The 142,654-nt window shown below is 45.8% G+C and overlaps 1 protein-coding gene and 5 long non-coding RNA genes across 16 annotated transcripts in view; 5 read left to right on the forward strand and 1 right to left on the reverse strand.

Annotated features, from left to right (window-relative positions):
* Positions 1–7,204: 7,204 nt before the first annotated feature.
* On the reverse strand, positions 7,205–15,867 carry LOC138924709 (uncharacterized). 4 transcript variants are annotated; one of them, XR_011439812.1, is made up of 4 exons: positions 15,816–15,852; positions 15,125–15,204; positions 10,381–11,293; positions 7,205–9,028 (listed from the first exon to the last, which is right to left on the reverse strand). It is a non-coding gene; the product is annotated as an uncharacterized lncRNA (long non-coding RNA). The 4 variants fall into 4 exon arrangements; XR_011439814.1 differs by having other exon boundaries at positions 15,716–15,831; XR_011439816.1 differs by lacking the exon at positions 15,125–15,204 and having other exon boundaries at positions 7,206–9,028; positions 15,816–15,867.
* A 3,315-nt stretch (positions 15,868–19,182) lies between these two features.
* On the forward strand, positions 19,183–35,396 carry DYRK2 (dual specificity tyrosine phosphorylation regulated kinase 2). 3 transcript variants are annotated; one of them, XM_023643962.2, is made up of 3 exons: positions 19,211–19,439; positions 19,992–20,140; positions 27,424–35,396. In XM_023643962.2, exons 1-3 carry the CDS (start codon positions 19,391–19,393, stop codon positions 29,029–29,031), a joined length of 1,806 nt encoding a protein of 601 aa, XP_023499730.1. In that variant the 5' UTR covers positions 19,211–19,390; the 3' UTR covers positions 29,032–35,396. The 3 variants fall into 3 exon arrangements, with proteins under 3 accessions (XP_023499731.1, XP_023499730.1, XP_070127991.1); XM_023643963.2 differs by lacking the exon at positions 19,992–20,140 and having other exon boundaries at positions 19,183–19,439; XM_070271890.1 differs by lacking the exon at positions 19,211–19,439 and having other exon boundaries at positions 19,992–20,736.
* Positions 35,397–36,997: 1,601 nt separating this feature from the next.
* Positions 36,998–77,850, forward strand: LOC102149776 (uncharacterized). 6 transcript variants are annotated; one of them, XR_011440176.1, is made up of 6 exons: positions 37,002–37,567; positions 72,338–72,459; positions 74,263–74,444; positions 75,904–76,656; positions 77,382–77,496; positions 77,700–77,850. It is a non-coding gene; the product is annotated as an uncharacterized lncRNA (long non-coding RNA). The 6 variants fall into 6 exon arrangements; XR_011440178.1 differs by lacking the exons at positions 77,382–77,496; positions 77,700–77,850 and having other exon boundaries at positions 36,998–37,980; positions 74,263–74,818; positions 75,904–76,748; XR_011440175.1 differs by lacking the exons at positions 77,382–77,496; positions 77,700–77,850 and having other exon boundaries at positions 37,002–37,980; positions 75,904–76,748.
* On the forward strand, positions 56,681–65,416 carry LOC138924854 (uncharacterized). Its single transcript, XR_011440179.1, has 4 exons — positions 56,681–59,353; positions 59,981–60,201; positions 61,200–62,077; positions 63,598–65,416. It is a non-coding gene; the product is annotated as an uncharacterized lncRNA (long non-coding RNA).
* Positions 77,851–109,532: 31,682 nt separating the features above from the next.
* On the forward strand, positions 109,533–115,587 carry LOC138924855 (uncharacterized). Its single transcript, XR_011440180.1, has 3 exons — positions 109,533–110,065; positions 112,178–112,303; positions 114,077–115,587. It is a non-coding gene; the product is annotated as an uncharacterized lncRNA (long non-coding RNA).
* A 10,562-nt stretch (positions 115,588–126,149) lies between these two features.
* The window catches only part of LOC138924856 (uncharacterized), an 18,646-nt gene continuing 2,141 nt past the window's right edge, over positions 126,150–142,654 (forward strand). The window contains exons 1-2 of the long non-coding RNA XR_011440181.1: positions 126,150–126,451; positions 142,617–142,654. The exon at positions 142,617–142,654 is cut by the window's right edge and continues 2,141 nt beyond it. This is a non-coding gene — a long non-coding RNA (uncharacterized lncRNA). The remainder of the gene's footprint in view (positions 126,452–142,616) is intronic.

Genomic DNA, 142,654 nt, shown 5'->3' on the forward strand with positions numbered 1-142,654 from the left:
CTATACATGGTTATCTATTATAAATGATGTGCGGAAAAATAAACCCTCCTATGACATCACCATTCAAAGATAACCACTGTTAACAATTTAGTATCTCCACCCAGTTTTTATTTCTATCACATATTTGTGTATGCTGAGGCCATGGGTCTGAATCTGGTTTCATTCTGCATCAAACGTATCATTATAAGTATTTTCCCATATCATTAATTTTTAATTATAAAATATAAAATATTTTCTCTAGTTTACTTTGGAAATAGCCTTATGTGGCTTTGCTTTTTGGCTGATGTCAAAACATTTCTAGGACCCATTCCAATAAATGTATACATCTTGCTCTGCTCTGGTAAGAGCTGACAAGGATTGGAAGTGACGGCTTCTCTGATGCTGGTGTTGTTCCAAAGGTCCACAGGGAGCACGGATCCAACAATGCTGTAACATTTTGCAGGACAATTATGTAGCTATAATTATAAATTCTTGTATTGTGTCATGAATCCTGTGTCCTTTATTTTAAGAACTCATACCACTACTTATTTTGAAATCATATTTTAAAATCAGAACTAAAATTACATTTCTTTTCTATGTTCCACCTTAAGACAGTGTCCAAAAAATCGACTTGGCTGTGAATTTTGGGAAAATCCTGGCCACAGGTCATAACATTCCCATGTGCCAGAACACTTGGCTGAGAAATACTGGATAAAGAGTGAGACATACAGGATAACACTCATCCTTTGGCCCAGAATTGGCTGCACAAGAAAATGTTCAAGAGACGTGAAAGCGGAAACTATCAATTAAGAAAGACCATTCTCTTGTTTACTGAAAAAGAGCTTATTCCCCAAATAGTGCTTATATATTTAAAATGTAAGCCAAATCGTGTCAGTCCTCTGCCTGGGATCCGGCGTGGCTCTCCACTTCACTCGAGGGGAACTACGGCCCCTCGCCTGCCCTGGGCATCCTACCTGCCTTCTGCTCTCTGCCCACAGCACCCCCTCCACCCCGACTCGCTCTGCTCCAACCACTCTGGCCTCTAGGCTGTTCCTGGAGTGGGCTGAGGAAATTCTCCCCAGGGATCCGGCGCCTGCGTTACCGTTCTCTGCCTGGGTCCTTCCCCTCGGTGTCCACGGGGCGAACACTTGCTTACTCTTTCTGATATGTGCTCAGTGTCACCGTCTCAGAGAGGTCTACCCAACGCCCTCATTAAAACTGCAGCCTGCACCCTGCCCTCCCGCATGCTGCTCCTCCTCACCCTGCTCCATTGTTCCTCCATAGCAACTATCACCTAAGGTCGTATATCATCACTTACTGATTATGTTTATTGTCTGTCCTCTTGTGAGAATATAAGACCCAGCAGGACAGGGACCTTAGTTTTGTTCAACAATGTGTATCCCAAGCACCTAGGACAGTACCTGGCAGGTAGTAGACATTCAAATATTACTTGCGGGAAGAATTAAAAACGTTTTCAAAGGATAATGCAGATGGAGCGTGTGCCACGGATGGCATTTGACTGGGTATCTAGAAGCATGTGACCTAATTTGGTCTTGCATCACTGTTTTGATAATGTTGCTTGTTGGTTGATTGAACAGACATTTATCTGCCACAGACTGTGTGTCAGCACTGTGCTGGACGCCGTGGATGTGAGGGAGAAAACGTCGTCTCTCTCTTCACTGAAGGTGTACACTAGAGACACGCGGAAGTCTTGCTGGGGGGCGGGGTTTGGGAGAGACCAGGAGCGTCCCACTGAGACCTGAGGCAGCAAGAGCAGCAGAGGGGTGAGGGGCGAGGGGAGAGGGCCAGGAAGGCGGTCCAGACACAGGAGGGAGGGAAGGGGGAGGGAGCGGTTCAAAGGTCTGGCAGCATGTGGCTCCTGCTCACCCTAGACTCTAGGCTGAGGAATGTGGACTTATTCCTGGAGCAGTAAGGAGCCGTGGAAACATGAAATAGAGAATAACTCAGCCAGATTCACATCTTCGAAGGATCGCTATGGCCTCTGATACCCAAGGTGTATTGAACCAGCATTTCGTGAGTCCTTACTGTCATCACAATGCTCTTCCTTTGTGCTTTGGAGAAAATTGAAATGGTGTATCTAGGAAAAAAGTTTTTACATTATATTGGTAAACTATGTTTTAAGCATAACAATAAGAGGTATTGAAAGTTTTGTTTTTCCAAAGTTAATTACGATATGTTTCTATTGAAAAGATAGCTTCATAAAAACCTTTTGAAACTTGATGAATTATCTATTTTTCTTTTTAAATTATTTTCTCTAAATTACTAAATTAAATAATTTAAAGAAATTCAGTTTTATTTCGTTCTTAGCATTAAAAACTAAAAAACTGTTCCGAAAGCCGACTGAAAAGAAAAGGAATACGTTCACAAGTTACAACGTCGGGAGACTCGTTGCTTCAGAAGTGTGCGGTGGGAACAAGCTGGCATGCATTCCGAAAGCGTGCCTGGTACACGTGGCCAGCGTTTACAAGAGGCGAAGCTGTCTTCTTTACAGGTTCCTGGCCTTTTCTACCTGGGAAGGGTAACCAGCCTGTCCCTGGCGTCATATACATATTGCCCTGCGGGTGGCCGAGATTGAAGAACCACCCCATGCTCCACTCTCTGATGTCTGGTGGTGTCATGGGTCCTGAACTGGCCTCAGTAAAAATCTCTGAGCAGAATATCCTGCCATGCCCTTATACCATCCTTCTGATGTAGAACGATATCTAGTCGCTTCTGGGATTTCCCATCAGAGAGGTGAAGATTGTGGGGAGATGAAAGAGTTTCCACAAGAGTTTTGGTGCTTGATGTTGGATTTCTACATTCTTGATTGGATTTATCTGTTCAAAGGTTGTCAAAATCAAAACAGTGCTATCGATTCTGCAAGAGAGTTTATCTTGGACCTCCCGCAGAACTTTCTTACTACCTTTGAATGAGACTTCATAAATATCTTCTTATTTGAGTTCTGTTTTTTTGCATTTCTGGAGTGTTTTCTGACATGGCCAAGTAACTCTTCAATTCTCAGAAGACATTTACCGGGTGTCCTACACTTTCCCTCCATCCTGACGCTGTCTGCCTGGAGACAGCGTCAGACCCCACAGGTTCAAGCTTCATCCTCAACTTCAGCAGGGCTCAGTGTTCCAGCCCTCCAATCCTTGCTCTTTCCAGTGACCAGCCCCTTTCTGAGGCCAAGCTAAAGCCGCTTCATTAGCATAGACTCAGGGGAGCGCCAAAGAGGCTCCTGGGAGAACAAAAGTCACTCCTGTTTCTCAGGAAACTCCAGGACTTTAGGAGCTCTGTGCCAGAAAGTGGGGACAAAGACCAAGCATATTTCTTATTATATCACAATATTATTCTCTTTTTTTAAAGCAATGTTTAAGAGCTTGGAGTCTGGAGCCAGACCTTCACCCAGGGAAGTCGCTAAAAACGTTTTCCGCGTCTAATGTTTTGTCTTTAAGTTATGCTCACTTCCAGAAACCAAGGCAGAACAACGCCAGATGGCTAAGCAGCGGAACCCACCCAACCCAGAAAGGTCCAAGATGGCAACGGGGTGCCGTGTGCAAAAGGTGCCGTGTGCAAAAGGTGCCGTGTGCAAGAAGGGAAGATCTGCACATGCCCGCAAATGCCCCCACCCCTCCCCCTTCACATCTCTAAGAGCCCTGCTCACCTTCCTCTCGGGGAGAAGGTGTTTGAGAGCAGGAGCTCTGCCTCCTCCGTTCTTGGATCCATGAATGACGCTTCTGCTCTGCTGTTCCAAACCCCATCTCCTTCGATTGGTGTGGGTGTCTCCAGGCAGAAGGACCCACGTAAGGGTCACTGGTCCCTTAGGGCTCGGTGACAAGACTACCTGGGCCCAAACCAGGCCCTGCAAAGAACTAGGTTTGTGACCTTAGGCCAGTTATTGAAGCTCTTTCTGCCTTAGTTTCCTTGTCTGTAAAGTGGAGATAATAACAGTGATGGGGTTCAGAACACACCACCCCAAAATATGGCACCGTGGTATACTGAATAGCTTAAGCTGAAAGATTTAAGAAGAACGGCGGAAGCAGGACGGTCACTCTGACCACCCCCACCCCTCTTCTTCCCTGAAACAGGTCACAAAACACAACTAGCAGAGGGGCTTCCCTAAACCAGGAGGAGGGAAGACAGTCTCAGCCCAGGGATGGGGAATTTGGGGCCAAGAAACCCATACAAACAAACCTTGTGAAACTAGCCCTTATCTTCCTTGTCACTTATTCACCATTTATTATCTCTAGCCCAAACCCCTTTGTCGTGTCAATTCTTCACCAATTTATTGTTTCTTTGTCTGAAAGGTATAGAAGCTTCCTGCTCTGGTCACTTCTTTGGGTCTTGATTCTCTTGTGAAGGCTCCCGTGTACATGTAAAAATTTAATAAAACATGTGCTTTTCTCCTGTGAATCAGTCTTTGTCAGTTGAAGCTTCTGATCCAACCAGGGACCCTAGGCGGGAGGAGGAAAGCTTTTCCTCATGCACAGCCGTCTCCACCTCACACCCCTGTGGTTAGTAAACACACATAAGGCCCTCAGAACAGCACCTGTCAGGGAGAGGGCTGTGTAAATATTAGCTGTTATCACCTACCCAGTTTTACATTGTCTCCCAGGGCTTTGAAGAAAAGTCAGGGTTTAGAAATCCCCTGAAATAGGTGAACATCCACTCCAGAACTAATCATCTCATTGGACAATTGATCACATCCCATTTTAACTTATTTGATGGCATGTACAACGAGCAAGGATGACCCCCATGTCAAAATCGACCGGAACAGATCCACAGCTAACAGAAACTTTATGACGATCAATACAAAGTCCATTTTGTTTGTTTTGTAATAGTTTCTACTGAGGCAGGAAGCATTTCTGTTGAGTTTTGTTTTTGTCTTTTTTTCCTGGAGTTAGGTTTTTTCAAGTTCAGGAGAAGCACCATGCGTTTAAATAATATAGGTCTAAGAGTTGTAACATCTTAACCCACATTGAGGTGTCAGAACTGTTAAAAGATAAACTGAGGCATATTAAAAATTTTAAGAGTGGACGTGAGCAGAAATCGACTTGGATCAGGCCATGCCGAGCGGGCGATGGCTAGGAGCGCTCCACCGCCCGGAGCGGAGGAGAGACTTTCATAGCGAAGATGCAGAAGCAAAGTAACGGAACTATTCCATTGGCTGCAGGTTAGTGTTGACCTTGTTTGGGAAAGCCTAGTTGGCTGTTTGTGATTAGCTGTCCTCAGGTTTCAATTTCTTAACCTTGAGGGACTTACAGGCTTAGGTTTGGGTTTGCTTACATATGTAGACTGTTAGGGCGTTTCAGCCTCCTTGTTTAATTAATTTAACCAAACAAATGCAGTGGTCAGTTATGCCACTGAACTAACAGAGTGGAACTCAAACCAGAAACGTGCCCTATAGCCCCACGGCCTAAACACGCCTCCCAAGGGCCTTTTAAAGATGCACAGGAAACCTCCGTGCAGTTGACAAGAGCAAGCAGAGTCATCATAATGTCAACACCATATCCTTTACCCCTTAGTATGACTTAACTTGAGACAGTGAATTTTCCTTTATTCAGATATTAAAGTTGCATGTGGGGGATCAGAATTGGTCACCTTCAAATGTGTCTCTCTGCTTTGATTACTTTTAAGAACAAAAGACTCTAAAAGAAACTTTGACCTTCCCCCTAACTGCCTAAAAGAATTTAAGAGAGAAGGCCTATTCCAGGAAGGAGCTAGTACCATAGGATAACACTGTCTACAGCTGGCCCAGCAATCACTTGTTTAACACATATCTGCATTTTCATCTCCATGTAAACTGCCTCCCTCCCCTTTGAAGCCCAAACCACTACCCCCAACATCTTCCTTTGTCTTGAGTTGAAAATTGCTTTTATGTTGGCAGCTTTGGCCATTCTGGTGAGTTCCTCAGTTTTCCTGGGTTTCTCCCTTGTATGCATGTTATTAAACTTTGCTTGATTTTCTCCTGTTATTCTGTCTCACGTCAATTTAATTCTTAGACCAGCCAGAAGGACCTAGAGGGTGGAGGAGCTGTCTTTCTCCCCCACAGCACATGTTTGGAATTCAGCAGTGGGGATCAGCTCTGATAAACCAGGAATCGCTGGTCATGTTCAGCAAACGTAAGAAACAAGTCTTTTTATTTTGGCTTCTATCCTTTCAAAGATCAGCCAAATATGCTTATAATTGGAAGTATGCATTCTTCTTTGCAGACTTGAATGCTGACAAAAGAGAAGTTTAAATTGATGGCATTTCTACCTAATTCGTTCATCAAATATTTATTGAGGAACTATGCCTCAGGCACTGTTCTAGGTACTGAAAAACAGTCATGGAAAAAAGAAAAAGTCCCTGCCCTCATAAAGCATACATTGTGGGTTGTATCCATTGTGGTTGTACCCATTGTGCGTGTATCACTAAGCGTGTATCCATTGTGGGTGTATCCATTGTAGGTGTATCCATTGTGGTTGTACCCATTGTGAGTGTATCATTGTGGGTATATCCATTGTGGGAGTATACACTGTGGGGTATATCCATTGTGGATGTATCCATTGTGGGTGTATCCATTGTGGGTGTATCATTGTGGGTGTATCCATTGTGGGTGCACCCATTGTGGGTGTATCATTGTGGGTGTATCCATTGTGGGTGTATCATTGTGGGTGTATCCATTGTGGGTGCACCCATTGTGGATGTATCCATTGTGGGTGTATCCATTGTGGGTGTATCATTGTGGGTGTATCCATTGTGGGTGCACCCATTGTGGGTGTATCATTGTGGGTGTATCCATTGTGGGTGTATCATTGTGGGTGTATCCATTGTGGGGTTTATCCATTATGGAGTGTATCCATTGTGGGTGTATCCATTGTGGGTGTATCCATTGTGGGTGTGTCCATTGTTTGGGGAGAGGAAGAGAAAACAAGTGAATAAAATACATGTGGCAAAGAGAAAACCCTTGAAACAGGGTCAGGGAAGGCCTCAGCAAGAGGCTACATTGAGCCAAGATCTCAAGGAGATGAAGGCCTCCTAAGGGGAGCATTCGGGGCAAAGGACCCAGGAGACGCAGAAGCTGGGGCAGGACACGCACGGTGCACTGGAGGAACAGCAATGGACTGTGGGGCTGCAGCAAGGCGAGCGAGGCAGGGTGGACAGCACCGAAGTTCAGAGAGCTCGGGACACGAGGGGACCCAGAGCACGCCCATCTTCCAGGAGCTCTGGCCCTCTCGGGACTTGGACTCTTCCTCGGCTCATGGGAAACTTGGAGAGTTTTGAAAAGAGGAGAGACACAATCCATCTCACTTGCCTTTTCAAGAGCTCAGCATGGCCAGCGTGTGGAGAACCAGCAAAACGGGGCAAGGGAGACAGGTGAGAGGTATTTCTGTAACTCAGGTGAGACCGCGGCGCCTCTGATCGTGCTGATATTAGTGGCAGTAGTGAGAACTGGATGGCTTTTGGACATTTTGGGATGTATAACCAACAGCATTGGCAGATGGAGGGGCTGTGAGGGGGAAGAGCCAGAGAGAAATCAAGAATAGTCCAAGGCTTTAGCCGAGCATCTGAAGGCTGGAGTTGCAATTTGCTCAGATAGGGAATGCACCGGGATAAACAGGTTTGGAGAGGTGGAACCAGACATGCAACATGAGACAGGTGAAGTTCGAGATCCCTGTTTATTAGACATCTAAGCAGCGATGCTGAATACAGTTTGCTTTAGGACTCTTCTCTGTCCTGAACACACTCCTTCAGCTCCGTGCTTCGGTGGTGCTAAGATGATTTGAATTGCCTCTTGATATAAACATGTATATGAACTTTCATAAGAAGTTGAGAACCTCAACACTGCTTTCAGAGAAAGCAAACTACTGACAGTAAGAATAGAACTTGTTTCCTTCTAGCAAGTAGAAAGACTCCCCCAGTGCAGCTACTCTGACCACAGCAGGTCGCCAACGGGCCAAGGGTGCAGCCTGCCCCACTGTTAGGTCTCACAGCAGTGTTTTAGGGTCTCCACGCTCTTTGGTACTAAGTCTAAATTGGTTTGATTTTCAAGCACAAGGGAAAACAATGTTTCTTGTGCTGGCTATGTATTTCTGCACAAAACTAGTCTGAAGGGCCCAGCATGAAGACTCGAATTGCAATTGACCTCTGTCAGGCAAGGCAGTTGCACCAAGAAGGGAGCCTAAGAAATGAAAAGGAGGAAGTGTGGGGATAAATCTGGAGCCACAGGGAAAGGCAGTGAGGAAATGTCAGGAAATGCGAACTCAAAGCGGAGGTTAAAAACCCAAATGCCTGCTGGAGAGAGGCAGTTAATGTCACTGGGTAAAGGCAGGCTGGCGCACGCACGCACATGTGCACACACACACATGCACACATGCACAATAACAGGAAGTGGTCGGGACTGTGGGATCAGCAGGGCTCAGGTTTCCTCCGAAAGGGAGTGGGGGCCTTCAGTGCTGCGCAGGAGAGCAGCGCAGCCAGTTCTTGCCTTATTTCCAGAAAAGCCACCTATCTAGACACGTATGTGAAATCTCCTGGTTTTTAAATGTTAGCAGTTAGTTCACATGCTCAGCTAGCACTGCCAAACAACGTATCTGTAAGCTACTTTTGGTCTTTAGGCCCCCACTTCACAACTTCTGACATTGCCATGTACACACAAATAGTGTTAGTTATTGACTCAACTGAGCTGTTAAATTCCAACCTAGTTAGGACAATTATTTCTCCTACACAGGAGAAACTATTCGTTTTTGTACATGATCTGAAACTTCTGTTTCAATATGAAGTCCTAACATTCAAATACAAAAGGCTAAAAGCAAAGTAGTAATACAATAAAAATAACCCCTAACCTTTCGGGAGTTTCAAAAATGAAATTGTTGACTTTTGTTACGACTTTGGCATAAATCTTCTCCAATTCAGGTTAAGCCTACCTTACACTAAGCATGATGTCGAACAGGTCAGAGTCAGCCCTGCTGTTTCCCAAACGTTTTGCAGGATTCTCCTGGAGTATTTTTTTAAGGATGTTCAGCTTCAGCAATTATATCGGCTGATGGGAAAGGACTGGTTCTGACTGGAACGAACAAGCGGAAGGAGAGATTTTCATTATGATTAAGGCTAGTCTTCATAGTCATTTCTAGTAACTCATTTTCCCCATCATTCTATATAGAAATCTTCATTGAAAAGCAAGAATACTGGAAGATTGAATAGATTTGGGGGAATTCTTAAACAAATTCGTTTGGATCCTGTGATAACCTCCAAGGCAGGACAGCCTAAGCAGGCCGCTGGACCCTTGCCCAGGTGCGGCGATGTGAGGGGGATCTGAGAAGAGTTCTGTCTTCCAGGGAACTTTCCAAAGAGACTCTCGCCCCATGGATGCTTCATTTCTGCTCATACAGATAGACTGAGGTTGGGGGGGAGGGCTTCATTTTTTTTCTAAAATAATTGAGAGAGCAAATATCCCCAGAGTTGGGAAATATCTTAAAACTCTTATCAGCTAACACCTTAGGTGGGAGAGGGACTTCTTTTTCCCCAACAGGAGCAGGGAGCTAAGAAAGCAAGACCAGGAAGTAATGGCAGAGCTCCAGAAGTCTGGAAAGGGGGTGGCCTGGAGGTGCGAGGGTATCAGTGAGCTCTGCCTGGTGCTGGCTCCGGTTCCCAGGACAGCACGGGTGTGGCTAGTCTTCAAGTCACTATTCACATGATCTCACCAGTGGCAAATAAAAATGTCCTCAGGTTTTTTTAGGGGATTAAAATCAGATCATCTATTGCTTGAGATGAAACTACAAAGTGACTTAGAATTCAGAGAGAGGAATGACCGTTTTAGTTAACTTCACCCACACCCCTATTTTACAGATAATCTCCAGTCTTCTCAGGAAAACTTTTAATGATGAGGGAAAGAATGCATGGAGAGCTACGGAGGAAAGAGTGAGGTGGGAAGAGTTTTGCTCAAGGGGAAGCTGACGGATGTGTTGTGGTCATTTACCCGTAAATTCAGCAGATCTTTCTGTGCCAACTTTGGGGAGATTTGCTGACATGGGATCAGAGGGGGTAAGCCTGAGGTTGGAAGCTGCTGTGAAAGCTTGGCCCTTCTCACAAATAAGGAAGTTCTCAGTCCGCTGTGGGCTCCAGGGCAAGAGCCAGCTAGCCTGTGTCTACTCAGTGTCTTCTCTGACACTTTGTAAGACCTTGTGGGACTTCAGGATGTTAGCATCTCCCCTGGACGTACTCTTCCTACACTGTCCCTTTCGACACCGTTTGCTACCACTTAGCTCCGTGTGGAACACCTTTTACTACAAAAAGGAGGGGCGAGGCATCTTGCTCTATCCCAGCGCCTTATCAGCCCAGAAAATATGATTTCTTTCTAAAGAGCCATCACGTTATTTCATTCTTGTTAATACCTGTGGGTTGTGGATACTTACTCACCTCATGGGGTCTAACAGTCATCAACTCGCAACAGCTGTAGATAAAGGGGTGCTCTCATCAAAAGATTGTGTTGACTTTTCATTTCTCAAAGAGGGAAAACTCACTAAGTACCATGTTGTAGACATGTTTTTGTTTGTTCCAAAGGTCTGAAACCGACAGTAATTTCTTGGCGTTAGATAATCTTTCTCTATCGAGTGAGACCCTTAGTTGATGTTCCCATTGACAAATATGATGGCACTTGACTGGATCACATCAGAAAGGAGTGATTCTGCGCCAGTTCACATACTTGATAGAGCATTTCTTTGCATAAATTCCCTGGGTCTTTCTTCATTTTTCCCCAGAGGCTGTCTTAATAGCTCAGTAGCCAGAGGAAGCAATTCTGTTCAACAGAGATGGGTCCATAAGGGAAGGTGAAATGAAGGCCGAGCTGGGAAACAGCACCATGGAAACAGACAGGATAGCAATGAGCAAACCCTGGATGCCGCTTGGGCGGAGTGTGCTGATGGTAGGAGAAGATTCCTCTTCCTTTCCACTCCCCAGCCACGAAGGGGCGTGCAGAAGTATCACCATAGAAGATGCAGGTGCCGCTGCCAGGTCAGGTGGAACTGTGTGGCATCCTCCAGGCCCCACGGCAACATGCAGTCCATCTGGGTGGGTAAGAGTGAGCTTCCGCATCAGATTTCCCTGAATCCAAATCCATTCATTGCCCATTACTAACAAGTCATTAGCCATCCGCAGCCTCCTTGTCTCTCAAATCAGGATGATGACACACCTGCCACAGAGGGTTGTGTGAGATTCGAGGAGATGCCTCAGGCACAACACAGCACGGAGCTTGATGCATAGCTCAAGGAGTCGAGGAACTCTTCCCTCAGAGGTCCGTGTTATACAAAACGTTTGGGGGGTTCCTCACTCGCTGTGGATGAGGCAAGAGGAGAGGACATCAGAACACAGTGTGAGAGCAGAGAAAAGGGAAAACAGGTGACGGGAATGGAACAAGCCCAGCGAGAGAGTGAACACAAAGAGCTCTGAATGGATGGGGGTGGACAGAGAAGCAGGAAGAACTCTTAGATCAGGCGAGCCCCAGGTGAGCCCCAGCTGATCTACAGGGGAGCTACAGGTGAGCTACAGGTGAGCCCCAGGTGTAACCATGTGTGTTAGAAGAGAGGCATTTCCTTCTAGCGCCCCAGTCCCACTGCCGCGTTCCATTCCTCACCTTCATCTCATGCCTAGCCTCACCTCACACGTTTCATGATAGCCCTCTCCTTCCTTATAGAAATTTTTATGCGCTTTCTCCCACTTCTCCTCTCTGACTCTTGCTCTCTCTCCACACCCATTTCTTCCTCTTCTTTCCTACCAGTACCTCCACTACGATTTATTTCTCTTGTGCCGTTCTTTTAAAGCATTGCTTTCTCTAGCCTGACAGCTAATATTTTTTGTTCCTTCCTGGTCATGAGAAAACTGTTTTTTTCTTTCTCCAAACTTAAAAAACTCCCTCTTAATCTCTTCTTTATATCGGCTACTATCTGCCCACCAGTAGTTCATCATGTCCTGGCTAGTTTTTATTATTTGTGCCGGATGGAGACGCTGGTCAAGGGCCATTCGCCTGCACACGTGCTCAATGCAAGTGTTCGCTTACAGGCCTTTAGGTTTTCCGTATTTCAAAACCTTCATGAGAGAACGCTGCGCTGTGAACAGTGGGCCTGTCCAAAATCATCTCTGACGAACAAGCACAATGTGTTGTCTATAATGATGAAGCAGCTTCTCTTCAATCAAAGACATTCTGGAAAATGAAAGTGTTAAAAATTGTCTAGGACTACTTAACAATAATTTCCCAAATTATTCAAGCACCAGAAATAATTTCTCTTGCTCTTGCCAAGCTAACTGAAGACAAAATTACTGAGACCCTAGTGGATAGGGTACTGGGAATAACCAGAGAGCTGAATGACCTCATAAACATGAGCAGCTTCTCTGAAGAGCTCATTTTGTGACCTGAAATGTTATTTGGAGTACTAATGAGATTGAGGTGATAATTGTGGTGATCTGGTCAAATGTCTACCCAGAGCTGGAAGCAGCAGCTACATAGACTCTACAGCCCGGGTACTTGCCTTGTCACTTAGCTGTGTGATTTTGGGCAAACTACTTGACCTCTCCATGCTTCAGTTTCCTCACTCTAAAATGGAAGCAGTAATAGGACCTTCCTCACAGATGGTCGTGAGAAGTATGTTAGTTTACATGGCTAAAATTCTTAGATTACTACCTGGACATGTAAGTGCCTTATATAATTATTAGCTATATTTTGAGGGTACTCAGGCAGCTAAGATGTCACCAATGCACTATTACTCTTTTGTGGGGGGGTCCCCTCAGACTTAGACAGCTTGCTGCGTTCTTTCCATCTAGTTCAGGTCTCGGAAGCCCTCAGAACCAGAGTCAGTTTAGCATCTTTGGCTTTTTCTGAGAGTAGGGCCATTCTGACCCAGACTCTTCTGAATTCTCCCTATATCAGACCTATATCCGAGGATACCAAAAGCTGCATCCCCAGGCTTGGTTTATGGAGGCCTGGAGCAAGAGGGCCCAAAGATGCAGGGACGGCTCCTACCTCCAAAGTATATGGGACCTGAATGCCCAGGGCTACCTAGTGAACTGGGGCACAGATCATTCCAGAGCCTGCGGTGTTCATGAATGTCCCTCTCCTTCGTCTCCTTATAATACCTCTTTAAAAGCAATATCTTCAGATTTTTGCATTTTCTTTTAAAGACGTAAACCCCTTAGTTTGAATTTGAACATTCTGTACCCAACATCAGTTAGAAGCCATGGTATGGATCCTCATCGTAGAGGAGACATCAGTTAATAAAACTGGGTTCCAAGACACAGCATTTCTTCCTCATTTTTAATACCTCATGCTGTCCCTGAGTGATTGATAAATTTTGTCTACAGACCACAGGGAAAGGACATAACGGAGGAATCTTTCTGGATTCCAAGTTTTCCTGAACTTTTATCCCTTAATTATGTCTCACTTTACTGATCTTTTTTTAATGAGCTTTATTGCAAAATGCCTAGATAGGCAGCTTTAAGAATTGCGTATGCTTCCAAAACCCAAAGGTAGCAAGCAAAACATCTGGCCCTTCCATTACTTCTGGCCTCTCCTTACTTCAAAGGCCCCTCTCTAGAGAGAGCATCAAAATGAACAGCACCTGCCCTGCCTCCCTGTGGCACCACCCGCAGCTGCTTCTGGAAACCACCTCCAAACTGGACTTTCCTCTCTCCCCGCCCTCCCCACTCCGGTCTCTCTAATGTGCTACAGCCAAATTGATCTGCCTTCCTTGCTTAGCACTTTCCTCAGGTCAGCTTGCTGCTCAGAAGTCTTCAGCGGTTTCTCATTTCCACCCACGCAAAGTGGAAACCCCTCTCTTGGGCTTCCCCTGCAGTCCCTGACCCCATGCGCCCCACTCCACTCCTGCCATCTTGTTCCCTGGTCCTCCTCAGGCCTCAGCTTTGCTCTGGGGGCCACAGCTGCTTCTGCACTGTATCCCGCTTCTCTGCCTTCACTCACACCCTCCAAGGGCCTGGGTGATTCCTCCTCTGCTTCAGAGAACTCTGCCCATTTTCAGAGGCCCAGACCAAATGCTGTCTCCTCCAGGAATCCCACTGTGACTCCTCCAACAAACACAGATGCTCCTAGCTCTCCAGAGTTATATGGCAGTGAGATTCCACAACCTACACTATCTAGGGCTTGCATAGAAGTTGCCTCTGAGTCATTCAGGATCTGGCAGAAAAACATGGCACAATCAGGGCTTAATTGAAGGACCATGTACAAGAGTGTGGGGAGGCTGATGGGGGTGAGCAAGGGAGAAGGAAGTGGCATAGAGCTAGCAACAGCAAGAAGCCCTCTGGCCTGCAGGCTTAGAGGGCAGGCGACTGGACCATGTCCAGACTCCAAGGGAGCAGCTATGACTGTAGGAAAGGGCTGCCTGACAGAGCTGAGGTCTTCAGTCAAAGGACGGTGGCAAGCTGGCATGAGGGAAGCCAGGGAGATAAACAGGCTGACCTCATTGTCCTTGAGTTCTTGGCTGTCTTGCCAGAACTTTCCATTGGCAAAATCCAATTGGAGGCTAGCGGGCAAGGGAGCCCACTAATGGTGTCTGTTAAGCCTACTGGGGTGGGAAAGAGTGGATCTGCAGGGCAACAGGAGAAGAGGCAACACATGCTCTTTCTGTGAGGTGGAAGTGTTTCCCAGAGCATGAGTTTTCTCCAAACCAGATGGAAGGCCCCTTGAGGATAGAGACCTTGTCTGGTGTTTGAGCCTTACCTTCCACAGTGCTTAGTTCAGTGGGAATTAGAAAGGGTGTAAAAGTCCCTATACATTGAGACTGTACAAAAGAGTCAGCTGGTACCTCCCACTCTTGGTTTGGCATCTTTTCAAGCACTTAACCCAACCCTTGGTTTCCCATCTCACTCAAGGCAAAATCCAAATTCCTTCATGTGGCCCAGATCCCAGCAGCCCCTCCAACCTCATCTCCGTGACTTTCCCTCTTGCCTGCTTCACTGCTCCAGCCACCCTCCCTTTTGCTGTGCCCCAAAGACGTTTCCACTTCAGGGCCTTCTCCTCCCCTGGGCCGTCTGTCTGGAGACCTCCACAGGCTTTTCACTTCTTTCAAGTCTTCTAAAACGTCACCTCCTTAGGGAGGCCTTCACCAATGACCCTAAGTAAAATAGTGCCACTGCCCATCTCTCCATGCCGTCTTACCTCACTTCACTTCCATGTGGTCCTCGTCACCCCCTGGCATGCGATATAGGTATCGTTCGCTACTTGTCACTCTCCCTGCACTAGAATACAAGATCCGTGGAGTAAGGACTTTATCTGCCTTGTTCCAGATGCCTAGATCAGTGCCTGACACATAGTGGGAGATTATCAATTGATTATATATATAAAATGGGTCCATCAATTAGTGGACTTGGGTCCCTTTTCATAGGTTATCGGAGGTCTTGACAATTTGAATGTGGATGTTTGTCCTTACCCCATCCTTGCCTAAAATAAACTCAGTTCCGCTCAGTAAGTTTTATGGGGTTTGCGCATAGGCAAACCAGCAGCAGTGCCCAGCGCAGCCCTCACAAAGCTCATGGAACTGGCTCCTCCTCCCACTTGTCCCTTCCTAGCTACCAGACAGCATTATTTTGGTTAGAGTGGTTCTGGACCTTAGCGATGGACACAAGGCAGGTGCCACCAGGTAATGGTGTTGTCCTGAAGGGAGCCACATCTACATTACCCACAGGTCTATGTTACCCAAAATGAGTCAGCTCCTTAGTAATTTACCAAGTTGCTGTGAAAGACCCGTACCTTGTTTCACATTTGCACAGCTGGTAGAGTTTTGGATAATTCTTTGTCTATCATCCGTCATCCTAACTTTATGAAGATAACAAACAATACCACCACTCACCCTGCCGCTTCAAGCTTCCTCTGTTCTGAAGTGCTCACACTTCCCCCAGAAGGCACTGTGCTTTCTTATTTCTCGGTGCCTCTGCACATCCTGTTCTCCTGCCTGGAACGGACTCGCCTGGCTTGTCTGCCTGGCGAACTTCCAAGCATCTTTAAAACCACAGCCCCGTTGACGCCAGTCATCGTGTAAATGGAACTTAGCGCTCCTTCCTAGGGGCCATCATGCCTCCTAGATGCCTCTGTTTCCACCCCATCACATCATCCAATGTCTCGTCTCCCCTACCAGACCCTGGAGTTCTTAACAGCAAGGGCCAGACCCAGGGATTATTCACTAAACTGTGTAGCTTCAGTACTAATAATGTCACAAATATGTTAGGTGCTCACTTTATTGCTTAAGCGAATAAAAGAATGAGGTCCTAATAGATTGACAGACTGAAGCCTAGCCTACCTCACCTGATGAGTCATCATATCCCCCAGGCCTTACACACACTGGGATAAAAGGTTTAAATAAATGAACGTGTTTTGAAACCAGATATTTTCTCATTCATTTCCAATTTTCTCTGTTATCAGGACTTCTCCAGTGAAAAATCACCTTCCTTCCACTCCCAGTACCCCAAAGTTTCTTTCTCCGTAACCCTGTTACGTCCTGCCTCCCTGCTTGTTATTTGAATTTGGATTTATAAACACACAGAACAGGTGGAGTGTACACAATGGGCAAGGCCAGGAGCAGGGTCTTCCTAATTGACTGGAGCCCCCAAGGAGACTCCTATTTAACATCGATACAAATCCAGCCCAGAGAGGAGTTGTGAAGATTAACCATGACAATATTTGTGAAAGGGTTTTATAAAGAGGTACATGCACAGTACAATTAATAATGACGCATGAAAGCAATAAAGTTTGAGGGTAATAACTCCTAGAATTTATCCACTGCCTTCTCCTCAAAGCTCAGGGAGTGTGTTTGTGCTTCTCTCTCCCCGACACTAACTCAGGTTGAGGTCATCACTATTGAACAGAAGGAGAGAAACCCAAGCCATGGTAAATAGTAATTTAGAGGTCAGTAAGAATAGAATTTTGAAAGGTGTACCGTTTATAACTAAAATAGCTAAAGAGTAGGCTGATTGCATTCCTTAAGGTAAGAAACAAAAAAATATAAAATTGAAATCATACTTGTCATGGCTTAGAACAATATAGGAAAAGTTCTCTAAACATATATTTTTCTTTCTTTGATTAAAGTTAATGATTCTTTGTGTCCCCTTGTAAAAAAAGATGTTAGTGCTTCTTTTCCTCAGGTTTAACGTGGAAACTAATATGACTAATTTGGATTTCACAAACTATGACTGCCAGTAGTCAGCATTTTTCCTACGCAGGAAAAAGCAGTAGCATATTTAGCTTCTGTTGAAGTATTGTAAGAATAATTTGAGTGAAAAGGGGTGACCGGTTACATTAAAATTGAATTTTTTGCTTCACATTTTTCATTTGAACATCAATTGCATGGAAGACTCAAAAAAAGGAAAAACAGTATGAAAATAATTGTTTTGAAAGGCAACGAAGCAAAAGCGGGATAGATGAGTTTTCTTAAAAAGCCGAGGTGGCGTAATAGCGTAATGAAGTCAGACCGGGAGTCAGAGAATGAGTCTAGCTTCATCTCTGCTACTAAGTGGTCCCCTTTCTTATGGTTAATTCTGAACACGAAATATGTTTCCCCAAGTGAATCTGAGTGCGCTGGTCTCTGACAAGCAAAGGGAATCTCTCTTGCTGGGACCAGATTAGGGCATCTTTCCCTCCAAGGCATGTTATTGGGTTATTTCACTCTGGTTCTACTTTATGAGGAGAAGGCATCAAGAGGATTTGACAGAGGAACACATTACTAGGCAACATTCTACCATTCGCTACCTGTTGCCTCTGCCAACGCTCCCTACCCTTAATGCTCCTGTGGGAGCCGAGAGGGTCACGCTGTAACTTTGAAACACTTGCTTTTGGCATTTGTGCAAAGCTGAGGGGAACTCTCCGGGAGGTTGCCATGACAATTTGCAAACAGTAGGGGCGATGGGACTCCGCAGGAGGTGGCCTCCTTCTGATCTGAGTCTGCAGGAGTTCAGGCCTGCAGGCTTAGTGCAGCCAGGGCTCCGCGCATAGAGGAGGCAGACAGAACGAACCCAGGTCCCCAGGAGAGCTTCACAAACCAGGCACTCGGCGGGACAGAAGCGCAGGGCGTAGCTTTCGGCCCCGTCATCTGGGATTGCCAGGCTTTCTCCACTCCTAACTGTTGAAGTGACAAAACCTGTGACCTTTGGACAAAGGCATGTGCTACACGCGATGGGGCGCAGGTGTGAGATGCGCGAGCAGTTTTCCAGCCTGCAAGGGAAAGAGAGTCTGTAGCTGGCGAATTCAAAGGGCAGGGAAGTTCTCCAGGAGCCTTGGAAGGGAAAGGGAGAGAGACGTGGCTGGGAATGAGAGGAATTAAAGGTGCCGCTCCCTTTCGGCCGGCCGAGAGCTGAGAGGAAGGTGTGTCTCTCCCGGCGGCCGCGCGGAGGAAATCGCCGAGTTGTAGGAAATGGGAGGTGTCTCCGATGTTTATTTTTGCCTAGCAACCCGCAGCCAACTGCTTCCCCAGCAGCCGCCCGCACGCGCCTCTCTGCCTCCCCTTGTCCTAGCGACTGGAGAGCGGTCACTCGGTGTCAGTAAATCGGGGCGGGTGTGCGCGGTGGCGGTGGCAGTGGGAGGGCAGCCCCTCCTTCACCCACGTTCGGGGTCACCAGCTAAGCTGCCTGACTTAACGAGGTGACCCTCGCACAACTAAGTTATTTACATGAGAAATTGGGGAGAAGGCGCGGTGAAGCCACTGGGGCCGGGAAAGGGGGCAGGATTGTGTGTGAGCAGCCATTAGGTTGGAAAAGCGGAACATGCGTTTGTGTTTGGGGGCGCGCACGGAGGGGAGGGGTCTCTGCAGCGATTTCAGGGGGAGGGGAGCAGGGCCAGGCCGCGCCGCAGGGAGCAGGAAGGGGCCGCGGGGGCCGCAGGGGCGGAGGGCGCGGGACAGGAGCCGAGGGCCGGCGGTGGCGCGCCCGGGGGGCGGGGAGGGCCTCGGGGGCCGGGGGCGGGGTGTCCGCGAGCGCGTGCGCCGGGGCGGGGGGCCGGGGGCGGGGCGCGGGCGCAGGCCGGGGGCGGGGCCGCCCTGCGGGGACGCGCGGCGGGCGCGCGGGCTCCGGGCGAGAGTGCGCGAGGTGCGCGCGCGGGAGGAGGGCCCGGAGCGCGTAGGTGCCGGCGGCGCAGCCCGCTCCCCGCGCCCGGAGTGAGGGACCGGGGCGGCCAGCGGCGCGGGGGAGGGCGAGGCATGTGCACGGGCCGGGGGGCGCTGCAGCCGCCCGGGGACGAGGAGGACGGCGGCGGCGGCGGCGAGGAGGAGAGCGGGGGGCTCGCGGCGGCGGGCCCGGGCCGGGGGGATGCAGCGGGCCGTGTGTGTCTGGCCGTAGCTGACGCGGGCCGGCGACCAGGCGACCAGGCGGCGGCGAGAAGTAGCGGCAGGACGGGCGGCGGCGACGGCAGCCCTGAGATGCAGCCTCCTCTCCAGCGGCCATGTTAACCAGGAAACCCTCGGCCGCCGCTCCTGCCGCCTACCCGACCGGTAAGGAGGGCCGCTCGCCCGGCCCCGGCCGCGGCCCCCGCCCTGGCCCCCGCCCGGGCGACCCTGGGGGCGCGGCGCCCGCTCCCAGGACCTCGGCCGAAGTCTGCGCCGCGGCGGGCGCCCGGGGTCGGCGCGCCCTCGCCCGCTCCGCTCATTGTTGCGCGCGGGCCCCGAGGTCCTCTGAGGGGAGCCCCTGAGCCGCCGGGCGGGGCCAGCCAGGCCTCCCCCCGGGGCTGGCGCGGCGGGGGCGCCCGGTCGGCAGGCCAGCCCCCTCCGGACCTGCGGCCGCCGGCGACATGGACCGCCCCCGCCCGGCCCCTCCGCGGGCCGCGAGCTCGCGCCGGCCCCGACTGAACTTTGCAGCTGCCCGGGCCCGGCCCGCGGGGCACGTTGGGGACCCGCGCCCCCCACACCCCGGAGGCCCGCTCTCGGGATCCCCGTCTCCCCGGGGAGAGCGGGGTTCGCTGCCCGCAGGGGTGGGGCGCGGCGGCGCGGTCTGGGTGCCTTTCTCCCCCCTGACCCTCTTTTGTCTCCTCCCCGCGTGGCTCCCAGGCCGAGGAGGGGACAGCGCCGTGCGTCAGCTCCAGGCTTCCCCGGGGCTCGGCGCGGGGGCCCCCCGCAGCGGAGTGGGGACCGGCCCGCCCTCCCCCATCGCCCTGCCGCCTCTCCGGGCCAGCAACGCTGCCGCCGCAGCGCACACGGTGAGAGCCAGCCCGAGGGCGGGCGGGGGGCCTCGGGCGCGGGGCAGAAGGTCGAAGTGCGAGCGTCTCCACGCCCTCGGCCAGGGGCCTCTCCGGGACGCCGCCCTCGAACTTGGGCGAGCCCCAAGCTGCAGCCACAAAAGAGGACTCGTGGCGTGGGCCCCTCACTTCCCCTTCGGAGCCCGCCCACCCCTGCGCTCCTGTTCCCGGGGACTTCCTCCTGCTGCTCTCCTTCGCTCTTCCCTCTTTCTTCGTCCTTGCTTCCCAGAGCTGCTTTCCCGGCCGGGTAAACATCCCTCCCCGCCCCCCACCACGACGGGCGGTGGGTATTTATAGAAACAGATGTGTGTTAGGGGACAGCCAGGCCGGCCTGCCTGGAAAATCGATGCCCCAAAGAGCCTCCCAGGCCTGGCTCCAGCCAGCAGGGAGCCCCGCCAATTGTCCCCCGCGTGTGGAAGCATGTTTTATGAGTGCTACAGGTTTGAGCACAGCAGAAATTGTAATTAACATTAACAAAAATAAGAGCCACAGCAGCAGTCAAAACAACAAGCCACCCCTGTAGGATTCAGCAGCTGGATATTATTCAGAAGGAAAAGGTCAGCTTTGCTTTGGAAGTGGGAAGGGAAGGGCACCTGACAGGTGCTGTGGTCCCTCTGTGGGCCAGGAGGGAGGGGAGAGCCCGGCGTCGGACTGGAGGCTGCAGAGATTGGCAGGCTGGATTTGACTTCAGCGTGTCCCTTTTCTCAGCTCCCAGAGATGGGCCTTGGATGGTGGCCGCCAGCCTAGCGGAGGTGTGCACTTGGAGGAGGTGACGGTCCCGAGGTCTTAGTTCCACCTGGATCTCCCAGGGGAACGGCCTAGTGTGGTTCTGTGTGAGGGCTGCTGGCTAGGGTCATGGCCTTGTTTGCCAAGTGAAAGTTGAATGTTTGTAGAAAAGGCCATTTCTAGCCTACAGAGGAGCCACTCCGGGGGCACGTGCTTGGGGCGACTTGTTTATTGGAGGAGAATTTGGGAGAGGGTGACAGAGTGGAGTGGAGCATCTCCTCTTGGATGTGTAGGAGTTTCACAGGAAAACGTTTTGTTGTTATTCTCTTCTCCCTCTCTGTCTCTCCCTCCCTCTCTCTCTTTTTTCTGAGATCTAGACCCAGGGGCTAAGAATTCACTACACAGAAGTTAGCCAGTCTGTGTTGGACTGTTGATGGCGGAAGAGAACCTGTCGGTAGGCTGGTTGACTCCGTATGTTATGAGTGAACGTTCTTGTCACAGTGACGTTTTAGTTCAGGGACTCTCATTGGTTCTAGGGGTTTGGCTTTATTTGTTTGGTTTGGGCTCATCTGACAATTTGGAAAATATAACATCTATTTTTTCCTCCCCGTGTGGATATAATCACATGACTCGATGTGACCTGGGAAAGAAATGCTTGGTTTGCGTCCAGATTCCAGTTTTCTGGGAGTGGGCTTTGCTTGATCCGAGCCTCTTTGCAGTTGAAGCATGCAGTGAGATTAGAGAAGACGAAAGATGTCTACTGGAGGAATAGCCCGCAGTGGACCGGAGAGGAGAAGATGCGAGGCTGCTTCTCAGGACCCCTCAGGACGGAGGCTTGTGTTTGGCTGTGGTATCTGCCTGACTTACCTGTTTTATCTTACCTGTAGACTTCAGTATGCTGTTAATCATGAAAGGCTTGGTTTTCAAAGTGTGAGTTTGGGTTTTAGTTGTTTAGTTTTGATTTTATTGGTACAACATTGCATATTTCATGCAACAGGAATGTTTAAAAGGACCACAGCTTTCTCTGGTTCTCCTTCCTTTTACAGATGAGGACACAGTCAGGCAAGTTTACTAGTTTGGTCAGGATTCCCTGGCCAGTTCATACCCAGGCTGGAGCTGCTGCCCGGGCCCTCCTCAGACTAGCTTTCACATACGGCTCCGAGCTGCTAATTTTAGGAAATTGTTTTAGTTTCATTATAAATGCAAAAACCTTTACAGTTCCCTATTCCCAATTGTCTTTGAGGTTTTTATGAGTTTTTAGTTTTTAATTCCACAGCAGTTAACACCTGGGAAGAGCTATTTTGGGATGAGTTGGGGAAAGGAACATTAAGGAGAGGAAGAGGATCTTGTCATAGGAGTTTGCCCATGTTCCCTTGTGAATGATGCAGCAGGTGGACAGGTATATGGTCATAAGGACTATGAACCTTGTGAATGATGCAGCAGGTGGACAGGTGTATGGTCATAAGGACTATGAACCTTGGGATCTGTCTACTCCGTTGCCTTTAGTCCTCTGGCTCCATGGAGGTACTTTGTACACTTAGTCATTTTGTTTATCTCTGTTTGTCCTAAAAGTGTACCCAACAACTATCTTGATTCCTGTTAGTTTCTTTCTTTTAGTGTTGTACAGAGATATTAATATACTTATTTTTAATAAAATTCCCAAATATTAGTATTGTATCACTTTCATAACTGTTTTAATGTTTAAAGCACTCTCCAGTTTACCAGTTTTACCTTTATAAAATAATTGGAATTAAAGAAGATGGAATATTCCCATTTAAAAACTAGTAATATTTTGAAGAAGAAAGTAGACATTTGACACAGGGCCACACAGACTGTCAGTGCATTGGAGGAGGAGCTAAAATTCCAATCTTTCTGGACTCAATTCTATTCCCATAACACTCTACAGCATTTCTAAGATGACTTCAGAGAAGTTTTAAAATGCCCAGAAATGTTAGCACAGTGAAATATCTGCTATTTTCCCCTTTATTATTGGAAGAGATTAAAATTACCCAGCTGGTTAGACTGTTGCTCTTACATGATTTTTCACACCAAAATGTTTCATGGTCAGAGAAGGCTTTTTTAGGTCTCCGTTTTAATGCACGCACCATGGGTGTCTAGGGACGGCATTCATTCAGTGTGTATTTTTTTTTTTTTTTTAAAGATTTTATTTTTTCCTTTTTCTCCCCAAAGCCCCCTGGTGCATAGTTGTGTATTCTTCGTTGTGGGTTCTTCTAGTTGTGGCATGTGGGACGCTGCCTCAGCGTGGTCTGACGAGCAGTGCCATGTCCGCGCCCAGGATTCGAACCAACGAAACACTGGGCCGCCTGCAGCGGAGCGCGCGAACTTAACCACTCAGCCACGGGGCCAGCCCCCAGTGTGTATTTTTAACCGTGACAGCCCGTGTGCTAGGTGGACAGTGGCAAAGGGCAAGAAGCAGCCGTCACAGACTTCGAGAGGCTGAGTGAGAGTGAGAGTTTCATATCCTCCAGTTGATGATGTGGTCCTGGCATGTGTATCCTGGAAATGTTCTGGGTTTTCTGGGGGTTCCCCCCGTCTTATAGATCAGGTAATTGGACTTGGTTCTGAGTTTGGTGGTGATTTTAGAGTGTCCTACAGTGTTTGAGACGAAGTCCTCCTTTCCGAGAGCCTCTCGAATGAATCTTCCTCACATCTGGGAAGTTTTTAAGACGCATTGCTTTTTGCTGTTGAGTTGATGTATCTGCTTCAGGTACTTTTTAACTGGCTGTCATTTACCTCCAGGTCTCTGCTGGTGGCAACATCTTGTGACTTGCGTCACCAGGGACAATTCCCGATTCCCTGGGCATTAACTTCGTGTTTTCTTATGAAGGTAGAAAGGTAGTTCTCAAGAATAACTCAGAGAGGTGAGAGTTAACAAGCACTTATTGACGTGTTCTTCCATCCAACAGATAGTTGTTGAGTGCTTACTGTATATTTGGGTTTGTTAATAGGGACTTACAAAGATAAGAGGTGACCCCGCCCTGGAATTGCTCACGGCCAGGTGGGTGCATCAGGTGTTCAAACAAGTACAGTAAAATGAAGTAAGTGTTACAATGTATCAGTGCTCTATAAGCCAGTGGAAGGGAAAGGAAGAGTTTCACAGAGGAGGTGAGAGTTCAGCTGGACGTTGATGGATGAGTAGGCGTTTACCACAGAGACATGGTTAGGAGGGAGATTCTAAGCAGCCTTTGGAAAGGACAATTATGATAGCTCTCCTTTCCTCGGTGCTATACTAAGCACTTTACACATTTTACCTTATTTAATCCTCCTAATAGCCCCAACGAGGTAGCTTTGTTATCTTCTTTTTACAGGTAAGGACACAGCTTCAGAGAGATTACTTAAATTGCCCAAGCTCACACAGTTAGTAAGTGGTGGAGCTGGGACCCGGTTCCCAGGTGTCTGATTGAAAATCCCTGGACTCCTAACCACTGTGGAACGTGACCTCACCAAAAGCAGAGGAGCGTGAAAGAGCCCGGGGTTTCCACGGGTCTTGGGGAGTCCCGCGTTCTCAGTCTGGGAGAGAACACTCAGAGTGGTGGATGACATTGGAAGGAATGGGGTCCTTCAGCCTCTGCATTTAGAACCTCCTGTTCTCGTCTGTAAGTTCTTGGATTATCTGTGGAAATGGGTGCAGCTGTGGACCTTGAGCAAAAGCAAAGGCCGTGTCGGATTGACACTTTTCACTGGTAATTCTGGAGGTACTGTGGGGAAGGGAGTGGAGGAATTCTAGACTCAGAAGCATGTTGGGGGGCTGCCTCAGTTGTCCAGTGAAGGACTGCAGGAGCGTGGGTGAGGCAGTGTTGGCGGAGTGGGAGGGCCATCGAGAGAAGCCATGAGGCTCAGTGATGACTCAGGAAGGTGAGGAGGGGGCTGTGGAGAAGGCTTTCCGGGTGACAGCTTGAGCATGTCTGTGGAGGTGGAGCCTTTTGTTTATCCGGAATTAAGGGTCATGGGAGGAGGAAACGGTTTGGTAAGAAAAATCCTGAGTTGAGTTGCGTAGCGTTGCCTGTGGGAAAGGCAGCTGAACAGTGGTTGGACATGAGGGTCTCAAGTTCAAGAGCGGACATTAGGCAAGGCTGGCTAGAGGTGCAGATGGGGCAGACCTCAGCCCGTGGTGGTTGCCACTGGAAGCCCTGGCAGTGGTCAGGATCAAACAGGGAGAGTTACGGAGTGGGGAGCCATGGGAGGTGAGGCTCGAACCCAGGGGACCCTTGAACCCACCCATGGGTAGATGAACTCAGTTGATGTGGTGGAGGAGAGAGGGGGAAGACAGTTGGAGAGACAGGAGGTGATCCAGTAAATTGGCAAGCTTTCTTTAGTTCCAGTCACTAAACTTTTGTGATTGTATTTTAAATTATGCAAAACATTAAAATTACAATTGCAGAAATTGAAGTCAGTTTCTGATGCTCAAGAAGTTTTACTTTGCTATCTTTTTAGGCCTTCCTGGAGCCCCAGGGTTAACTTTGTCCCTAAGGAAGCCTCATGCTTTTTGTAGCATGAATACTGGTCATGTCGGCATTTGTTCTGGAACCTTGCCATCCTGCCCTGAAGAGAATGGTGCTCTAGAAGAGAGAGATTTTGAATTTCAGCTCCTTTTATTCCCTGGTGCTTGAAAGGCCACAGTGGGAAGGAGGGGTGCAGAGAGTGAGGCTTGGGAACAAAAGTGGTGACCAGCCTGTACCGCTTTTATATATACCCACAACTTTCCTAATTCGTTTTTATGGGCTGCTCTGCTTTGGGCATAGAATGGGGATAAAGTAACCTGTCCAGCTGCTCTGACACAAGCTAAGCTCACTTAGCATGGAATATCATCTGTGAGTTTAATAAAAGGGTTCGACCAAAAGTCTTCCAAAAATCTGTCTGAGACATCAGCTCCCTGGGTCTATGAAATCGCACTTCAGAGAAGCCCAAGTACTGTACTCTGTTCTGCTTTTAGATGCGAGCAGAGTGAAAGCTCGCCCCCCAGGTGGTCGCTGTGCACGCTGCGTGTGATGGAAACTTGAGGGTCTTTGTCTGCTCGTAGAAAGACTTGGAATTTTGTTTTATAATCCATGTGGTCCTAAACCATTTCCTGAGTTTCTGTGTTACATACACAGAGCACTTCTACTCTTTTGCTAGTGTATAAAGCCCAAGAGGTAGGATTTACAAAAACATAACGGGAAAAATACTGGTGGCAAAGGACTTCAGCTAAGTTGACTGTCAGCTGCTAGAGGGCAGGGACTCTGCCACTTATGTGGTTAGACCTCGCCTATTGTGGTTGAGTGAACGAGATGGATTGTGAATGGCAAATTGATCTTTAAGATTTCATATGAAAATCACCTAGCAGGATGCTTTAAGACGTGTGGGCGGTTGTGAGGCTGGCAAGAATTCCTAACAGGAGGGGATCCTGGCTGCCAGCCCTCTTTCACCCTCACCTCTGCAAGGATGATGCCTGAAAGAAACCCCAAGCAGATGCTCAGTGGAAGGCTGGGGGCCCCTTGGCTTGCACTGTCAGTTCTGTTTAGACAGGAATGTTCAGGGGTGGCATGTGTGCCTGAAATAGAAATCGCTACTTTGTATTCCTCGTTGGAAAGCTGTGTATCCCAGCAGCCCAGGGAAATACATGTCTTTGGAGAGCTGAGCCACTGACCAAAGGAAGGCCCAGAACAGTGCGGAGTTGGTTTGTTGGGCTGAATAGCCTTAAATGGTCATCACAGTCAGTGAAGCCCAGAAACTTTTAAAAATAGGTTAGGGGTTTACGAGATGCTGCAGTGCATATCTACATGGGAATCTTTCAGGCCTAAAAGTGCAATTTTCTTTGCCACTGGATCATGCATTTTTCTAGGTGCAATCAGTTAGCTTTCCAAGTAATGGAGAAGACTGAGCATGAAGATCCTAGTGTTTTCAGAATAGAATAGCTAGACCTCAGAGAAGGAGTAGTGAATAAGACAGACGAGGTCCCTGCCCTCATGGTAAAAATAAGCTTCTAAATGAAGTGAAAGGTGTTCTGATCTGGGGCAGGTGGAGCCCGTGCAGGGTCGGCATGTTCATGCTTATTCTGTCTCCTGTTTCATTTTTGTTTCAAGTATGGTTTGAGTGTACACCTGTGAAATGCCAGGCCCTGTGCTAAATGTCAGATATAGAGTGATGAACAAGAGAGAGGTTCCTGCCTCCCCGGGAACTTACTCTGAGGACCTGAGGATGTACAGCAGAGTGCTTGTCTGTTAGGTGTAGCGTTGATGGATCTTTTTCTCAGGATCCCAGGTTTCATAGCCTTACCAAGCCCACTCATCTTTTCCCGGCATTTGTCAGGCTGTCAGCATCATGTCCACTGTTCTTGAGTGTTCATGAGGTCCCTCCCAGGTGCACAGCTCTTTCCATTTAGTAAACCTGATTATGACTGTGAATTCAAACCAAAGTGGATGTCATGCAGGTGGGGGCGTGGGGGAGCTGACTTAGGACCTGCCCTGTCAGGCAGACAGACCTCTTCCGTCCTTTCATGTTTCCTTTCTGAATTCTAGATTGGCGGCAGCAAGCACACAATGAACGATCACCTGCATGTCGGCAGCCACGGCCACGGGCAGGTCCAGGTTCAGCAGCTGTTCGAGGATAACAGTAACAAGCGGACAGTGCTCACGACACAACCAAATGGGCTTACGACAGTGGGCAAAACGGGATTGCCGGGCGTGCCGGAGCGGCAGCTGGAGAGCATCCACCGAAGGCAGGGGAGCTCCACCTCCCTGAAGTCTATGGAGGGTGTGGGGAAGGCAAAAGCCACCCCCATGACTCCCGAGCAAGCAATGAAGCAATACATGCAAAAACTAACCGCCTTTGAACACCACGAGATTTTCAGCTACCCCGAAATATACTTCTTGGGTCCAAACGCAAAGAAGCGCCAGGGCATGACAGGTGGGCCCAACAACGGTGGCTATGACGATGACCAGGGGTCGTACGTGCAGGTGCCCCACGACCATGTGGCTTACAGGTACGAGGTCCTCAAGGTCATTGGAAAGGGCAGCTTTGGGCAGGTGGTCAAGGCCTACGACCACAAGGTCCACCAGCACGTGGCCCTGAAGATGGTGCGAAACGAGAAGCGCTTCCACCGGCAGGCGGCGGAGGAGATCCGGATTCTGGAGCACCTGCGCAAGCAGGACAAGGACAACACCATGAACGTCATCCACATGCTGGAGAATTTCACCTTCCGCAACCACATCTGCATGACGTTTGAGCTGCTGAGCATGAACCTCTACGAGCTCATCAAGAAGAATAAATTCCAGGGCTTCAGCCTGCCTTTGGTCCGCAAGTTTGCCCACTCGATTCTGCAGTGCTTGGATGCTTTGCACAAAAACAGGATAATCCACTGTGACCTTAAGCCCGAGAACATTCTGTTAAAGCAGCAGGGGAGAAGCGGCATTAAAGTGATCGATTTTGGCTCCAGTTGTTACGAGCATCAGCGTGTCTACACGTACATTCAGTCCCGTTTTTACCGGGCCCCGGAAGTGATCCTTGGCGCCAGGTACGGCATGCCCATCGACATGTGGAGCCTGGGCTGCATCTTGGCAGAGCTCCTGACCGGTTACCCCCTCTTGCCTGGGGAAGATGAAGGGGACCAGCTGGCCTGCATGATTGAACTCTTGGGCATGCCGTCCCAGAAACTGCTGGATACATCCAAACGAGCCAAAAATTTTGTGAGCTCCAAGGGTTACCCCCGCTACTGCACTGTCACCACTCTCTCTGACGGCTCTGTGGTCCTCAACGGGGGCCGTTCCCGGAGGGGGAAGCTGAGGGGCCCGCCCGAGAGCAGAGAGTGGGGGAATGCACTGAAGGGCTGCGATGACCCCCTTTTCCTCGACTTCTTAAAACAGTGTTTAGAGTGGGATCCTGGGGTTCGCCTGACCCCCGGCCAGGCTTTACGGCACCCCTGGCTGAGGAGGCGGCTGCCAAAGCCGCCGACGGGGGAGAAGACGTCAGTGAAAAGGGTGACCGAGGCCACTGGTGCTATCACCTCCATTTCCAAGTTACCTCCACCTTCCAGCTCAGCCTCCAAACTGAGGACGAATTTGGCACAGATGACGGATGCCAATGGGAATATTCAGCAGAGGACAGTGTTGCCAAAACTTGTTAGCTGAGTTGAGCCCCCGATGCTGGTAATCTGAAAGATACGACGTTGCTGAGCCTTACTGGGTTGAAAAGGAGTAGCTCAGACCTGTTTTTATTTGCTCAATAACTCGACTCATTTGTATCTTTTCAGCACTTATTTTAATGTAAGAAGGTTGTTCATTTTGTTTTTATAAAATACATGGGGACAATGCTTTAAGTTTTTATACTTTCTGAAACTGTTTCTGTGTTCTCAAAGTACGATCCGCCTCAACCGTGTTTAGTGCGGCAGAGTAATAAACATCAGTGGCAGGCCATTGATCACTTCATGACTGCTGCGCGCTTACAATTGGCGTCAGAGACATTCACTATGTGTTTCTGGTTCAGATATATTCTCCCCAAGGTGATTGCCCCCGAAGGCCCCCTTCTCTCTGTGCTCCAGGTTCATGCACAGGGGTAGCGTGTCCTGTTCCATTTTCCATCCTTATCTGAGTGGTAGTGATGGTGGGAGAATGGTCAGGACAAAAATGATACTCTAAGAAAAAATGGACCTTGGAGATTTTTTTCCTAAACTAATGCTCAAACAAAATAAAATGCCCAGGTTTAAGTGCCCGGCTAGCACTCTGACATCCTCAAAGCCGGCCAAGCAGACCTGGCAGATAATTGGAAACATGTGTGCTCCTCCAAATTTTCTAACATGATCAGCGAGCTGTCTTGTAAAGAAGCCTCATATTACAGAATTGCTTTTGCACCTGACTTTAGAAGTGTGTTCCATGAACTGTTCGCCCTTCTCTCTGCTTTTCTCTTCTCTGTTCTCTTTTACCACCCATCTGTTGCTTGCATTTCATTTTTTTTTTTCTTCCTTCAAATATATATCCCGGACTGTTAATAAGGAAGAGAGACATTTCAGCTGTGATTATGACCATTGTATCATATTCCAGTTAAAAAAAGAACAACAGCCTAGCTACTTAAGGTGGGCGTTCCAGAGGAGGTTCGGCAGAGGTCTGTGAGTGCACACGTTTCAGGTCCCCTTGTAAGGTTCCCTAGCCTGGGAGAGCATCAGCTCCTCTAAAGAGGAAGAGGGTTGGAAATCCTCTTGATGAACAGAAGTCATTGTGGCTGTTCGGTAAGGCCGATTTTAACAACACACTTAAAGGAGGAAAAGTTCAACCTCGAGTTAAATGGTTTGACTTATTCTTTGCATCATTAGCAGAACCACAGAAATTTGCATTCCTCGATTTTATTTTACTTTCTTTTGGATTGCACTGATTGTTTTTGTGGGAATGACACTTTACCTGAAGAAGTAACTGAGAGTTAGTAAAAGAATATTTTCTTCTCTGAATAATAATTATTTTCACGGTGAAAATTTCAGTATTTTATCGCTAAGGTATGAGCAGTGATATATATCAATTTCAAGGCACGTGGAAAAAATTTTTTAGTATGTGCAATTTAATAGAGAAGGATTTCTGCCTGTTTGGACAATAGGTTTGGGTAGTATAAATTAGGATAAATACTCTTTTATATGCACAGATATTATTGTATTGCCTGTAAATTGATTTACAAGTACTTAAAGCATGGTCCCCCGTGAGGCCAAGAAAGTTTCCGGTTAAGTTCTTTTAATATTAATCCTACAGTTTCTCTTACTTAAAAGAATAAAAAATTTTGACTAAAACACTTTACTTATCTTGAGGCTTTGTCAGTTGGTGGTGGAGAAAAATGCTCAGGAAATACTACAGATATTTGCCAAAAAAAAAAAAACCAGTAATAAGATTAGCTTATTAATAAGATAGTGATGTTGATATTTGCTTTACTATTTAAGGGTGTCACAGATAAATTAATTTGTACTTCTGTATTTAGAAATTATAGCTTCTTTCCCCTAGTAAAATTCTTTACATATTGTACACATTTCTGTGTAATCTGTGGAAGTGCAATAATATGTTAGTAAGTTGCATTTTACATGATGCTCATGTGATGATACCCCCCAATCAGTGGCTTATAGAACTTAAAGATTGCATATTTATTATTAAAACTTTGGCTTAAAGGCATAAGAACTGTAAGACTTGGTGTGGTGGCTTTGTAAAACAAGGCTCTCGATGGTTAGCTTCTTTGGGTCATTGAAATAAACAAACATACAGGCTGCATTCCCTGTGCAGTGCTCCTTCCGTGCCCACTCTCATTTCCACATTTAGGTTTAAATATATGAACCTGAGCCCGCCCTTAATAGGAATTTCCCCATAAATTTGTTATACATGTGAAAATTTATAAATGGACTAATACTCCCTGTCTTTCCCTCACCACACTGGTTCTTGAGATGCCAACAGTGCATTTGTGACCATCTTTATTCACAAATGTAACCGGAAACTTTTAAGCCAAACTATAATGGGCAGCGCTGTGGGGTACCCCCCCCCAGTACAGTTCAATTTCCTTTATTCACAAGAGCCACCACATTCAGTGTTTAGTGATAGAGCTGCTTTATAAAAATTCTAGCTTAATTATAATGTCAAAAAGAGAAAAATGTTCAATCTTTGTTGATTTCAAAACATCAATAAATGAAGGGCTCTGATAGGCTACCCGGAGTTGGCTTGGAAACAGTCCTTGGTCTCACAGGTTACCGCTGTCTAGGGATGTCTGAGCTGTTTTCAGATTTAGGAATAGCACAGTGTTGTGTTGTCTTTGGTTGCAGTCTCAGCTGGCTCCGTTCTTGCACCACCAGAGTGCGTGTCCCCACCTGGGTGTATTGCTACAGCAGTGGAACAACAGTGATGCAAGACAGTGTAGATGAACAGTAGAGGAGAAATTGTGCCCTTAGTGTTAACAATGTGCCTTTTGTTCTGAATGCCATGTTGTAGGGCATGCATTTTTTGGCCTCTTTAACTCTCTGAATACTAGGCAGTAAGGATGGAACCCACCTCTGTGAAGATAACACCTGTCTTAAATATCCAGTTACTTAACAGGCCTTAATAGAAACCATAAGGCGTGAATCATCGTCAGGCCCTGAAGAAGGTACCATTCGTTGGTTAGTTACACAGGGAACTCTTATGTTTAAGGGGTTAAAGATGGTCTTTGTTCTATCTTAACATCAGACTGATTTTTTAAATGATATTTTTTTTTGTTATGCTAACAGTAGACAAAAATCAACTGTATTTGTAAAAATTTACCTCAAACCATTTAATTTTCTAGCGTGATTAATCCCAGGGCATTTGGTATGAACCAAAGTGCATTCCTTTTATATGTGCCTGGCTCTAGTAAGGATGGCCAGGGGTTTTTACAATTTGGGTGCAAGGCACTTAAGCCACTTTTAAACTTAATGGATGGTTTGGAGTCGTGTTAAGGGACTCCATCAGAATGTTAGGAAACACTTCAGGCATCAGTAGCATTGGGCCATATTGGAATCTTAAAAGTGTGAATTATTTTAAAGAGAGCATTCATTTTTGTAATTTTTTTCATCAAGACTATTTCTGGTAAGCAGAAGACTTTTTAAAAAATCTGATTTGGTTGGCAAAGGTTTTAATATTGCCCAACACAATGCTGTGGTAGCATTTAAAAAAAAAAGTATTTGTGAACTCTTTCTTTCTTAGGGGCTTGTACATCTCTCTGCTATGGACATAAATAGAATTAATTGTAACTATACTCAGCTCAACTGCTACAGTTACGTCTAGGCAGTGGCTTGGGTTTTTATCGAGCAACAACTTAGACACGTGACTGTAATATGCTGCAACTGTGTGTCCTGAAAATCTGTGAAAATGGTTGAATGTGGACTGTGTATATATGTATGTAAAACCTTCTGTGAGATGCTGCTGTCGCCACTTGACGTGAACTCTGTTCTAGGGGATTTTGATCCTAGTGGCCAGTTCTATGATACTGTATGTATTGTACAGCTGATGACAGGAGTAAGACTGTTCAGTGAATATTTGTTAAATTTTATTGTCGTGGCCAGAGATAATTTCAGAATAAAATTTTAATGTCCTACCGTACTTTTCTCCCCTTTTCTAACTGTAATTTTACTCCTGATCTGTTTCTGACATTATTCTTGGTCTGGGAGCCTGGAGAGAGTTGAGAATGCAAATATTTTCAGGAATAATTGATTTTTTTGTTAGTTCGATCTGAATGTGCAAGTTCCAGGTAAGAAGGACAAAAGTTTTAGTAGGCAGCTCTTGCTTTTCTCAGGATGGTCTATTCGTTTACTTTTAATATTTATATGTTAATTTTCCTTTTTAAGCCTCTGCCGTGTTCTTTCTCTATCATGCTAGGACTTCAAATCTTTTTTGTTTTTTATCCTTCAAGGTGACAGTGAAGCTGTGGGAGCAGAGTTTATAAATTCCCCCCCAGTCTGCACCCGGGTTCTGGTGAATTCTTAGGTGCTCTTGAATGCTTATGCTTTCGCAGTTCTTGGACTTGGTGGTCTCTAGGGTTCACATTTTTGGGGGGTTTTGGTGTCTCCTCCTGTCATGGCTGGATCAGAAAATAAGGCCTGTGAACAGGAACTAGCTTGTGATTCATCAAGTTCAGTTAACATGAGCAAGGAGTTCACTCACAGATGACAGCACGCAGCCGCTGTAGTAATTTGTTAGACATTGCAGGGGTATTATGTAGACAAATATTTCCCTCTTGTGGAAAGAACTACCTCACATTTTTATTTACACTCCTACTGCCACCAACAGCCGAAGAATTCCTTCGTGTGGCTTCCTGCGGCAGCAGTGGGATTTGCTGAAACAAGGGAACGGTGTGGGAGTTCCCAAACCCAGCCCTGTCTTGGCATAGCCTGTGCCAGACTCCCATTATTGCTGCTCTGGCTACTCAGAGTTCTTATTCAGTGAAAAGAATACCAGCCAGCCAACCAACCAAGAAATCCAATATACTTAGAAATAAATTTTTAAGAGATGTGCACTATGTATAAAATCGAAAATTGATGCTAAACCAGCAATTTAAATTGAAAATAGGTTGTCCAGGTCTGACTGCCTCAGAGCAGATCAGAGTTCCTTCTCATTCTCTTTTATCAAACCTTTTAAGCTCTTTTTAAAATTGATTAATGCTGTATTCTGTTTGAATTTCCGTAAACTTTTTCCTCTTAGAATCAACAACTATACAAATAAGTATTCTTGGAACTTCAAAATTGCCTTCAACTAGCGCTAAAGAATGTTCCTAGCTGGCATTAGTATTGGTCTGTTAGACAAAGGGAAACTAGTTTGATTATTTCTGCTTTGGAAAGAGAGCATTAAGAGATTTGAATAAAGGGTGTCTGTGGCTTGCTTTCATTGTTGTTTTAAAATTTTGAATTACATTGCATTTCTTTTGGGCCATCAGGCAAATAAACACTTGTCATTAGCTATACTTAACACGGTCCAAAATGAAAAATGACTGCCAATGTGTTGCACATACATAAGAAAATTGCAGCTTTCTGCAAAGGCTGGTTTATTTGGCTTGACTTTGACTTACTGTTTCGCTGTGGTCACATCCTTAATATCTGTGCTATATTTCACATATATGGGGCAGGGACAAAACTGCCATTCCTTTGCATCTCCAGGAAGGTCAATGAGTAAACCAAGTAATTAATATTTACTCCTCCATAGAAAGCTGACGTTTTAGGAGTATTGACTAGCCATCTAAAATAAGGAGCAGCAGGATGTGTTTGTTAGAAGACGTTCCAGGGCATTGCTCCTTATGAAGAGAGCTTCTCGGGTCTCATGGTGGTGTGTGAACGCCAGTTCAGTCTCATTCATCTCTGTGGGCTGTGATTATCCTCACTTGATGTTTGAGGAAACTGAAGTGATTTGCTCCAAACTGACTTTGCAAAAAGAGATTGGGCCTCAGGTTGCAATAGGTAAAGAATTTTGGTCTTAGACAGTAAAAGAAAATCCCTAACTGTACATCACACGCAAAAACTTAGGGAGGAAAATTTGAACTAGCAGTGGGCATTTCTATTTGAAGAAATTGTGTATCAGTTTCCAGGAATATTTTTTAAAAGGGGTGAAACTACAAAAAAAACTGAGGACTAGAGCTCCTCCACCTCTGTAGGTGCACCTAGTAACTAGAATGCATCATGTGCACGCCCCTCGGTTAATTTGTGAAGGAGGGACTTCTCATATTGCCATAGGTGGGGAGGTTAATTAATTATAGTAGGTTTATCCTTTATTTTCTGTTCTTAAAATATGCTTTTTACATTTCAATGTGTGAAAATATTTTTGACTCTTTACTAGTTCTCAGGGATTACAAGTTAAATTTTACTGACTGTAGCAACAGGTAAATCTCTGAAATTCAAATTTACTCAGGTGTCCTCTCCTTTGCCTCTATATTTAAGAAAACATAGAATGCCTGCCAGGGAAATATATAAAAATTAAAATTCCAAATACAATTTTAAAATACCAAATTGTAAATAAACCAATTTTACAAACTAAAATATTGTGTCTTTCCTTGCTTTTTATCTCAAATTATTTCCCCTTTTAAGTGTGAGGAGTTTTAAATATTTAGAATATTTCTTTAGTTATAAAAATGAAGTGTGTTATTTGCAAAACAAAAACCCATTGAGCAGGCCCAGATCCTTTGAGTAAGAGCCTCCTGAATTGCTTTTAGTTGTTTCAGGGAATGTACTTAGTGAACAAGCAGTTTCTGTGGACTTAACAGGAAAAGTGTATGAGTGAGTGTGGGCTAATTTGGCGTCCTTTTATCCGAAGAGGAATACCCGTTCATTTCCCCTTTCCTAGAATTCAAACTATTGGGATTTTGGCTTGGGTAGGCTTAAATTTAAAAAAAAAAAAAAAAAAAAAAAAAGATGTCCATCTTACTAATGTCTATTGCAGATGGCATTTGTTCGTCAAATATTTATTAGATACCTACTATGTGCCAGGTACTATTTAGGCACTAAGGATGTATAATGGTGGACAAAACAGACAGTTCTTTGCAGGGTTTGTAGACTGGTTGGGAAGGCAAGGTAATTATATGAGCAGATACATAATTGCAAATGTAATCCGTGCTGTGAAGGAAAAGCTCATGGTGCTGAGTGTCTATATAATGGAAGGGAGGAGGGTGTGTTGTCTTGTAAGGATTAAGAATGGCTTCCCTAGGAAATAGCTTTTAAGCCAAGGAAGGAGAGCACGGTCAGAAACCCTGGAGCTAGAAGAAGCAAGGTCTGTGCGAGCAATTCAAGGAAGGGCCTTGTGGCGGCAGCCCAGAGGAGCAAGAGAACTTGGTGTGACATGAAGCTGGCAACGTGGTCGGGCCCCAGACCGTGCCAAGCCTGTATGTGCTGTTAAAGATCTTGGTCTTTATCCTGTGTGCAAGGGCAGCAACCAAGCATTTTAAGAAGGAAAGTGCCATAACCAGCTTGGCTGTCCCTGGCTGTCTCTAGGAGAAGGGACGGAGAAGGGTGAGAATAGATGAAGGAGGACCAATGGGAAGTGTTTGCAAAAGACGGCAGATTGGACCAGCGAGCGGGGAGGAGATTTAAAGAAGGGGGGGGGGGGCGCTGGAAGACTCTTGAGGGTGCAGAAATATTAAGGTGGAAATAACAGTGGTGTTTCTTTGTGGATAAAAAGTAACTTGCTATTTTAGTGTCTGATTTGCTAAAGTGCATCAAAGGGAATTATAGTATCTGATTTGTTCCAGAAAAGAGAGGAGTGAAAATTATTGCCTTTGGTTACAGAGTATGAAGTATTTGTAAGCTATTTATCTTTTACTGAAATTTGAAGCCTTTGAGTAAAATCTCATTAATTCAATTAAATCTTTTCAGGAAATTTTAGATTAAAAAAAAGAAAGGATGGAGAAGGGGGATTGTAGAGGTCAGCTAAGCCAAGTTCTCCCCAAAGACAGCTGTCTTCCCTCCGTCCACAGAAATCAGGTATTTGCTCTTTAGGGCATTTGGATATGCCAAAACAGAAAAAAGAAAAGAAGGAGAAGAGATAGCTCCCTGCCCTCGAAGACTTGTTTACGCAATTGGAAAGACAAGATTAGACAGGAAAGGTTAAGCAATTTGAGAACAATGTAAGACGAAACTCAGAGTAAGGGAGGGTCATTTGTGCTGCTGTTGGAGGAGGAAAGCTTCAGGGAGGTGAGTGTCTAGCGAGGTCCTGATGGAGTTCAGACTGAAAGAGAGAAAAAGAGCATTCTAGGAGAAGAGCAGTGCTCTCATCCAGCCATGTCAGGTGTCATTCATTCGTCTGGCCGTTGATACTCTTCAGCACCTAGGAATAGGTGCAGAGTAAGGAAGTGGAGGATAATTCCTTTGGAAAGTGAAGCCTTGTCGTCTTGTGGATTCCCCAAATGTGCCCGTTCTCCGCTCAAGAGCCACTGCACGTGTGCTGTCTCTGTTGAGGACACCTTTCCCAATTTCCGCCTCATCCTATGGGACTCAGCTCACACCAGAGGTCCCTTCTGCAAAGCCCTCCTTACCTGCGGTTGAGCAAAGTGGCTTTTCCGACAGCTGACACAGACAGTGTTTTCTTGGCGTCTGGAGGAGGTTTGCTCATTCGAAACTGTGGGGACTGAGCTGAGGAAAGCAACGGGACCTCTCCCCTGGGCGGACGCTGCCGGCGGAACGCGTGATGTCTTGGAGATGACATTTTAGTCCAGGAGGTAGATTTTCAACAGATAACCACAAACAAGTCAGTTATAAATTGTGATTAGCGCCATGCGGGAAAAGTGGCTAGATTTGTGAGAAAGAAGACTAGACTGGGGTTCGCAAGGGCCCCTCTGCTATAGGGGCCTTTGTGTTGTTCTGAAGGAGGAGGGCGGCTCAGAAGCCAGGGAAGAGCCGTCCAGAGCCTGGGTTCCAGGGCGCGCCGGGCCTGCGGGCCTGGACCTCGGGGCGCGAGGGGAAGGGTGCGGAAGAGGAGGAGGGAAAGGGAGGCCGGCCAGGGGGAGGGGCTGGAATCCATTCTGATGACACCAGGAAGCCATTGAAGTGTTTCAAGTGGATTTTTAAACAGCCATTCTGGTTTCCTGCGGAGAAAAGCTGGAGGGGAGCCAAGGGGGAAAGGCGAGACTCGGTGAGCGAGAGGAGCGCGCCGGTCGGGAGGGGTCGGAGAGACCCTGGGATGGGACCAGCGGTGGCCCAGACCACGGGGCTGTTCCGGAAGTGAGGGAGGCGGGGCCCAGACGGGGCAGATGCTGGAGATACCGTTTGCGGTACTTTTATAACTAGAATAGCATAGGCTGAAAAAGTGCTTTTCTATGTACCCATATAAAAATTACAAACAAGCCTTAAAGGTTTTTAATTAACAAATTTGAGGACTATCTGCCTATAAAATCTCAAAGTTCACAGATTCAATTTAATTAATCTATTAAGGACTTTTTAAGTCAGTAAGAAAAACACTAATAAACCAGTGAAATAAATGGACAAATGGCATGTTTAAAAAATTTATATGAGAAACAAAAATCGACCCAAAAAACCCATTTAAAATTGTGAATCCAAGTAATGTAAATTAAAGCAGTGAGTTTATTTTTAACCCCTGAAGTATCAACAGTGAATGAAAAAGTGAAGCTCGTGCAGCCAGCGTGTGGGGTGGCACACAGCGCTGGTTCGCTGACGCTGGGGTAAAATTAGCAAAATCTTTCTGGAGGGCAATCTGGCAGTCTGCACTGAGAGCTTTAGAAATGCTCGTTTGCTTTCACCTGACAATTCTACTCTCAGGAACCCACCTCAGAATAGTCCATGATGTACACAAAGGTTTATGTACAAGGATAATCATAATTATATCTAGTAGCACAAATGTGGGAAAAAACGTGTCTCCGTCAACAGAGGATTGCTTGATAAATTATGATAAATTTATGTTTTCATGGACAAAATGTTAACAGTGTAATATTCAGCAAAAAACTCCCACTCAAAACAAAATAGGACTCAAAACTGAATGCCCTCCCTTCCAAAAGAGGCAGAGAGATGGCGTAGGAAGAACTATTAGGAGGAAATAGACCAACGTGTTAACAGGGAGCTGATTTTTTTTTTTTAACAATTGACATATTATTGACGTTGAGGTACAATTGACATATAACATGTTCATTTCAGTGTACAACATAATGACTCTATGGGAGTTGATTTTAATTTTAATTTTCTTTGTATGTGTTTTGTCAGTTTTCACAAGGATCATTCACATTTCAATAATGTTTTTGAAAACCCAATACTTTATTAAGAAGAAAAATATTTGGAAGGGAAGGAAATAGAAAAGGAGACTGCCATGGACCTAGTGAGCAGAGCACTTTAGTAATGCGGAGGAGATCACTTCCGGTCTCGCTGGCCCATCACTGAGCCACTTCCGCTCTCACCACCTGCTGCGCTTTCTCACCTCGTTCCCACGCTCCCCGCTCCCACCTTACTCAGCCTTATTCTGATGGCTGAAGGTTGCAGCCCTGGGCTCCCATTTCCTAGCCCCTAAACCTCACTGTTAGGACTGGTTTGGTCATTGGCCCTTGTCTTCCCTGAGGGTGAGGGACTGTCTTGCTTACTATGCTGTATGTACCGGGTGACAAACATAGGGGTCAGGATAAAATGGGGCCTCCATACCAATTTTTGAGTAAGTAAATGGAGTGCTTGGAGAGGGTCAAGGAGAGATGTGTGCCAAGGGGCCACCAGTGTCCTTTCAGAGAGGTTTCAGGAGAGTAAAAGAAATGGACTGTCCTGTTAAGGGGCCAAGAAGGAGGCTGGCGGGGAGGAATGGTGTGGTGGGTGCAGATTCGCTCACAAGGGTCAGCAGTGATGGGGTAGATGGAGAGAAAGGTGACTAGCAAAGGGGGAGCAGGTGGATATTCTCCCTAAGTAGGCAAAAGTGAATCAGATTACAGTGCCTTCTTCTGCTTAAACTCTCCAGTGACCTCTCATCCCACTAAGGATAAAATGGGCAATTTCCTTGACATTCCTTCAAAGCCCTCCACCATCTGGCTCCCATCTCTTTCCAACCTCATTTGATTCCATTCTCCCCAGCTCAGTGTGCTCCGGCAGCAGCTGTCTTCTGCATGTTCCCTGAATGCCTCAATTGCATTCCTGCCTCAGGACATTTGTACTTCCTGCTCCCTCTGCTGAAACCCTTCTACCCTCTCCCTTTCTTTGGTTCTTGACATCTTATCTTTATTACTTAGATCTGACTCTGGCTGCTCAGAGAGCCCTTCCCTGACTACGCTCCCAGTGCCCACTCCCACACCCCCAGGCCATCTCCATCATACTACTCTGTTTTATTTTCTTTGAAGCATTCATCAGTATCTTAAGTTATCATGTTTATTTTTTAATGATTGCTTCTTGCCTGTCTCCCTCAGTAGGAGTAACTTACATTAGAATTGGGATCATGCTAGATCTTGTTACCTATTGTCTTCAACGGTGCTTGCACACAGTAGGTAGTTCTCCACAGTAGGTAGTGCTGTTGAGAATAAGGCTGTGTATGTTTGGAGGAAGTGAGGAAGAAGCTGGGGGAGAGGGAGAAATTAGAAATGTTATATGCAAGCACAATAAATAGCTGTCATTTCTAATGCCAATCCTGAATGTTTGACCTTGGCTACGTAGAACCCTGTCCTGGGATTATCAAGTTTGCTCTGGAAGGAGGGGAAATAGTGCCTTGATTGATTAGCAATGTCTGCTATGGGCATCGGAAGGGGCAGTGTAGTCGTTTATGTTTAAGGGACTTTTCTGTATGCCAGTGTGCATTGCTTCATTTCTTGTGTTGACACGTGGACGTGGTGCAGGATATGGCTGAGACTAGATCTTCATTAATGTATAGGTGTTTAGTTTTGTTTTGTTTTAGGGACCAATGTAACTTGAAGAGCTTCATATTCATGTTTTTGTGGCAGCAGTAAGAGGTGGTCTAGTCGAGATGACAATGTAGGAGGAAGCTGCAGCTGAGTTGTTTTCATTCTTCAGATACGGGCTGTCTCCTTTTAGGCTTGGCATCTGCAAATCTCTTAGTCCTAGGGCTAATTATTTCCTCTTGAGAACAGTAAGGCCTTTTATCGAGATGGCCACATCCCTGTGTGTCCTGATGCACAAATGATGAATAATGGGGCTGATTAGCCCAATGACCTTCATGGGTGATAAAGGGAAACCTAAAGACATGAGCTTTGCCTGCTCTGGGATCAGCTTCTCTCTGGATATTTCAGAGGCAAACTCCTTTATAACAAATAGTGCATTGCACTTGTTTCTTGTCTGCTTCATGCATCACGCTGTCTTGAAATGTGGATTTTCAAACCCTCAATAGATTGCTGGACCCATGGACCCTTCACTAGGATCTGCTCAGCACACACCATTTAATAGTGATTGACTTCTGGGCACACGCGAGCCACCACACTGCTGTGACTGTCATAGCCCCAAGGTTTGGAGGGCCTGACAACACCGTCACTTCCACCTGTTACTCTGAGTCAGTGCTGGCATTGACCTTCCCCCAAACCAGTGCCAGACAGGAAGGAAGGCAGGTTCTCTGTTTGGAAGTGGTCCAAGCGTCAATTACCACCACTATGAGGAAAGGAGCCAAAGAGCCACTGTTGCACACAGTCTTCCCTCTTCCTGGCCGCATCTGCAGCCAGGCTCACCATTGTTCCCTCATTTGACCTCAGAATGTATCACTATCGTGGGTCTGCAATTCCAAATGCAGCACTGTGGCAGGCAGAACAATGTCAAATATATCCATGTCTGAATTCCCAGAACCTGTGAACATGTTAGAGACATGACGGTATGGACTGAATTGTGTTCCCCCTAAAGTTTGTATGTTGAAGCTTGTGATACTGTGATTTAATAAGAAATATGTACTTTGTCTTTGTCCCCAGTTCCTGGCACAGATGTCCTAAAACTCTTGTAATTTCCTCAGTGATAAGAGTTGAAAGGAACGCCTTTTGCTATAATATTTGGTCTTAGTCCCCGGTTCCTGACTCAAGAGCCTTGGATTCTAAGACCCTTGGAATCCCCATAATGATGAGAATGTCTTTCTGTGTGCTAACAAGGTGACTGATGACTGCGGCCCCTGGAAATGGGCCGGATGGGGCTGGATGCTGGAAAGACCAAGGCGTGAACTTTCACCTGCGCCTCCCGACCTCCAGGGAAGGGAGAGCAGCTGGAGATTGAATTAGTAATCAATCATGCCCGTGTGATGAAGCCTCCATAAGAATCCCTCAGCTGCAGGGTCAGAGAGCATCTGGTTGTTGGATGCGTCCATGTGTGGGGAGGTTGGTGCATCCTGACTCTGCAGAAACAGAAGCTTCTGTGCTTGGGACGCTTCTGGACCTTGCCCTGTGTACCTCTTCCGCTGCTTTTCATTTGTACCCTTTATAATATTCTTTACAGGAAACTGGTAAACATAAGTAAAGTGTTTCCCTGAGTTCTGTGAGCCTTTATAGCAAGTTTTTGAACCTGAGGAGAGGGTTGTGGGAACCCCCCAGTTTGTGGCTGGTTCATCAGAAGCACAGGTGACAGTCTGGGACTTGTGACTGGCGTCTGAGGTGGGAGCAGTCTTGTAGGACTGAGCCCTTCAACTGTGTGGTCCATGCCCCCTCTAGTAGTTAAGGTCAGAATTGCATTAAACTGTAGAACACCCAGTTGGTGCCTGGAGAGTTGGAGAATTGGTTGTCAGTGAGGAAAAACCCCACACTTTTGGTGTCAGAAGTTTTATAAGTGGGGAAACGTTTTTCTTTTAGTAAGCTCTGACCCTCAATGTGACTGTATTTGGAGATGGGGCCTTTAAGGAGGTAATTAAGATTAATGAGGTCATAGAGGTATGTCCCTAATCCCATAGGACTGGTATCCTCATAAGATGAAGACATCCCAGATGTCTCTCTCTCTCTCTCTCTCTGTGCACACGCAGAGGAAACGCCACATGAGCACTCGGTGAGAAGGCGGCCCTCTGCAAACCAAGGAGGGAGGCCTCACCACAAACCAAGCCTGCTGCCATCTTGCTCTTACACTTCCAGCCTTGAACTTCCACAACTGTGAACGGGTAAATTCTGTTGTTCAAGCCATCCAATCTGTGGTGATGGCAGCTAGAGCAGCCGAACACACAACACAAAGGGTGGTTCAAGTTGCAAATGGAAGGAAGGTGGTTAATCAGCTGGTCTTGAGACAGGAAGAGCATCGTGGATGACCCGGGAAGGCCTGATGTAATCACAGGGATCCTTCAAAGTGGGAGAAGGAGGTAGAAGAAGGGAGTCAGAGGCAAATATAATTATTGCTTATTAGTTTAGAGAGATGCAAGTGGCTGGGTTTGAAGATACAGGGAGGGGACCATGAGCCAAGGATGCTGGAGCCTCTAAAAGGCAGAAAAGGGAAAGAAATATATTCTCCCCTAGAGCTCCAGAAAGTGCGGTAGTCCTGCTGACACTCGACTTTAGCCCAGTGAGACCTGTGTCGAACGTGTAACCGACAGAACCGTAAGATAGCAAATTCATGTGGTTTTAAGCCATGGAGTGTGTGCTGATTTGTTAACACCACCAAGGGGAGATCAATGTAAGTGTGTTATAGCAGAGTATCTGTCTATTAACACTTTTAAAATAATAGTTTGGATATAAATGCATATTTGGGATTCATTTCCTCCTGAGAGAAAAATTGATATTGAGAACAAGAGGGTGACAAAGTGTGTCTTCTATAACCCAAGTGAGCTGCCACTTGGAGAACACGGGCTGGATGGAATCAGAGCACACATAACTTGCATTTCCAAGTTATGTTACTTTCTTTGCCAAAACTTAAACTCACAATAAGCAAAATTATTAAAGGACTCTGCGTTTAAATGTAATTCACTATTTAAATAGAGGAAAATTTAGGGTAACATAATATCTGCCTGTGAAGGGACTTTTGAAAACCAGTTAATTCTCTCCTTTTTCATCAATCGTTACTTTTGAGAGAGAGAGAGAGTGTGTGTGTGTGTGATTTTCAGGGGTCATTTGTGGTTTCAGGGTGCCCAGCTACTGAAGGCAGCTTCCCATCACTGCATTTTGAAGAATGGCTCCACCTTCTTTCTGGCTTTTCTATTCTCTCTCTGTATGGTTGGCCCTCCGTAGCCGCAGGTCCCTCTGTATCCATGAGTTCCACGTGTCTGGATTCAACCAACCACAGACGGAAAGGCCTGTGATGGTTGCATCTGTACTGAACATGTACAGACTCTTTTTCTTGTCGTTATCCCATAAACAATACAGTATAACAACTATTTACATAGTATTTGCACGGTATTAGATACTATAAGTCATTTAGAGATGATTTAAAGCACATGAGAGGATACGTGTAGGTTAAAAGCAAATACTACACCATTTTATATGGAACTTCAGCATCCAGGGATTTCAGTATGGTGGGGGTCCTGGAACCGTCCCCCAGAGACCGAGGGAGGACGGTAAAGTCTGTTTTCATTCGTCGTTAGTTGTTAGGGAGACTGACCCTCACGTCTCTGCTGACCCCTGAAAAGGCCCCTCTTAACATGGATCAACTTTCTAAGCATTTCTCCTGGGTTCGAGTATTCCACCATCTCCGGGAAAGTAAAGGAAGGGAGCCCCGCTAATCATGTACAGGCACGCGCTCCTTTCCTCCGAGGCAAGCCGGTGACTGTCTTCCTCTGGGCCCCTCTGTTCTTTGGACTCTGGGCCATTTCTGATTTATATCAGTTCTTGCATTCATTCTTTCAGCACTTTCCTTAATTGCGCCAGCTCCCTCCCCTGCAGCCTTAGATGGTAATGCTTTTTAAATCCCCCTTTCACAGAACATACATTTTGAAGAACTTTAAAAGAAAATAGCATATTTAAAATCGAGACTTAAGATGATTATGTGCTTGTCGGCAGACGTAAATATTGTCGTTCTGCTCTTCTGAGTATTTTTAAGCAGCCAGAAGCTTTAGCAGTGGTTAGCACTGGTTTATGCTGCACACAGTTTTAATGATGACATCCTGAAATGCCTTTCCTCTGTACTCATTATTTATAAAGGGTAGCGTCAAACAGTGATCCAATTGAGAATGTGACTTCCCCTAATTTTTACATCTCATTTATTTCAATTTCAAGACAGGATTTGGCTGAACTATTGAAGATTTTCTTACGGTTTTGAGTTGTTTAAATGTTGATACATATATTTCCAAACATGACCTCACTGGAGAGTCAGTCTATTTGGCTAACAATAAAACAGAGTTTATAAGTTTATTTAAAAAATTCATCCTATAACCAAATTAAAAAAAGGAACATAGGGCACAGAGCTACCGGGCTTCCTCTCCTTGGTTTGCCTTTTGTGACATTCGAAAGATAACTTCATGATTTCTATTTCTGCATTTGGGCAAATGAGCATGCTGCTGAGACTTAATCGGAGGAATGTTTAAATTTTTGTTCTCTGACATCAGCCATCCATGGAAACCACCTGGGTATCCAAAATCTGTACTTATAGCTTCACTCTGTGATGATTTTGCATTATTTGTCCTCTAACTACTTACTGAGTACCTTTGTTCACCAAGGCATCCCACTGCCCAGGTCAGGAATAAAAGTTAACACCAATACTTCCCAATAATTTGGAACGTTAATGATGTGCTGGGCACAGCTCCCTACAGCCCTATGATGTAGGTACTGTCATTACCCCTTTTCACAGGTGGGGAAGCTAAACCATCAAAGGTGGAAGTCGCTCCCCAAGGCCTCATAATGAGTAGTAGTATAGCTGGAATTTGAACCCAGGCTTCTCACTCCGGATTCTCTGCCTTTAACCACCATGTCTGTAAATAGTTGCTGAGTGAGTGACTGAGTGTGACATCAGTGATTCCCAAATTTCTCAAAATGGAGTGCAAGCTAGACCACAAAATGAACTTTCGGGCCTAGTTAGGAGTACTCCATATTCCTCATTGGTTCCTCCTGCTCAAAAAAACATACTGAGCATCACTGTGCTTCCCTGATGTGGAAGGACTTCTGTGCACAGCCCTGGAAACTGGGACAACCGAGCCGTCCCGGCAGCGCGGCCTGTCACAGGGGATGTCGCCCGGTGGATGAATGTTTGTAGCATGGGTGACAGACTTGGAATAAATACAATTTCTTATTCAACATAATAATTATTGCTCTTATACTGTTACTGCCTTTTGGAAATCTCGGCTATCGACGTACTGTGTTCTTGGCCTGGCTCTAAGTTGGTGAAATAGGTGCAAGAACAGATGTGCTTGCTGAAAATGTAGCCTTGACGTCTATGTAAAATTTATAGGCCTGTATCACACAGTGCTGAGGTCTTTGATCAGGATCTCTGATAGGATTGTATGCATGCACTCAAGTAAAAGATCATTCTAACTATTTTATAGTCATTCTTCCCACGAAGGATCTTTGTAAGTAATCGGAAAATCTTTAATAAGCTTTGATTTATAATACTGCTTTTAATTTGAAACTTTATATTATTGTGATGCCAGTGAGTTCCCTAATAAGGGCCATGGTTGATCTGAGCATGAGATTTTCAGTTCATGCCATTCCCAGGTGTGACTGCAGAGCAGAGGACGGGCGGCAGCATTTATTGGGTGCCGTCTGTGTGCCAAGCTCTCTGTTTAGGGACTTGACCTTCACCATTGTATTTAATCCTCAAAACAGCCCTGCAAGGCAAGTGTCTGTATTTTATAGATGGGAGAAACTAGGGTTCAGAAAGCTTACATGACTCCACATCTGGTTGAAGCTAGAACCGAGATCCATTTCCTGGTCTGTCTTTTCTCACAGTGGTTGCTACAGCTCCACTGAATTGACAATCGTCCTGGGGATGAGAGAAGGCTTCCCAGAGGAAGCAGCGTTTGCCCTGAGCCTTGAAACCTGAGCAGGAGGACTCCAGGTGAATGAGGAGAGCAGGGGCATTTCAGGCAAAGAACAGGAAGTGTGAAAGAGCGTGGCACGCAGGAAGAACTAAAAGTAGCTGTCCAGGGCCAGAGCACAGTGGGCGTTTCATGAGGCTTGTAGAGGATCCAGTTGTAAAGGTGGGGATCCCATAGGACCCCCGATACCAGGTATGCCAGGTGCTGCCACGCGCCTGTAGAACTGGAATGCCTTCTCTCCAAATCCCCTCTGATCAGAGGAAGCACTTGCTGATGGATGAGAGGAGGTGAGTGTGGGGTAGGTGATGAATTTTTCCTGAGATGGCTTCTTAACTTGTTGCCAACTTTTCAGCTCTGACTCCTCATAGGCAACATTCCACAAACGTTACAGACTAGTCCACTTGGCCCAGAGAATGGAAAAGATGCTAGGCTTCTTGCTTTCTAGAGGCTGATGGCATCACTTCATGTACATCTGAGTCTATCTTCCTTAACTAACATTATAGAAAAAGGACACTTTAACAAGTTGGAATATCTTTTACCCAAGAAGCCTGAATGAAAATAGAGACCACAGATCTTTCTAGTATATCATCGAAACACTAGTGCCTAGCACATAGTAATTTGTTAAATAATTCTTTTTAACAAACAAGCAAATAAATAGATTTTGAAAACTTCTATAAAATTCCTGCAAAATGTTTTGGTCTTTTAATACATCTGATTTATAAATCTTTCCCTATGTGTTAATATACCCAGAAAACTTTTTTTCTTTTCCAGTTTTTAAATATACTCCTCAAGGAACTGGGGGCAGGGGATTTTCCAAGGAAGGGACATGTATCGGGAAAATCTTTGTGTTAGCTGAGAACTGTACCATGTATTTGTGCCAGAGAACATTTTATTTAAATTTTAAAACTCTGTCTGCTATAAAGAGATTTCACCATAGCTGTGGTGTTTTAGATTGGTGTAATGCTTGTCTTTATCTTATTTTTACATGTTATAAATGTCTTAATTAGTGGTGATTTTACAACAGTCTGAGGCTCATAGAAAAGTATTCATTTTTGCTAATGAGAAATGTATGGAAGCTTTGAAGTTGCATTTCAAATACTTGAAAAAAATATATAGTGAGTTCAGTTGAAAGACTCAAACAATTTAGGAACAGTTTATCCCAAATATCATCCTCAGCACATAGTACCATTCTTTACAAAATGACTAAAATTAAGAGTTTTAAAATGACTTTTATTTAAATGATAAAGTAATTGTGTACAAGTTAGAAGCTGTACAAGTTAGAGCCTGGCCATTCTTGAATGGAAATTCCTCTTGCTAGCTTCCCATAATTTTATGGCTTTTACATACCTCTCTATAGCATCGAGTCTTTCAGGCAGCTGCTGGTGGTATGTGTCTGGGGCAGGGAAGTAGCTGGACAATGTGGACGTTGATGTGGTGGATGTGTGGTGTGGCAGGGAGGACTCAATTAGTATGGAATGGCTGCCAGCCTAGTACTCTAGGTGCTACATGGAGAGATGGGGGAAATCCAGAAGAAAATGATCAGAATGATAGGAAGACTAAAAATTCTAAAAATTCAATGAGGCACGGTTAGTGGAACTAGAAATATTTGACCTGGAGAGGATAGGAGGGTATAAAACTAGTCTCAAACATTTGGAGAGCCAACAAGTAGAAGAGAAATTAAGCCTTGTTTGCGTGGTCCAATGGCCCTAAGTGGAAGCTATAAAGAGTCTTTGCCTCAAAATAAGGAAGAAATCACAAAGATATCCAAAGATGCAGTGGGAATTCTTGTTCAAGATGGCAGACAGAGCACATCCATACATCTCTTTTCTGCTCCCAAATCCCATAGAAATGTCACTAAAGAGGAATGGAGAATAATAAATTAAAGACAGGACTGGGTGCAAGAGAATGGGCATCTGGGAACTAGAGATAGGGACAAATTTCTTGAACGTAAAAAATACTTGGAATTGTATTAACAGATGAAATCACATTCACAGGAGAAGGCTGCAGTAGGGGCCAGAGCTATTTTTCCTGGCAGCAGACCCACAGAGAGGCTCAAAACTTGGAGTATGAGAGGGAAGTTGGAAAGAAATCAACTGTGGGATCACTGTGAGTCACAGACCGCATTCCCCACCCCTGCGTCACATGCTCAGGCTAGAACCAGAGGACAGTCTTTAAAATAGTTGAGCATAATCTGCACGGGAAGGAACCCTAGAAGGGGTGATGCCCACTTAAATTCTCCTCATTTGGGCTGGGAAGTGGGAGAGATGGGGAGAGGGGTATCCTACTTCTTCCACTTTTTTGCCCCCAGGGTCTGTAGCAAAACCTGCCAATCAAAAGGCCCACCCATGTGGATAGAAGGTGGGACCTAGGCAAGGAGAGCTATCTGTATTAAACAAGCTGGGCTGCCTCACTTATAAATACGAATCGATAGGCAAGGATCATAAAAATCTGAGGAAAAATAAAGACAAAAATGTAGGTTGAAATTAATAGACTGGAGAGAATAGACAATTCGGGAAAAGAAAATATCCTTAAAGTAATTCTGTTAGTTTCCTCATAGAAGAAACTTTCAAGAAAAAACATGTGTAAAGCAAAAATAGGTTGCTAAGAAAAAGAGCGATCAAAATCAAAAGTGCTTTTAAAATAAAAATAATTGTCAAAGTTAAAAATTCAATGGAAGAAAAAAATGGGAGAAATCTCTTTGACTGTAGAGCAAACAGTTAAAGGGATGGGAAATATGGGGGAAAAAATTAAGAGATTAGAGAACAATCCAAAAGTTCTAACATCCTAAAGGATGTTTAGAATGAGAAAACAGACAAAACAGAGAAGAACAAGAGAGAATTTCTAGATGTGAAGAAGCGGGACTTCAGATTGTAAGGGCCTGGAGAATGTGGAACGGGGTGAAAGAACAAACCTGTCACAAGACATGTTCTTGTAACGTTTTAGACACTGAGAATAGAGGAAGAGTCTAAAAGCAAAGGAATAGGTCACACAAAAAGAGATCAGAATCCAATTGACATTAGATAGGTCATCAGAAACTCCAGATGTTGGGGAAAAAACCAGGAAGGATGTCTGCAAAATGTTGAGGGACAAACGTTTCTGACCCTAAAATTCTCTACCTAGCCGTGTGATCAACGAAGAGGGAGACATTTTGAAACATGCAGGAACTCAGACCATCTACCACCCACAGACTATTTCTGAAAGAATTACTCGAGCAAAACAAAAAAGAATCCAAGTAAGAGGAAGTCATAGGCTCCAAGGAATGGTGGATGGAACCCAGGAGTGTAGTGAAAAGTAATTCCAGGATGAGAACTTTGAGGCGGCCCTAGAAAGCCATGAGTCCCAAGTAGAACCAGCGGTCAGAAGCTCTGCGAAGAATCTCTTTCAGGAGAATATGGATTTCTTCTAACAAAGAGAATGATTAAGAAGCTGGGTGGTCTTGTCATAAGGCAAAGGCGTGTCAGGTCATTACGACATGGTGCCGTCCTAACTCCCTCCAAACTCTAAAGCTACTGTCCACTTCCAGTAGCAAAGGTCCATTGACGAGAGTGACATCTCCTCTGTGGGCTTACTGGCGCTACTTGGTTCTGCAGTAAATGATATTTCCATACAAATATTATTGTGAATACCACTTTTTAGTTTTCCATTAAAAAAATCAATTTATAGATAATGCCTCAAAAATTAATTGTAGTTGTAGGACGAATGTAAAACAATAACGTGCTGGAATAGAGGTTTGGAAAGGGATAGAGGGGTGGAGAAAATGTGATGTTGGATTTCCTCGTGGAACATAACGGGAGTTAAAAGATGGTGTATCCACATTTGAGGGGCTGAAATAGGGTTTTAAGCATATTATTTAAATTTGTTCATTATAGTGACATCATATAGAGGCAGTATGGTGTAGTTGTTAAAGAGCACAGACCCTGGGGCCAAGACCCCTGCGTTTGAATTCTTCCTCCACACTTCAGCTTGGGAAGATTGTGTATCTATGCCTTGGTTTGCTTCAGAAGAATGGGGATAAAAATAGTAATATCTCACAAAGTTATTCTGAAAATTAAAGGAGTTAATACATGTGTGTATATATATATATATATATGCCTAAATTAATGTCTGGCTCATAAAAAGTGAGTGTTTTCAATAATGATGTTGATGATAATGATGTTGATGAAAGAAAACAACTAAAAATTAAAATTTTAATGGGCAGAGATTGGAAAGGGGGGTAGTAGTTTGAGAAAGTTTATTTTCTTATATTTTTAAAATGAGAGGTCAATAGATACTTAAAGTTGACAAATCGAGAAATCGAGGCATAACCATGTTCAGAGTTATGGAGGTAATCCTCAGAAGAAATGAAAAAGATACAGATAAAAGCAGTTATCACTGTGGAGTGGAGGTCTGTGGGAGGGGAGCGGGACTTTTCTTCCTATTTTGTCCTATTTGAGGTTTTTTTTTTTTTCCTTATGCATGTATTAATTTTATTTAGTTTTTATAAACTTAATTGAGGTTTAATTGACATAAAATAAACTGCACATATTTAAAGAATACCATTTAAGTTTGGGACACGTTTGCACACTCCTGAAACTGTCACAATAATCGAGACAACGAACACATTCCTCAAGCCCAATAGTCTCCTCACGCCCCTCATGATCCCTTCATTTTGTTCCTCCCCACTCCCCCAACCTCAGCCAACCACGGCTCTGCTTCTGTGAGAATGAGGTATTTTGCACTTTTGACAATTTTACGTAAATGAAATCATACAGTATATACTCATTTGTCGATTTCTTCTCTTCAGCATAAATATTTTGAGATGCAATCGCGTGATAGTGTGTATCAACAGTTCGTTCCTTGTGTGGATAAACCACAGCGAGCAAACTCACCTGTTGATGGAAATTTGTTGTTTTTTTCCCCCAGTTTTTGACTATTAGAAATAGAGCTGCTGTGAACTTTCAGACACGTCTCCATATGGACATGAGATTTCATTTCTTTGAGCTCCATAGAAGTGGAATGATTCGATCATATGATAGACATATGAGAGGATAAATTTTTCAGAAACTGCCGAACTGTTTTCTGAAGTGCCGTGCATTCCCCCCAGCAATGCGTGAGAGTTCAAGTGCCTCCACATCCTGTCACAGCAGACAGTCTGTTGGCAGTCATTCTGATAGAAGGGTAGTCATATCATTTCGTGGTCTTAATTTGCATTTCCCTGGTGACTATTAATACTGAGCCTCTTCTCACTTTTTATTTGTTGTCTGTGTATCTTCCTCGGAAAGTCTCTGTTCAAATGTTTGGGGCATTTGTAAAAAATTGGGTTGTTTTCTTGTTGAGATTTGAGAGTTCTTTATATATTCTGGATACAAAGCCTTTATCAAATCTATGATTTACAAATATTTTATCTCAGTCTGTGGCTTGTCTTTTTGTTTTCTTAACAGCATCTCCTGATGAACAGACATTTTTAATTTCAGTGAAGCCCAATCTTTACCTTTTTTCCTTTTATGGATCTTGCTTTTGGTGTTGTGTTTACAAAATCTTTGCATAACCTATGGTTACTAAGATTTTCTCCTGTTTTGTAATTTTAGGCTTTACATTTAGTCTGTGATCAATTTTGAGTTAATCCTATGGTGAATATATGGTGAGATGTATGGACCAAATTTAATTTTTTTGCATATGCGTATTCAGTTGTTCCAGCACCATTTGTTGGAAAGACTGTCCTTTTTTCACTTAGTAACCATTGCATTTTTGTCAAATATCAGTTGTTCAGATTTGTGGGTGTCTATGGGCACAATGTTGTACGGCAGATCTCTAGAACTTACTTATCTTGCGTAACTGAAACTTTATGTCGGTTCTACATTTCCCTTCCCTTAAGCCCCTCGCAGCCACCATTCTGCTCTCTGTTTCTATGAGTCTGACCATTTTAGACACCTCATATAAGTAGAATCATGAGGCATTTGTCCTTCTGTGACTGGTGTAATGTCCTCTGGGTTCATGCATGTTGTTGCATATGGCAGAATTCCCTTCTTTTTTTAAGGCTGAGTAATATTCCACTGTAGATATATATCACATTTTCTTTATCCTCTCATCTGTAAATGGACATTGAAGTTGTTTCCGTAACTTGGCTATTGTGAATAATAGTGTAATGAACATGGAAATGCAGAAATCTCTTTGAGATGCTGGTTTCAGTTCTCTTGTATATATACCCAGAAGTGGGATTTCTGGGTTGTATGGTAGTTCAATTTTTAATTTTTGGGAAACCTCCATACTGTTTTCTACAGTGGCCGCACCATTTTTACATTCCCAATAGTGTACAATTGTCCCAATTTCTCTGCATCCTCACCAACACTTGTCTTTCATTTTTTTGGAAAATGACCTTTGTGATGAGTGTGAGATGATATTTCATTGTGGTTTTGATTTGCATTTCCCTAATAATTAGTGATGTTGGGCATCTTTTCATGTACCTGTTTGGCCACTTGTATGTCTTCTTTGGAGAAATGTCTGTTCAAGTCCTTTGCCCTTTTTAAAATCAAGGGTTTTTTTTGTTATTGGATAGTAGGAGTTCCTTACATATTTTGGGTATTAGTCCCTTACCAGATAGATGGTTTGCAAATATTTTCTCCAATTCTGGAGGTTGCCTTTTCAATCTGTTGATCGTCTCCTTTGCTGTGCAAAAGCTTTTTCGTTTGAAGCAGTCCCATTTGTCTCTTTTGGATTTGCTGGTTGTGCTTTTAGTGTCATACCCAAGAAATCGTTGCCAAGACCAATGTCATGAAGGTTTTCTTTTATATTTTCTTCTAGTAGTTTTATAGTTTCACGTTTATGTTTAAGTCTTTGATCCATTGGAGTTTATTTTTCTGTGGAATGTAAGAGTCCAATTTCATTCTTTTGCATGTGGATATCTAGTTTTCCCAACATCATTTGTTGAAGACTGTCCTTTCTCCCTTGTGTATTATTGGCACCCTTGTCAGAGATCAGTTGATCATATATGCATGGGTTTATTTCTCAGCTCTCTAATCTGTTTCATTGGTCTATGTGTCTGTTTTTATGCCAGTACCATACTGTTTTAGTTACTCTAGCTTTGTAATATATTTTAAAATCAAGAAGTGCGGTGCCTCCAACTTTGTTCTTCTTTCTCAGGATTGCTTTGACTATTTGGGGTCTTTTGTGGTTACATATGATTTTTAGGGTTAGCTTTGGTAGTTTGTGTCTTTCAAAACATTATTCTGTTTCATCTAACTTGATAATTTTGGCATGAAGTTGTTCATAATATACCCTTATTATCCTATTAATAGCTATAGAATCTGTAGTGATGTCATCTTTCTCATTCCTGATATTAGTAATGTGTGTCTTCCCTCTTTTTTCCTGATCAGTGTAGCCAGAAGCTCATCATTTTTATTGATCTTCTCTAATATTTAGCTTTTGACTTCGTTGACCTTCTCTGTTCTTTTTCTGACTTCTATTTCATTGAATTCCTCTCTGATCTTTATTTTTTCCTTTCTTCTGCTTACTTCAGGCTTATTTGTTCTTTGTTTTCTGGTTTCTTAAGGGAAACTGAGATCATTGATTTGAGACATTTCTTCTCTTTTAATAAAGGCATTTATTAAATGCTCCCCCCCAAGGACTTTTTCTAGTGTCATCCCACAAAATTTGACATGTTCTCTTTTCATTTTCAATTAGTTCAAAATACTTTATGATTTCTCTTTTGCTTTCTTATTTTATCCATGGGTTATTTAGAAGTGTGTTATTTTGTTTGCAAAAAAAATTTTCCAAAAATCTTTTGGTTATTGATTTCTAATTTAATTCCACTATGGTTAGCAAATGTACTTTGACTTGAATTCATTTGCATTTAGTGAGGCATGTTCCGTGGCCCAGAATGTGATCTGTCTTGATTACTGTTCCATGTGCTCTTGAAACGAATGAGTGCACGGCTGTTGCTGGGTGCAGTAGTCTATTCATGTCGATTAGGTCATGTTAGTGGATAGTTTTGTTCAGGTCTTCTATATCTTTACTGGTTTTTCTCTCTGTTCTATTGATTATTGAGAGAAGGGCATTGATATTTTCATGTTTGGTTGCAGATTTGTCTAATTCTCTTTGCAGTTCTGTGAGTTTTTGCTTTTGTATTTTGAATTACTTTTGTTAGGTGCATAAACATTTAGGATTGTTAGGTGCTCTTGATGAATTGACCCCTTAACCGTTATGAAATTGATGTTCTTTATGCCTGGGAGGTTCTTTGCTCCAATATCTACTTTGTCTGACATGACTATAGCCACTTCAGCTTCTTTTTGATTCATCTCAGTACGTGTATTAGTTTGTTCAGGCTACCATAGCAGAAAACCACAGAGTGGGGGCTTCAACGACAGAAATTTAGGTTCTCACAGTTCTGAAGGCTGGAAGTCCGAGATGGAGGAGCCAGCAGAGTCGGTGTCTGGTGGGAGCTCTCCTCCCAGCTTGCAGACTGCTGCCTTCTCGCTGCTTCTCATGGCCTCTTCTCTGTGTGCAGAGGCCAAGAGAGAGATCTCTGGTGTCTCTTCTTCAGTCCTGTGGGGTTAGGACCCCGCTCTTATTACCTCCTTAAAGGCCCTGTCTCCAAGTATAGTCACATTGGGAGTTAGAGCTTCAACATAGGAATGGGAGAGGGGAGCACAATTCAATCCACAACAGCATGGTATATTTTTTCTATCCTTTTATGTTTAACTTGTTTGTTTCTTTATATGTAAAGTACGTTTCTTGTAGGAAGAATATAGTTGAGTTTTGTTTCTTTGTCCAATCCTGACAATCTCAATTAGGGTGTCTAAATAATAACATTTAATGTGATTATTGATATGCTAGAGTTTAAATTTATCACCTTGCTATACACTTTCTATTTATTCTGTCTATTAGTTGTTCCTTTTTTCCTCTGTTTCTGCCTTCTTTTGGATTAATTAATGTTTTTTTTTTGTTGAGGAAGATTAGCCCTGTGCTAACTGATGCCCATCCTCCTCTTTTTGCTGAAGAAGACTGGCCCTGAGCTAACATCTGCGCGCATCTTCCTCTGCTTTATATGTAGGACGCCTACCACAGCATGGCTTGCCAAGTGGTGCCACGTCCACAGCCAGGATCCGAACTGGTGAATCCTGGGCCACCAAAGTGGAACGTGCACACTTTAACCACTGCACCACTGGGCCAGCCTCTAACTGAATTATTTTTATGGTTCTATTTTATCTCCTTTTGTTGGCTTATTAGCTCTAAGTCTTTTTAAAGAAAAATGTATATGGAGTGGTTACTTTAGGGTTTATAATATACATCTTTAACTTATCACAGTCTACCTTCAAGAGATATATTTTATAATATTTTTGTATATTTCATTTTGGATAGTGTCTGTTGCTATGTCTTCAGGTTCACCAATCTTTTTTTCTGCAATATTTAATCTGCTGTTAATCCCACTCAGTACATGTTTTATCTCAAACCTATTTTTCCATTTCTAGAAGTTTGATTTGTGTCTTTTAAATATCTTCCATGTCTCTACATAACTTTTTGAACATGTGGTATACAGCTATAATAGCTGTTTTAATATCCTTGTCTGTGAATTCTAACATCTGCCTCAAGTCTTGTTTGGTTTCAATTGATTGATTGATTTTTTTTTTTTCTCATCATGGTTATGTTTTCTGCTTCTGGCCTTCCTGGTAATTTTTTTATCATATGCTAGACACTGGGTATTTTCCCTGTTGAGTGCTGGGCCTTTTTATTCCTAAAAATATTCTTGAACTTTGTTTCGGGACGCAGCTAAGTGGCTTGGAAACAGCTTGATTCTGTCAGGTCGTACCTTTAAGATTTGTTAGGTGGGACCAGAGCAGTATTTAGTCTAGGGCTGATTTGCTCCACTCCCCAGGCAAGACCCTTCTGAGCACTCTACTCAAGGGTCCATGAGTATGAGAGTTTCTGGTCTGGCACCATGCCCAGCCATATGTGAGCGCTTGATCCTGTTCCCTCTGACCCTTCAGGATGGTTCTTTTCCTGGTCTTGGGTTGTTTCCTCATGTGCATGTGCTAATCAGTAGTCTGATAAACATTTGAGGGGGCACCCTTTGCAGGTGTTGCCCCCATGTCTTTGCAGGTATTTGAAGGGAATATTTTAGATTAACTGATTAAAAGCTTTTCCCTTGATTGGGACTTGGCAATCCTGATTACTACCTTTCCTGTGTATGGAGCGTTTCTACCACCTTCCAGGATGGGGTAGGGATGGGTTGACAACTCTTGCAAAAACTTTGACTAGTTCAAAAAGTCAGTGGCCCTTTCTCCCTCGGAATTATCGCTATTTAGGGTGGTAAGGTTTCTTTTCTCTTCTTTGTTTGGTTATCTGTCTTTTCTAATTTTTCTAGAATGAATACATTTAACTTATGTATGCGAAATATTTTTTAAATAACCAGAGCAAAATTATGCCCCACAAAATCATCACTTCCACCACGTATTCCATTTTTCTGGCTGTCTGTCTACAGGTCTTTGTAAAGCAGGGCCAGAGGTGTCGTCAGCAGGCCTTCCGAAGGCTTGGACTCTGGGGGCAGTAAGGCGAAGGGCCCTGTCACCTCCTTCTCCTCGGTGTGATCGGACGCCTCTCTTCCTGAGCTGTTGCTGTAGCGCGTGTCTCTCTTCCTCTGCAGATCCATCTGAAGAGCCCAAGCCCGTCCTTTGGAACAAAGCGTCTGGTGTTCAGACTTGTTTCTTGTCCCTCAACCCATATCCAGATTGTCGTCTCAGAATCCCACAGACTTCCCCCTTCAGGGTTGTTTTTTCTCTCTGTTATGTGTACTGCCTGCTCCTTCTTGATGCTGTGCTTTACCCGTATTTGAGTCGTTTTCATTAGCCCTTTACGACTTTGTCTGGATACCCTGTCCCTCACTGATGACCGTGCCGGCCTCTCCACTTGTCTCAGGCTCTACAGCCTCCCCTCCAGACTTTCTTGTTCTGTGTCTGGAGGCTGTCATTACCGAACGTGTTATCCTCCCTTTCTTTTCTTTTTCTTTTGTTTTTTCTTTTTCTTCTGTGGATGTCTTCAAATGGTCTACCTCCTTATTTTCCAAGCTTGCTGGTATGAGGCAAAGCTAAGGAATCTGAGACAAGACAACCTGGTCTGTCCTCTAACGAGACAGTCTTCTGCTGGCATCTCTCCTTCATTTCCATTACTTTACTACTCCCTTTTTGTCTTTTCACATCCAAGCTGTAATCCATATTTTCCTTCCTTCATCTATATCTTAGAATGGCTAGAACAACCTGATACATAGTACATACTCACTAAATATTTGTCAAATAAGAGAAAGAAAGAATGAATGAATGCATCTTTGGTTGTTACCACCCCAGTTGTTGATTCTTTGCTTTCGTCTTAGTTCCTGGTAGCTGGTCCAGTTGGCTCATCATTGTTTATTATGAATATTTTACATAGTTGCCTTACTCAGGCCCTGGATGGGGCACACATCTCTCACTCTCTGCAGGCAGCACTCTTGCCTCTGGGCTTTCGCGTCTGTAATGGTCTTCCTTTCCACGTGTGTGGCTGTGTTTTCGTCAGTGTTTGGGGAGTGATGGCTTTTGTGCACAGAAAGGAAATAGATATTCAAATATTGAATTAATATCTAACTTAAGCTGCAAATTTGCAAGAATAATTTCTTAGGCCTTTAAGTTCACTTTGCAATTCTGATTTTACTTATAAACCAAGTAATTTTTATAAAATTTGAAATCAGCCTTCCACTTATTGGATTGATTCAATCTTAGCAGATTAAAGTCCTCTATACAGTTAGTCATATTAATAAGCTATCAATGAAATTCCCCTGAACTTTAAAAAACATTTACAATTTAATACATCAAATGACTCAGACGCCTGAGAAGGGTGACTTAAACCTCAGCAAAATCAAAGTGCTTATTCACCAGATGCTCCAGCCTGGGACGTGGGTCACAGAGCTGCAAACGTCTGGGATGATTCTGCCCAACCACAGATACACTGAGTTTTGTTCTGTCTGCCATGTCCTTAGGGGAGGCAAGCTCCTGTCCTTTTGTTGGGATTGACTTGGCAGACTGTGTCCCCTGGCCATTTTAACCCTAAATTACACCTTTACCCAAGTCTTTTGTAACATCCTAAAACTTTTCTTATCTTTTTGAGGTATGAACCATGTACTCCTGTTTAGATTGCCGCAAATTGCCTTTATCACTTGGTTAAATTCTTCATTTCTTTCAAACATTTCTCAATTGACTCTTTTGGTTGTAAATGGAAAATATTCCAGTTCAAACTGAAAGCAGCAAAAGTAACAAAAAAGTAGCCAGTTGGCTCACGTAACTGAAAAGTCTTACGATGTGGCAAGTTTAGATATGGCTGAATCCAGGGGTTCAAGCAATCGAACAATATGAACAGGAATACCTCTTGTCTGTCTGTCTCTGTCGCTCCCTCCTGTCCTCTTTTTTGAGTCTTCCTGTCTAGGTTTGGGATTAATCATTAGTCTTGTCCTACGTGGCAGTTACAAAGCCCCAGGCAGCTCCAGGCATTTGCGGTACTGGCAGCCAGCGGCCCAAAAGGAGAGACGAAATTTTAGCATCCATATCAACACCCTGGAAAGCCTGACGGCCATGCATGGGCCATGTGTCTTCCTCTGGACTGATCACTGTGGCCCAGAAAGTGGGGTATTCTGATGGCACACCCTGGGTCACAAGTCCACCAGGTGGGTCCTAGAGCTCCTTGATTGATGGGCTCAAGATAGTCATGAAATCAGGGAAAGGCTGCTCTCTGCAGTGAGGATGTCAGGCAGTAAGAAAGGGGCAGATGCCCACTACAGTACAGCATATATTCAGATAATTTTGTGAGATGCATGTATTTCAAGTCTTTGGCTGTTCCTGCTGCCTGATATAAACCTTTTCTGTCCCAAATGGAAAAGCACTTGGCAGCTGATCCACGCATCCCGTCTTCCTTGGCAGAGCACTGTTTCATTTTTGCATTGCTCAGTTACAAATCTGTCTTCTGCTTTTCCTGGAATTGCTAATATATTACAGCCTTTATCCAAGTCATACAAGGTCTCCTATATTTGTTTTTAACGTAGAATCATCACCAAGTTTTTCCAGATTCTACCTTCTTTCCTATAGATGTATATTCTCAAGGATAAACCCTGTTTCACAGCAAAGCCAAATTCCTAGGGATTTGAATTACTGACAAGATGTCCCTTTAGGCTCATCCCAATTCATGTAATAAATTGGATCCTAGTGCATAATCACACCGTCAGCTGCTTTTCAAGTGAATCCTTATGACGAGTTTCCCTTGAGAAGTCTTTTCTGCTTTTATCTTCCCCTGTCAGAAGATGCAGTAAGGCTTCTGGTTTCCTGTCCTGCTGGAGTGATGATGATGGTGATGCTGATGACAATTACAACAGTAAAGTGATGAATCTTTATGGAGTAAATCAGTGTTTATGCGTGACGTCTCCTCTGATCCCAACAACATGATACGAGACAGACATCAAATCCCCATTTTCCATGAAGACAAACAATCTCAAGGTGGTGACTTCAGGTCACACAGCCAGTAAGTGGGATATCTAAGATTTGAAAGCAGGCTGGCCCAACCCCAAAGGCCACGTACCTTATCCGTGTGTTTAGACACGTAGAACTGTCCCCTTTTTTTCTTGTTCCTCCTTCCGCATCAGCCTGATCGGCTTTCCTTCTTCCAGGCTGCTCCAGTTCTTCAGCATTCCTCCCTCCTCTCTTACGCAGGTTCCATCGGCCTCCCCCGCAGGAGGTACTAAATAAACCACTGCTGATTACATAGCTGTGTTACCAGTTTATTGAACGAGCTGAACTCATGCTCCCTTAGTGATGGTCATTTGGTCCCTTCACTATTTCCCCTAAGGAAAGGAAAGTGTTACTTCTCCCATTTAAAGTATAAGAAAATTAAACATAGAAAATGAAAGAATAAGCAGACATCTGGGGGTCAGCTCTAGGGCAAGGAGGTAGGTAAAGCCATTGAGTAGATTGTGCCCAAAAAGACTTTTGAAAACCCAGAAAAGCAAGTAATTGGTGTGTCTCAGTTAGAATAAACATCGCATCCTTCTCCAGGTCTAACCCTCTTCCCTTCTCCTCATCACTCTCTGGTCCAGCCTGGGTCTCAGGCTGCTCCTAACGTGGGCATGCGTCACCCCGGCCTTTGTCCTTGCTCTTGTCTCTCCCTGGAACTCTCTTCTCCCAGAAAGCTCTCTCCCTCACCTCCTTCAGGTCTTGGCTCAAACGTCTCCTCCTTATTGAGGCCTTCCCTGGTGACTTGTTTAAAATCACAGCCCCCTTCCTCCAGGATTCCTTTTTCTCCTTTGCTATTTTACTTTTCCCCAGAGAACATACTGCTTGATCAATTTAAATCATTATTTTTAGTTTTTGGATTCCCTCCATTAGAATGTATGCTCCACTAAGGCAGGAATTTCGCCTGGTCTGTTTACTGCTTCCCCCGGCACTAGAACAGTGCCTAGTACACAGAGGCATCAGGGAATGGATGAATGGATAAATGAAGAGCTTCTTCATTCATTTATTCAGGAAACATTGACCACACAGAAGACAAGCCTTCCCCACCCTCCCTTTGCACAAACATCTCGAGGAAGAAAGACAAAAAAGCCCAATGTCAAATATGAAAGTAATACTGCAGCCATGCATGGAGTATAAAGAGCGGTGCAAAACAGCTGCCGTGGAAAAGCCCAAGTGGAGACAAACATCTTTAAGGCAGGTTCATCCAGGGTAAGATGGGCAAGAGCTCCAGAGACAGACCCTTCTCTGCCCGCTCCATGCCCAGATGCTGCTCCCGATCCTACCCACCTGTTCCTGTTCTCCTGGGACTCCGCAGGGCAGCCTACAAGGTGGTGAAGGACCAAACAGTATATTCCTTCTCGATTTATATGCAATTTATTTGCATATTTTGGAGTAAATTATACTAATATGCAAGCACTGATTTTGGAATACAATCATTTAAACTGCCTGCCAGGGTTTTACGTCTAAGGCTGGCAGCTCAGTTAAGAAGGAAGGTTTGGCACCTAAAGAAATGACACTGCTCTCTCCGATGCTCCACAACGTGCCGCCTGGCATGGGAGATTGTCCATTCATTTGTTTGTTTGAAATTTAAATAAAATCCTCATTGGGAAGTGCCGGTTAAAATCTCGGGAAAACTCTCAACTAACGGACAGGACCATTAGCAGCGACATAAACTGGGAAGTGGGAGGGCCTTGAAGACGTCATACAGAGCTCTCTGCCAGCCTTGGGAAAGCACAGTCCATGTGACGCCCAACAATGCCACCAAGATTCCAGGAGGAGCTGAGCCCACGAACACGGGACTTTGACGGCGTGCTCGAGTTCCTGAAGGGGCGATTCTGGCCAGGGCAGAGCTGCAGGCTGTCGGTCGGGGCTGCTCAGAACTCAGTTGGGTATTGTCAGTTTATTCAACATATAAACATTAAAAAAATATATTCTGTTCATTGTCATAACCTATTTTATATGAATGTTATTGTGATGTAGACAGATAACTAATGTGTCCTTAAACATACTTGGAAAATATCTACTCTTTAATTATCGTCTCGTGGGAAAATTGATTTTAAATTTTTTTAAAGGTTGACACCTGAGCTAACAACTGTTGCAATCTTCTTTTTCTTCTGCTTCTTCCTCTCCCCAAAGTCCCCCAGTATATAGTTGTATATTCTAGTTGTGCGTGCCTCTAGTTGTGGCATGTGGGAGGCCGCCTCAGTGTGGCCTGATGAACGATGCCGTGTCCACGCCCGGGATCCGAACTGGCGAAACCCTGGGCTGCCGAAGCGGAGCGTGCAAACTTAACCACTCAGCCACGGGGCTGGCCCCTGATTTTAATTTTAACTTAACCCTCCCCGCAACACACACAACTTTTCTGGGAAGTTGTAAGATATTTAAGGCTTAGAGTCTGGGTTCAGCCTTTGAATGGCAGTTTCAAACATATCCATCATCCAGATCAGGGGGGCAGCAAACAACAGCTTTATGTCACAGATCTGACTGCCGTCTGTTTTTGGAAATAACATTTTGTTAAAACACAACCACATCCATCCCTTGACGTCCTGTCTCCCGTCTCTGGCTGCTGCTCTGCAGCGGCAGCGTGGAGCAGAGTCGAGAGAGGAGAGCGGCAGAACTTGAGGGATTTGCTTTCTAGTCCTCTATAAAAAAGAAGTTTTTGGACTCCTAATCTAGCCGATGCAAATCTCTGAGATAATGTCTGTAGTTAAGTTTGCTCTTAAACTAGCCCGTTTTTCTGGGATAGCCTGGATAACAGTGTACATAATACATGTTCAGAAATGGCAGGGTGGTTTGTGACTGTCTATGGATTGTTACCGTTTCCCCAATTATGTTACCTTCCATTAGACGAAACGTTATTCTGTAAAATAGAATTATGAAACAGTTTAGACTGTGCAGTGTGAGAACCTATGGCAAGACACTGCCCCCCCCCCCCCGTGAAACCCAGTGCCAGCGAGGAGGCCAGTATGTGGGGCAGGGGTTAGGACGGGCTGACTCTCCCTCAGGGCGTGTATGTCACAGCTGCAGGGCTGGGAGACGGCTTGCTTGTGCTTGGAAAGCCACAGGGAGGCTAAGCCACGCAAAAATAAGAGCAGGAGGAAATTTTTCTAGTGAAAAAATACATTTCCTTGCAAATTTGAAATATTTTTCCTTTTATGTTATATTCATTTTTTCCCCTTTTGGAATAACATGGCTTTCATCCTCTGCTGAGTGTGGCTTCCCCCTTTCGGTTTCTGCAACAAATAAAAATGAATTCCTTCACCTGGTTCACAGAGACAGTTCCACAGGCTTATGGCACATGTCAAAAAAAGTCAAAATGGGTGAATTTCCTCAAAAGATGAAGATGGTAGAATTGCCAAGCTGAAATTTGAATTCCTTTTTTTTTTTTGTATTTTCCATGCAATGGAAGGTGAAGGCACTGAGAAGCGAGGCCATCTGAAGGCAGTGCCGTGGATGTCGCTGAGTGGACTGTCTGACGTGTCTGTCCCCATCCCGGGGAGGAGAGCTACGTATGGCCGTTGAGCAGTTCCCAGACCCGGGCTGAATCACTTCTGCTTTTGGGAGGGGACTCAGTTGCCACCACTGTCCAGAAAAGAGCAGTGATCGCTGTTGGCGGGGCTCTTGAGAGGATGGAAGGAGCTGAACTGAAGGTCCATACCCGGCCCGTGAGCCTCGGTCTCGGAAGCTCTGCTCGTGTTTGCCTGTCACCGAAAGCTCAGGAGAAGAAAGTGCCCCAGGGCTGGAGATGGGAAGGGAGGAAGTGAAAGTCAAATCATGCCGTGCGTTTCGGTTTAAAAGCCACCGTAGGAACAAGCCTTGCCAGGGGAAAAAGTTGAAACTAAATGAGGCTTTCAGTTTTCTGCGGGTTTCAGTGATTCAAATGAGCCCCAGGGCTCCCTTTTGTCTCCCGGGTGTTGCAGAGGTCACACCCCGGGTTGGCATGAGATAAAACGCTGCTGTGCACACAGAAACCGCTTGTGCACTAGCCAGGCTCTCTCCGAAGGCCAAGTGCCCGAGCCACTGCTGTTGTTTCTGTTTTAATATTCCCGGAGTGTTGAAAAGTGAGATGCCGAAACAGAACTACATTGTAGTGCAGTTTTTAACATTTATGTTGAAAAAATTAGTAATTTTAACACGCATTTAAATAACTGCGATATAATTATCTTGCTTTTCAAAAGACGACCACGTTTATAAGCAACGTTCATGTAGGATGCGCTCTAGAGAGTGGGACCCAAATTTAAGGCTGTGTGATGAGTGACTCCTTCCAGTCCTTAGAGTGGATGTCACCGCACGGACAGGCTCATCTGGAAATGGTGTCAGAAGCCTTTATTCGAGGGAGCCTTTCAAAACTGCACGGCTGAGCTCAAATGCTCTCCTGCCCCAGCCGCCCAGCAACTTGGCCTCCAGCCCCACCACAGATACCCCGCTATCGAGTGTGTCCTTATGACTGTGAAGCAAGAAGGAGAAAAATAAGGAGGATGGAGAGGTCCAGTATGGAGTGCTCCTTTCACAAAGATTTTCCAGTACCTACTGTGTTCGGAGGCAATGACCCGGTGCTGTGCTTGAGCTCATAGTCAGGGTTCGCATCTGAGAGTTTCATTCTCTCCTCACGTGTGGAATCTCTGCAACGCTCAGCTGTCTCCTTGGGTACCTCATTTGTGAGGCTCCTTGTTGGCTGTCGTGAGCATGCAATGGCTTATACACATCCAGTTACCGGAGTGGTGCCGGCACAGGGAAGGACCAGCACACACGTGCCGCCTGCAGAGGCTTAACTCCCGCTCCTCCGTGCATTCTGCATTCCACCCACTCTGCAAGCTGCTTCACCTGAAACCACTGCCTGGCAGTACGGGAAGGTTTTGGTAAAGCACGAGGAAATGCTACTCCATGGATGAGGGGAACAAAGGCATCAGTTTTATTAAGGAAACTCTTACAAATCCATCCATCAACCATTTGACAAGCTGCACTGTGCTTGGTGCTAGCTAGGGGCTGCAGACACCGTAGTGGATGAAAAGTGCATAAGTAATCAGTGTACAGCTCAATTAATTTTCACAGCATGAACACACGTGTCATTCATACCCAGGTCAAGAATCAGAATCAGCAGCGCCCAGATGCCTGCCTGTACCCACTTCTATGCACAACCGCCTCCCCGGGGGAAATAGTACTCTAACTTCTAAAACCACAGATTAATTTTGCCTGTTTTTAACCTTTATAAAAAAGGAATCACAACAGGTTGTCTTTTGAGACTGGCATTTTGTTTTTACTCGTTATTATGTTTGTGAGAGTCGCCCTTTCTTGTGTATAAGTTGTAGCTTATTTATTCTCACTCCTACATGTTATCCCATTGTGTGAATGAATACACCATGGTCTTGTATCCAATCTACTGCTGATGGACATTTGAGTTGTTTGCAGTTTGGGAATATTACAAATTACACTGCAGCTGACATTCTTGTATGTGCCATCTGTTGTGTATATGCCTGCATTTCTGTTGGGTGTTTACTTAGGAGTGGAATTGCTGAGTATAAGGGATGGGTATATTCAGTTTGAACAGATACTATCAAGCAGCTTTCCAAAGTAATTGTAACAATTTATACTCTGCTCAGCAGAGTATGAGAGTTCTGGTTGCTCTAAATTGTCTGTCTTTTCCACTTTAGCCATTTTGGAGAGTGTCTTGTGGTATCTGTATTATGACGTTAATCTGCATTTCCCAATGACTAATGAAGTCAAATGCCTTTTCACATGTTTATTTTCTGTTTGGATATCTTCTCTTGTGAAGTATCTATTCTGACATTTGCCCATTTTCCTGCTGAGTTCTCTTCCTTTTTCTTATTGATTTGAAGGAGCACTTTGTATGTTCCAGGTAAGAGTCCTTTGTCAGTTATAAGTATTGAAACTGTCTTCTCCCAGTCTGTGGCTTATCTTTTTACTCTTCTAATGGTTTTAAAGAACTGAAGTTCTTAATTTTAATGTAGTCCAATTGATCGATATTTTTCCTTTTACAGTTACTGCTTTCTGTGTCTTAAGATATCTTTGCCTGAGATGGTTCTTGTGGACGCAGCTAGAGCGAGGCAGGGAAATTGTTATGCACCGTGTTGCCTGTACAAGCAAAAATACAGTCAGGATAGCTACACGTGACCTCAAGAAAGCAAAGCACGAGCTGTCTGTTCATGCCTTCTTTGGGAAGACCTGCTGGGAGGGACACATGAGGAAAAACCCAGAGACCCCTGTGAACTGTGTGTTTTCCAAGTGCTCTGAGAGGGGCGATACAGGGTGTGGGAAAGAGAAGTACAAATTGATGAAATGGCAAAGTGCACCAGATCAGGAAATGAAGGATTGGAGACCAGCTAAGGGAGGCAACAAGAAAGATCGTACTATCCCAAATACCCTCATACTCCACTTGGCTTCTTCCTCTTCTGCTTAGACCTCTGCCTAAGGTCAAATCCATAAACCTAGGCATTTCCATTGGAGACCTGGCCAAATGGCTGGTGACATGTTGTGGTATGCAGAATTCCTATCACTCACATGATCGTGTGAAGTTCTATGGCAGAGTTGACCTTAATATAGGAGATTATCCTGGTGGGTGTGATTAAATCAATGGAATTTTGCTAAGCAGAGAGCTTCCTCCAGCTAATGGCAGAAGAGGAAGCCAGAGAGATTTGAAGAATGAAGGGGATTTGGCTTGTAGATGCAGGACACCACGTGAGAAGAAAGTCAGGCAACCTTAAAGAGCTGAGAGAGGGCCCTGGCCAGCAACCATCAAGGAAAAAAGGTCCTCAGTCCTACAACCACAGGAACTGAATTCTGCCCACAATGTGAACGAGCCTGGAAGTGATGTCTACTCAGAGCTGGCCGAGGACTCAGCTTGGCTGATAACTTGATTTCTGCCTTGTGATTCCCTGAGCAGAGAAGGCAGCTACACCGTGCTGGACTTCTGACCTACAGGACTGTGAGCTAAAAATGGGTGCTAGTTACTCTGCAAAGTTTGTAGTAATTTGTTACACAGTGACAGAAAAATAAAACACGTGGACTAGTTTGAGTCCTAGTGAAAACTTACCTTATAATAAGGCAACAAAGTTGAAGATGAATAAGAAGGACGTTGCCCACTGTAACCTAAAAGAAAGTGGTCGGTTAAAGGGCCGTCTAACATTCCCCAGAGAAAAAGCTGGAGGAGGAAGATGAAGAGTATGGGAGAGGGATAAAGAGGACGGGGAGGGGAGTAACTAAGAACACTGTGCACCTGCCTCCATGGGAATCCGTGAGGACAATGCAGCAAGTGACCCATCTCCCATTTGAGATGGTGTCTGTTGCTCTCACCGAGTTTAATTCCACAGCTGGAACATGACCACATTATAGTTCTTGAGATGCTCTAGAAACCCCGGGTGGTTTCCGTGCTGTATTTTATGAGTGTCGCAAGCACCCTGAAATGCTATCAAAGTCACTCATATGTTCACATATTTTCAAAATAAAAAGACACTCTTTTGTTGTCCTCACTCCATGATCTTAGAGATTCATGTAAGAGGGCAATTAAAATGTTTCTGGAATTTAAAAAATTTATTTGTAAGGTGGTGTTACAGATTGGAAATCCTGAGCTATCCACTGTATAATCTATAACTTTGTAAAAAGAACGAGACACTAGAGCCTCCTGTGGTCCACGCTGTGCTGTGATGCTGTGATGCTGTGATGCTGTGGGAGCTGGCACGTTTTCTAGGTGCCTCAGGGATGAGGCCAAACCCGTTGACGCTGCTTCTGGTTGTCTTGTTTTTCTATCTAGAGACAGAACGTTCTGCTGACATTCTTAGGTATGGAAAAGGGACGTCGGCTGGCATGAGAAGTGCTCTGATTATTTTTAGTTAAATATGGTAGTTTTAAAACAAACTGTAAAACTCTTTATTGTCAGAAAAGTGCATAGCCACTGCTTCAATGAAAGTGCATCGCCTTCTGACCTTAAACACACCATTTGTAACTTTCTGTTATTTTTGTGTGTGTTCTGGAAGCTAAGACTTTCTTTTCATGTCCAGATCTTCCTCGACTTACAATGGGGTTGCCTCCTGATAAACCCATCACAAGTTGATAATATCCTGGGTTGAAAATGCATTGAATACACCTACCCAGCAAACATCCTAGCTTAGCCGAGCCCACCTTGAACATGCTCAGAACACGTGCATTTGCCTACAGCCGGGCGGAATCAGCCAACACAAAGCCTATTTTATGATAAAGTCTTGGATGGCTCATGTAATTGACTGAATATTATACTGAAAGCAAGAAACGGAGTGGTCAGATGGATATGGCACGGTTGTAAGTGTGTCGGTTGTTCATCCTCGTGGTCGTGGGGCTGAGTGGGAGCTGCGACTTGCTGCTGCCGCCCAGCATCACGGGAGAGGATTGTAAGTCACGGATCATCCGTAACTGTTTTTCTTGAAGTGTGACATCATCCAGAGAGTGTAGGGATAGCCAGCTTGGGGCTCGGGCAGTTGTCACAAAGGGACACACCTGGGTGAGAAGCCCACAGCCCGAGAAGCCCTGTTCCTTTCCCTCCTGCCCGCCCCCCACTGTTAAAGCTGCTCCTTCTTCCCAAAGATAACCTCCATCCTTACTCCTAAGATAAAGGTTTGATTTCTTTCAGAATGCTGAAGTGTTTTTGAAGCAAAGTGGAGTATTACATTTTTCAAGTGGGAAAAAAAAAAGGGTCAGGAAGATCTTTTTCTGTTTTCTTTTACAAGTTTTATTGTTTTACCTTTTGCATTTAGGTCTCGATCCATCTCAGTTGAACTTCTGGTGTGGTGTGAGGCCGGGTAATGGTCCATCCTTGCCTCCCCCGGGAGCCCTGTGTCTTCACCTTGCCCCTCCCCTCGGCGGGTCCTCAACACCTCTTGCGAGACTGCTGAAAACGCTGAGATGATTTTCCGGGGCTTGCTGCTTCTCTTTTTCAGTCTCCACTCCTCATATACCCCCAACTCAGGAAATGCCTGAAGGGAAATCCAACCATGTGATGGAGGCCCCCCATGTCTCTCAGAAATTCTCTGGTATCTCTGTCCCCAGATGCCCACCTTCTGCCACGACCCAGAATGGGCGAATGTCCTGGGGGCAGCTGCTGGTCAGCTTCCTCCCTGAGGATCCACTCACTCCAGTGTCAGCGGCTCGGGTCCTGCTGCCCCAGCAGCTCTCCAGTGCCTCCAAACAGAGATCTCTGCATTTAATGGGACCTTGCCTGCTTTGCTGGACAGAAGTGCTGGTCTGCGACAGGTTACTCCATAGCCCCCAAAACAGCACATGCATTTTTAATCGTAATCGTGGTAAAGTTAGGAGGTAAAAACACCACTCAGGGTGCTAGTGCAAGAGGGAATACTAGGAGTCTTTGGCTCAAGAAGTCCACTGTCTTCCGTAGAAGCCACTGTCATTTATCGTTAGTGGACCTGAGCCTGGAGCACACGGACAGGGCGTTGGTGAAAGAACCGGCAGCCGGTGTCTAATCCCACTTTCCCCCTCAGTCCGCCTTGTGGAACAAGTAAGTTGGCGCCTCTCCAGGTCCCAGCTTCCCTGATCCTGGCATCGCTTCTTCAGCTTAAGAACAGGATCCTACCTTTTAAGTGCTCTAAACCCTTGGAACAAAAGGCAGCCATTTAAAAAGAGGTGCCACAGAAATTTCCTTCATGCATTTAAAATGATGTGTGTATGCTTGAAAATCAAGACAGTAGTGTTTCTAAAAGTTGGGGAGGAAGCAGAAGAAATTCCCACAAGGCCGCATATTAGCTACTGAAACACAATCCTTAGAGGAAGGATGTCAGAGCAAACGCCTCTTTGCCTGCACACATTTCCGTCTATAATTGCTTCCAGGTCCACTCCAGCAGCTTGGGTGTGAACACAGGTTTATAAAAGTCATCTGTAGCAAATGAAATTAAAAGCCCCCAATCAATACTACCATTGGATTAAGGCTGAGTTTATCTTGATAATATTTAGTGTTCTGGGATGGAATGGAGTTCAGGGTACTTTTTTTCTCTCTCAGGCTTGAATTTGCAACTGGCGATGCCTAATGACCAAGGAAGGAGTTTTCAAAAACAGAGCCCAGAGATGGATGAGGGCCCAGGCAGGCTGGACAGTCACCGCTGCTAGCGGGAGGGTCCTTAGGTCAGGAGCAGGATGTGCTTGCAAGCTTCCTGGCAGCTGGCCTCCAGCTGAGGAAACTGCAGTAGTGAAGGACAGGCAGGGACCTGAGCAAATCTGAGTAATCACCCCTTTGGGAGAAAAACTGCATAAATAATTACTTGAAATTCTCTCCTAAAGTAGAGTCAGAAGAAAACGAATGTTGCCTAGATGGGAGCCAACACCCAGCAATAACTTCAGCTAATAGAGGATGTGATGGCTCAGAAGATAAACAAAATAAAGTGTAGGAGAAGCACAAGGAAAACAAACGAGAGAAATAGGGAGGGAATAAAACACAGGAGGAGCTGGGAGGAAGCAGCTGCTTGGGGACAAGCCAGGGAGAAATGTGAAAAGAAAAAAGAAAGAGCTTACCAGGCTGGTGGGGGATGTTGATAATGGGGGAGGCTGTGCATGTGTTGGGGCAGGGGCTATATGGGAAATCTCTGTACCTTCCTCTCAATTTTGCTGTGGACCTAAAACTGCTCTCAAAAAATTGAAGTCTAAAAGAAAAGAGCCTAGAAAAAGCCAATCAAACAGGTAATATTGTGTGGTTGCTGGGGTTGGCGGGGAGTGGCACCGTTCATTAGAAAAGCATCTTATTCAAAGGCGTGGACCTTGACCACTCCTTCATTCAACATTAGGGACCATCCCTCTCGGGATTTTGGCTCAAGGAAAAAAGAGAAACAGCCACGCAGAACAGAGGAGGGCCCCAAACCCGAGAGGACAGGCTACCGGAGGAGGTCTTCAACAGGTGCCTCTCTTTCTCTCCACTCTGAGTTCTCATCCTTGTCCCTTCACATCCTCTCCTGCATTTTTGCCATGCTATTCCATTCTTGCATCAAACTTCCCCCCAATTGCTTCTGATATTTAATTTAATTTAATTAATCAATTGATTATTTTGGTGAAGAAGATTAGCCCTGACCTAACATCTGTTGCCAAAATCTTGCCCCCTTTTATCTTTTTGGGTTTTCTTTGCTTGAGGAAGATTGTCCATGCCAGTCTCCCGCCCTTTTGCATATGGGACCCCACCACAGCGTGGCTTGATGGCTTGATGAGCAGTGTGTATCTCCGTACCCAGGATCTGACCCTGCAAACCCCTGGCGGCCAAAGCAAAGCATGTGAACCTAACCACTACGCCCCCGGGGCCAGCCCCAATTCTGATATTTTATACTCCTCATACAACTGCCATAAGGAAGAGACATAGGAAATAGAATAATAGTAAGAAAAACTAAAGTTAGTGGTAATACACGTTATTATATATGATGTATTTATATAGATTTATTATGTAATATGTACCATTATATATCATATACATTAACGTATGTTAATATTGACTTAGCAGTTGAGACTAAGCACATACCATCCCCAAAAGTCTTCTCTCTTTTATCGTAAAGTGTGAATGGACCCCGGATTGGAGTTTTATCTTGGCGCTTAAGGTTCACCGTATTTTTAAAGACATTCTAACTCTTGCTGGATCTCAGAATACCCATTCCCTAACCTGTACAACTTCTGTGTCACCACTATTTTGAAACATATATTCCCTAAATTATAGCACAATGAAATCGTCCAGCAAGCTGTAATCATAAATATAATGATTCTTTGTACTTTCAAAGTGCTGCACTGCAAGAGCCAGAACAGGCTTCCTGAAGCCGGGCCCACACTGTGTCCTCGTGGTTTTATAGCTGAGAAAACTGAACAGGGAGCAGCTAGCAGTTTGGGCCAGTGCCACAGCAAGGCAGCAAGAAAGCTGGAATCCAACGGAAACGTCTCACACTCGACGGTGGACTTTCTGTGCCGGGAAACGTGAAATAAGAAGGAAAAATTATAAATTAGGGTTGTGGAAGTATTTTAATCAACTTTATATATTTACCAATTAAAAGCTAGTATTTCATAAGTAATACCATTTAAGAGTAGTACTAAGAAAGAATAATATGGTTTTTGTTTTAGTCATTTGCTTCTTGATCTCTCATAATTAAAATTTGCCATAAAAACTCAAATTTTCATCTTTTTAGGGCAAGAGTGGAGAAAATGAAATGAGCTGAAGAGTGCGTATGAAATTTATTTTATTCAAGTGAAGATTTATGCTGGCAGATTTCATTCCGGCTGACATTGACCTTTTCGGACGAGATGAGAGGTCAGTTCGGATGCTGTCTGTAGTTGTCGAGTCCTTTAAACTGTTCCTAAACGTAAAGCTGCGTGCTTTGGATGAAAGAAGACTGTGCCGCAGTCCGGCAGGGCGTCTGCTCATGTGCCTGGGCCTCAGGATGAGGCAAACCTGGCCGGGAGACTGCCTGGCTGCCTGGCGTTTTACTTGTCCAGTCCAGACACTCAGGGAGAACTGAGTGCTGGAGCCGGTGGGGTGGGGTGAGGTGGGGTGGTCGGGGCTGGGGGAGTAGGGATCAGGGATATGGAGTTTGGGGTGTTGTTTGCTCTGAAGTTCAGACACAGATGTGAAAACAACCGATCGAGGCAGCCCCAGTGCCGCACCCGTCACCTTCCAGCTCTCACCAGCGGACGGCTGGATCGCACACATAAAATTCTGTCTCTCTGTAACACACAACTCCCAGCACAGCCTGTGTTGATTTTGTGGAAGGAAATTGGATTTGAGGTCTGCTGACCCGCCTCTGGGTCCTCCTCACAATGGGCTGAGTGGCTTTGAAGGAGTCACTTGACCTCTTCTATACCAGAGGGAGAACATTGATAAATCGTGGAATTGTTGCTTCGATTCATTGAGATACCAGATCTGGGGGGAGTGCTTTGTAAACTGTAAAGTACCGTAGAAATATTAGTTACTGTTAACTCAACAAACGGCTGTCTGTGTCACTCAATGACCCATTCGTGGATGCCTTCTCGTCCCACCTACACTTCGCTTCCGTGCTTAACTCCTGAGAGATCTCTGTAACAAGAGACAACACGCCCCCTGCCATCGTGCGGCCTCATGGCTGTAGGACCCGTGCCGTCTCGTAGTCCCTGCGCTCAGACAGGCCCTGTGCTTAGTTTAATGCTCTGCTGTCATCTTGAAATTCTTATTAATTTTCAAACACGGGGCTTGCATTTTCATTTTGCCCTGTGCCCTGTGGATGATGGAGCCAGTGTGACCTGTCCTGTTTCTCTAACTCATAAGAAATGCCTGACTTTAAAAATTCCTTGGAATTTGCTCCATTCCCAGACATCTGCTTTGAGTATCTCTATGGAGCAAGTAGTTATAAATTAATATTTTTTATTAAAGTAGTTTATATTTGATATATAGTCTGTGCGTGTTTCCTGGATAAAGCACAATGCAAAATTGTGACCCGATGGTAGGTTATCTCCAGACCATCTAGATTCTGAATTTCTGGAGGAACATGTTTTCTGTTCCTGGGCTCAGTGCCTGGCACGTTGAGGATCCTCAATAAAATGTAGTGGACTGTGTGTGCACCACGTACACTGTACTGATCCACTGCGAGAGACGGTCTCTGTGGATGACAAAGGCATCCTTATGGGTGACTTATGGTTTTATTTTCTTTATTGTGGCTTATATTGGCTAAGGGCATTTGACTTTCAAAACACCAGTTGCTGCAGCTTTCTTCAGATTTTTTTAATGTCTCCCATTAAAAGCTTCGACTCTAGGAAAAAAATGCAAATGTATTTTATGTTTTGTTCCCAATTATAATATAGTCAAACCTGATATTCTTGTTAAGGAAAGTTAGGTTGTTTGACTTTGTTCATTTGGTAATGAAATGACAGTCAAATAATTTTAAAGTGTATATAATTTGTTTTCAATTATAAGTAAAGCTGGTTCACCTCAGATGGGTCTCAGGTGTACATTTCGGGGGGTGGCACTTTGCAGGAGAGAGGCAGACGCAAGTCAGAACCGAGTCTGTATTAGTTATCTACTGCTGCATAAAAATTTGCTCTAAAACATGTCCGTCTAAGACAACACTTATTTTTCACCCAGTTTCTGCAGGTCAGGACTCTGGGAGCAGCCTCACTATGCTGTTCTGGCTCAGGATCTCCAATGAAGCTGTGGTCAAGATGTCGGCTGGGCTTAGTCATCTGAAGGCTCGACTGGGGTGGAGGGTCTGCTCCCAAGATGGCACACTCCATGCCTGTTAGCTGGAGGCCTCATCTCCTCCCAGTGTGAGCCTCTCCACTGGGCTGCTTGAGTGTCCTTGAGACAGGCCACTGCTTCCACCAGAGCAAGCAACCCAAGGGAAAGGGAGACAGAGGCCACAGTGGCCCTCATACTCCAGCCTCCAGTGTGATCTCCCACCATTCCTCCTGGGTTCTGCTGGTTACACACATAATCTTGGTCCGTTCAGGATGCTATGACAAAATACCACAAACTGGGTGGCTTATCAACAACAGAAACCTGCTTCCCTCAGTTCTGGAGGCTGGGGAGTCCAAGATCAAGGTGCCAGCATGGTCACGTTCCCGTGAGGGCTCTCTGCTGCGTTCATTGCTGACACCTCACTGTGTCCTCACATGGTGGAAGGGGCAGAAGTCTCTGTGAGGTCTCTTTTATAAGAACACTAATCTCATTCATGAGGGCTCCATCCTCCTGACCTAGGCACCACTCAAAGGCCCCATCTCCTAACACCACCGCGTTGGGCAATAGGATTTCAGCATATGAATTTTAGGGGGACACAAACATTCAGAGCACAGCACAGACCAACCCTGACACAATGTGGGAGGGGACTATAGAGGGGTGTGAATACCATGAGGTGGGATCATTGGGACTATCTTGGAGAGTGGCTGCCACGAAGTGGCAGGTGGCTGAGCATTAGCCTCGCCCCTCTGCCATTTCACCTGAATTCTGCTGGGAAAAAGGGGCCATGTCCAAAGGCTGTTATCTTAAACTCCTGCCCGGCAGTCTGAAGGCACGGGAAGTCAGACTCAGGGTAATTTTCAAGTCCAGCCAATGCATTTTTATTAGACACTGAATTAGTTGGCTGACTGCATTGTCTAACCCCGGAACAAGCATCTACATAAAGGAGGCCATGAAGTGGCTCTACTTACTACGTCCTTAGTGCCAAGTGTCACCAGGTCACGGGGCATGGGTTGTCTTAGAGAAAGATAAGCGGAAAGCAATAGATTGTGATGTATAATCAAGCAGTGGAAAGTGCAACACAGACTAAATGTGGAGGAATTTAGGGCTTCCTGCTGGTTAGCAAGAATACAAAGCTTCCTGAAGGCGTAGGTTTGTGGAGAACCGAATAAAGAAACACAGGAGAGATGAAAGGGGCTGAGGCTAGGAGGGCAGCCCCGAGCAGCGGCAGGAGGGCAAGAGGCTGATTCAGAAGCCTCGGAGGCTTGAGTGAGGCTGACTTCCATCCTCAGGGGAAGGCACAGAGGGTCCCGCTCGCCCTGTACATCGGGAAGGTGGAAGGAGGCAGAGTTATCAACAGAGGGAGGCCAAGCCATGGGCGTCTCTCAGACGTCCACCATGTGCAATGCTCTTCCCATGTGATTCCATTTAACCTCCAAACGACCGGAGGAGGCGAGGGTAGCCTTCTCTCTAGAGAAGTGGGTTTGGAACCCAGGGTTGTTTGCATCCAAAGCACACACTGTTTTCACAAGACTCTCACTGTCTCTGTAGGGATGGATCAGCTGAAACCTTCAAGAAACAGACAGCACCGGGACCGGAGTGGGAGGAGGGGGCAGCAGGCTGTGTAGCCGGCACGGAGCCAGTGGGTAAACTTCCTCCTTTCTGCCTCAAGCCTACAAGGCAGACTTTGACCCTTCTCGAGACTTCATAAAGGAACAGCTGTCCACCATTTCCGCCCTACCTCCTGTCAAGACACGCCCAGTGTGGACCAGGCCCCGCCGCCCCGCAGACGGAGAGGGGAGAGAGATTCACTTCACGCCCATTTCAAAGTGGACGCATTCGCCTTAAACGACCTTAAGTTTAAAGGCAGTTTCTCACGTGGAACTGAGAGTGGCTGTTTAAAGAAGAGATGGCAATTATGTTATCAAATTATAGTGTGGAAAATAAAACACAGGAAGCATTTCGTGCTTAGACAGTGGAGTGTAGAAGAGTCAGGAGCCAGGTTCAAATTCTGGCTCCACATCCAAACAGATCTGTGACTTAGAGCAAAGTACATAAGCTCAAGGCCTCACCTGTGGAACATGGAAGATGAGGCCTACATCGTTAGGATATTGTTTTCTGAGGAAGATTGGCCCTGAGCTAACATCTGTGCCAATCTTCCTGACTTTTGTATGTGGGTTGCCACAACAGCATGGCTGAGGAGTGGTGTAGGTCCATGCCCAGGAACCAAAGCCACGAACCCGGGCCACTGAAGCAGAATGCGCTGAACTTAACCACTATGCCACAGGGCTGGCCCTAAAGACGGTAACTTTTAATACTACTGTGGGTAGCACATAGGAGGTGCTGTATAAACCATAGTTACTTTTATTAAAGTGAATTGTTTTTTTCCAACAAAAGATTTATCATTCCAGCTATGGTCAGCCTTGGCTAGAAATATAACTTGTCTGCATTTTTAGATAGACACTTATGAATGGTGGGGTGTTTACCTAAGAGTACAGGCTGCATTCGTAGTTACACTGTGCTTCCATGGGGTGGGGGGAGCAGCTTCAGAGCTGGCGGGTGCCACGAATGTTCCCAAGTTGGAGAAACACACAGAAAGAACCGAGGGTGGTTAAAAATACTATAATCTTCTCTTAGAGTGATGGCAAGATGGGGGAACATGTGGATAAGAATGGTGTACGCGTTGGGGGGTGTGGACATGGAGCAAACCAAAGTTCGAGTGGAGGAGTGAATGGACCGATGGATTTGAAGGTACTTTGAAAAGTGTATGTGCCATGTGCATTATCGTCAGGGGCCCGCCGCCAGTTCTCAGCGTGTTAGTGGCAGAAGAAGGGAAAACGGAACACAGGGTTCCTAAAGCCCAGCCAGATGCTGTCTCCCGCACCATGCCGTCCTGGAACGTGGATGCCACCCCTCTCTTCTGACATTTCATGGTTGTTTAGAGTTAGCTGTAGCGCAGCCCGCATATGTCTAGTGCCTGGTGGGAGAACGTGAATTAATTAAAGTCTCCTCATGCTTTTATTCACCAGCTTCTCTAGGATTTTTGTTGTAAGGCCAAGTTATCAGAGACACCACGGCTTTCCTCGGCGGCCCGCCAGCACGGGGGAAGGAAGACACTCAGCCCTTAGGAGAGAAGTTCAAGAGGTTAGAGCTTCTGGGGACAGGAACAGCCCAGCCTGAGAGCTTTGAGCACCTTTCCCCTGAAGAAGGACAGAGTGTGTGTGTGTGTGTGTGTGTGTGTGTGTGTGTGTGTCCGGGGTGTTCAGTCAACCAAAAGGAATCCTGCATAGCTTGACCTTTGCTGTATATGTGGAATGGAGCAGCCTTTTTTTCCTTCTTTTTTTTAGATAGAGTGACTGTAAAGATGGTAAAGAAAATTACAAGCTTCCTGAAAAAGAAGGATTGGAAATTAGTCTCGAAACTGCTTTGCAATTATGCCTGTATATTTTAGATGTTTTGGCTTAAACTAAAGGTAGTAAAAATATATAGTTTCTGCTATGATGTGGGTTTAGCTTTTGTCAACAGACGTTTGTAGACTACATTACAGAGGCGGGTTCAGACGTTATCTAATTATGTATTAGACTTAAGAACGTGGGAGCATTTCCAGATAAGACTAAGGTGACCCCTGAATCAGGCACCACCTGCAGATATGATTCTGGTGTCTGGTAACAATAACCTCCTGCAAGGTTCTCGCAATCTAGAACTATTCCTTATACGACCCATTTTGGAGACATTTTAGAGGAAAACAGCAGAGAAAGACTGGTGCTCACCTAGTGTAGACATCTGCTCTTACTTCTCTAGTCTACACCGTGTGAGTGTTACACTCTCTGGGACTGGGACTGCTGAAAGGAAACCAAGGAACGGAAGAAGGGAATTAACCCCTTCGTGTACTCACTGGAAAGAAGCCTTCAGGTCGTTTGAATCACAAAGGTCTTTGTCTCGCTGGCAGGTGCAGCTTACCCTCCAGAGCAACGTGGATTCATGGCGTCCAAATGTCCTGCATGGATTCACCTGTTTGACAGAACCTGGCACTCAGAGTAATGACAAGGCCTGATAGTTCTTTTTTATTTTTCAAACCCCAAGTTGATTATCCCCTAAGTGCAAAACACTTCCAAAATATATAGTAAGAAAAGGAATGTACATTACATTTAGTCTAAACAGGAGATCCTAGGAGAATGTTAGAGACATTTTGGAGGTTGGGGAAGTGGCGCAAAGGATGCATATTTATTTATATGACTTACGTAGCTTATCTACAAGAAATTTCAAATATTTCCCTATTTCAAATACAGAACATATGCCTAATACATCCCCCCATGATTGATAAATGTGAGGTTTTCGGGGTAGAAAGTCACGTGGGGTGAGACTTCCGGGGTTCATGGGGGGAAGGTGATAAACAGCAGTCAGATGAGTTGCATACTCCTTAGGGCTTGACCTTTGTAAGTGCACCTTCTGGTGGCACTGGCTGCCCCTCCTTGCCTTGTGGTATCTGCTGACCGTGGGCCTGGGTGCACAGGGTTTCTCTCTGGTCTGCCTGAAGTGCTTCCCTGAAGAAGGGACGTTGGGGCAGCTCATGGAGAATGCTCCCCAGGCTGGTGGAATGCCTGCATCCCAGAGTGGCAGATGTGGCTTATCCCCCAGAAGATGTTTTCTTTGTCTGCAGGGAGACAGGGTTTTCCAATCTCCCTGTGGCCAGGTGTGATCTTGTGACTAAATTCTAATCAATGAGATGTCAGCAAAACCATCTGGCAGCTTCTGAGAACCTTCCTGAAGAGATAACTATGATGCGCCCTGGAACTCTCCACCCCTTTGTTCTTTCCCCTGTTTGTCGGCGGGAAGATGGACCATGGGGATAACCTCCACTCTGGGGATGATGGCAGAGAGGGCAACCAGAGGAGTCTGGCGTCTCGGGACTTTGTGAACCCGCCATGACAGCCCTAGGCCTCTGATGTCTCCTGATTTCATTTAGGTCAGAGAAGAACACATTTCTGTCTAGTTTAAACCACTGTTGTTTTGGGTTTTCTGTCACTTACAGCTGAACTAGGTAAAAGGCAGGATTTAGTTGTGTTTTTTGTTTGTTTCTTTGTTTTTGCCAAAATGTTGAATATACTAGTGACAATACATAGAGATTGACAGCAGATAGGCACACGGGGGAGTACGGAATTTCATTGCAGGCCAAATCCTGGGGTTCTGAAGGACTCTCCTGATCCATGTTGGTGGGCGACCTGAGGTCACTCACAAATCTCCTTCAGGGCCAGCTACTCCTGGTAGCTGTTAAGACTTCATAATAAAGAGTAGCATGTCAGCAACTCCTGAAATATCTTTGTTTTTAAAGCTAGTTGGGGAGAACTGGGTAGAATTTATAATGGGTTCTGCCCTTCAGGTTAGTTATTTCCGAGGAGAGAAGAGGTGAGTTGAAAATTAAACATATTCCAAATGGCTCCCCCTCAAGTGGTATCAGGGAATGCATGCAAGAGTCCAGGATTCTCTTCTGATTAAAGAATCATTATCCACAAGTGATAAAGAGAGCCCGCAAAGGGGGTAGATCTAATTCAGAGAAAATGAACTCAACAGAGATTGTTGCGATTGTGGCAAAACCCCAGCTCGCTGAGATCATCTGCTGCTTCTCACGCCCCGGAACTCTGTATTCATGAGAGCAGGGCATTTCGGTCGGAATGGTTCTCAGTTCTTCTGAGATGTTTACTTGTTGGTGGAACTCTCAACCAGAGGACATTCATCCTTGGTTACGACCCTCCCTTGCACTTTGCTTCTTCTGGCACGGGGCTCGGGGAATTACAGCTCATTGGCCCCATCTTAGTTCACGGGCAGAGAATGGTTTTTATATTTATAAGTGGTTCAAAAAATTAAAAGAAGAATAACACTTTGTGACAAGAAAATTATATGAAAGTTACATTTTGGTGTCTGTAAACAAAGTTTTATTTGAACGCAGCCGTGCCTATTCATTGACACCTTGTCCATGGCTGTGCTGGACCCTAGTGCAGAGTTCAGGAGTTGCACCATCACCTGCATGGCCTGCAAAGCCTAAAATAGTTAGTATGCAGCCCTGAACAGAAAAAGTTTGCTGAACCTCAGATCTTGCACAATGTGACATCTTGGTTTTAGATTCAGAAGTAGGATCAGAATTAGAGAGTTGAAAGGTATTTTGAAAGCCTCTTGTTAACATCCCTGACTCATCCCTGGCCAAAGTCAATGGTCTTATTTTTTGTGCAGCTGTTCTGTTCTCAAGAGTAGTTACTGCAAAGGCAATCCTCATGCTCATTGCTTTGTCGCGGTTCTGCTCTCTGAGCATGGCCAGGGGTTGGCATGTAATAGCTGCTTTAAACTATACAATTATTTAACACTTACTTAGCACTTTCTATGTGATAGGACTGTTCTAAATAAGCTACAGGTAACTCAGAGAACATTATGAGGTAGGCACCGCAATTGTCTTCAGTCTACAGAGGAAGATCCTGAGGTCCAGGGAGGTTAACTGAATTTCCCGAGGACGCAGAGCTCGTAAGAGGCAAAGTTGGGATTGGAACTCGGTCTGGCTCTGGAGGCTGGGTTCTCTGCTGTTCCGTTCACCAAAGAGCCAAGGAATGAACATTTGATAGTTGCATTTCACGTGTCAGTCCTTCAAACAGCTAAAGGTGGCTCCCTAATTCCTGAAAAATATACACAGTTCCTCCAAAAGCACAAGCCATGTAACGCTGCAGTGTGAGGAGCAAGGGAGAATATGTTCTTGCTGTAGTTTCTGTTTTCTCCACATAATTGTTCTCATTTCTAGGTGCAACCAGCATAGTCAGGGGTCTGAAAACCTCTTAGTGTAAGGACATGTTGGAGAATCTAGGGAAAGAGAGCTCTTGTTGGGAAATGACTGGAGGCAGTTCTAGGCTCCACATGGCATTCACGAAATCCTAAGGAAGAAAGAGCATTATTCCCAGGGCCTTCAGAAGATCAGACTTTCCTCCTAGAAGCCTCCAGCAAACCCCCTGTGTCAGTCGGGGTCCTCCAAGAGCTGACATCAAGGTAGGATTATAGGCGCTGGGCTTTTATGAGGAAAATGCATGTGGGAAAGGAAACAGGCAGGGAGCTGGGCAGGCTGAAGTCAGACACTGATGGATCTCTCATGTGGAGTAAAAGGAAGAGTGAGAAAGGGTCTTATGCTGCTGTGCAGTCTAAGCCAAGCCTTAGGGGAATCCTTTAGCCAAAATCAGCTGACAGAGGAGTGCAGTGGCTTCCTGGAGCCAGTCTGTCTAAGTATACTCAGGATCCACAAACTTGGGGATGAGTTTCCAAGTGCAGACCCGGGCCCTTGGTCACGACGCTCCTGTGGTAGGCAATATCTCAGCGCACTCTCACAGCTGCTAGTCTCTCCTCACATCTAGTTGGTTCATTATTAAATCGACCTTTGTGTCAGGGGACTAAGTGCCCCGATTGGCTGAGGGCTGAATTCTTGAACCAATCACCGGCAATGGGGTGGGATTTCCCATAGCCCATTAAGTCCACCGTCTGGGGTCTGGGTCAGCTTCCCTGGAGGGTGTGAGTTGTGGGGAGGAGAGGCTGATGATACCCAGATAAAACTCTGGATATCCTTAGGAAGAGGAAGGGGGAATAAAGTCTGTGATTCTGCAGTTCTGACTTTGATTTATCTCATGCCACAGCCTGCGCTTGTTTCTCTGCACCATATCTCTTAAAATCTATGGCTACCACAGGTCTTAAAAGTCATGGTCTTTGAGGTGGGAGGGCGGGGATCAAATTCTCTGCCACAGAGAATCATCCTGTTATCTATGACATATGCCACAACTAGTTTTAGATCGCTCATAAGTTGTTGATGAGCTGGCATCTTGCGGTAGTCATGGTTACAGAGTGTAATTATGTGCCTGACCCCGTGCCTTGTGTCCTTTCTCACGTTAAAGCCCACGACACCCGATTAGAGCAGCCTTCTTTCCAGCTGCAGAAGATGTAGAGGACCCTAAGGCTTAGAGGGTTAGGAAACTTTCCTGAGTAGGTAGGTGCCTAACTGTTTGATTGCAAAGCGTAACATCTCCTCCTCCAGTTCTTACTGTGACGATCTCTTCTCCAGCTTTCTTCAGAACAGCTTTTTTAGAAAGAAGTTTGTTCCTCAGGAGCCATTCTCTTCTAGGTGAGACCGGGAGAGCTTTGCGTGCTCCTGGGCGCCGTACGCGTGGTGCTGCCAGCGTTGGCTTGAGAAGGCTGTTGAGGGCTCTTGGGGCTTGTGTGATGCCAGCTGGAAGGGCAGGTTGCCCTCGGTGTGCAGTGCCTGTGGGTAGCCAAATACAGTGCCAGCTTTGGGATCGTAGCATTTGGCTGCCTCTGTAAAGAGAACTGTTTTCTGTATCTGTTCGGTTGCTTAGTTATGTGCTGATACACACCACGGTCATGTGGAGCTGGTGTTTTGGGAAAGCAGTGGACAGGCAGACAGGGTCCAAAGTAACAAGGGCTGTGGAGAGCATTTCAATGGCCATCTCAATGACAACCCGTTTGATGACAGGAATCTTTCCTGCAGGTGTGCCCTGCTTTAAAGAATACAAATCAACAACACAGGTCACGAAAGGGTGATTATCCCACTTTGAAAGGCAAAATGAATTTACACAAGGAGTGACTATGAGAGTCCCTTAAATATCAATGAAATGAATTTAAAATACAATTCATTATATACCACATTTAGTGTGTTTTCAAGAGTGCATCGGGTTAAGGCCTGTTCACATACATATGTTTTAAAGAAATATATTTCAGATAGCTTCAGCAAGATCAAATTTCAACATATTTTTAAGTGTGGATACATTCAAGAAATGTTCACTAAGGCCCTACTGTGTGCAAGGCCCCAGCAGGTCTGAGGGGAGGCCCAGATTCTGCATTCCCAACAGGTTCCCAGACCACACTTCGAGCAGCGCCTTCGAGAGCATCAGACTGGGAAATTAGCAAAAACTAGGAGAGAGGTGAGGCCCGGAGAGCCCCGCACAGTATGAGCCTGGGGAGGATGCTGCTGCCAGCCAGTGGCTGGGTCTCTGGTAACATCACTGCCACCAGTACCAGTGCGCCCTCGCTTCCCCGTTGCTGGGGACACTGGGTATTGGAGTCCCTGCAGCTGAATGAGTTCCTATTGCAGTCATTGCTCCCGTCTCCAGGACCAGAGTGGGAGCAGCATCTGTGCTCCCCGGGCTTGGCCGACCAGGTGCTCCTTGGAGAGTGGGAAAAGCTTGTGTCAGCTCCTCTTTGCATCTGGAGTGGAAGGCGGGCCCTGCCTCCCACCATGACTCGCAGTGTAAGAAACTCCCCAGACCTGGGAAGGAAGTTCAGGTGCTGGGCAGCCAAGACACGATAAATGTCCACTGAGCACTCTGTGAGTTTATGTGTAACAAGGCTGCTTTAGCTATGGGGCTCACCTTTACATGCCCCATGGCACAGAGATGACAGTCCCGGGAGCCTGGGCAGCCCCGTGGCTTACCTGGGGCTCACCACTCTTTGCCCCAACCTCAGGCAAGACGTGGCTCTCCCACGTCACATGCCCGGCTTGCTTGGCCACTTCTGATTTGATGAACAAAACGCTCCACGTTCCCATTCTCATTTGCTTTATTTCATTCCCCATTTAACTGCAGATTTTTCTTGTGTCAGGAAGTTTTTTCTGGATTTAGTTGGTGAGGATCAAGGAACTCCCAAGGTATTAAGCTCATCTTCCTGACGGGATTTACAGGGGGATTTCTCCAATATTAAAAAATAAAGGTAAATCTTAAGCAGTGGCTAAGAAGAATAAGAAATGTCAAAGTGTACGCCTGTCTGTTCCCCTTTTAGGATCACTATGCCCATCCACACTGGGAGCTGGTTTTCATTAAAATGTGACATTTATCTTCCCAACGTGAATTTGTCTTGCTATGATAAGAATAGAAAAATGTCACAATTTACTACCAAAAAAGTAAATACAGGAAAAAATAAATGATAATTTCTAATGAAAACCATGATTTTAAAATAATGCCTTTCTTAAATATACAATTCTCCAATAGAGGCAAAAAAAACTGGCATGAGAATTCAAATAAAATAACTTCTAATGTCCTATGACGAGAACATATTGGACGGAGATGCTGGCTGTCAAAAGGATGCACTGGAGACTTCTTGCCCCGTGTCCTCCCATCGCTAGTCCCTAGAAGGCAGGAATCACAAACAGAAGTGAAGATGGTAGGTTTTGACTCTGTGGGGTGAGACAGGGAAAGCGGTACCCAGGACAATCTGCCCCTTGATTGGGTTTCCCCACTCTTTAATCGGATGGAGAGACCACCATCAATAAAAGGGTTCAGCTGCTGGGTGACCTGACTGCTGTCCCAGACCAGGCATCGCAGACCCCAGGTGGTGGAGGAGCTCTTCGCTCTTTCCTTTTCTTCCCTAGAGAAACAGAAAATAGCGCACTCACCCAATTAAAAAACCAACTATGGGTAACGAACGTTTCCTTCATAGACGTGGCAAACTGGAAAAGCGTTGGCCTGGACTCCCAGCACCTGACTTTGATGCTGGTCCAGACGCTCTTCCCTCCTCTGAGGAATGAGACGGTTGGAGGAAATGATCATAGAGATCTTTCCTTCTTTAAGATCGTGTGATTCTAAAGAAGAAAAGAATTTCTCTTTTCAATGTGTTATGCTGGAAGGAGAGGGGCGAGATTAGGAAAGGACTTAGCTAGAAATGGGAGAAATTGAAAAACTCTTAAAAAGTCAGAAACACCTGGAGAAAGAGGAAGTTATTGGGGGGTCTTCAGTGGGTAGATAATAAGAGGACTCCCAGGCAGCATAAACTGCTGTTGCTCCTCCCATCCCCTGTGGAACGAGGGGGACACTGTGACACCGTCGTTAGCTGATTTGTCACTGTTCTCAGCAGCTTCCATACCTGTTTCTGATGGAGGCAGCCGCAGCCTCTCCCCACTAGGTGAAATGGTTATCAGTGGACACAAGATGAAATGTAGTCTCCGGCCGCCGTCTCTCTTCTGCGGATCTTTGAGACTCTCCCTTTGAATAAGGGACCAGCAAGCTCTATACGCAGACCTGTGGAACCTGACTCAGAACCAGGGCGGAGACAAGAACCAGGAGCTGAACGTTAGCCACCACCGTGCAGGTGTCAAGTGAAGGCGCCTGGCTTTTGTTTTTCTACATATTATTTTTCAATATGTTGAGAAGAGAAAAGGGGGAACCTGGTTTTTAAGAAAAGAACTAATTTTTAATTCTCTGGTGGTTGAGAGTTACACAGATCTGGAAGGATTTACTTAACTGTTTCTGGTTTTTCTTTTTTTGGCCTGAGCCATGAAGGGCAGCAAGCAGAAAGGATTTTTTCCTGCTTTGACACTGTATACAGTAGGTCCACGCAATGCTTTTTAAAGGCCTACTATGTGCCAGATTCTTTCATGCACATCATTTAGCCTCCACAAAAACTCTGTGAGATTCATAGATAACTCTCACTGTGGATGGGAGTGTGGGACTCTGTGGCACACCTGGTTCCTCAGCGTCACACAGGGTCAGACCCAGGGCTCCTCTCTGCCTGTCAGGTGCATGTAGAGCTGCCGCTCAGCTTCCAGGCTCACCTGGAAGGCAGCTGGGCTGTGAAAGGGGAATGCATTTGGCTCAACTGCAGGTCAAGATACCAGCAAAGGCCTAAACACACAGACTTGCCCAGCCTCTGCCATCACTGTGTACTGGGACCAGGAATTGCGCAGGACCTGTGGGACAACGTTATGCCCATCACAGCCTCCTGGTTGAATAAATGAACGAGTGATTGAATGTGCTTGCAGAGCATTTTCCAAAACAATGAATCTTCCTAAACATAAGAAGTTGACATGGTAATATTTGAATTGGTCTCTTTGTCTCACTTTCTGGAAATGGATTTTTATCTAACTGGTCAGGTTGGTCCTATAACTTAGGAAAACTTCTCACGCTATTCCAGTATGTCCTTCCGAGGACTGTACTGCAGTGGTGGGTGATGAGGTGCATGCACACAGCTGAGCTCGCTGCCATGTGACGAGGAGCCTGTCTACCGGGATAGCTTCATATTCTTGTGTAATTTGTCAGAATCACCAGAGAAAAACTGGCACAGAAGCTAACACTTTTCTATTTATAAGTAAATCTTGAATTGTTTGCTAAATAGGAAAGCCATTTAAAAACAATTCTTCATATTCTAATGAAGATTTCATTTCATATAGGTAGCTTTACATGTTATCAAGAAACGGTAGACTCACTTTTTTTTTTTAATAAATCAAAAGTATACAACAAAGCTTTCAAAATTCAACAGAACCAGCATGGTCGGAATTTGCTTTCTCAACTGTAAGATATTTCAGACCATAGACAAGCATCGGGCTTACGATAAAGCACTATCTACAAGGAGGTTCAAAAAATAAAGAAGGGTGGGAGAGGACCCAACAAGTTTATAGTTGGGAAATATTGGAAACAAACATCAGTCAAGAAGGGATAAGGCAAGAAGCTTATGGCCTCTCAGTCCGGTGGCTGTCCATCACGTGAACTATGCAGGAGGACATCAGTGTCCCTCCACCCTTCCCCAGGTTCCACGTCATTCCACTGCGCATCGTACTCCTATCTGGAAGGGAAGGAGGACAGAATGAGAACCACGGGTCAGAGCTCTATTTACTGGCACGAGAAAACAGCCAAATGTATTGCTGACTGGAAAAGCCAGGCTCCAGGACACTATGTAGAGTTACATCCACATGGACGTAGTCAAGGAGAGAGCTCGTGTGGGATGTTCAGCCACGTGTAAACCGTGGCTGTCGTCAGGGAGTGAGGCTTCACGAGATTTCTGCGAGCTTATTTGTGACTTCTGCACTGTTTGAATTCTTGTAATGAGCATACATCATATTTACACTCAGAAGAAAGAAAGAAAGAAAGAAAGCAGGAAAGTGTTTAAAAAAGAGAGAAAGAATCCTGAGCAGTGGTAATCAGCAATTGGTTTAAAAAACTTGAAAACAATTTTTTCTTGACAGAATATAATGACTCTTTAAGGGCACCACAATTTGGTGGTCTTGTGTTTAACCAATTTTTCTGCCATTTGACTGGTATGTATAAATACAGGCTCTACTCGGAATCCACTGAGACCTTCAGATAAGAAGAGAGATCTAAAGATGTGTTCTGGGCCAAACATCTGAGACCTTAGTCTGAAATAATACCAAATGTTTAGCTGTTTTCTATCATTTATGAAAAGTCTGTAAATGATGAAGTGTTTATTTGTCATGCAGACATTGTTAGAATTAGCGAGACGCAGCCTAGAGAGAAGGGGACGAGGCAAGGGCATTTGGTTTTACACCTGCCTTTTCAGGCACACTTGTATGCAAGAGAAAGAACAGTGTCAGTGACATCTCCAATGCAAAGGACGCCTCAATGGACACGTCAGATGTATGTGTCAGACATAGCGGCAGTTTCAAGCAGCACTCCACTCTTAGAGGATGACGTGATGTTCAGATACAAGTGTGGTACCCAGAGGTCAGATGTAAATGGCTATCTTTCACTCTGCATCTTCAGGAATTTGGTGTGAGAGACAGCAGCCTGATAAAGCACATGCAGACAACTGGAATAAAAGAACTAGAGTTTGGACTGAGCAGGAATGGCTCTCCTCCCTGCAGACTTATGATTCTCCGCAGTGCATGAGTGTCAGCGTTAGAGAGCTAAACCACATAACACTATTGAATATTAGTATTCAGTAAACAATTGCCATTGCAGTCACCGAGGGCCAAAAGTCTGCAGTCAGTGTTCTCCGCCTCCTTCCAAGTCGTGCAGCTCTTACATTAATGGATGCGAAGCCAGGGTAATATCAAGGAACAGAAATTGTTCAGTGTGATTAGTTCTAGTGGATGTCATCTCCAAAATGCAACTAATTTGATAATACCAGAGCATTTCTGCGGGAAGAAAGAAAATAAGGATAATGTTATGTAAATAGATACATTATTATTTTCATCTCTTTTGACATAAACCATTCTAGAAGCAAAATGACAGCCAGGAGGTGAGAAATGAATGAAGCAGCGTCTTCTGTCTGCAGATAATTGCACGGTGGGCTGACGGCTCGGGGCGAGAGGACCAAGCGTGGGCCCCAAGCACGCTGGCTGCCTCCTCATAACTGCAGTGGCAGCTCACATTCGTGGAATGTTTAATGTGTTCCAGACCCGTTGCTGGCTGCTTCACGTGGATTAGATCATTTAATCTTAACCACCACCCTGTGGAGTAGGGAGTGTTATCACTGTCGTTTTACAGATAAGAAAATTAAAGTCTGGAAAAGTTAGGGACCTTCTCAAGGTCACACAGTCAGGAGTGGAGCTAGTATTGGCCTCAGATAGGCTGATGGCTCCCTCAGCCACTGCATTCAATCGCTTCCCAGTGCCTGCGGGGTCGGAGGGCCTTTGTGTATGTAACCCGCCAGTGCCCTCGTCCTCAGTCCCAAATCAGCTTTCTCTCTAGGAAATTGGGAATCTTTTTTTTTTATGCCTTGGAAACACTTTCCATCGAGCCAAATCAAGACCCTTTTTATTCTCTTGTCTTTGAAATGCCCTTTCTCCCCTGTCTTTCCTGCCACCCTTGATAGTTCCTAAAGCTCATCTACAGAAGAATCAGATCCATACCCAAGAGGAAGCCAGAGGGAGGGACGGCCTGGAATGCTTACCGCGAGCATCTGAGTGTTGAGCCCGCGGCAGTGTTTTTCCTTACTCTGTCTAGTGACCTGACCATGGCCCGTGGCATCAATGTCCCCGGAGATTTGCATCACTCTTAGAGCCAGACTCCTCCCTGGTTCACATTCTTCCCTAAGATGCGATCAGAGCCTGTCAAGGTGGCAGATGGGTGGCCATGCCTGTTCGGCTCTCAGGGCAGGCGTGTTCTCTCCACTGACCCAGAGGAAGGTTGCCGGAGAGTGTGTATCAAATTTTCTTGCTCCCATTTCGCCCTTGGCGGGAAAACAAGGTGATTTTGTCTAGAAGTTTCTACTCTCAACTCTTTCTATTTTTTAATAAGGATTTAATTATTTACTTTCATTCTTTAAAAGCTGAATTCTCCTTGAGACACGATATTGACTGCTTTTACTACTTTTGTGTATGTACCTAGACCAGGACATTACATTATTCATTAATAGTAACAGTAATAACCATTAGAAATACTAAAATTCATTTGTAGAGAAAATTTCGGTTAGCCTCAAACATCTTCAAAGCAGTCACAATCCTCTTAATGAATTAACGATCAAAATCCATGCTAGCTCACTCAGAGTTTAGATAAGAAATCACTAAAAGAATTCTGCTACTGACCGTGACATAATCACCTTCAAAGATAGCAGAAGTTTAATGACACAGTGCTGAGCAATGGAGTCAGGTATGACTACTAGATTAGACCCAGAATGCTGGAAAATCTGTGGTTTGAATGGATGAGCACAATTGTGATTTACGTTATAAAAATGGAAAAAGTGACAGAAACATCTTTGCACGATGGAAGAGCTCTTCCTTCCTTTATCATGTTCAGCTTCCATCATGAAACTTGTATGAGCACTTTACCTTCTGTACCTTGTCCGGATTCTGACTCAAAATGTTAACCAAGCCAGGTATTATCAGTGCTTCTCACTCTTGTAATGACGTTCAAAATCTAACCATTTTATTAAGTCCAGATGAAGTCAAAGGCTGAGAATCACCAACACGTCTGCCTGAAAGACGCCTGGGAGATAATGAAGGAGGGGAGCTTCCTGTGGGGAAGAAGGAAGAACTGAATTAGTAAGCTGGAGCTTCGTCTCTGTCGCTAAGTCTAAGGGCTGCCTGGTTCTTTTTGCTTGTGTTAGAAGTCTCTCAATTAAGCAACAGATTTTTATGGAGCATAAAATATTCTGGGCTGGGTGACGTACTAAGTATACGGCGATATCCAAAGTAGGGTAACACATACTCTGACTTTAAGGATCTGGACCAGGAGATTAGAAAAACATACATAAAAATATTATTAAGATGTAAGGTAAAAGTGAAATGTGAGTGTGAGAAATAAGTGTTGAAGGAATTCAGAGGGAGAGAGTTTACTGCTGGTTAAAGTAATCTGGGAGGCTGCGTGATGGAGGTGGGTCCAGGGCGCTCTTGGAAGGATGAGGCGGTGGACAGCACTGGTGGTGTAACCAGCATCCATTCACCCTTCTTTATGCAGTTTTCAGAAACCCTCCTCCGAGCAGCACAGGTGTCTCCGGGAAGCAAACTCCATCTTCAGCTCCGAGGGAGAAGGCTGGTTAGTCGGATGCTGAGCCAGCCCCGGAGATCCTGTCCTCTCTTCCCTCTCCTCCCCAGGATTTGTTCAGGGAACTAGGCTTGCTAAACCAGGCAGTGGATGCCATTTCCCCAGCAACTGATATTGCTCTAGAGGTAGACATGTGACCTAAATGGGTCCCATCAGTCTAAAAGGAAAGCTCTTTTTTTCATAACTGGGAATGAGATTTACATTGTCTCCTACTCTACCTGAAAAGGATGTTGGTTGCCCTGGTTGCTTCTGGCAGCCATTTTGAGATCATGAGGGACTCTGACATGAAGACGAGGCTGGCGTGTAGAGGAAGGCTGAGTCTGGAGAATGGGGGAGATGCAGAGCTGGAGGCCTGTTTGTGCTGTGCCTGGAGCCTGATCTGCCTCTGGATGTCCTCCTGTGTGGGACAGTACATTTCCCTACTGTTGCTGCTGGTTAGAGTCCGTTTTTCTGTAACTTCCAGCCCAAATCACCCAACCTGCTATCAGTAGCAGACTTGGTTGCTTTCCCAGCACTTATGTCCCTCTTTTCCTGACAACAGTTCCCTGGTGTTATTGGGAGGGATCCCTTCTCCACCATTTTGCCTGGTAGTTTAAACACGAGAAAGGTTCTCTTAGCTCCAGGTGGGGCCAGATGCCATGACTGGTTCAGTCACAGGCTTAGGAAACGTGAGGAAAAGTTGCTGAGGCTTCTGCAGAGACGCTTCTCTTTCCCATGGGAACTGCCAGAGATCTCATTCTCTACTCCCTGCGTGGCGGGGGAGGGTTAGGTTCCCGGGGCTGCTGTAACACATCACCTCAAACTGGGTTGTTTAAAACAACAGAAGTCTATCCTCTCACAGTGCTGGAGGCCAGAGGTCCCAAATCAAGGTGTGAGCAGAGCCACGCTCCCTCTGAAGGCTCCAGGGAAGGGTCCTTCCTCGCATCTTCCTAGCTTCTGGTGGCTGCTGGCAATCCTTGGCGCTGCTTCTTGGCTTGTGGCTGCATCACTCATGTCTTAGCTTCTGTCTTCAGATGGCTTCCACCCTCTGTGTCTCTGTGTCCAGATTTCTTTCTCCTTCTAAGGACAGCAGTTGTTGGATTAGGGCCCACCCTAATCCAGTATGGCCCCATCTTTACTTGATCGTATCTGCAAAGACCCTGTTTCCGAATAAAGTCACCCTCCCAGGGTTCAGGTGGACAGGACTGTCAGGAAAACAGTCAATGCAAAGGCTGTTCCTCTGCCTGAAATGGTTTTTTTCTCCTGCTCTTTGCACGGCTGGCTCCTTCTTGTCATTCAACCTCGGTCCAACTGCTGCCTCTTCAGAGGGGACTTCCCTGACCGGTCAATCCAGGATAGCCACCTGTCCCGCTCCATCGTTCTGCCCCATTTGACTCTCGGTAACCTTAGCACCATCTGCTATTCTTCTCATTTGTTTATTGATCCATTTTGGTAACCTCCCCTCCCCTAAAACAAAAGCAGCTTCATAAGACTCAGGAGCTTGTCCGTCTTTTCATCACAGCTCAACAAATTTGCACGTGGTATAAACGATTAATAAGTAAATCCAGCTATGAAATTTTAAAATTGCTGGAATAGTGAATCAATAATTTAAATAACTTTTAGATTAGCAAAATTAAATAATTTAGCTAATCAGGAGATACATAAAATATTTCAAAAATAAATTTTCCTTGAAAAGCAGGCAGGAGTGGAAGAAGTAGAAGAAGTCAGTATTTTTCTCAATGTTCTAAAAGGACAAGGGTAATAGTCAAAACAAGGCTCTGTCCCCAGGGCTGTTTCCACCAGAAACGCCTCAGGCAGGACGAGAAGCCGGGGGAGCTTCTGGGGAATGTCGGTAAGCTTTTGTGTTTCCATTTTCCCCGGGGGAGGTTTCATTCCCAGACCGAGTTCTGTAACTAGCTGTAGGTTTCTGGGGCAATTCACTTCTCTGAAATGACTCAGAATGAGAAGCTTTCTCTATTTCCTTGTAACCAGAATGGGGCCCCTGATTTGTTCTCCAGTAGGTAGAAACCTCTGTGTTTCGCCTCCACCCAAGTGCCTTTGACCTCGGCGTGGAGCTCTCCCGCTATTACTAACCATTGCCTTTTCCTTGAAACACGCCGCAGGGCATTTACCGGTGCATCACGAGAAACCTTAGTTTCCTAGAATGAGGTCCAAACAAGCCTTAGTAAAGAGATGAAGGAGCTCATGGACCATGTAGAGTGCGTTCTTAGCCAGCCTCTCTCCATCACTCTCCCAGGTGCTATGACTTATAACAGACCCTTGTGACTTTTTCTGAGATTACAGTGAATGAGCTTGTGTACATTACCAATTTACTTCTTTTGACTAAATTAGCTGGTAAATTATTTGAAGTTGCCATGTGAAAAAATATCAGAGTTAGCTTGAAGGAATTGGCCAATCCAGGTGAACTGGTCACTAACTTCAAATTACAAATAAAACAACAATTTTATTTATTTATTTATTTTTGGGAGGAAGTTTGGCCCTAAGCTGACATCTGTTGCCAATCCTCCTCTTTTTGCCCAAGGAAGATTGTCACTGAGCTAACATCTGTGTCCATCTTCCTCTATTTTATGCAGGATGCTGCCACAGCATGGCTTGATGAGTGGTTCTAGGTCTGCACCCAGGATCTGAACCTGCGAACCCTGGGCCGCTGAAGCAGAGTGCACGAAATTTAGGAGTACGCCACTGGGCCCGCCCCAATTTATTAACATTTTTGTAGTGAATATTACTTGAAATTACTGGGGTGTTGTCTGAATTGGGAAACCTTTGTCACAAATTTTTTGTTTTCCCCTCCCCTTGCATCCTTCTTCTTAACAGTTTTATTACTTATTATGGCATTTAATCAAGAAAATCTTTTGAATAATTACCCTTTTAAGGAAGACCTCTTTTTAAAGTAAGAACCTAAAGGAAATTAATAGAGTTATAGAATATTAAAGTAATTTTCATAACTGTTTGCATAGTTTAAAATGTTTGATCTGTACCATGCGTTTCCAGATTAGGTGATCTTTTTTTTTCCTGGAAAATGTGTAGTTCTCTCATAAATAATTTGTAAAAGTTGTAATGAACCATTTTTTAATTAACTGATATGGATACTGGAAAAATTAATGTTCCACAAACTAAACATGGGTAAGTTTGTTATAAGGTGTGTCTGAATTTAAAATTATCTCAGCGAAGTTTGTGCATTTAATTGCGTGGTCACGTTGGGAAGCTACTCATTTATTTCAGTGATGACGCCTCTTCTCAAATATTTTTGGACTGTCTCTTTGGAATTAATTTAAGAACTTCCAGCACATTCTTTTGAATATTGTCAGTAGTGGTAGATTTTCTTCTATTGAAGACTAGTTTGAATTTTGGAAATAGTCCAAAGACATTTGTTTTTAAATCGGTTTCATAAAGTACATGATCAACTTGTGTCATAATCTTTGTGGATTATAAAACAAAGCCACGAAAGGAGATGGGATTCTAAAGAAATTTGATTAATTTTCCTGTCTGGTTCAGAGTGTATCTGAAGTCACAATTTGTAGTGCAATAAATATTTCTGTTTCCTGTTTGGTTACTAATCTACTTCTGCTCTTTAGAGGAAACCTTTTAGATTCCTAGCGATCATTTGACTTGCTGCTCTCGTGGAGCTGGGAGCCCCCTCCGCCCCTGCAGGCCAGACAGCAGGGCAGCTGCAGGCTCCCGGGGTGCGTTTCACAGGCCTCTCCTCCCCCCTCCCCGTGTCACCCAGGTTTATGCAACAGCAAGTTAGGTGAAGAATACAAAATAAGGCCGAAACAGAACTGTTAACTCTATGCCCCCCAGATAAAAATCTGTCCTTTAAATAAGCATCTCTGAGTGCTCCACAATGAGAAAGTGGAAATTCATGGATTGCAGACACAAAAATAGAGAAAAGACTGTCCTTGAATGAGGGTAGGGACACCACTTCATTGGTCCTGGTTTCATCATTTGTCACCTGGATTCGTCTATTCAACAAGCATAAACTGAGCATTGGGTAGGCGTCAGGTCAGGCACGTTCTAGGGGCAGTGGCTCTAGTAGCGAACATGCCTTCCCGTGTCCTCGTGGAGCTGACACTCTGGTGGAGAGAAGAGATGTGTGTGCGTGTGCGTGTGTAAGAAGTGTAAGTAGTTAGAAGAGCTATGAGGAGAGGTTCAGGTAGGAGAAAGAAGGTGACGGGGACGTTGTTTTAGAGCGGGCTTGGAGAAGGCAGGGGCTGGGGAGGTCTTCGAGGGGAGGGCTGTCTGACATTAGAGGTCAGGCGTTCCAGGCAAAAGTAACAGACACGAAGAGGCTCCAAGGTGGGGGCATGCTGCGTGCTGGAGGTGCGTGAGGACAAGCCCGGAGTCCACGTGAACAGCGTGGGAAGAGCAGGCGGGGGCGGCTCTGGTGGGAGATGAGGTCTGAGACCGCAGAGGGCTCCCACGCTCTGAGGTTTGTAGGCCTCGTAAAGACTTGGAATTTCCCAGATTGTGAAGGTGTGGGGAGCACTGGAGGGGTTTCAGCCGGCACGGTGACACAATCTGCTTTCACTTTTTAAATGACCATGCTGTGAACTTCTTGCATTCTAAAGAAATTCTCTGCCTCATTAATGAGCTTGATGACATTTATTGTTGGCCACCTGCCAGGCACTGTGCCAGGCATTGCACGCGACACTTAGAATGAAACCCAACCTCCTTTCTGTGTCCTACTGTTGTGGGCTGAATGGTGTCTCCCGCAAAAGATCCGCTCAAGTCCTGACCCCCAGGACCTCAGAACGCCATCTTATTTCTGGATAATCTCTCCAGGGGTAGTGAAGTTAAACGGGGTCAAAAGGGTGAGTCCTACTCCAGTGACCAAGGGGACTAACGTGAGGAGACACGGGACAATGCTGAGTGAGGGTGGAGGTTTGAGTGGTGAATCTACAGGCACCAAAGATCACCGGCAAACCACTAGGAGCTGGGAGAGCCTGGCACAGCGTCCCTCACAGTCTCACGTGGAAGCGACCCTGCTGACACCTTGAGTTTGTATTTCTGGCCTCCAGAACTGAGAGACAGTAAATTTCTGTTATCTTAAGCCATCAGGTACCACAGTACTTTGTTACAGGAGCCCTAGGAATTCTAGGCAAGCTCTCTCCCCATCCCACTGGAGTCTGTCCCATTGGTCTTGCTTCCTGCTTATGGCCTCTCTGCTTGCCATCCCTGTGCTTGGAGTGAATGCCCAGGGTTTCCGCATGGCTGGCTCCTGCCTGTCCTTTAGGTCCTAGGTCAACTGGCACCTCCTCAGTGAAGCCTTCCCTGGTCTGCTGATTTAAATTAGCAGCTACCCTTCCCCCACTCTGTCCTGAAGGACTCACAGCACATACCCTGAAAAAATTTTTTATAGTGTTTTCCACTATCTGAAATGATCTTATTCATTTTTTTCTTTACTTGTTTATGGTCTGTCCCCCTCTCCCGCTTCTGCTTTTGCTCTGTCTCCACCTAAAAAGTAAAGTCAAGAGCAGGAAGCCAGCCTGTTCAACACTGTAACACCAGTGCCTATAAGACATCTTGGTGCATAGACGGCGCTCGATAAATGTTAACTGAATGAACGGGTGATCCAGAAACCAGCCATTCTTTGAGATTTCATTAAAGTTGGCTGGGACCCCTGTCTCATAGGATCACTGTATATTTTGCTTCTCAGGAAGACAGTCTGTGGATGGTAATTAGTCTTTGGGTGGTGACATGGTGTAATCTACACAGAATTCGAAATATATTATGATGTACACCTGAAAGTTATATAATGTTATAATCCAATGTTACTGCAATAAAAAAATAAATTAAAATTTTTTAAAAATGACATTCTATACTGGAAACAGCTATTTAAAAATTTTCGCTTCCAATGAAATACAAGAAATACCTGGGAAGTGATTTGATAGGAGAGAAGTGAGATTTGAGAATTAAAGAACTATTTAACAAATTCAGATTTATCCATAAGATAATTGGGTTTAACCCCAATTACAAAAAAGTGGCAATTTTTTATGTTAATTGGTAAGAAGTTAGATAATCCCTAAAATCGACCACTACTTAAAACCGGGATTTTGCAAAAACCACTGCTGAATGTCTCTTTGTTTTTCCTGCTCCCACCATGAAGAAGGTGCCTAAGAGCAGAGAAGAGAAGGACGGAGAAAGAGCCTGGAGACCCTTCCATGCCCACCTGGGGGGACACGTTGTTACCTTCATAGATGGAAAGCAGGTGGTAAAAACTGCCCTAGAAACCAGGAGGATTTCATTGTGACTGTTACTGTTATTTGTTTCATAGCGCCTTGAGTGGGTCTCTATTTCTGAGAGCATATTAAAAAGAAGCACGCTTAGGGTCTGGCCTGGTGGCGCAGCGGTTAAGTGCGCGTGTTCCACTTCAGTGGCATGGGGTTTGCTGGTTTGAATCCTGGGTGCGGACATGACACCGCTTGGCAAGCCATGCTGTGGTAGGCGTCCCACATATAAAGTAGAGGAAGATGGGCACGGATGTTAGCTCAGGGCCAGTCTTCCTCAGCAAAAAGAGGAGGACTGGCAGTAGTTATCTCAGGGCTAATCTTCCTCAAAAAAAAAGAATCACGCTTAAACGCTAATGGATGGAAATTAGGAGAAAACTGAGCAGGGGTTTTAAAAAATATGAACATTGTTTAAACAATGCATGAGTTAATGGCAGCCTCAGAAGCCTATTCTTTGACAGTCTCCACTGCCTGAGTCTTTGCGGGCGGCTCTGCCGCAGGGCTTGCTGAGATGGGAGGCTGACTTCTCAGGGGGTGAGGGCCTTGGTGCGCTGAAAATCATCTCACTCACCCAGGTCAAGACAGAAGCCTAGAGTGCTGAAATGCTACAAGAAAATGCAGCATCATTTCCTATGTTTGATAGAAGAACAAACAGTGTATTTTGAAAGACTTTTTGAAAACATGGCTCAGCAGGCTGACAGCGATGCCCAGAGGCCCTCCGAGGCTGGCGGTGGGACTCTCTGCAAGGGGGGCAACGCAGGCCTGCAGGCGGTGCGAAGCCTGCTTCTCCTGCACAGAGAAGTCGGGATACTGTGCACGCAGATCCACACACCACCGTGAAACAAGGCTGCGAGTCATCCCTCAGGAGTGTGCCTTGTCTTCCAAAGCTCTTATTGTTTCATTAAGTCAACAGAGCTTTCCTTAGCAATGACCGTGTGCGAACTGAACTGGGATCTCAGGAAACGCAAAGCGGTAGGTCGTGCAACTGTCCCTTCAGGAGCTCAGTGTAGTCCCGGGTTTCTCAGCCTCACGCTAGTGACATTTCTTTGTTGTGGGGGTTGTTCTGTGCGCTGTAGGATGTTGAGCAGGGTCCCTGGCCTCTACCCACCAGATGCCAGCAGTACCACCCCCCACCATTGTGACAATCAAAAGTATCTTCTGATATTGCTCCCTGGGCAATGTCGCCTGGGGGCAAACTCGCCTCTGTTTGAGAACCACTGGTCTAGTACAAATGATAAAACACGTTTGTAAATACCGCAAAGATAACAAATGATGACCGACAAGCAGGAAGTACAGATAAGCACTGTGGATGGTCACAGGAAGTAAAGAGTGCTTTCAGGGGAAGGCTTCCTGGAGAGGAAAGTGTCTACGAGGAAGCCTTGGCGAATTCCTGGGATGTCAACGTACAGCGAAGAGAAGGGCATCGCAGGTGGAGGGTACAGCAGATACTGAGGGATGGAGGCACAGACGGAGTAGTAACTCTGTAGGGATCATGTCAGATAGGATATGGGGGCAGATCCTGGAAGGTCGCTTACCTCTGGTTAAGGAGGGTTTGCTCTCGTGATGGGGACACATCACTGTGCTTCAGTGCTGCTTGGGATAGTCCTCTGTGGATAAACTGCGCGGTCAGCTGTACTGGAGGTGGGAGTAGGACATCGAGTGCTGGATGTCGCGTTGGCCTGGGCAGCGGGTCATTGAGCATCTAGGCGAGAGTGTGACGTCAGGGCCGGGAGGATACCAACCTTAGAGCAACACGAAAGGTAAACTCAACAACGCTCAGGAGCAGAAAGCGAGAGGAATCAAGTCCGCCCTGGCCCAGCTGGGTGGTGGTATTGATAGAAATGCAAAGTGTTGGAGAAAAGTAGAGTGAAGATTAGAGGAGGATGAATTAATTTGGGCTGTGCTAGATTAGACAGGCCAGTGGGGTCCTCCAGGGAATATGTTCAAGCGAGAGAGGAAAATCGTTTCTGAGGTTTGAGGGGGAAGTCAGAGCAGGGGGATCTTGGAATCATTTGCTCTTGTGGCTTTTTGCTCCTTTCTCTCTTGTCACTTCTTACTTTCCTTTTTTTATCTTTTTGCTGAGGAAGATTTGCCTGAGCTAACATCTGTACCAATCTGCCTCTATTTTATGTGGGACGCCGCCACAGCGTAGCTTGATGACCGGTGCTAGGTCTGCACCTGGGATCCTAACCTGCGAACCCTAGGCTGCAGAAGCAGAGAGTGTGAACTTAACCATTATGCCACTGGGCCGGCCCCCTTACTTTCCTTTTTAAATCTCCTCTTTCTCTTTCCTTCTGAGTCTGTTGTTGACACTTGTTCCTTCTCTCTATATATTACTTCTTTTGTGAATGACAATGATAATAGTAATAATAATAATAATGGCTGTCATTTATTAAATGATTCTTCTATTTCAGGCGGGAATGATTGCCTCCTGCTGGTCTTCCCCCCGACATGTCCCGTCAGCTGATCTCCAGCCCACCAGCCTCCCTTACTCCTTAGAAGAAAGGGGAGATGGCAGCCCTCAGAGCCCCAAGTTATAACAGTCCTGCTAATAAGGTCCCAGGAGCTCAGGTAGGAGCCTATTACACCTGTCAAAACGCGTCAGAATACGAAGCGTGATAGTAAACGACAGCAGCTACATTAATTGTGAAACACAGGTCATCAGTGTGTCTGTGTTTTTCCTGAGGTAGTAAAAACATTACAGATTTTTTTCAAGATGCAAAAAAAACTATAAAATCTATGATTACCGAGAAGACAACTAAATCTCATTTCCATAAGGTTGGAGGGGTAAGAGATTTTCTGAGGGCCCCACACACAGTACCCGGAACATGGCTGGTCCATAGTAGGAGCTCAATAAATATTTGCAGAAGAATGAGTGCTTCCCTTTAATAAGGGAATTTTTCTAATACATTTATTTATTGTTCATTTTTTTCCCTAAACAGAATTTTAATCTTTTGGCAGAAATCACTTAGAAAGCGAGGACATAGTCGGTTCATTCGCTAAGCTGTCACCTTGTGCTTAAAGAGGGGCTCTGCAGGCAGCCCGAGTGAGGCTGGGCAGCTGGGGCTCTGTACCATCCACACCTCCACGAGGTTTTTCTCAGATATGTCTTCTTCCCCTTTCTAGTCTATTCTCTTTCTTTTCCTACACCCCTTCTCTTTCGGTTTCTTCTCCTCCGTTTCCCTTTTTCTCCTAATGAAGGGACGGTGTTATTCACGTTTGCGTCCCTCACACAGAGGTTGCTCAGTCCACGTCTGACATGGAGATGAACGCCCTTGCTCTTTCTTTTTGACGTCTTTCACTCTTCTCCCTCCTCACACTTCTCCCTTTCTGCTCGAGGGAATAATATGCTCCTATCAAGTCATGACTCTAGAGCCTTCTAGAACTTTGCAGAAGAACTTTGCCCCCATATCTCTTCTGGTTAGCGACATCTTTTTGGTCACACCAACTTTCTCCCTTTGCTACCCAACTTTCCCAGCTCCTATCCCTAAACTAACATTTCTGGGGAGCACAGTAATGAGACGTTAATTTGTTTAACGCAAAAAAACATTTGTGGTCAAATTAGTTTGAGAAACACCTGGTAAAACATCGAAACAAATTCTTTGAAATGAGATTTTTCAAAGTTTTTGATAAACCACTAATGAGAATCTTCAAGAGCAGATAGAGGATGCAGTCCTTTTCAATGTTTGATCAAAGAATTTCTCTCCCTCCTCCCTCAACCCAGAACTTCTCAAGGGGACACACTTTGCAAAATGCTCCACACCCAGTTTGGAAAACATTTAGGAGAGGATGCTCTTCAGTTAGGATGCGGGCGTCTGCTGGGCCAGGTCCCTTCCCAGCAGAGAGAAGGGCCTGAGATTGATGTGGAAATTCAAGAAGGGAATTGGTATTTATTAAGGATCAAGTCTATTGCAGACACCATGCTAGGGACTTTGATAATATTCATAATAAGAAAAATTATAACAACAAACGTACACGTTGACATGTTTTATCTCATTTAACACAAATCCCTCCATTAATACTGTGAGGTAGATGCTATTCTCTTCTTCATTTTATAGGTGGTGAAACAGTGGCTCAGCTGGTTGACCTGGCCATGGCCAAGTAGCTAGTAGGTTGCAGACCCAGAATTCCAGTCTGCGTCTTGTTTGAAACCAAAGCCAGAACATTTTTCCTTCCACAACTACCTAAACAACTGTGGCAATCTTCAGCCAATCTGTCTCATATGTAACAGTGAAAATAGGCACAAACATAATTAAGAAAAAAGTCTTAGATGAACAATGGACAAGGATTTAGAGAACCAGGCAGGACCACGGGGTATGTTCAGGTTGTACACTGCACCACTGGAGGGAAACCAAGTGAGTAGTAGTCACTGAAGCCGTGCAGGGTTCAACGTCAACAGCCATATGTGCCATCACTGCCGGAACAGGTAGAGATGGGGAGAGGTAGCCAGGTACCGCGGTCCTTTGAGTTTTCACATGCAAATGTAACTTTTGAGCAAGAACTCAGGGCAGAATGGTACCTAGTTTTAGGAAAACAGTATGTTATACATGAAAATGCACTAGAAGCAGATATTAGACACTTGCATATAGTGCAGCGTTGGCCGGAGAGAGCTGACACTTCCAGATAAACCAACAATCTGGCAGGAAGTCACTTTCATGGTGATCATCTTCCTAATATCTGTGGATTCCCTCTCCTTCCCTTTTTTCGTTATTTTTTTCTTACCAGCTTCTGTTTTTCCTGTTTCCACTTGAGCGGCTGTGCCCTCCACTGGTGACTGAGCCACTCCTGAGTAGGGCAGAAAGGGGTATCGAGCCTTCATGCGCCATCTGGTAACATCCAAAAGTGCTGCGCCTGCCTTCCAGCCAGGTCCAGTGTGCCGGGAATTGGCCTCTGAGTCACAGCCTCTCCCTTCTCCTGCCCCCTGGCTCTTCCTGCCCAGCACCCCACTTCCTTGCTGAGATTGGCATTCTGCTGTGAAAACCAGATTTCTTACTAGGTCTTATGCTCAGTGAGCCCTTGCCTGACTTCTGCATGGGACTGGAATACGATTGTGTAGCTTTCACTCTTGGCCAAGATTTCCACTCTGTGTATCCGAAAGCATTCAAGCTCGGGTGTCAGATGCTCTTAGGTACAAATTCCAGCCTTGCCCTTTACTAGCTGGATGACCAAAGGCAAGTTACTCACTCACGTTGAATTTCTCATCTGTGAAAAGGGCACACCATGGTCTCCTTCCCACGAGGGAGATTGCCCCTAAGGGCTCTGATTACTCTTCCCTTTCTTCTCTGAAGAGGACTCATGGGGTAGGAATTTGTTAGGATGTTTTCAGTTGCAGAGAATGGTCACTCAACTCAAAGTTATTGAAACAGTGAGGACATTTATTGGCTCATCTAAAATGAAATCCAAAGGTATGGTGGCCTCAAGGTTTGTTAATCCTAGTGTTGAATTATCAACAAGCCAGGTTCCTTCTATCTCTCCATAAAGCCATCTTCAAAGATGACTTCTCCTAAGGTGAATTCTCTGCTTGATACTATGGTGGCTTTGAATGACAACAGGTGCCATATGCTTTTCTATTCACTTCTGGAGGAGGAGAGAGAGAGAGCATTTTCCCCTGATCTTTGGAACACAAATCCTTGCTGTTCATTTGCTTGGACCAATTTCAGTCGTATGCTCTTCACACATCAATAATTGTTGATGAAGACATGTTAGATGCTGACCCGTCTGAGTCTGAGTTCCTGAACCATCACTGGCCAGTGAGTTACCATGACTGACTAAGGCCAGAGAGGACCGTTCCTAACTCCTGTGCCGGTATGCAGTGAGGAGGGGCTGGGTGGATGTGGAGAGTCCTATTCCACAGGGTAAAAACCCTGAGCTTTGGCTCATATCCCTACTCTGGCAATTACTAGTGGGATTACCATTGCTGAACTTCTATTTCCCCATGTCAAAATGAGAAATAAAACAGTACCTGTCTCACTGGCTGGTTTTGAGGATTCAGTGAAATAAAATTTATGAAGCTCTTTGACAGAGCCTGGCAGGTATGTTACTGTTATTAACAGTAACACCTACAAATTCTAGATGATATTGTTACTCTATATGCCCAGAAACATGGTACCACTTCCTGCAAGATTCTATTGTTACCTTATTCCTGGATTCTCACCATGGACCCCTCTGCCCCAGGATGGCTGAATCACGTCTGAACACTTCATTCTGCCCCGCATTGTACATGTGATGTTCGGTGCTGAGGGGTTGGCTGGATTAGTCCCTTCTCCCTCCCTTTACCGTCCCAGCCAATCTGGACTCATACTTCCTCCCCGGTGACATGGGGCATTGAGATTGAGACCACAGCTTGCTTTGTGCCAGGGCAAACTCATATTTTGACAGTCTTTTGGTAACCAAGAAATGATGTGTGACAAGTGTGAGCAAGCAGAGGCCTGTATCTTACGCCAGCACCGAATAAAAAGTGCTTCTGTGGTCTGCTTGCTAAGATGCCTGCTACCTAGAATGGAATATTTCTGTTTGACATCTGCCTCTGAGACTATCCCAACCAACATCTTTACTGCATTTCCTAGCACCTCATTTCTTCTTAGAGATAGTGTTGTTAAATATTACACATCCTCAGACAGTTTAAAATTCCGTTGGGTTTTACCCCTTCTTAATTAGAATTCTTCCTCTATTGGTATCTCCTTGTTACCCAGAATTATTAGGAAATTTTTTTAAAGTGATATAATCCCATTTTGTTTCCCCATATGCTTTCTTAGATAACATGAACAATTGTTTTTCAGCCTACCCAGTTATATCCTGAAAGGTGTAATGAACTCTGTGGGTTTGTCAGTTCTCCTATTTTAATTTCTGATCCTTTCTTTCTCTTTCTGGGTCCTCACTGTGGAAGCCTGGAAGTGACACACGACACACAGCCCTTTAAGACAGTGGACCGTGTTTGTGGTGATGAACAGCACATGACGATGGCTCTTGGCTGTTCGAATGATTCCAACAGGAAGCTGGTGGTTAGTCTGTTGTAAAATCCAGGAGACCCAGAGGCTACCGTGGCGATTTCAAGCTGGCATATGTATAGGGGTACAGGTTACACACAGATGGTAATTGGAGTTAGAAGCAAATATTTTCATTTTCAAAACAGCAGACACAGCACCAGGCCCCTAACGGCAGCGTGTCACATTACCGTGGGGGAGACTGGCGCTGGGTGGCAGGCCTCGTCATCACCCGAGGAGGAGCCCTGGGCCCTGAAGGGAGCATCTGGTAGGGCGCCCCACCCCCACCCTGGGCCATGAGCACAGATGTGCTCTGCTGGAGGAGGCCCTGCTGGCTGACACACACGTCTGGGAGGAAAACAGCATCCAAAGGCTGAGCTCTGCCTTCAGCCACAGATTACAGCCAGAAAGGGCGCCAGACAAACATTGAGAAGAAAGCCCTCATCCCCAGGAAGATGTCTTAAGGATGATACATCCTATTTGTGTATATGAAGGAGAAGGAACAAAATCTAGGTGAGAGATGCTGCTGGATTATTGGGGGACAGGGGAAGGGGGGATTCCTCTCCCTCTAGCAGATTGGCGTCACTTTCCTCACTTTATACTCGTGTGCAGCTGCCCCCAGGAGGGGAGGAGGTGCCTGGAGTCCAGCACTGTCTGGGGCTCACAGGTGTGTGCTTTGATAAGGAAAAGGAAGGGGTTGAGTACAGTTGGGGGGTGGTGTGTGCTTGTGCGTGGGCGTGCACGTGTGTGGGACCCAGCTCAAAGGGGACGGTGTGGGAGGAGAGCAGTGTGCTCCTGTCCTGGGCTGTCTCGTGGGCTGTGATGTCAGCACGCTTGTCTCTCCTTGCACATTGGAATCCACAAACATCCTGGTACCTTGGTATCTGGCGCTCTGCCCCAGGGTCTTTACTTAAAGGATTTTGCGTTATCTCGCTCCCTCTCCATTGTGCACAGCCCTCTCCTGCTTGTGTGCTCCAGGCTGAGCTGTGTGACTCCTGCCCTCAGGCCTCTGCCCAAGTTCTAAGCCCTCAGGAAGAGCGGAGGGATCAAGGCTGCCTCTCTGAGGCTGTGAGAGTCTGGGGCTTCTGGGAGCCAAGCTTGATGCACATTGGAGCTTTGCTGAAATCATTTCCCGCTGACACGTTCAGGATGCTTCTGCTGTCCTCTTCATTCCCAATGGAGCTATTTCAGAAAGTTGATTAACCTGACTGTGATATTTCCCTCCTTGGGAACTCAAGATAGACTTGGAACTTGCCTTTTACTGACCCCACCCTGAGAAGGGAAGACAAATCCTCCTCTGTTTTGGTTTTATAGGCTCACTGTTTCTTCAGCTCACTTGATATTGCTAATTTGCCTCTCTTCTTTTAGATTTATTAATGTACATAATCATTAATTGCCTGTTTTGTGCAAATTGCTATGTTGACACTTGGAAGAACACAGAGAAGCAGAACAGCCAGTTTTTGACCTCAAGGAATTTGCAATATTTGTGGGATTATAAAACCTGAAATGAAAATTGATGCAACATTTTAGACTATGTCAAATCCCAAATGACTGGGGTGGTTGTCAATGCCATGAAACTTCAGAAGCAAGTAGTTCCCTCTCTGTCATCTTTGCGTGTGGAGTTGACAGTATGGGTCAGAATCCTGCGTTCACAGATGCACGCTGTGTGACCTTGGACAAGTCACCTGCCCTTCCTAAGCCTCAGTTTCTTCTCTCACAAAAAGGGAGAAAATAGTATAAACCTCTCAGGAGTTGACCGGATTAAATAATTTAATGTGTAAAAAGTGTTTAACTCCCTATCTGGCACATAATGAGTACTGAATAAAAGCTGTTATGATTGTTAAACACCTGGCGATTTTATTCTCTCTTCAATGTGGCGAGCACGCAATGGGGGAAGGTTCAGGCAGGAGCTGTGCGGCCAGTAGGACGTCTGGTTTTCAGGCTTTTCTCTGCCGCCTGGTGCAATGGGGCTGAGATGATGTGCAGACTCTGAGTCTGCTTCTCTTCCCACTCCCTCTGCTCTTTAATCTCTAAAATAAATGCAGGGTCAAGGACCAGAGGCACAGCTGCCCCAAGGCTTCACCTAATGATATGCCCCAGACCCTGGACAGCTGTTGATAAGGACTGGTCGTGGGGGAGTGTCTGCATTCTCAGCTGAGGAAGAATGTTGCATGAAACCAGCTCCAAGCCCTGCTTCCAAGGAGGGGGTGAAGCAAGAGAAGGGCCGAACAGGGACTCCTGAGCCTCGTTTAGCCTGCCGCCATGTTGTATTTCCTTTCCCAGACTTGGTGGGAAGCCTTGGACCACAGCCTTCGTTAGTGGTGATGCCCCAGGAACAGGACCTGTGAGGACAGAGATTTCACATGCTGATAAGTCTACAAGTAAAACTTCCATTCCGTGTTTTAAGACTTCCCTGAAACTAACCACCGGCGTCTCGTTCAGAGCTGGGTGTGGTGACTGATGGCTCCCTGGGAAGATTTGTTTTGCCTTTAACAGGTTTTCTTCCAGTGGGTCAGGAAGTCGTTCATCTCTCTCGTGGGCTGTCGGTCGCTCCGTTTACCACAGGAGCCCCGTTGGCGGCAGGTGGGCAGCTAGACAGCTGTGGAGCCCATCCTGTTGAGCTTCCCATTGCCCCCCTGCAAGCCGCTGAGGCAAAGACAACCCGAAGGCGGAGGCTGGAACCACCCTGCAGTTAGTTTCAAAAACGTGTCTGCCTGTGAAATGGTTTCCAGGCTGCAGGGTTTTTCCCAGCTCTTCCCAGGCTGTGAGCACGAAAGCCAGGTGGAGAAGAACAGACCCGTGCGATGCTGCTGGCCCCACTCTGTGGGTGTGCCTTCTCTGTCGTGCTCAGCACTGCTTTTACTTGGACCTGTGCTAATTTTCAGGGCTGCTTTATTAGCATTTACCTCAAGGCCTCTCAGCTGGAGGCCAGAAGGGCATTTGGTATTGTAGGACACCAGAATATGCCATCCCAAATATGGCTGTAGGATACCAGAATATGCCACCCCAAATATGGCTGTAGGACACCAGAATATACCACCCCAAATATGGCTGTAGGACACCAGAATATGCCACCCCAAATATGGCTCTAGATGCAAGGATTATTTTGAACTGTTTTTGAGACAGCTCATTTTGAGAAACAGCAGACAATATAAGAGAAGCTTGAAAACAGAATAAAAGTTACGCTTTTGTGAGGAAAATTTATATTTTTAAGGAAATCTCTATTGGTAAGGGTGTCTCCCTTTCTGTACCAGGAAGAGAAGGAGACTGTGAATCACAAACAGCTGATCCACGGAGAAGGCACTGACTGGAGTCTGCAGAAGGAACCTCACCCCATTTATACCAGGTTTAGGCACCTGGTCACCCGTCCACACCTTACCCCCCCGACACAGTCCTTTGATTTAGCTGAAGATGGTATTTAAGCCTAAGTTCGAAGCTCTGTCCTTGAGTTCCTCGTTTCCCTGCGTCTCTCCCACGTATCTATGAGACACATGTGTTAACAAACTTCTGTTTGTGTTTCTCTTGTCACTCTGTCTTTTGTTACAGGGGCCCCAGCCAAGACCTTAGAAGGATAGCGGAAAAATTGTTTTTTCCTCTCCTGCAGTATCGACGTCACGAGACATCTTCCATTTAGATGTTAAATGTGATCTGCAAGTCAACTTCTAGCAGGAGATGAGGGGATCCAAGGATGAGATGGAAACCCACATATACCTGTGTGTGTACGTGTGTGTGAGCACACGGAATTACATTAATTTCTTATGAATAGCACAATTATATTATGTTGCATTGGGGGGGAGGATTAAAGGTAAATACCAAAATTTAAATCACACCACAATGGTTGTAACCCTGATTTGGCTATTTTTTTTTAATATAGTATGCTTGTAGCCTCAAAAATTGAGGGTGACCTAGGACCTTTCCATGTTTATGAGGCCTGGATATGCACCAACAATTGTAGTGAGTTTTAATTATGCTGACCAGAATTACCTGCTACCCAGCATGACAAGTATGAGGATATTTGTGGAAACAAGAGGGCATATCAACAGAAATTGGAACAGTTTTGGAAAATCTGGAAGGAACGTTGTCTAAAGTACAGACGTTTGGAAATTTCTTCTGGAAAGTGCAGCTCACTGGATGCCACCCAGGGAGAGTTCCAATCATCTTGTTAAAAAGCAAAATTCAGCTGAGTGAATCTAAAGATCTAATTGGCTTTATTAAGTGATTCATGAATCGGGCAGCAGCCCATCCAGCAGGTAGAGAGCAGTACAACATGGAAGGCTTTCATAAGAAGGAGGGTGGGGCACGGAAGTCATTAGAAAAAGAGAAGAAAGGGCTATTTAGGCCGACACCTTCTTCTGGGCAGAAGGAAACAGCAGGGGTTTTACCCTGCAGATGGCCTCCCTAGTGCTGATCAGGAAACTTCAGATTGACTGTTTCAAGGTCACATTTCTGGGAGGGGTGGAAACTGCAATTAAGTCTTGGCTTGCTGTCACGGGGTGAATGACTCCATTTGGAACCTGCTGCCTCGTTTTTTGATAATCCTTTTCCTTAGCATCGACAGACCATTTTAATCTCTTAAAAGTCATGTAATTTTATATTTATCCGTTGCTCGTGTTACGTTGGACACAACGGATGTAAAAGCAACTTGTACATTGTTTGGTTCTATTAGGTGTTAATTATCGTTAGTGCTGGACTACACGCAATGACACAACGGTGGAACGGAATGTCAGCTTTGACTGTGCACAGCCACAAATCTCAGAGCCTGACCTAGAAGTAACCCAGACATCTGGGAAGGGTTGATCTTCTCTTGTAAAGGGGCTAGTGGGGAGGGCCTTTAAAACCAGCTCCCCAAGGCGAGGGCTGCAGCGTTTGCCCCTTAGGTGCAGGGGCTGAACATTTGGCTCCAAGAGGTATTGGGGAAATATTTGAAGCGGCCTGGATTCCCACATTGGAGGCAGAGCTGTGCGCCCTCGATGTGGACTGTTGGCTGTGGTTGCCCCTGCCAACGCCGCTCCTCAAACTTTAAAATACACGTCAGTGGATGTTGACACTATTCTCATCTTCTGTGTATGTTAAAGAAAAAGGACATCCCCGTCAGTGAAGGGGCTTGGAAGTGTGTGTGCATGTGCGTGTGTGTGTCTGTGTCTGGGGTGAGGGAGAAGGAGAGGTGGGGAGGCACGATCACTCTGATGGGGAGCTCTGCGATACTTTCCAGAGAGGAGATAAAATGCCCCCTAAGAAAACAACGGGTCCCCCTCAACCATTGGCTCTGCCGCGATGCCTTTCACCGAAGGAGGAACTTCTCTCTGTTAGGAAATACAATTCTGAAAAGGCCCTGACAGCGTTTGTTGCCCAAGTCAGACCCTAAGTATGATCTGCCGTGGAGCAGGCCTCGAGCGTCTCCGCACGTGGTGAGTGAGCTGAAACCAACCTCTTAGGAAGATGAGAGGCCTAAGGTATGCGCTATTAAGTGAACTGTAAGATTACATGTTCTGGGAGAAGATTCTTGAGCCTGTGGATAAGAAATAATAATTATGTCACTGAAGAACCGAAAGGAAAAGAAAAGGGAACTAGTCGATTTACCCCATTACAGACCTGGAGCCTCCTGGCTAAGGCCCTGTGACTCCTCTCCTTTAGGCTGCCCTGCCCTCCGCGGGGGCGTTCACCAAGAGTGCATTGTGACATGCTTGGGGTCTCAGGAGACTCCGAGCTGGAAGGCGCCCCCTGGAGGCTTCTGGGAGATCCAGAACTGTGGTTCTGAGATGCTGCCAAGGCCATACCCTTCTCCCTCCTGCTCTCCAGTCCTCAGATTTCTAGAGCAACATTCTCTCAACAGTGATCGCATCGTGATAGTACTAATGGCTATGACAACAGAAGAAGAAACCAACAAACAATAATGACTGGGGGCTAAGAAGCCTGAGCACTGAGGAATTTGAGAACCGCCTCAGCTGTGCCTCCTCTGAGATGCTCTCTCAGGGCTGGGTTTTTTTTTTTTTTTTTTTTTTGCCTGATGTGCAGTTACTAATTATGTAACTGGAGAATTAGACACCAGGCCATGTATCCAGTCTCGATTACATCCTGCGGGGAAACAGAACACGGACTTCTCGTACTGAATGTATCATTTAGAGTGCTACATCAGCTCTTCAAAGGAAAGCATAATTTCTGGGGCTAAGAAGCAGCAACGAAAATCACAGTTTAGTGGAGCCGTTTGAGCACTGTCTGGGTTAACGTGGGTCACTCTCCTGCTTTGTTATCGCTGGTATTTTCCTTTCTTTGTCTGCTGGTGGCTTACTGCCCTGTGCATGTGCGTGTGCGTGTGTGTGTGTGTATTCAGTCATTTGCACTGCTGTGTCAGTGGCACGCCTGTCTGGTCTTGGCCTTCTCAGGGTCACCATCTACAGCGGTACAGGGAGCGTGCTGCCCCACCCCACTGGATGGGGCAGTGATGCTGCAAGTAAAAATCAGGACCATTGCCAAGTGTAACATGGCCTCCTAGCATACCAGACAACAGGGCTGCCCTCCTTTCCCCTCTGAGCAGGGGAAGTAGGCTGAGCAGGGACAAGGCAGATAAGGTGGAAGGGCTCTGACAGAGGGAAGGAGGAATCTTTTTGTCTTTGGTGTCTTTTGGTGCGATCCTAACAAAGGATCAAAGTTAGGGGCTGGCCTGGTGGCGCAGCAGTTAAGTGGGCACATTCTGCTTCTCGGCAGCCCGGGGTTTGCCGGTTCGGATCCCGGGTGCGGACATGGCACCACTTGGCAAAAGCCATGCTGTGTCAGGCTTCCCACATATAAAGTAGAGGAAGATGGGCACGGATGTTAGCTCAGGGCCAGTCTTCCTCAGCAAAAAGAGGAGGACTGGCAGTAGTTATCTCAGGGCTAATCTTCCTCAAAAAAAAAGAAGGATCAAAGGTAGATGCTTGGGGCCGTGGGTTAGATAAGTGAGTCAGATTCTCCACCCCGGCTACTGGTCCGCATTTCCAAAGACCCCAAGACCCCGGGGCAGCTCTGGACTCAGGCCTCAGTCTGCCCTTGAGCAGTGGCCAGAGCACTGGGCCTGAGCAGTGGAGGTGGCCCTCCGTCTCCTGTGTCACCTTAGCTCCACCTTCCTCTTTGGCCATCCCACCTCTCCAAGAGTGATTGGGCGGCCAGGGTGACCAGTGAAACTCATCCTCCACATTAGCCTCGCATTTTCCACACTTACGTTGTTCCCAAACTTTTTCTAACCTTACACATTGTCCTAGGACTTTTAGGCGATGGCAGAGATCCTAATTTGATCCTATTTTAATTGTTCTGGATGTTGTACCCAGGCATCAATATTTTTTAAAGGCTCTCAGTTGATCCCAAGCTTTATCTTGGGTTGAGAAAGGCTGAGCCGAGCCCGAACCCAGATGCCCATCTGGGGCTGTTTACAGCCTACCTACGCTCCTTCTGTGCTGCTGCTACGCGGTACGCTCCCTCCCACGTCCTCATTCATCCCAAACCTTCACGGAGCTCCACTGGGTGTCTTTCAGCAGGGCCACTCCAGGCTGGAGACCTCTCCTGGCAACCAGAAAAATCTGCATGGGATAAGGCAGCTTGTCTGGCTGCACTGACTCCCTTCCGGGGACCCAGCCCTCCTTCTTATGGAGCACACCAGCCAGGCTGCCCGTCAGGCGAATCCCTGCCTTTAAGGGTCTTGTGAGGTCTGTGCCCAGAATGTGGGGGATCCAGACGTTGTCTAGATTGCAATCCGCGTGGCAGCGCCCCGCTTCAGGGAAGGCTGGATTCATGCCACACTTCATAGCTGCAGAGGAGCTGCTGGCAGTGTGTCGCTCGATCTAGGTTTACAGAGAAAATGATCAGAGAAGGGAGTTTTGCTCATGAGAGGAGCAGTAGCAGAAGTTATACCGAGGGGACAAGTTCAACGTTGGGATCCGTGGGTGTTTGTCTTCTGACTGGAATGCTGGTGGTCTAAGGACTGGAAGTATACACTGGGTCACATATGGAGACTCACGATTCTGGAGGGACCCCACCAGACTAGAGCATCTGGGACCATTCCCCGGGGGCTCCCATGGCCTCTGCTGTGCACCCCCCTGCGGTGGCTGTCCCGGGCGGTCCGCGGCTCCGCGGCTCCGTGTGCTGTGTCAGACGTAATGGCACCAGACAGGCCTGCACAGACTTCTTTTCCCTCCTCACAAATTTTTAATAAAACTCTTTGAACAGCAGAGCCGGGCATCTCTGAAGCCTGAAATTGAGGCGATGAGATGGAAGATTCCTCGCTTGTCAGTCTGCACCCGGCTGTACCACCCGTGCGGATTCCAGGGGCTTTTTCTAAATCTGCCGACAACGTGAAGCTCTCCATCTGGAGTTCTTTTCTTTCTGATTTTCATAGGAAGAAAATACAGCACCAAAGAAGAGAAAAGAGACGCTTCATTCTCAGCCACTAACAACATGCGAATCAAGCCCCCAGGCAGGTTTTCACAAGAAGTAACTTTTAGAGAGAATCTCTGTTGAGTAAGTGAGTGTCCTCGGTTCAGACTTCCTGAGACAAAACATAGTAGCCATAGAGCATGCGGTCACCACCCCTCACCCACCTGCCTTTTGGGGAACGGCCACTGTGGGTGCCTGGACTCGTGGGGTCCCACACTCAGGCTGGTCTCGATGGCCACCCCCTCCCTGGCCCTGGGGAGGGAGCTTCGGCAGGCCCAGCGTCACAGACTCGCACACGGGGGGCAAGGCCAACGACAGACCAACACGTCTGTCCCCCAGTGCAATGTCAGGGAGTGCTCAGCGCCACGAGGAAAAGTAAGGTCCATGATGGGGTGATGGAGGGCTGGGGGTACTTCAGACAGGGCTCCCGGAAAGGCCTCTGAGCTCCAGGTTGTAAAGTAAGTGTCTATGTAGGCTGCACCCTTTTTCAAAGCAAAACTCTTGGCAGTAATTCTACAAGTAGAATTATTCAGTTTTCTAAAAATGAGAACTTAATTAGTCCTGGCTGAAATTTAAGAAAGGCTTAGTAGCTCTCTCTTTTTTCCTGCTCCCACCCCCACCTTCCTCTCCTCTCGTGTCTCTCTCTCGTCTTGACCACTTCCTCATAGCCAGAAAGAAAGACAAATGCAGAATGTTTTTCTTCCTTTATGAATTGGGAGATATTTCTGGAGTCATAAGCTTCTTAACCCCAGTAGGAAAGCTTGCTGCAGCAAATCTCTGCTCTGCCCCTTCCTGCTGGGTCCCCCTTATAGGCAACCCTCACAGTGGATATCTGGGGCTCTGGCCCAGACACCCTGTAACATATATAAAAAAAATGGGCCTCCACTGAAAAGGCCTAAAGAAAATGATGACTTGCCCATCTCAGTTCATGTCGCATTATTTTCCACAGTAAGGCGTTGAATGGAAATGAGGTACCCATGGCACACCATGACCATTTACCCTAGAATAGAGTTGTAGTCTTTTCTGTGACAATGTCTTCGGGACTGTATGGGTGGGGGGAATGTCCTGGAAGGAAATACAGTTGCACTCCAGTAGTTGAAGTGAAGATTGTGTAATGAAGGGGCTGTTGTGAGAGGTCTGTGGGGGAGGGGAGCACACAGCGGATGGTGGAGCATCCAGAGATGAGCAAGAGCAGAAAGCCATTATCACCTGCAGGGCTGAAGGACAGGCCCTCTGAGAGCTGGAGTCCTGGGCAGTGACCTGTCAGGACGCTGCGTCCAGAAATAAGGATGGGCGGGGTGGAGCAGAGAAGCAGTCTCTCCTCTCCATCTCTGGTCTCAAACCCACCCAGAAGTCAGCTGTCGGGAGCGTGGACCGTCTGCCCCAGGGGTACAGAACAGGACAGAGAGAGGCCCTGAGGAGGGCAGGTGCAGAATCCAGAGGAGTGACCGCACCTAGCCCTCACCTGCTCATGAGTTGCTCTGTCTGTACGCGCACCCACAGTGGCTTCGACAGTGATCGATTCTCCTTTTCTTCCTTCAGTTGTAACAGCCAAATATTGATCAACGTCACACTTGGTAAATGGTCTCCCTGATCAAAGTGCTAAAGTGACGTAATTCAATCCCAGCTTTTAATTTAATCTATTGTAGCAGCTGGTCTGTGAAGACTTGATCCGACCGGGTGTCCTGGCTGCAGCCTCTTCCCAGTCAACTCCCTCTTTTGTACTTTAAGATAAAAGATCATTTCAAAAGAATTTAATTATTTCCTTTCTAAGTAAACTCATAAGAATTTCCTCTTGTATTCAACTTTTAGGGCCTGTCTATAATTTTCTTATTCTTTCCTAATATTTTCTTTCATCAAGACATTTAGGACTTGAAGGTCATCTCAAGGTCGTTTTCCTGTAGCAGAAGCCGTAAAGATGAAAGCACAGCTATCTGAGGCCCCTTGTCACCGCCTGGTTCTGGCTGAAGCCTTTCTAATGACTGCATTTTCTGGCTCTGGCTGCAATTATTGCATGGCTTATATTACGGGCCATAACGGTTCTTTTCTTAGCTGAAATAGTTTCCTCGGCCCTGGCTGACAAGTTTTTTTTCCACGAAAAAGACAACCTTTGAAATCTTTGCCAAAGGCACACATTCGCACAAACCTACTCAATAAATCCATGTTTAAAAAATGTAATGGTTCAGCTAAGGTTTGTCATGAAAAATGGTTGTTGTCTGCATCTTCGCCCCCTTTAAAGAAGCAGACCTCTCTGCCGCTGCCTGGGAAGAACTCTTTCGTTGCTGTGGGCCATATGAGAAACCACCCTGACCAGATACTGAGCCACAGGCTCCAGCAACCAAAGCTCCCCAGAGGGCAGGGCAGCGAATAGACTAAGAAAGGCACATGAGGAAGAAACCTCCTCCACTAAGAAAGGCACGTGAGGAAGAAACCTCCTCCGTGTTGTGATGTTTTACTGAGACCCCCGGGGCCTTCCTACAGCATGAGAATTATGTCACCCTTGTTTGTAGCTCTGGAAAATCTAGTTGGTCAACCTGGAAGAGAGGACCTCCATTGACAAAAATACGTCTTCAGCCCATTCCGTGTTAAATGCAATCGGTCTCCTTTCCCTCCACCCCCGCTGAGTCATCAGAAGTTAAGTGGGTCCGGGACGGGTGAGAACCCAGAGTGGATATTCTCGCTTCAGTGCTGATGTGTCAGCTGTGGCATCAGAAGTTACAAGAAAAAGCCATCAACACGGTAGCTGAAAGCACAGGGAAGAAAGTCTGCCCGAAGCACAGCTGTTGGAATCATCGTTCTCCCTCCGTGCCGTTTTAAGTCTGTCTCTGAGCCTGATGCATGGAACAGGAATGTGCTTGTCTTCCCCAGTCTGGCTTTCTTTGTGCAAACATGGAATGCTAGAACCTGGAATGTGGTCCCAAGGTCAGGGGAACGGTCCTTCTGTATAACTTGATGGTTAGCTCATTTGTCTAGGCTGGTGGCAGGAACCGTTTGCTTTCTTGGATATAATCAGAGGGAAGGTCCTGCTGGTTCCTGACCCGGAGGGAAAAGAAAAGAGCATTCCTACCTTGCAGATTCTGGGATATGGATCAACTCCTGAAGTGACTCAGGTTCCTGGGGATGTGGAATTTTCAAACTTCAAGAGGCTGAAACTGTGAGGCCTCTTGAGTGGCTAAGATGACGAGCAGACAGCCAGCGGGTGTCTGGGTATCTGCATTGTCATCTCTCTGATGATAAAGCTGTACTTATTGACTATCAGAGAACTATTTAGAAATTGCTGACATTGAACCTGGGAATCAGGTCATGTGCTTTGCCTGCTGAAATCCATCCCATGCTTTCCCACTGAAGTTAGAATAAAAATCTCAACTTCTTCATGGCTTTTTCTGATTCCTCCCTACTGGGCAATCTCATTTCTCTTCTTTTTCCCATTTCACTGGGCTCCAGCCAGGTACTGGTTTTGTTTCTGTCCCTCAAACGTCCTAACTGGTTCTTGTATCAGCCCCTTTGCACTTGCAGGCCTGACTTAGCGCAAAGCGTCCTCTTCTTGGAGATGGCTGCTCCCCAGACCAGGCTTTCTGGAATGCTGCCCAGTGCAGGCAGCCTCTCACTCCCCAATACGCCCGATTCATTTCCTTCACGGCAATGAGGACAATCAGTGTCTCTCTTGGTTTGTTTCCTCCACTAAAAGTTCCAAAGGGTAGGAACTTTGTCTTGCTCACTGCAGTATCTCCATCAGCAAGAAAAGAGAATGTCACACTGCAGAACTCAAAATATAATTGTTGAACGAAGTAAGTGAATCCTATCAGTTAATATCAGTTTCCACTATAAACGATTTGTGAATATGAGCACGTTAGGTTCACAGTCCACATTTTCCTCGGGTCTAAGACTACTGAGATGCACAGCATCAAAACAGTGTCATCCTTTGCTGTGAGGCCTCTCCCCCAGCCCTGGGTGGAGTAGGGCAGGTGGGCCAGATTTAAGTTTATGAATTAGTGAGGTTAGCTGTGACGCTGGAAGAACTCTAGAGCAGCGCCCACCTGCCTTTTTAAAATTTTTCATTTGGGTTGCAAATATGGGCAGAGTTCTGACAAAGAATTTTTAGTCTGTTTTTTTGAAAATGAAGTAATGCTTTTTAAACTTTCTCTCGGAGTCCTTTTCTGCCAGTTGGCTGTCATTTATTTCTCTTATAATAGAGTCTATAGATATTTCACCTGGTAGAAGATACGATCTTCTATATTAAATTTTACGCTTTGCTTCCTTCTCCACGTTTCCTGACACTTTTTGAAGTCGACAGTGGCTTCCACACTGATACAGGGAGAATTAGGATTATGGTGTCCAAAACCAGAAGGGAAATAGTTAATTGCAGGTTTGTTTGTTTCTGTCCCTCAAACATGCTAAACTAGCTCTTGTATCAGGAACCAGTTACTAACCAGGACTCATTTGAATCAAAAGCAATGATTCTGAGGGGAACTGAGCTTCCCACTTACGGGTTTACGTAATAACGAAGATTGAAAAGAAAACCAAGGCAGGGCTGAGGGCTGTGGGGGCAGCTGAAGACCTTGCCCACCGAACCCCTTCTCCTCTTCTTGGGATGTGACCTGAAAGGGCCAGACTTGGGGATCTGAGAGGAGAGGGTAGAGTGCAGAAGCCAGCTAAAGCTAAGGGGGCCATCTCTCTTTATTCGCTACGCAGGCAAAAGCCAGGGAGGCCAGTCTCACCTGTGTCAAGAGAGGTCTCACCTGTGTCAGGAGAGGTCTCACCTGTGTCAGGAGGCGGTCTCACCTGTGTCAGGATCTCACCTGTGTCAGGAGGGATCTCATCTGTGAGAGGAGGGGCCCTTTCCTCCACAGCTGCCTGGAGCTCAGCCCTCAGCAGAGGACATTCACCTGCAACCTGAGAAGTTGCAGCGCCCCCATGGCAGTAGCCCCTTTGAAAGGTACTCCGCAAGCACAGGGCAACAGCCCTGGCCCCTCAGAGAGGCAATAGTTGGATCAGACACATGTCTGCATGGAGCTGGGGAGCTGGGTTTCACTCCATTTGCACACCCATATTCACTAGGAAGATGGTTTCTAGCAGTGTCGGTCCCTGCCTTTGTCACAATGAAGCCCACCACTGCCTCACTCCTGATTCAGAGACCGACCCCCTACAATGGACTTCTCAGGGGACTCTGGCCTTGACAAAATGAAAGGAAGAAAGCAATTTTCATAATGTAGGGTCCCAAAATTTGGTCGATCAGCATGCACTGTGGCCAGCTCCTGCCCTTGTCATCTCTGCAAACACTGGAGAGCGGGGCCAGCCCACAGCCAAGAGTCCACACTTGACCCTTAAGGGAACAAATACTTCACACTGTTTAAGAGTGTCCTGACCCTCCCTGGCCTCCTGTAGACTCATAGCCCTCCTCCCAGATGGCGCATGCCAATATCAGCATGATGGAGCTGTCTAAACTTAACTTCATTTTAGCACTCATTTCCCTCTCAAAGAGAAGCACGCCAGCCCGGACACACTCTTAGTGGGAAGCTGCTATTGTCATCCATCCCCATGCATGGCCACGCCCCCACCCCCCACAAGAAAAGGAGGAAGAGGCTTTGGCTGGCCCCATGGCCTAGTAGTTAATTTCAGCACGCTGCGCTTTGACAGCCCAGGTTCGTGGGTTCAGAGCCCAGGTGCACACCTACACCACTCGTCAGCCATGCTGTGGTGATGACTCACATATAAAATGCAGGAAGACTGGCACAGATGCTAGCTCAGGGCTAATCTTCTCAGCAAAAAAAAAAAAAAGAAGAGGAGGCTCTTAGTATTTCACCCCAATGCTTTAGCAAGTTCTTAGGGGCATTACTTGCCTAATCACTGGCTCTTCCTCATTGTCCCTGCAGGGGCCACATCCTCTGGATCTTGGTAAACAGTGAAGCACTGAACGGCCCAGGCCCTGGCATGGTGGGGTCTCCAAGGCCGGGAAGAATATTTGGTGGCCCTGGCCCCATTCTTTGCAGTCTCTATTCACTACTCAGGTCTGTTATAAAAAGCCAGCATGGACACTATTTTCCTCTATGCTCCTGGCAGCAGCTGCTGTGACGGAGCCGACACACAGCCTGTGGGGAGGGCGTGGCATGCACGTGACAGTCCCTCCACTGTCCTGCTGCCTTTGCCACTCGCCTGAGAAGGCTGTTTCTTTTTCCTTTATTTGTCTTTTCCTGTTTCATTTCGGTGACCCATGGGGCTGAGGCAGTTCATTTTGCCCTGCTGCTTTGATCCGAAGTTTACTGTCGGCAGACACTGCTGTTTGGAAGGACAACCTGATCCTGGCTTCCAGATCACGTCGACTTGACTTGTGGCTGTTAGTAACCAGAGCATCTGCAGCCACCAGTGGTCAGTCTCTCTTCCATTCTGCCTTCTGCCAAGGGGTTAACCTCACGGAGGCGTGGAGCTCCGCCTGGTCCCCCTCCTGCTCACAGGCCCACAGTCTGCAGGGCTTACCATATTAGGAGTGTGCGAAGTGAAGATTCCGCTCCTGGTGCTTGCACCCAGCGGGAGCTCTCCTGTCAGTCTGAGAGGCAGGGCTATATTTAGTAACAGGCACTTGGGAATAGGGCTTCACTCTGGAGTGGGTTGCTGGAATGCAGCTGCAGAGCGCATCTTTCCTCCCATCCCCACGGAGGCTGTCAGCCAAGCCCTGGAAGCACGAGTTCTTCCTCCCTCCACCTCCTCCAGATTGTCCTGATGGCACCTCTTGCAAAGGGGGATTCTTCTGTCCCTTTCATCTCTGCTGCTTTTTTAACATGGAGGAAAGCAATCCTGATTGTTGAATGAACCATCACTCAAAATGTTGTACACGGTGATCTTTCTCCCTCCAACCCTCACCTCTTCTCCCATACCAGGCTACCTAACCACTAACAGGACGAGCAGAATAATTTGTTACCGTTAGGAGTTCTCTACTTAGGAAATAAATAAAAGGAACTGCCTCCCTTTGGTTTTGCAGGAATTGTATCCTTGGTACTAAAAGGATTTTATTCCGTGTTTTCCTTTATAAAATATAATTGTGTAAATAGAACATTATTACCATGTATAAGTTGATTTCTTATAAGTCCATACAAATTCACACAATGTAGTAATATTCTATGAGAGTAAAAATTAATGCAAGCTAGTCTTGTAGATAAAATTGTTAACTCATTTGATGACGTGGAAGTAAGTGCCCTGCTGAGTCGACTTACGTAGCTCTGTTTTAAGGGTAATTTGTTTATCCCGGAGTGATCAGTTTCAGCTTTTGCTCTGTCTCTCTCTGTCTCTGACTCTCTCTTTCTCCCTTTCTCTCGCTCCTAAATTTGTCATTTCAATTGATGGAGACTCAGGTTAAACAGCTGGGCCAAGTTCATTTCTAACTGTGAGGCTCACGAAAGCTTTAGAATATGGGATTCTCCTTATTTCCACATATTTACATCTGCTACAAACCTACTAATTGCTTGATTATTTGGTAGTTGGATGGAGAGTTCCAGTCAAAACATTGCCTTGGCCTGAAGTTTCCAGTCGGGAAATTTATTTGAATAAAAAGCCAAAGGCACAGCCTGTGTAACCACCATCCGTGGCAGTGGAAATGCTTTCTCTTCAGAGCTCCGGCCGGGAGGAAATGATTGAGACAGCTTTGGTGGAAACTATCAAACGGTGGAGTACTCTGATATGTGTGATTTGGTCAAAGCTGCCAGCATCTGGTAAACTGAAGCCCTGTTGGGTTCTGCAGAAGGAAATCTGGGGACCCTTGCAGGGAGAGAACTTAACTGGGCCACACACTCTTCCGTGTGCAGCCATAGGACTGATCTTTACTGTTCAGCAAAAGTGTGCACAGCAAATATAAAACATCCACTGTGGCCAGACATGGAGGCGGGTTAATCTTGACCCTTCAGTGCAGACCCAGAGAGGGCTGGAAAAGCTGGGGTGGGGCAGGTACTGGGGATGGAGGCAGAGTAACAGCGGAGGGAAGGAAGGCAGGGACTTGTGGACTGACAGCTAGGGACAGAAGCCCAGGAAGAAGCCGGGGTCAGGAGGGGACCCCGCCAGAGCTGACAGCGCCTCAGTGGCCCGGAGGTGGAGCGTGGGAACAGGGACCTCAGGAGGCAATGTTTAGAGGTGGGCTAACCGGGTGCCTGGGTCCTACCCTTGGAAGACAAGACATCTCGGGGGGCAGTGGTGGTCTGGAAGATGTGGGGCGAGAGGGAGGGGACCGCAAAGCAGAAATACATTCAATGAGCAAATAAAATAAAGATTTCAAGACAAGTGTTCAGGCATAGACAAATCAGCAAGAATCTAGCTTCTAGATAATTAGAGCTCATGATAATGGTTATGATAACCAACATTTATTCCCATTATGTGCCAAGCACTGAAAACCTCAAGCTCAGCACACGGTATGCACTGTCGCGTCTAATTTTTATAGTAACTCTAAGGAGTGGATTCTCTTATTTTCATCACTCAACATATGAGGGAACCGAGGCACAAAGAGGTGGCTGGTTGCCAAGTGGTGGAGCTGAGTGAAGTCTGGGGCTCTCTGACCAGAAGCCCGCACCGTTCCTGCTCCCTAAGGGCTGCGGAGCTTGAACAAGTTTAGGGCTTGATCTCAGGAAAAAGGCAGGAGTTCTGTTTCCAGAAGTGTTGTTTTTCTCTCTACAAGTTGGATCTGATGCTGTTGTTTGTTAAACAAAGTGCTCCTCATACGTAAGGCGTTGGGCGAAGTGCTGGGCCCAGAGAGAGAATGGACACGCCCTCCAGGAACATGGTGCTATGCACGGACGTAACTCACAGCACGATGTGGGAAGTGCTTGTCGAGCCAGATGGTAAGTGCTGATGGGGAAGCTAAGGATAAAGGGACACAGAGAAAGCCTGAAGAGGTGATACCTGAGGCGCCCTGAGGGAACTGCTCGCCAGGTGGACAAGGCCATGGAGGATATTCTAGGCAGGAAGGGGGAATTGCTTGGAAGTGTGAATCCTCGGGCATCTATAAGCAGCCTGGAGTGGTGGGAAATGAACCAGGAAAAGTAGGCTGAAGCCATATTATAAAAGGCCTTATATGCCAGAGTAAGAAGGTTAGGGTCCATGGAGTTCTAAACTAGAGCTCCTGAAATCTCCTTGCATTAAGGTCAGTACTGATCTCAGGGATGATTCTGCAGGCCAGTGCTAGAAATGGTAGCTGGAGCTAAAGGAGACCCTGAGATAAGCAACTAGCATATCCTGATAAACAAGGTCCAAGCCAAAGACTTTGTCCCGTAGGGTCACGACAGTCCTCTGGAATAAATAGATAAGCCATCCTCCTTTGCCCTACAACACCCGTAGCCCATTAGTCTGAGCTTCTAATGAAAGCTTGTCTCAGTACTCACCAAGATTTCCAATTTCCTTTCAACCTGCGAGAAGCTGATTAAATTAAGCACTATTGACATCCAGTCTCTTAAAATAGAAACTCATCTAAAGGGATCAGCAGTCAGAAGGACACACAGTGTCACCCTCTGGTTCTCCTTGCCCCCACCGTCCCTTGGTTCTAGAGATAGGACATTTTTCATGGACAAAGCTCTGCCGACTTGTGGGTTTCCCTGGTGAACCCAGCCCTGCACCTCCTCAGGAGCTACTTGCTGAAGGAAAGCAAGAACCAGACTGACTCCTTTAACTTTCATTTTACATTAACTACTGTAACTTTAAATTCTGGATAAAGACCTCAAATGGGCACTCGACCATGGCCAGGACTCCTACGGTGCTTCTATAGGCTGTGCACTCATCCATTCTTCAAGATCGTTATTTCACACCTTCGCCGCCTCCAAGTGCCCGCACCTGCTCTCTGCTCTGCTACTGACCTCATCTTATTATCATGAAGAAAGTGGAGGCCCTCAGAGTGGAGAACCTGATCTTCCCACCAACCTGCTCTCTGAATCTGCTCCCCTCTGCCCATCAGAGGTCAGCTCCTGCACTTGCTCTGTGCCCACATCCTACCACCTTCTTAAGGACTTTACCCTTCCATGGCCCCTCTCTCCTCTGCGTCCTCAATTTCTTCTTCTCTCCTTGGTCCGTTCGGTAGGGAACAAACATTCTCTAATGTCTCCACCTTTAAAAAAGAACTTACATTTCCCAACCCCACACTCCCCGCGAAATACTGTGTCATTTCTGAGTCGTCTTTTACAGTACGACTTCTGGAAGGAGTTGTCTAAATCCAGGATCTCTACTTCCTCACCTCCTATTTCCTCTTCGAGTCATCCCAGTTTGGCTTCTTTCCCCATTCCTCCGCTGGAACTGCTCTGAGGTCTGTTCTGCACCTGTACTGGTGCAGCTGAAAGGGTTTGGAGAAAAATGCACAATGATACTGATTGACTGCGCTTTAAATTTGTGATCACGCACTCCTGGTGGGTCCTTAGTGCTGCTCAGGGTTGCATGCATTGCCCTAGTTTACGGGTCCCTAATGTTGCCCAGGGTTGCATGCATTTCTGTAGTTTATCTAACTCCCAGCCTCCTGAGTATTGTATACTTTCTCTTCTCGCCTCAGACCTGCAGCACCTTCCTATTCTCACTCTATAGATGACCTTGGCTCCTACCTTACTGTCTAGTTTTACAGAAAGCTGAAACAGTCTGAAGAGAACATCCACAGGTGCACACGGCTGAATCGACCCGATACTTGTACCTGTGTCCAGCCTGCTGTCCTGTTAACTCAGGTATCCATGGTCCTCCAAGGTCAACCCTTCCATTTGTGAGCTGCATCCCATCTTCTCTGACCTACTCATTGACTGTCCCAGCAATTCTGCCCTGTCCTCTTGCATCATCAATGTTTCCCTCTCTCCTAGGTTATTCCCAGCAGCCTACAAATATGCATCACTTCTTCTGTGGAAAACAACAGCAACACGGTAACAACAAAAACTTCTCTGGGGCCCACTTTTCCTCCAGTTACCACTCCATTTCTTTTCTCTCTTTTTTATCCAATTTCTTTCCAAGAGTAGCTACGCCTGATGTCTCCAGTTTCACTCCTCTCATTCTCTCTTGACTCCACTCCAGTGAGGCTTTTACCCTACCAAGGCATCTCTTGATCCACTCCAAGAAAACTCATCTTAATGAGATCAACCAATGACCTCTACGTTGTTAGACCCAAGGTCAACGCTGGTGTTTGACCCATCAGCAGCACATGATGGCTCTTCTCCTTGGAACACTCGCTTCACCTGGAAACCAGGACTTCACACTTGCCTGGTTTCCACCTACTTCTCTGGCAGCTCCTATCAGACCCCTCTTCCGGTTCTTCTTCGTTTGCCTTAGATATTGGAGTGGACGAGGCACCAGTGTGTAACATTGTCTCTTTTCTTTCTGTACTCGTTCTGCTGGTCGTCTCATCCAGTCTCATGGTTTTGAATCCCATCCACGTGCTCTGATGACTTTCAATTTCACATCTTACCCGGTCTTACTCCCTGAACTCCAGATTCATGTCTGTGTCCATGTGCCTATTCAGCTTCTCCATGGGGATGTTTAATAAGCACTTCAAACCCTATAAGTCCAAAACTGAATTCTTCATCTGCTCCCCCTAAAACTTGCTTCTTCTTCAGTCTTCCTCGTCTCAGTGAACGACACCTACATTCTTCAAGTGTCTCAGACCAAAAACCTTGAAGTCATCCTTGACTTCCTTTTATCGCTCGCATCCCACATCCAATTCATCAGCAAAACCTGTTGGCTCCACTTTCAAAATATTTCCAGTGTCTGACCACTTCTTATCACCTCCACTGTTAGCAGTCTGGCCAAGCCATCATCATTTATTGCCTGGATTATTGCAATAGCTTCCTAACTCATCTCTACTTTTTGGGGTTTTTGTTTGTTATTTTTGGCCTCTGCTCCTGTTCTTGCTTCCATATAGCCTATTGTTAACATAGCAGCCAGAGCGATCCATTTAAAACCCAAGTCAGGTCTTGCAAATCCCTGCTCAAAACTTTTCAATATCCTTCCATCTCACTCAGAATAAAAGTTAAAGTTCACGCTCTATCTCCAAGACCCTCCCTGTTCGGACCCGCTCCATCTCTGCTCTCTCCTGATAGCCTTCAAGCTTCCTCCACTTGGAGCACTCCTGCCTCCTTGCCATCCTTTCCCATGCCAGGCACATTCCTGCCTCAGGGCCTTTTCAGTTATCTTTCTCTCTGCCTGAAAAGCTTTTCCCCAGACATCTGCATGGTGCAACCCTCTCTTAAGGGTCTTGCAGAAATGTTGCTTTTCTGTTGAGGCCTCTCCTGACCAGCCTGTCTAAATTGTCCCCAGCCCTGCCCCAACCACTTCCTTTCTCCTTTCCAAGCTTTATCTTTCACTTTAGCACCTACAACTGTTTTCTGTGTTATATATTTTATTTATTTATCTTGTGATCTGCCTCTCTCACTGGAAGGTCAGCTCTGAAGGGCGGATATTTCTTAACTATTTCATTCATCACTATATCTTCAGTGCCTGGAACAGTGCCTGCACCAAATAGAGATCTCCTTAACTGTTAGGTTGAGTAAGATAAAGACAGAGAAGATCTAAAATCTTTTAGCCACCCGAGTGCAGGCACTGAGTCTGGCCGGGTACAGGTGCTGGGTCCGGCCGCCCGGGTGTGGGCACTGAATAGGCAGAGTTGCACTGAATCAGGGTTTGTTTAATGCAGCAACCACTTCATTCTCTCAGCTTCCCACTTAATGATCTGTAAGACTCCGGAAAAATTAACATCTTTGAGTCTCAGTTTTTCTAACTACAAATAGGGAATCACAGCGTGTCTACCCTCTGTTATTAAGACTAAAGGTTAGGGCCAGCCCTGGTGGCCTAGTGGTTAAGTTCGGTGCACTGTGCTTCAGCAGCCTGGGTTTGGTTCCCGGGCATGGACCTACACCAGTCATCATTCAGTGGCCATGCTGTGGCGGCAGCTCACATACAAAAAGAGGAAGATTGGCAGTGAATGTTAGCTTAGGGTGAATCTTCCTCAGCAAAAAAAAAAAAAAAAAAAAAAAGACTAAAGGTTAATGTATATGAAGTACTTAGAACAATGCCCAGGACAATAGAAAGTGTTCCGTAAATGCCATCAGTCACTACTCTCGTTGTACCAACTATCATTATTGTTGAAGCACCTCCTCTGCTCCACGACACCCCACGTTTCTGGTGTCCTCTTACCTCGCTGCTCACTCGGCTCTCTCCCTCGCTGCCTCTTCCTCCTCCACTGACCTCTGAAGTGAGAAGGGCCCAGAGCTCGCTTCTTGCCTTCTTCCTTCCTGTGCTGTGCTCCCTCCCTGGATGATTTTGTCCAGTGCCCCAATCAGTAACACTACTTCTGTTAGTCACTTTCACATTTGTGTCTCCAGCCAGTGCTCTTTCCTCTCTCTTTAGACTAGTATTTCTCCCTGCTCACTTGGTAAAAGCCAGCCCTGGGGGTCAGTGGTTAAGATCCGGTGCTCTCCTTGCTGCCACCTGGGTCCATTTCCCAGGTGTGATGCTGGAAGCTAGGCCACTGGCATTTCAGCAGGGTCACCCATGGTGGACAGGTTTCAGTGGAGCTTCCAGACTAAGACAGACTAGGAAGAAGGACTTGGATACCCACTTGTGAAAACTTTGGCCATGAGAGCCCTGTGAATAGCAGCAGAGCACTGTCTGATACAGTGCCAGAAGGCGAGAGGATGGTGCAAAGAGGCCAGGCAGGGTTCCACTCTGCTGTCCACGGGGTCACGAGGAGTTGGAACCCATTCAACAGCACTAACAATAACTTGGTCTTACCACTTGGGTGTCTCACAATCATGTATTTAAATTAGTGTGTTCCGTTTTTAAAAAATGGCCAAAAATTCTTTGATTGTCCTTCTTTCCCTCCTGTTGAGTGTGGGCTAGACTTAGTGACTCACTTCTAATGAATAGAATATGGTGGAAGTGACGGTGTGTGACTTCTGAGGCTAGGTGGAAATGGCATCGTGGCTTCCTCTCTCTTTTAGATTCTTCACTCTGGGAGACCAGCTGCATGTCCAGAAGACACTTGAGAAGCCCTGTGAAGAAGTCCATGTGGGGAGAAGCCGAGGCCTCTTGCTCACAGCCAGTGAGGAGTTGAGGCCACAAGAGTGAAAGTGGGTCCTCCCACCCAACTCTAGCCTTCAGATGATGCAGCCCCAGCTGCCATCTTGACGGCAGCCTCACGAGAGCTGTGCAGTAGAACCACCCAGCTAAGGTGCCAGAACACCTGCCTTACAGGAACTGCAATAGAAGACATGCTTGCTATTTTACACTGCTAAGTTTTATGGTAAGTCGCTATGTGTTAAAATCTCTGATTATGATTTGTGGATTTGTCTATTTCTCCTTTTACTTTTGTCAAGTTTTTGCATTGTGTATTTTGAAGTCTTCACTTCATCTCCTTCCTTCTAACAGTTTCTAAAGCCTGCCATGGTGTGTCTGCCTCAGGGCCTCTGCCCTGGACAGTCCCAGGTCACAATGCTCCGCTCTGGCTCTTCATGTGGTTGGCGTTCTCTTCTCCATCAGGCTCAGTTCAGTTGTTGTCCTCCCAGAGATGCATTTCCCAGTCATTGGCATCTAAAATCGACACCCTCCCCCCTGCAATCACTGCATCCTGTTACTCTGCCTGTGTTCTTCATGGCGATGATCACAATCCGTGACTGTACTCTTAGGTCAATTTCTCGCTTCTATTACTGTCTGGCTCCCTCACTAGAATGTAAGCTTCATATGAGTGGGGCACCCGTTTATCTAACCTATCTGGCCATTTCCAGAGTCTGGTAAAGTCCCTGCCACCTGAAAGAAGCTTCGTCTATCTTTGTTGAGTGAGAGAATGATGCAGAACAAAGTGCATGAGAGAGAGTTCTCGCTTCTTGGACCAAGTCACCGTAGGATTCCCATAGTTGTTTGGGGAATGGAGCAAAGAGCAGAACTGAGTCCTGGAAGCTGGGATGGCTCCTGGATGGCTCGGCATTGGAGTCTTGGCTCTCTATATATTTCATATAGTATTTAAAGGGATTTTGTGGAAATCTAAGTTTAATGCGTGTGTGTGTGTTTCTTAAAATAGATGACGTCTTCACTCAATGGTAGAACAAGCCCCAGTGGGGGCATTGGCATAACTATAACTTCAACTCGGAGACAGAGAGAGAGGAATGCATCCCCGCTTGGAGGAAAATCCGCTAATTTTGTATAAGCAGGTCTTATTCAGCAATCTCTGAGCTTCTTGCTTAGGAAACCAGATTTCAAACTGCGATTTTGTTTTCTAGTCCCTCATGCACATATATATGGGTTACTTATAAGCATGCAGGGAGTGAATGCTAGGACACTATAGATTGCCAAAATGCACTTACTCGATTTTTCTAATGGCATCAAAGTGGCAGCTTGACCCAAGATCCCAGGACTTGCTCAGCAGGAAGAACAGAGACTGGCCTTTGGTAATTCTTTGACTCAGATGTAAGTCACTGATTCTTGGGTGAAAGAGTCTTATTTTTTTTCTAACATATTAATCAATTGTCTTTCACTAAAAGATATTGATCTAATGAAAAAGAAATAGAAATTGATCCTGATCCCAACTTTGCTGTGCGTGAGTCTTTCGCCAACCATGAAAATAAAAAATCAATTTATGTGTAAGTAAAAAGAATAGTAAAAATTAACATTAATGAAAATTGCAAAATATAATCCTGCCAACTAGAATGTAAGCTTTCATTTCAACTTTCATTTGGGGATTTTTTCTTTTTTTGTAGTCTTTGGTTTAACAAAGTTTTAAACTCCTCTGCTTAGAAGTAGAAGTTCTCTGCTTCCTGTCTGTCTTCTGCAAAGGGATGTGCCAGACCCTCTGACTCTTCCCAGGACGTGGCCCCACCCAAGTCTCCGGGGAAAGGCCTTTTGTCTTAGACTCCAGGCCTTCCCTCCTGCAGTTTCCCTCCACTGCACCTTGAGACCACTCCTTCCGCTCCCTCAGGCCTCTGTGTGTTCTTGCTTCCTTCCTCTCCCTTCCCTGAGCCCCCTTCCCAGTCAGACCTGCCCTTGAGTAAATACATGCATCCTGAAGCATTATTGATGGATTATACTTATTACGTTGTTTTTAGATATTTAGCATTTTACCAGAGGATAAGTCTCCTTTGTGGTTAAAGTCATCAAAATAAAATTTGACTTGTGAAATTTTATCCATCAGCCCTCTCACAGGGCAAGTGCTTCTCTGGACAGGAGAGTCTCCCAGAAGGTCTGGCATGTGGGATGGATGTCAGCTTTGGACATTTGGCTTGGGTTGATCATTCTGCCAGCTGAGTGGCCCTACATAGGTTACTAAACTTCACTGACCCTCAGCTTCTTCATCCATACAATGAAAATTGAATTGTGTATTTCAGAGTTGCTGAGAGGATGAGGTCAGAAAATCTATGGAGATCTTGTGGCATAGATCCTGACACACAGTTGGTACTCAGAGACTACTTTCTTTCTCTCCCACTTTTCCATGGATCCATGGCGTTTCTTAGGACCCCTGCCAAGCCTTGCATAACTGCTTAGAGCTCACTAGGGAGAAGCTGAATTGAAACTAGTCTGACTTCTGCAGTAGGCAAGGGTCTGGTGAACTCCTGGAGCTGTGGTTGCTGAAGGACTTACCTTGAGCGTCAAAGATGGTTCTATGGGCCACCGTCAGCAATTGAGAACACAAGATGGAGTAGGCGAAGGTGCCGCTGGGTACCTATGACACAGTCAAGAGTAACCAGCTAGAAAGAGGCTCAGGGACCACTTCAAGGACATTCAGTGCAAGTCTTCTGTGTGCAAGGTGCTGGAGCAGAAGGAAGAGTAAACCACACTCTTCATGAAGGCGACCATCACAAGCACTGCGGGGAGGACTGTACCCGAGGGGCAAACCACGAAAGAAGGAGAGAAGCAGCCTAGAACTGAGTGTGCCGGGTAGCTCAAGGTTTCAGTCATCTATTGCTGTGCAACAAACCATCCCAAACAGTGATGCAACCAACAGTCATGTTCTTATGCTCATGCCTGTGTGGGTCAGAACTCAGACAGGCACAGCAGTGAGGGTTTGCTCTGCCATATGATGTCTGGGGTCTCCACAGGGAGGGCTGGGGTCACTCAGACAGCTGGGGTCACTCAGACATCTGGGGCCAGAGTCATCTGGAGAATTCTTCATTAATGTTTGGTACCTGGGCTGGGCTCTGCTGGGACCGCAGCGCTGACATGTGACTTCTTCATGTGACGAGTTTCTTACAACATGGATTTCAAGGGGCAACAAACTCAGAGTCAACACTCCAAAAGAACAGGGCAGAGCTACAAGGAATTTTACAACCTGCATGGAAGGAGAATAGGGAGCACCCATTAAGAAAAAGACCGCCGGTTCCATGTGGCTGGCCGTCCATATACAAGTGATGAGGTGTGGGAAGAAGAGTCTAGGGGGTGTGGCTAGGCCAGATCCAGAGGGACTTCACATGCCTTACTGAGGAGACTGCACATTGTTCTGTAGACAATGGAGAGTCACCAGAGAATTCTAAATTTGAGAGTATTTTGGAAATACTATCATGGCAGCAGGAAAGAAGGTTATTTGAAGGAGTGGGGACTGGATGAAGGAAAACCATTTAAGATGCCATTGCAACAGTTAAAGAAAGAAAAGAAACAGACCTTAACTAAGGCGTTGGAAGTGAGAACTGGTGGGTAGGGACAGCTTCAAGAATTATTAGGAGGAGAGGAAGGCCTGGTGGCGTAGTGGTTAAGTTCATACGCTCTGCTTCAGTGGCCCGAGTTTCACGGGTTCAGATCCTGGGTGCGGACCTACACACTGATCATCAAGCCATGCTGTGGCAGCATCCCACATACAAAATAGAGGAAGATTGGCACAGATGTTAGCTCAAGGACAATCTTCCTCACCAAAAAAAAAAAACAAAAAAAAAACCGAAGAGTTATTAGGAGGTGTTAATAGGGCATAGTGACTTCTAAAATGTAGAGCCAGCAAGTGGAAGGAGCTAGGATGGTCTCCTGGGTTTCTGTTTTAGGTACTAGAGTGGATAGTAATGCTATTTGAAGAAAATGAGAATATCAGAAATGGTACAATTTAATGGAAAAGATGAGTTCAGTTTTGGATGCTTTGAGTTTGATGCACTTAATGGGTCACTCCGTAGAAGATGTCCAACAGACAGCTGAATTTATGAATCAGGAGCTCAAGAAAGACCTGGCCTGGAAAAATACAATAGTCATCAGCCTTTGGTGGTCATTGATACCATGAGATTTAACTAAATTGTGTAGGAAGAACAGAAGAGAAGAGCGAGTAGATGGATCCTCCACGATCTCTAACACTTTCGCAACAGACAAAGCTAGAGATGATTTGAGAAAATGTTGAGGAGTGCTTAGAACAGTGAGACAAGAATGGGAAGAAACTGAGGTCCTAGGAGTCAAAAGAAAAGACAAATTCAAGAAAGAATACACAGACAGCAGTGTTAATGCTACAGAGAGGGCAAGACCAGCAAGGACTAAGAAGCATCCGTTGCAGGTAACGGGTCCACGTCCACAGCTGAAGGGGTTAGTCTCTAGGGAGGAAAATGGATAAAATCACTGCAAGGACCCTGACCTGAGACAGACCTGTGATAGATACAAGTTACCAGAACAGAGACTCAGGAACAGGAGCCAAAAAAGATGCCCAGCAACACCAGTTGGCGGTAAAGATGGGGAGGGTCTCAGAGGCCAGGTGAGAGTACATCTTTCAAACATATGCTCAAGGTTGGGGGTGAGTGAAGAGTAAAGGTGAATTGATGCCAAGCCTCAGAATTGCTTAAATACCTTCTGTCCTGGGAACTAGAACAGGGAGGGCCAAGTCTACAGGTGAGGGGCGAAGGACAAGCTTTTAGGGAGCCATCTTTCTACTTAAACTATTGCTTTGCATGTCGGATTAGTCAGTGCAATTTGGATTAAAAGTACCATAAAGCCAACTCAAACTAGCTAAAGTAAAAAGGGAGAAATATTAGAAGAATATTGGTATATCTATCGTAAATAAAAGGTCATGCAAGCAAGTCACAGGAAACACTGGATGCAGAAGGGAGCATCAGAGAGACTGGAGCTAGGGAGGCAACCTGCTGGGGTCTCTCTCAACTGCTCTGGGAGTTGACTTCATTCTCTGGATGTAGACAACACCCAAGCTTATATCCTGTAGGTCTCACTGCCAGGGAGGACCAGTTCTAAAAATATCTCTGGGACAGACCCTGATTGGGTCTGCTGCCCAACTGTGGATGAATCAAGTGATTAAGAATCACATTTCTGAAAGGGACAGAGTGGGGAGGAGCACTTTCCAGGAGTGGAGGAGGTGCTGGGTTGAGAAACCAGTGGATGTTCAGTCTACATACTCAACTTCCAAGAGGATTTATTGTTCTCAGAAGGCCTGGGCTTCCCTTTGCTCCAGAGCCTTGTGAACAGGGTGACCAGGTGTCCTGGTTTGTCTGGACTCTTATCTTGGTGCAATTATTAATAGCACCCTTTCACTTTCAAAAATGTCCTGCTTTGGGAGATAGAGTATATGGTCGTCGCATGCAGTGGTGGTGTGACTCCGAGCTGGCCAAAGCGCTGGAGGAGACAGGCTTTAGAGGGTGGTTACAATTACAGATGTGGCCTCCTGTATGGGATGCTGTTCCTCGTGTGGCACCTCAGTACCCAGCACATAATGGGCGCTCAGTAAATGTTGAATCAAGGAGCAAATGTTACAAAAAGCTTTTCTCCCCTGAAATATTTATAAAGTCACGTTTGAAAAATCTTCCCAGTTCTGTGTAATATCATGTATAATAGAGCGTATTAGACTAATGGTATCATAGACTCTCAGGACCAAAAGGAAATTTAAAGACTGTCTAATGCAACTCCCTTCCAATTAGATGATAAGCCGTGAGTAAGCACTTGTCTTGTCTGGTGAAGGCTGGATGCCCAGCAGCTGGCAAGGCGGAGGCCTTCAATAAACGCTTGATTCTGTTTCCAGTGCTTGCTTTCCTTCAGCCACGTTTCCATCGCAAGTACATCTGCTGGTGCCCGCGCACTGCTGTCATTGGGAGACTCCTCGTGCCAGTGAAACAGCCCTGCAGTCTCCGTGCAGCTTCCGTGTTAGGAAGGCCTTTCTTTGCAGTGGGCTGAACTGTGACTCGCTGCCGTTTCCATCTATGTCCCCGGCTCTCTGCTCCTGAGGCCACTCTCCTTCCACAACACGGTCTGCAGTCTGCCTTCTCCAGCTGAACCATCGCCGTTCCCTTTTCACATCCCACATGCTTTCCAGATCCTTCGCCACCCTGATGGCTCTATTGTGGACACATTCAGTTTGCCCAAAGACCCCTAGGGCAGAGTTCAAGGATGTGTTTTGACCAAGATAAAAAAAGGGATAATCTTACTTCCCTTCTTCACAAAAATTATGTTTCTATTAATGTCAAGCTAAGATTGTTCAGTGTTTTTGGCCATGTCACACTACTGACTCACACGTAGTTTCTCCCTAGTTATTTTTAATTAAGTGCAGCCTCAGTGTTTGAAGTCTGAATGGAAAGAGAGGCAGTTTCTTACATATGTTTCCGCTAAGTCAACTCTCCTTTATTGTTTCTTAGGCACTCGGTTTATTGAATTGTGCTCGGCCTTGCACTTAACCCTGTTAAATGTCGCAGTGTTAGAAGCAACACGCCTTCTAAGACTTTCAAATGTTTTTGGATGATAACTTTTACATCCAGGATTTTCTTTCACTCTCCCATCTTGTTGTCCTCATATCAAATTGGTGGAGATCCCTTGAAAGAAAATGGCAGTCACTAGATGTGAGCCTGGGTCCCTTAAAAATCAGTCTCACAGATCTAGTAGATGGATAGGCAACCAAGAAGTTACAAGAATGCACATCCCAGCAGAAAGAAGGAGCTTTGAGAAAACAGACTTCCACTGTGAAGGAGCTGCCTTCCAAGGCATTTCTGGCCGCTGGTAGGTTTAGGCAGACAGGGTGACCATCTGTCCTGGATGTTTTACTGGGAATTTCTGCATTGGGTGGGACTTTAGACAAGATTATCTTTACAGATATTTCCAGCTCATAGATTCCATGGACAGTGCACATTTACTATTCATAGCCGGGGTTAGACGTTTTTTCTCAACCCATGCTTGATGGACATTTCCATTCACTAATGATAGAACAATAAAAAAATATGAACTAGTTATAATAAAATCACCCATGCTGTAGTGTTTGGGGGATATATTTCTGGAAAATTTAAACCACTCTATGTTTCACATATGTTTCATTTAAAGTGGGGATTAAATTTTATCTGAATAAGAGAAAGTAAAGGCTGAGTGTTTATATGTTGCTGAATACACATGATTAGCAATCACTGTCATTGGCATGTCCACAATGAGTTTACGGGTCTTCATTTGTTGGTAAGTACACAAACTATCGTGCTTCTCACAGGATTCACTCATCTGTCTTTGTGCCCATCCATCAATTTGTCTATCCATCCATCCTGGTACCTGTAAATGATGACACTGTTACATGTTCAACTGAATAATGTAATCTTCTTAAATAGCTAGTAACTGTACAACTAGCCTAGATAATTGAAGCCCCAAACCTAGACGGGCATCCCTAAGTCTAAGAAACTGTTTTGAGGCTACAAAGAAAAAGGAAATGACAGTGTCAGAGTTCCATGAAGGAAAGTTGCCAAATTCTAGCCTGTTCTTGACTATGTGCTCTAATGCAGAGCGCAGAACTTTTCCAGATGAGGTTACATTTGATTAAATGCAACTTTTGTGTCCCCCAGTAGATGATAGGGTGGTCCAGCTGTCTTTGAGACACACTAATGAATTCCTATGTTTTCACTTAGAGAAAGGCATTCAAGAAATTTCAGGCAGATGATAAACGAAGCAAGAGTAATATTTGAGTTGAGAGAAAATATAAATGGCTCTTTTGAAATTTTATCACTGGGACAGTATAGTAAAAGCATTCAGAGATTTATATATTTTTCTTATTTAAAAAAAATTAAGTATGTACCTTTCCTATCCAGAAGATGCTAATTAGCTAAACTTGAAGGATGATGGATCATTTTGTTTAATTTTGGATTAAATAACCCCGCTTACCGTAATTTTTTTTCCTAACTGTAGAGTTCCATTTTACACAAACAATTGGAGCTGTCTCTAATCCCGCTCCGAACTCCGTCCTGTTTTCCACCTTCCCCAGTGCGGTCTTACCAGCTCACTCCGGTTTGACATTGAGAAATGGAATTAGTCCGTCGGAACCACTTCTGTTCCAGAGTGCTCTTCCGTGGTGGGTGTGATGGAGAAAGATCTTAGAACTCTGGGACTTCTCTGTGGAAAACTTTTACCTGTGTTAGAAGGATGACCAAGGATTTATTAATACTTCATTTTTCTTGGGAAATATTTTCTTTTCATGGTAGGCTATGAAAATTCAAGGGTTCCTTCTAGAATAATTTGGAATTTCCTCTCTGTCTGTTAACATTTTGCGTACTGAGACCATGGCTAATTAGTAGCCTAAAGCTCTCAGAATAGGAATTTCTTCTCATCACTAGTAGCTGATAGGATTTCACAGTATAGTATCAGGTGAAACAACCTTCTCCTTGGTGATAGTCTGGATTCTAATTGTGCTTATGAAGTTTGCAAGTTCTGGTTTGAATTAAAGGACATTAATATAATGGATTTAATACATTAGCAGCCAGCCATGTGAACCAGCAGCCACCGGTGACGCTGATTTCTTCTGTGTGCTAACACCCACGAGTACATTAGGACAGGGACTCTAACAGGGTGACGCCGCGCCTCACAATGTCATCTCCAGCTATGTGCTATCTCTCTGTCTCCAGGGTTCACTTACAGCACGTTCCATGGTAACAAAATATTCCATGGTAACGAAATGGAGGTGTGTAGCAGTGTTTCCTCTGGGCTTGGATGCAATGCTTTGTAAACTGAGTTTCATCTGCATACACATGAGGGCTAAACCAGAGGTCTGGGGAACTTGACATTCCACTGGAGATGGTGTAAGTTGAATATGAGGAACGAGGATTGACGTGTCTTATAGCCTTCGTTCTGGAGAGGAAATGAGGCACTGATAGACAGCAAGGGTGATTAACCTTGGCGGTGTCTTCATTCAGAGCATGGCTAATTGGGAAGGAACAGGCTAGAAGATTTCAGCCTTATGTGGCTTCTTAGTGGAAGTCTTCTGAATAGAAAATATTAGTTTGCGGATATAAGCTTGCAAAGGGTATGAACCATGAATGTTCAACTTACTGTAAAAGGCGAGATTTTTATACCTAGTTTAGAGTCAGAAAACTTGCAAAGAACAGACAACTTTGGCCTTTTTATAGACGAGTTCTTCTCTGGCTAGAAGTTCCGTAGTTTTTGAATGGGGCATTCCGCTTCCGCAGGTGAGAATGTGCCCTTGCTCGGACTAGTTCAGCCCCTCAGCTCCTCTATAACATCCGTCCGCGCCTGTGAGAGCGGACTGCTCGGGAGCTCCCATCTGCAGCCCCAGATCTGCCCCTCCCCGGCCGACCTCCCTGCTCTCCTTCCTCCGTCCTCACCCTCCTCCACCCTGTGGACATTGTGCAACCTCAGAGCTTTGGGTTCCCGGGGGATTGCTTGCCCTTCCAGTGCGACAGGTGTGGCCTCACAGCAGGGCTCTGCCAGGTTTTGATCGTGCACTATTATCGGCAAATATCTTTGAGCACCCATCCCTACTATATGTATAGTTATTTATAAATTACGTAAACACTACCATAGTAGTACACTTTTTACATATATTTGCAAATTAAATAATTACATTAAGAGTAAATATAATTAGAAGATCTGTTTTCTCCTGCACCCCAACAGATCATCTTGCACACTCTTTGGAGGGTTTGCCCCTCACTTTGGAGATTGCTACTGAGATTATAGTGCTGGCGTTTGTAATTGTGCCCTTGAACTAGACCGTGTGGTCTGTAAGGGTACAGTGCCTGTTGAATTCAATTTTGTATCCGTGGAAGTTAGCAGAGCATCTTGGACACGAAAATGACTTTAATGATGCTTACTGTGAACGCGTCAATGAATTTCCGCCTCCACAGCTTTTCTCTCATTAGCGCTCCTCTCCAAAATGTTTTCCTTTTCCCCTGACCAGTACCTCTCACTCAAGGCCATGTCCGAGTCCTTCATCCCCCTTTGCTGTCACTCTCGATCTCATGATACCTTCCCACCTATGGAAATTATTGAATTTGCTGCTCTCTCTGTGACGCACCTCATTCCTTGCCTGATGACGTATCTCGGATGACATATTTTCTTGCGTGTATGTTTCTGGATAGATTGCAAGCTCTTCTTTACTTCTTTGCCTTTAACACAACACCTTACCCTTGCTTTATTTATGTAAAAGTCATTTTATGAATATCTGTTAAACAGATGACAAAGCTATCAATTCACACAGCTACGCTGTTGACTCAAAACTGTCATAAGTGTGCCCGGCATTTTGTTTTCTCATAGACTTTTTAAAACACCGTTCTTCCTCCAGAGCTCTCCAATTGGCTCATATTCTCACAGGGACCAATTTGCAAAACCCCTCGGCCATAAGTTTAGGAAAAAATTGGAAAATGCAACAGGTCTCTTACGTGTGTGCACAGATTGAGTTGCCACAGTCCCAGGATCGGGGGCGTGAGGGTCCTCCATGCACAGCCGTGCGCACCGTACACCATCCTGGCAGAGCCCTGCGCCGGAGCCGGATCAGAGTCCATAGACCCAGTTTGTTTTAAAACAATTGCTCCTGCCTTTCGACATTGTTCTGTTCTGTTTAAGATCCGTATTCTTAAGTTCTGAGAACCCCCTTCCTTCAGAAGACTCCGATGTTTTCTTGGGCAGTTCCTTGAAAGTGAGCTCTCAACACAAGTGATCTAGGAATTCAAGAGCTTTTGATATCAGCAGCCAAACCAGAGGAGGCAGAGGTCATATAAATAAGACTTCAGCAAAATCTTCAACAAACGCGATCTCTGTCTTGGGGGCCGGCCCCGCGGTGTAGTGGTTAACTTCGATGCACTCCACTTTGGTGGCCTGGGTTTGTGGGTTTGGATCCCAAGCATGGACCTACACCATTCATCAGCCATGCTGTGGCAGCGACCCACATATAAAGTGGAGGAAGATTGGCACAGATGTTAACTGAGGGCTAATCTTCCTCAGCAAAAAGAAAAGAAAAGATCATTGTCTAATTACATGGACATAGTAGTGAGTTCTGGGCTTAACTCAGCCACACTTTCTGCAACCCTACTTTGTGCCCATTTAGAGAAATAAGGAAAGCATTTTCCAACTTAGCAAAAATATTTCTAGTTGCCTAGAGCCCAGAAATGATTACAATTTTACCTTCATGTTATGAAACTGCATGGTTTCTTTTTTTTTTTTTAATTAAAGATTTTATTTTTTTCCTTTTTTCTCCCCAAAGCCCCCCGGTACATAGTTGTATATTCTTCGTTGTGGGTCCTTCTAGTTGTGGCATGTGGGACGCTGCCTCAGCGTGGTTTGATGAGCAGTGCCATGTCTGCGCCCAGGATTCGAACCAACAAAACACTGGGCCGCCTGCAGCAGAGCACGTGAACTTAACCACTCGGCCATGGGGCCAGCCCCGCATGGTTTCTTTTTATCACAAACCTAGTAGCAATTTTTATTCTATATGGGTAGTGCTTAATAAATGCTTATTGGATGACTCAGAATAGGAAATAAATATGTTTATTGGTGAGGGAGTGATATTCATGTTTTACTGAGTATCTCATTTCACCTCTGTAGTATCTTAGTAGGGCTGATTAATGTGCTCTGTCTGTTTCTGAAAGCATTTGAAGATTTCTTCTACACTCACGATAACCCTGACAGGTAGGTGGGACAGGTCTTATCCACCAGTACAGAGATGACAAAGCTGGGCCAGGTGGGCTTGCAGATTTCTAGTCTAATCTTGGAGACACCTTCTCTAAAAGCTACGAATGGGCAGTCAAAGAGGAGGGAAGAAAATGAGTGCGGTGGGCGGATGGCTTTTAGAGGTACATTTACAGCGAAAGCGGGGTTTCTCAGCCTTGGCTCCAGTGACATGTTGGGCTGGACAGCTCTCTGTTGTGGGAGTCTGTCCTCTGCGTGTAGGATGTTTAGCATCATCCCTGGTCTCTACCCACCAGATGCCAGTAACGACTCCCCTCCGCCAGTCATGACATTCAAAAAAGTCTCCAGACATGGCCAAATGTCCTTGGGGAACAAAACTGGCCCCCCTCTGAGAACTTCTGAGCTAAAGGGAGACAGAAACAGCTTAGAATTGTCTAGTCGACCTACAACAAGCGGGGTCAGTCCTCATAATTTGGTCACTTGCTTTGTTCACCAATATTTCCCGAACTCTTGCTGTGTGCGGGAGTTATGGTAAGGCACTAAGGCAGGTGCGAAGAGGAGCAGGACGTAACCCATCCCACAAGAAATTCACAGTCTGACAGGACAGGAAAAGGTCACGCAGACGCTGGGCCCGGCGTGTGTGGAACGCCTCCTGCACACAGGGCGCCGCACTGGGGATGTGGCATCTCAGGGCGGGACTCAGGCAGGAAGAGGCTGCAGGAAAAGCAGAACACAAGGATGCCGCCTTCACACAAAGGGTGTTCAAACTAGTTGGAGAATAAGGGGGAAAAAACCTAGAATAAAAAAGGCTAAGATTAGAACAAAATTAAATGTGGCCATTTTTAAAAAGGTGTAATAAAATGTTTAACGTGATTCTGAAATTAGTGCAAAAGGATTTTTCAAAAGCAGAGCTAGGCAGTAAGAGAGAGCTCCCTGCAGGCAGGGGTGGGGGGGGGGGGGGCCGGGCCGCGGGAGGAGCTTCCAGACACGGAGGCAGATTCACGTTTGGATTTTCTCAAACTCACTTTATTTTTATTTCAACAACCTTTTATTCTATTTTATTGCACTTGGGATGACCCTAAATCTGTCTGTTGTTTAGCATCATGATTTTCCTTCCTCTGCTGGCCTTGACATTTAGTTTTATAGATTTCACTTTAGCTTTTTCCTTATTATAAAAGTACACAGAAAAGTTAGAAATTGCAGATAATCAAATGAAAATTACAAAATACACACGGTCCTACCATCTGTAGACAACCCCTTTTTAGGTTTATCCTCGGCATTAAGCTGTTTCGTAACCTGCTGCTTTTCACTTAGTAATACATTATGAACATTTTCCCCATTTCACCAAATTCCCGTCTGCAGCATCTTTGAATGATGGCTTAGGATTTGTGCTATGTGGGTGGATCATAATTTATTAACAGATCTTCCCTTATGGGTCTTTCGTGTTGCTTTAAACTTCTATCATCACAGGCAGGCCTGGATAAATAGTTTTGTGGCTACATTTTACTTAATTTCTCTCTTGGAGTAATTTCTCAGTAGTTTCCAATATTTTCTCCCTCAAGGACTCCTCTTCTTATTGTCCTCTCTTGGGTCCCATGTTTGGAAAGCTATAATCTACCAAACTGCATTTGGTATGAAAAAAATTGTTTTAACTCTTTTTTTTCGTTTTTTTGGTGAGGAAGATTCTCCCTGAGCTAACATCAGTTGCCAATCTTCTTCTTCTTTTTTTTGCTTGATGGAGTTTAGCCCTGAGCTAATATTCATGCCAATCTTCCTCCGTTTTGTATGTGGATGCCTCCACAGCATGGCTGACGAATGGAGGTCAACAGCCAGGACCTGAACCCGCAAACCCAGGCTGCCAAAGCAGAGTGTGCAGAACTTTAACCACTCGGCCACTGGGCCGGCCCCTGTTTCATCATTTTTTTAATTAATCAAAGACTTAGATAACTGCTAATCAAAACTTTGGATCAGCATGAGATTTAAAAAAGAATATTTACTCCACCAAGATGATAAAATTCCCGCCTGAAGCCAAGAGCCTTGATGTACTGATGCAGCCTCGTCGTGGGGACCACACCCTGTCTGTGAGCTTTTCTGAAACCTTGGGATTCACCACGAGACTTTCTTTCCCCACATTTGTAGCTGCCCGACGTTGGAGCTGAAGGAGACACATACTTGGAGTCAGTGAGCTGCTTTAGGCCAACTAAAGAGAATGCAGGCATGATTGCTTAAAGGCATCAAATGTTCACTCTGTTTTTGTCACCGGATGGTACATTTCACATAATTGCTTTCTACTTGGAAATAGCTTGGGCTGGGAACAAATTGCTGGAGAACAAGGTTTTAATCTAACATGCTTAAAAAAGAAAAGTGGCCACAGTAGACCATTTCTGAGAGTCTGTGACCGAGGGGATCCCAAATGTGGGGAGTCCTGAAGTCATTCCCAAAATGTGTGTTGACGGACGCAGTCTGGCTCTGTCGCTCGCCCATGAGTGACAGCTCCAGGCTCATCAGAGCCTCGTTCCCTTCCCAAACCCGATTCACTTAGGCCCTTGCTGCTTGTCAGGTACACTGCTTTGTTCTGCTTTGTTTAATGCTACAGTGTCCAGAATAGCTCTTTGGAACCATACAGACAGGAAACAACTTCCATGCTTACTTGGATGTTCTAAATTTAGTCCATTTTCTGAACCGTTTGATGCCACCGGGTTAAATGGTTTGGCTGCTGGACTGAAGTTTGAGTGACGGGATTCTCAGGCGGGCTCCGCTGTGCAGCGTGCTGAATTCAGATGAGGCTTTGCAGAGGCTGGGCAGACGCATGATGGTGGTGGTGGGATGGTCCCCACGACTGTTCCAGCAATAATCTCAGCGCCCTGATCTGCAGTGTGGGACTTGTACATGGCGGGGAGTCAGGCGTTGCTGCGGCAGGGAGAGTCGAAGGGGAGCAGACCAACCCTGCGCTGTGACTGAGTCTTGCCCTTGAGTCTGATGACACAGACCATCTCCCAGGTTGGGGGCATCATACATCTAGGATATGGATATTAATTCATTAAAGTTTTTGGAAACATTTAAAATTGACCGTAATCTTGCTGCTTCTTTGAGAGTAAGATGCGGTATGGAGGGGGCTGGTTCCTCTTGAAGGGATCTCACTCCTAGAGGCGCCCACAGAATGACACTTATGCAGAAGTCACCATAAAGCACACTGACTGCGTGGCTCTGTGACAGCGTCCGAGGGAGACCTCCTGTCGTAGCGTGGGTTAGTGAGGGACGGTAACGGGGCTGGGGCGTCCAGCTGGGGAGGGCAGGGACACTCGCATCCTGATTCCCGCCAGGCCTCTGGGCCCTTGGAGCAGTGGCTGCCTAACGGAGGCGGCGAGCTCTGCAGCCCTTCTGCGTGCCCAGGGCCTCTGCTTTTGTCTGAATTCCTTACTGGGCATCTGTAAGCTTTTATTCAGTAAAGCGAATCTCATTGCAAAAAAAAAAAAAAGGGGGGAGAACAAAAGAACAACTATAAAAATAAACAACAGCAAAGCTTTCAAAACCACTGATGCGAAGTAGCCTGTAAGTACGCAGAGCAAGAAGCCGAGACTCCAAACGTGTCAAAATTCACGCTTTCATCCAAAGACCACAAGTCCGAGGGCCGCGGGAGGACAGAGAAGTCAGACGCCGCCTGATTCTTATGCACAGCCCCTTTGACCACCCTCCCCCCTCCTCCCCCCTCCCCCTCCTCCCCATGACCCTCCTCCTCCTCCTCCAGCCCGCCTCCTTCCTCCTTCGCCATCTCCTACTCCTCCTCTGCCCTCTCCATCTTCATCTTCTCTATAATTTTTATTGTTAGTAAAGATGGAAAGAATCTAAATTGATTAATAAGTTAAGAAGCTAAATTGCTGTGTGGTGTTTCTGTAAACAAAGCTTTGGTCATTGTCCCATCTTAATCCCAGTGCATCTTCGTTTCAGCTGGGGTTTGACTATAAGGATATTTGAACACAGGGTTTTCATATCAGCTTTCATATTAACTCCTTTAAGGTAAAGGGGACTGATTTGAGGGTTTTCTTATAAGAAAACCAGACTGATTTTCAAGCCCTGTCACTTGTGCACACACACTCACATGCCCTTCCCCCGGTTCATAACAGCTGGCAAGGTGTTAGCTCCAAGCCACCACCTCTTCTCTAGTGTAATTTCGTCTAAAAGACATTGCTTAGAGAGTTTTGCAAACGAAATTTGAAAAAATGCCCTTGCTGACGCTGAGTGGTCAAGAGAAGATGACAAGGCGGTGAGAGGCTGTTGGAAGCTGTCCTGAACACTTGGTGGGCCTAAGGCAAGCGGGGCCACGGTGCAGCGGACCCCCTGGCAGTTCTGGCCGGAGCAGCAGCAGTTACATAAGCCTGGGCACACGCTCTTGTCGTGAAACGCCCCCACCTGGTGCATATTCTCTGAAGCTCTGATTCGCAAACACGGACAGCCGGGGCTTTTCCAGCGGAGGTGTCAGCAGCAGCCCTGCTTTCTCTGAGCTGTTTGTTCTGTAGACAAGGGCCTCCCCCCGGTGACTCCTTTTCCTCTCCCTTCTCCTCCCCTTTCCCGGCTGGAAAAATCTCATTCTCTAGTTGTTTGTTTATTTATTTTTCCTCTCTCCTTGACAGATCCTGGACTCCTTTCTACCAACGACTACTGTTATAGA

This window comes from Equus caballus, chromosome 6 (assembly GCF_041296265.1).
Source record: "Equus caballus isolate H_3958 breed thoroughbred chromosome 6, TB-T2T, whole genome shotgun sequence".
NCBI classification, from domain to species: Eukaryota; Metazoa; Chordata; class Mammalia; order Perissodactyla; family Equidae; genus Equus; species Equus caballus.

Coding starts and splice junctions, on each gene's coding strand:
- DYRK2 (XM_023643962.2), top strand. CDS start 19,391: ATGTTAACCAGGAAACCCTCGGCCGCCGCTCCTGCCGCCTACCCGACC. Junction 19,440..19,991: donor TCCTGCCGCCTACCCGACCG/GTAAGGAGGGCC, acceptor CGTGGCTCCCAG/GCCGAGGAGGGGACAGCGCC. Junction 20,141..27,423: donor CTGCCGCCGCAGCGCACACG/GTGAGAGCCAGC, acceptor TCTGAATTCTAG/ATTGGCGGCAGCAAGCACAC.